At 38.9% G+C, this 114,360-nt stretch overlaps 2 protein-coding genes across 2 annotated transcripts; one reads left to right on the top strand and one right to left on the bottom strand.

The window, feature by feature from the left end:
• The first annotated feature begins 21,705 nt into the window (after window positions 1-21,705).
• LOC139725834 (sacsin-like) lies at window positions 21,706-38,766 on the top strand. The gene is made up of 8 exons (XM_071636910.1): window positions 21,706-21,718; window positions 22,598-22,680; window positions 24,095-24,353; window positions 24,587-25,672; window positions 25,717-26,118; window positions 27,625-28,221; window positions 28,290-33,913; window positions 34,703-38,766. The coding sequence occupies exons 1-8, from the start codon at window positions 21,706-21,708 to the stop codon at window positions 38,573-38,575; spliced, it is 11,937 nt and encodes a 3,978-aa protein (XP_071493011.1). The 3' UTR covers window positions 38,576-38,766.
• A 12,970-nt stretch (window positions 38,767-51,736) lies between these two features.
• Window positions 51,737-84,032, bottom strand: LOC139725833 (uncharacterized). The gene is made up of 23 exons (XM_071636909.1): window positions 83,865-84,032; window positions 77,796-77,918; window positions 76,513-76,632; window positions 75,593-75,714; window positions 74,928-75,025; window positions 74,375-74,506; window positions 73,838-73,954; window positions 72,644-73,024; window positions 71,688-71,816; window positions 70,623-70,727; window positions 69,323-69,418; window positions 67,612-67,737; window positions 66,786-66,878; window positions 64,968-65,072; window positions 62,501-62,628; window positions 61,775-61,985; window positions 60,058-60,182; window positions 59,406-59,619; window positions 57,173-57,297; window positions 56,114-56,315; window positions 54,285-54,383; window positions 53,461-53,631; window positions 51,737-51,882 (listed from the first exon to the last, which is right to left on the bottom strand). Exons 1-23 carry the CDS (start codon window positions 84,030-84,032, stop codon window positions 51,737-51,739), a joined length of 3,336 nt encoding a protein of 1,111 aa, XP_071493010.1.
• Window positions 84,033-114,360: the final 30,328 nt, after the last annotated feature.

The following is a 114,360-nucleotide window of genomic DNA, read 5'->3' as shown; positions in this document are numbered from 1 at the left end:
ATTATTGGGACCACTTTGTTTTGCGCTGTTGTTGGATATTTCAGCCATTTCAAAACCGACTTTCAACAAATATATTTGCGATTCCTCTTAGAATTATTTGCTCTTTGATATTTTAAATAAGTGGTTCTAATTATCTCGCAAGAAGTTAAATCTGAATCCCAATATCATGGAAAAACTATACTATCCCTTTGATAAGGCTCTGACATTGCCTGGCCAAAATGCTATGACAACATGTCGCGCATGCATTGATGAGCGCCTGTAATTATGTGCAACGGGATATGCACCACCAATCTATTTTTGGCGACGAGGAATTTGGAGGTCGATCGTACGACAGTCAGCTAAACCGTAATTCTCGTATGCAAGCAGAACTATCGATTACTACTCTCAAATGAACACGTTATTATGCATAAGAACTGTGTGAAATAACGCTGTAATAACACTATTTCAGTTGAGTAAGGACAAAAATGCAAAATATCAGCCGAAATGGTTCGCCGGAGAAGATGAATCAGAGCTCTTCCGAGATCTATGTTTTGGCTTTAATATTCATGAAGAGGGCTGCAGAATTGGAGCCTATTGGTTACTGGACTGGTCTCGCGCTACGACCCATCGCTTACAGGATGCTCCTCTTTCCATGTAATTACTGCTCTAACAGGTAACAGCTCTGTCATCCTATCACACCTCTTTCACATATACTCTAATGTTGAGGGCTAAAATTGGTAGACACGTGCCAGGAATGCACAATATAGGTACCAGTCTATACTGATGTATAACTCTGTAATCTTTTACATATAGGCCTAAAGAGAGAGCTAAAATAGGAAGATATACAAGTAAGTATATAAGAATGATGTTTTAAGATATACGTTGAGTGTCCAGAATACTAGATAATTGCTTTTCTGAAGCAGGAATTAACAGCGTGATGTCTCCGGTAGGCCTATTCCTAAGCAATGATCGAGAAAATGACACCCATGGAAAGTTTTGGTGTCACAAATGCAACAAGATGCCTGCTTGAGCATTGAATAACCTTGAAATAGCATGGATACCGTATCACGCCATCCGATTGTTATGTGCAATATATTACAGATATAATTTTATGACAGAGTTACATCAATATTCTTAAATAGCACCTATCTAGCCTCCTGGACAACAGACCTGCATGTCTTCCAATTTGAGCCTTTACCATAATGTAAAATGTATAGGGTCTATAAGGTGACAAAGTTTACATCGATGTAAATTGGCACTTATCCAGCATTCTTACATGCTCGTTTGGCACTAAGGGAGATGGGCGAATCGAGCGATTTCATTGGTCGAAGAAACCAACTGAATTATTCAGTGGGTCATGAATATCGTATCAAGTCGAGGAAACAATCAATCTGCAAACAAACTTGGCTTCGAATAAAAGCCATTAACAAAAATCAACAGGCAATACAAACGAAATGATACCTATTTCATGTCTGTCGGTAAGTTGCGTCTTCGTATTTCACTTGTTTGTATACTCAAAATCACTGATAGTGGGCTCTATACCAGTGTGTGATAGTCCCTTCAATAATAGGCTGGGCCATGAAGGAGAAATAAGAAGTACAACCATTATATTCCATGGACATATTTCCACGTCTGCGGACTTTCGAAAAGTTATGCACACATTTTTTTCCAGTACTATTCATTCACTTCCATCTTTAATAGCAATACATGAAATAAAAACTGCAATCAAATTGGTATTACTGTGCATTGTACATATGTAGTTTTTCTGCACTAGGAAATAAAAACAACAACAAAACAACAAGTAATGACTGAAATATTTCATTTTGTCGTTGAAACAAATGAAAAGAAGATAGTACAGCAAAATTACCAACATAAAAAAATGGAAGTGAGCGATTCCTTTATAAGTATAGGAGGACATGACATCAAAAAAAGAAATGTGCCTCTTTGTGTTAATCTTTGATTTAGGTATCATCTAATGCCATAGCTGTTCAGAAAACGTTAAGGTCTTTCAAATTCATTAGAAATTATTTTTGATCTTTTTTTCTTGCTATCTCAAATCATTATTTCAACTGTATATAACATGTAGGACTGGAGACAATCAAATTCACTTAAATGCAAATTACAGAGGGATCCTGTGATATCTTTCCCTGTAAATGAAAGAATAAATACATTTAGATATTCAAAAGAGCATGTGATATTATATAAATTACAAAAAGGCGAAATGACCTGCGGAGTTACTCTGGACAAGTTTATTGTAACGTATACTAACCGTAACGTTGCTATCCATTTTTTTTTTTTTTTTTTTTTTTTTTTGTGGTGGTGGTGGTGGTCTAGCTAAAAAAAAATTATCAGTCAAACTGCTAAAAAAATTTGCTGGAACATGTGTCATGATGCGGTAATTGTTTATAGTAACTTTCATTTTCGCAAAATTTTTGTCACAAGACATTGATTTTATTTTATCATGTCCTTTTTTATAACATTACTAACCATGTCCTTTTAGTTACCTTGTCAACTCCAATATTTTTTTAATTGTATTCATTCTTTTCCATTCTTTTCTACACTCAGCAAAACAAAGAAGAAGAAGAAGAAAGTAAACACTTTTTCAAGTTTATATCTCTCATAGAACATTTGGCTTAAAGTTAATTAAAGTAAACAGTGTTTTATTTGGTTATCAACCTGGTAGGTCAATATAAAGGGAAACTTAACGCATGACTGAACACCTTTACTTTCCTCTTCAAATGCATAAAAGTTAAAATAGTAACAATTAACAAGATGTCATTCATTTGTTAGTGCTCTTCCCTGTAACAATAAGAACAAAAGACGAATTTAACGCAATAATAAAACATTACTTACATTGCAACAGTAAGACTATGATCTCTATAATATCTTTGAAGCTCAAAAGATCAATAAAGGCTAAAATATTGGAGGAAAATGAAGAATCTTCTGTCAAATCCAAATTCAAATGGAATGAGAATTGTAAATAGTATTTGGTTCTTAGATTTGTGTCATGAATTCTTTAATTACTAAATAAAAAATGAAATACAGATATTCTGTTCATTTAATCATCTTTGTGCCCTTACTTCCTATGCCATTTGAAGTTCGAGTTGGCAGAAAATTCTTATTTTTTCCTTTGGTTCCCGCTTTGATTTTGTTTGAGGTTATAATGAGAACGAAGACTTATTTTTGCTGTTTCATTCAGGTCTCTCAGTGTATTAAAGTGGTCTTTTGTTATCATTGTTGTCTTTAAGGGCATTTCAAAATGAAAGACAACATGTCAATATTTGCAATTTTTACATTTGTACCTTGGAGGACAAAAACGAACATGTTCACTCAGGGGTAGAATTCCCTTTAAATTGACATACTGGTTTCATAGCCTATCAAATTACCTTTAACATGGTATATAATACATTGATTTTCATCACAATCTTCTATGAAAAAAATGAACAGGAAAAAGTGTTAACTTTCTTTTTCTTTCCTATTTTGCTGAGTGTACATCATAAATCTGGGAAGAATGAACATGTTGTAACATGATTTTGACCTGAAATGAATAGATGATGATTTACTAGTAGGCCTACAGTGTAAAAGCAAATATGTAAATTTGCTTAAAGTATAAATGTAACGTTACTAACCATACCTAAGTATGTAATATATAAAACTAGCAACCCATCCCCAAACAATTCTCCCTACCTACTTTTCATAACAATTTATACCTCTACAACTATCCTACAGCAACGACACCAAAAAACCTATATGCTTCTCCCCTCCCTCTTTCAATCCACCCATTGCCAGAGAGACGTCTGTCATTGTTCCCCTCCCCCAATTTCCAAGTCCAAACATCCCCATGCCCTCGCCCCAGCACATCCTATATCACCCCTTGCCACAATTCACTACCCACCCATACTTTTACTCATTACTACCTGAACACACTCACTCATAGCAGGGAGGTGTAAAAAAAAAACCTCCCTACTTATAGCATGCTCAATTGTAAACACACATTAAAAGCTAAATGAAAAAGACACACATATACGGCCCCAAACTAATCAAATTGAGGATTTCTTTTAATTGAATGCAGTTGTATTTTGATATTACATTTAATGAACGTTACAAACATCATACGACGTGATCTTCAATGACTCTATTATCATAAATGCCCTCTTCATCAGTCACTTGTTATTCTCTCTCCTTCTAACTGCCTATTCAGGACCAAGAACTTGATGATTACGACCGTGAGTAAACTTTTGTTTGTTTGTTTGTTTGGTTTATTTCTGCATTTTCTTTCTCCGAATACAATTCCAAATGAAAACAAAATGATACAGATACATACAAATCAATACAAAGAAAAATCATTTGCGTAACAACATTCAGTCTGAAGTGGCATAATTATGAATCTAAATAACATAATTATTAAGGCATACTGTATCTAGCAATGATATAGCAACGATCTATGTTGTGAGATCTCAATTGTCCGATGCGGCTACTACTCACGAGAGTAATTTGTAAACAATCTATTCTCTGTATGACTTGCTATATTCTTTCCCTCTCTTCTTGTCTGCTTTCATCAATTCTTATGCAAATGTTCACGACCATGTCATGGTCCATGTGTTGTTCTTGTTTTTCCAATGTCGGTATTATTTACCTGACGAGTTCAATTCAGAATTTATCAATAATGAGCATTCTTTCAGTTTATTACATGTCAATGCCCGCAGCCTGTTAAGAAATTATGAAAATATGCAATTATTATTGTCCACGATAAATATGAAATTTTCCGCTATTGGTATCACAGAAACATGGCTTAACGACAAATCTCCCCCTTTATATAACATTGATGGATATTCTGTTGTCCGTTCTGATAGAAAATGCGGACGAGGAGGCGGAGTCGCCCTGTTCCTATCACACACGTTATCGTGTAAAGAAAGGCCTGATTTGATGTACAATGGAAATGAATTTGATTGCACATGTGTTGAAATTAATATGTATAATAGAAAAAATATAATACTTTGCGTAATATACAGGCCCCCTCATACAGATAGTAATTCCTTTTTGGATAATTTTGATGTCTTATTAGAGCTGATTAATAAAGAAAACAAAGAGGTATATATTATGGGTGACTTTAACATTGATCTCTTGAGAGAAGAGCACATTCTTAGAAATAAATTTTGTAATATTTTGCAAGCAAATTTTTGTAATATTACAATTGATAAGCCCTCGAGAATTACGGTCAACTCATCAACGTTGATCGATAATATTTTTACGAATATTGACACAGATTATTCGAAATCTGGTCTTTTGTATAGTGATATTTCTGACCATTTACCTATATTTTTCATTTGTGGCGACACACAGAATTCTTATGTTCAGCAAAAACAACGTAAGAAAAAGCGGAAATTCACACTAGAAAATATATCATTACTGAACGATGATTTAATTGCGGAAACGTGGGATGATTTATTACTTTCTGCAGACCCAAACATTGCTTATGACACCTTCTGGAATATATTCCTTTCTTATTTTGACAAACATATCCCCACAATTGAAAAGAAAAACAATAACAAAATCAAAAATCCGTGGATAACAAAGGGAATTTTTCGTTCCATTAAGAAAAGAAATGTCTTATATAAAAGTAGTTTACGGTATCCTGATAATGATAATGTTAATCGATATAAATCATATAGAAATAAACTTACACAGATTATCAGGCTCTCCCGCAGAATGTATAATACGGAAGCTTTTGAAAATGCTACTGGAAATATGTCAGCCACCTGGAAGGTTATTAATGACGTCATTGGTAAGCAAAAAAAGGTGTGAACATCTCAAATTACGAGTAATGGACAAACGTTTTGTAATCCTAAAGATGTAGCATGTTGTTTTAATGAGTATTTTGTTAATGTAGATCCTAGTCAAGCTTCTAAGATTGATCATACACAGACAGATTTCTCGCAGTACTTGGGCACGTCAAACGATAATTCATTATTTTTCAAACCAACAGATTTTAGTGAGATCCTTGATATTGTGCATTCTTTAAAATCAAGTCATACATGTGGTCATGATGAAATGAGCACGTCTCTTTTAAAACAAATTGTTGGGAGTGTATTGACACCTGTAGTATATATTTGTAATTTGTCGTTGTCAACTGGTGTATTTCCGAACGCATGTAAAATTGCAAAAGTCATTCCAATATACAAAAAAGATGACTCTTCTTTTGTTTCGAATTACCGACCTATCTCTATTCTTCCTAGTCTTTCTAAAGTCATAGAAAGACTCGTTTATAACAGACTGTATGATTTTTTGTTACAAAATGATATACTGAACCAAGACCAATATGGCTTCAGGAAATTTCATTCTACTGATATGGCACTAGCCCAGTTGTATGAGTGTCGACTGCCTTAGCTGAACAAAAACATGTCATTGGTGTGTTCATGGACCTAAGCAAGGCATTCGACACTCTTGACCACACTATCTTTTTACGCAAATTACATTGTTATGGAGTTCGTGGCATTCCACTGGAATGGTTTGATGATTATTTATCGAATAGACAGCAATATGTATACTATATGAATCGGTAAATTCTGAAGTTTTACCTATACATTGTGGCGTCCCACAAGGATCCATATTGGGACCACTACAATTTCTAGTGTATATGAATGATATCACAAATTCTTCTAAGTTACTGCAATATATTCTGTTCGCCGATGACACCAATGTATTTTGTTCCAATTCTGATTTCCAGTCGCTTTTAAGAACTCTTGATACTGAATTGCCAAAATTATCTACATGGTTTAAGAGCAATAGATTGTCACTCAACTTAAAAAAGACAAATTTTATTTACTTTCACAATAAGAAGCATAAAAATGAAATGCACCATTTTAATATTATAGTGGATGGTATATTATTGGAACAAAAAGAAAGTGTCAAATTCCTTGGAATATATATCAATGAAAATTTGAAATGGAATGCTCATGTGCAATATATCTCAGATAAAGTGTCTCGTAACGTTGGTATACTCTGTAAGCTTAAATATTATGTCCCAAAGAATATTTTATTTATGCTTTATAATTCCTTGATATTATCGAACATCTCATATTGTAACATTGTTCGGGCAACTGCAAAAAGTCACATTGACAGTATATTGCTTCTACAAAAGAAAGCTATACGTATATGCACCAATTCAGGTTATCGGGACCATTCAGATCCTTTGTTCGTAGAATTAAAAACACTGAAGGTAAATGATATTAATTTTTTGCAAAATTCACTTTTTATGTTTCGTTTGTATAACGGTCAGTTGCCATCTTCTTTTTTCTCATTATTTCATTTAAACAAGGATATACATTCTTATCCCACAAGGCAATCTGATAAATTTCATCTACAAAATCCTAAAACGGTGATGGCTCTGAAATCTATCAGACACACTGGACCTGATATTTGGAACTCTCTTCCTTCAGAAATTCGAACTTTAAAGTCTATGTATTCTTTTAAGAAAGCTGTAAAGACAATGCTGCTCTCTGGATATCAGTGAGCTTATACATGTAATGTCATTGCAACTGTATTGTATATGAAATTCCCTCGTGGAATTATCGTTGTTCTGAATTTATTGCGTAATATCATGTAACCGACCATGACCTGTAACTGTTCACCTGTACCTCGGTGAGAAAATACTTTGCCGTGCTTTACTATTCAGTGATCCAGGTGATCTAACTTTGTGTATTAGTGAAAGCAGACAGACCTCTCCTCTCTCCTTTCTCCTATCCTATCTCTATTCAAGTCATCCCTCCCCCATTTTCCTATATGTTATGTATTATGTACGAGGGCTGCATGTAAATCAAGCAATGCTTAAGCTGTAGCCCTTCTGCGTTATTCATTGCATCACTGTTCTGTTGGACATTGTACAGGCAATGAAGAAGTGTATTGCTGTATATTCTAAAGGTAATGAAAAAACTCATTTTGCTAGCAATTAATGTTCATGTATATCCATTTATATGTATGGTACCATTAATGTATATGATATTTGTTTATGTATCTGCATGAGCAATGATATAATGCAGAAACCAATAAAATCAAATCAAATCAAATCAAATCAAATCTAATAACAAAGGAGAAATCAATACAGGGGACCGTCATCATAAGCAGAGCTTAACGTGGATGAGGCCCTATCTGAATATGTGATACAAATGTAAATACAACACCAATTATGTATGTACTCATAAAACTATTAATCTTAATACACGAAGCACATTTTGCTACAGAAAAAAAAAGAAAAGAAAAACAGTGACTTGGCGCTTTAAAACAAGAAAAAAAGACAGCACGCAGCACCATTGATTACTGCATGGTATAGTAGACAATAAAAGTGTAGGTGTGTGCGAGTGACAGTGCGTCGTGTGTGCAGGTGACAGTGCAAGAGAGAATAAAGGCTGTAGCATGCCTATTTTGGGGTAAGGTATACGCTTTACTGAATATATGCAATATCATTATCAAAGAAAGGAACGGGAGGGAATGAAAAAAAAAACACTTTGCATGGATCAGGGCTTACTGAGACTTCAGAAAAAAAAAAGAAAGAAAAAATACATTGATCAAAGACTACTAACTGGAAACATATTTCAGTAATAAATACTTTTTTAAATGAGCTTTAAAGGAAAAAAGTGAAGTACACTGCTTTAATTGATCAGGTAGGTTATTCCAGACATCGGGACCGTAATGTCTAATTGATTTCTGAGCTAAAACAGTTTTAGGGTTTACAAGGTGAACATCTGTCAAACGGCGAGTTGGATATGTGTGTACATTCGAATTTAAGTGAAAAATATTATGAAATAAAGAGGGAAGTTGATTTGTTGCATACTTGTACATGAATATACCTGTTTGTAAATGCGGATGTCCTGAAGCTTCAAAGTATGCAAACGATGAAATAAAGGATCTGTATGAGATAAATATATGTGGAATTAGTAATAATACGAATAGCACGCTTTTGGAGTAAATACAATGAATTCAGTTTAGTAATACTATAATTTCCCCTTACAATATTTGAATACAATATATGAGGCAAAATTAAAGAATTATACAAAATAATCATGGATCGTTCTGATGTACAGAATGTCATCGTAGGAGACGGACGTGTTTTTGTCTTGGCTCCCGCCTCCCACCACAGTCCAGTGAATCTGCACAGCCAAAGTTACTATGTAACTTTTCCAGTCTTCCACTCTTCGACTCTAGTTAAGCATGTCTGAGGACTGTAGGACCAAAACGTACAATCTGAGGAAAACCTACGTGGCTAAAAGCAACAAAAAGCCAGAGCAAAGTACTTCTAAACGTCCAAAAATGCCTGCGAAAAATCCTACCACTTCTAGTCACCCGCAGCCATCGCAGTCCTTGGACTTGTCTGTGGACCAGCCGCCTCTCGTCCAAGAACAGTCGGCTGGCGCTACCTCCGGACCTCCCCCGGGATCAAACACGACTGCACCTGAAACCCCGTCTACACCTGAACTGGCCCCTGATGTCTCCACGGCTGTCACTCCGCCCGCTGCCCCAGGCAACCAGGGGGAACAGTCTGTCCCTGCCTCTGTCACCGGTATCTTCAATGAACTTAAAGGGATGTTTACAAATCTATCACTGCAAATGACAGCCAAGATGGATTCTGTGCTTTCGGAAATCTGCGCTGTTAAGCATGATCTTGCTGAAACTAAAAGGTTCGTTGCAGACATTGAATCAGCAGTCAATTTCAACGCAAGTCAAATTACTACTCTAGAAAAGGAAACGATCCCGAAAATCAACGACGAAATGGAAACAAAGATAAGCAACGTAGAAGAAAAATTAATGCTTCTAGAACTCCACCAAAGAAAACAGAACCTTCTCATCTACGGGATGCCCGACGGCAAAGACGAAGACATCTACAAAGTCGTTGCGATGGTGATTTGCCATTTTCTCAATCTAAGTCCGGAGGAAGCACGAAACATCCCGATCGTCAATGCTCATCGACTGCCCTCTGCTCGAAGGGATTCTCAGCCGGCAGGACCCCGTCCAATCATTGTCCGATTCTCGCACATGGCCGACCGAGACGCCCTTCTACAGGCTTACGAGCAACCGAAACGCCGATCAGGAGCACCTGCCGCCGGACCAACCTCGAGTCAACAGCCCACCTTAAGCGTCGCATCAATTCACCCAACCCACACTGCCCCATCATCTCAGCCAACTTCACCACCTGCTCATGCAACTACCGCTTCTAGCACAACATCCGCGACTTACGCTGCCAGAGCCGGTCCACAGCCTTTTCCCTCGCTCGATTTTTCCCGGATCACAATCCGGACCGACCTACCGCCCACAATGAAGCGCGAGAGGGGCAGGCTAGCCTCCATTGCTTTCAACCTACGCAGAGAGAAAAAATTGTCAACCCGAATACGCATTAACGGAACTCAAGTGTACCTGCAGACCCGCCAGACGAAAGCCGGTGGCGGCCCGCAGACTCCTTGGACTGTCTGGAAAGAGTAAGAGTGTCCGATACTCATTTTTCATTTGTATTTGATAAAGCACAATTCTTTCTTTTGTACCATTACCTTGCTACCATACTTTGAACTCGCAAAGCTTTCCTCTGGTCCTAGTGCTATTTGCCATAGTTCCTCTACTTATATCGAGGGGGTTTTGTGTATATATAGAGGCAGAAATATGTTAAATTTGTAAGCCTCATAAAATTGATATATTGAGAAGCGTTACGGAGGTCTGGGCGGCATGCCCAATAGTCAAATCACCGATATATATTGTATGACAAGAGTATTGGTGTTTTGAGTTAAACACAATTTTTTTACCCCGTAAGCGATGACCATGCCTACCGCGTTACGTAACTGCAGAGATGTCAAGTCTCCCCGATTCTGCAGAAGTCTCTCTGAAAATGTCACAATTTGTATATTTATTGTTTAAATAAGAGAATATTAGAATTTCCCTGATTTGGGAATTATTTTCACACACTGCAATGTATGTAACACACAGCAATCTCCCTGATTGCTGTGTGGGATCTCCCTGATTTGGATGTTAACAGACTTGTAGCTGCATTTTTTTTATTCTATTTATTTCGATTTACACCCTGCTTTATCACGCTAACTATGGTCATTCGCATTATTTCTGATGACTGCACTGATTCAATCATGATATTTACTCCGTTATGCTTGAAACTGGTTTTTTCACAAAATGTCGCATAAACGCATGCTCTGTTTGCTTTATCGGTTTTTCTAGTAAGAGAAAATATTATACTGCATTACGACATTTATGAAAATCGCCGACAAACAAGAAGCATTGCTTCTTTCCTCTCCTTATATATGATATAAATTGTTGTTGACGTTGTTGGGCTGCTAATTTCGAGCAGTAAGTGTTATGGCGAAAGTGGAGAGCAGGGAGAAATGAACTTTCATACTTACTGTACTGTCGAAGGCAGGTGAGATGAGTTATTTTTTTTCTTCTTACTGATGTAAAGCTTTACTTTTTTCATGGAGAGAAGTCTTATTTCCCTTCATTACTCTCCGGCAAAACTTAGTGAAATATTGTATGGAGAAATAAGATATTTCATTTTCTTTAAGCCAGAGCATAACGGAAGACCTCGGTTAAGCGAATGACACCCCGGGTGTACCTCTTCTCTCTTTTCTTCGTTTTCCACTCTATTTCTGGTACGGGGTTTTTATGCACCTGTGAATTGAGCAAAGCCATTATAAATGTTATAAGGGCGTTTAATCACTTAGTAAATAATTGATTGTTTGTTTCTTTTGATATCTTCGAGTTTGGCTCACTCTCCTTAACTGTCTATAGGTATTGGCATGTCGATTAAAAAATAGAACTTATCTTTATTTTACTTTTTCCAGATTTTTCGTTTTTAATTTCTCATTTAAGACTTCATGCACAGCAGATAGGAGGTCAGAGAAATGTTTTTCAGAAATAGTTGTTTTGATTAATGATATTGAGAAAATTTATAGTGTCACAGGAACAACTGTCATATCGGTTTGTATATCTAAGACGTGAAAATTTCACTCGAGGATAGCTGAAAAGTTATGAGTCCTTGTTAATGCTCTCTAGTTTTTTGTCTTTTCCAATTTGCAGCATTTTCGTAGTTTGGGGTTGAAATTTCTTTTTCTTTTTTTCTTCCCGTATGACCAAACTCGATTGTTTCATGTAGCCAGTCAATACATTCTCAATCATATTTGAGACCCTTTATAGTATTCTGATTCTGTGACTTTTGATGAAAGTTTGTTGTATATAGAAATGCATAACATTTTGCTGCATGTCCCAGAGTGTCCCTTTAAGAGTCAGCCCTGTTTGTTTGTTTGTTTCGAGTTTCGGATGCTCCTTGCATTCCCTCTGTTATTTAATCTATTCACCCCAAGTTGAGTGACCCGAATAAGTGTATTCAATGTTAGACTGGTGCAAGTATCATAGCACCAATGTTCCTTACGAGATTCTGTCTGAAATTTTTCACATTCTCAGATAAGTCTGTATGTCTCATCTAATCAGGTGCTTGTATGTCTTTACCCATACCATGAATATGGATCCTGATAACTTCATGGGTTCCCTTGACATTCAAGACACAATAAGCTATGTATACGATGCATTTTTTCTTCAAAACTACATGTAAAACATGAACTCGGTAATTTTCTACGTACTTGTATTCTATTATTTTTCGAACTTAACAAAGTTAAGCTTATGTTACCATGGTTACTGCCGGTATTATTCTGCACTGTTCGGGGCGTCTCCTTGAAGGGATGGCGCTAATTCAGTTGGGACTTTTCCTTTTCTCTCTTTCTTTCTCTCTCTCTCACTCTTAAAAAAATGAATGAAGATAGAAAGTCTCTTAAGTGATGCTCTTTGGTTCTTTAACTAGGGTGGTTTCTGGTTTCTGGTATCCTTGTAAAAGTTAAAGGCCAAGTCTCGGCTGACGTTGCGCCGTCCCTTTAAGAGCAGGTCCTATTATGTAATTATACTTCGTTTCGGGTGTTCAATGCATTCCTAGCTGCTGTTGTTTAATGTACCACACATAATAGAGGTTGAGTGACCTCAATGAACAGTTTGTTTCAAACAGCCAACAGCCGTGTCAGCACTTTCCCCTTGTATTCTGAAATGATTGTGCTTTTCATTTTGTTTGTTGAACCAGTGTGTTTGTAGTTGAGGACTCGTGCTTAATCTCGAGTTGATTGTTACAACTACCAAATAGGTGACCGATGTTTTCCATGCATAGACACAATCAAACTATACAAATCAAATTCCTCTGTTCCAGATTCCCGGGTGTTTTTTTTTTCAACCATCCACGGAGTTTATTCACTCAGGCAAACCGATTTTTAAGCGCTTTTAAATCACTCCCTGCCTGTATAATATTGTACACAAGTTGTTGTGATCGTTAACCCTGTTCCAGATCCCGTCTCCTTAGGGTTATGCATAACCTCTATTATAGTCAATTTACGCACTTAACACCCAGAGCTGACTATTCTCATCAGTTTCCGATAATTTGTGTAATCACCATGAGCATTCATGTTCTCTTCAGTCAAACAAACTGTTGGGTATCTCAGGTGCTCCTGCCTACTTTTAGTCCACCAAATTCTTTAGAATTGGCAATTTGATCCTTTAAATGATTTCAAATTACTCTTTGTCTGCTTGATAGTGTACAGTCTTCTGTGGTCGTGAACCCTGCTCCATCAGATTCCTTCTCCTCTGAGTCATGCATAATCTATCATAGTTTATTACGTTCTTAGCACCACAGCTGATTATTCTTGTTACACATCAGTTGTTGATTATGTGTTATCACTATGCGCACTCATGTTTTCTTCAGTCTGACAAACTATTGAATACCTTAAGTGCTTTACCCTACTTTTAGCCTTCTCGATCACGCCTGTGTTTTGTTTGTTTGGCTTTTGTCCGGTCACCTATTGATTTATTCTAGTGAGCCCACGTTGAAAGACATCAGTGACTTGAAGTTGGTTCACTCAGTCACCGACCCCTGTAATGCTTATAAATCTTTCCATATGTGTTCCTTGTATATTGATTATGCATAATGGGAGTCCCTGCAACCCGATTGGCTAAAACATCGCACCATTCACAGCTTTCCATATGCGTTTAGTGGTTATTTTTACACGGCCTTGGTTTGTGATACTGTTCATGTTAGTGATCTGGTTTATCATAGGAACTCCATGGGCCCCCGCAATGTCATATTTAAATGCATCTAATTTATATGGACAAATGCCCTTGTTTGATAAGCGTTTCGTGTGTCACACTGATTTTATTTGTAATATCAGGATGTTGTACTCGTTAGTCTGTCAAACAGGTTGTATTTTTTCTATCCTGTTATTATTTTCAGCATAGTGATTCTTTTTTCTCTTTTATCCATCCACTACATCACAACTGGACCTTTTCGAGCGCTCAAAGCGCACCAGCTTTACATTGCGGGAGCCAGTCAAAAACTATCAGTCAAAAACTATTAGCCTGTCATTCCTAATGTCCACTCGGATTTCTGTGTTGTATATATTCCATTGTTATCGTCTCGGAAGCCCTCGGAGACAACCAATTTGTCCTCGTTTACATGTTATGTGTGTTTCATGTTTCTCTTCGTTGTTACTGAACTTTCTCGTCTACTTTGTACTGCTCTCTTTTCTTCCCTGTTCGACTTCTTCGCAGCGATCCTCTGCTCATTATGATTTTGACAGAATCCATGTTCTTCGGCTTCTCCAGTGTCCTACCTCACTCTGTTGGTTTCTTATTTTCTCGCAGTATGCACTCGTTCCTGTCATTGAGGCTCGATCGGTAATACAAACTTTCATAGATATGTTCCACATTTATAATGGCTAATTTCCCGAATGCACCGTTTAGTTCTCTTTCAAATAATGACTTTTTTGAGTTATTTAGGCACATAAGGTTAGATTCAGATCCGGTTCGTGGAGTTTCTAATTCACGAGCAATTTTTTATGACAATGCTGTCGCTGAAAACTTAAATTCATCTGTAAATGAATTGCCTTATGATTTTGGTGGAGAGTTAACTGAAAATATGTTGTGTAAATATATTACTGTGAATCAATGTAAAGATATTTACGAAAGTTTTTCTGAAGATACATTTTCTTTGTTGCATTTAAATATCAGGAGTTTGAATAAGCATTTTGATGAGTTAAAATTATTTTTAGAGACTGATGCAAATCAGGCATTTTCTGTTATTGGTTTAAGTGAAACCTGGTTAAATTCCAACACTGAAAATTTTTTCAACATTGACGGCTACAATATATTTGCTAATAACAGGCCCGATAAGAGTGGTGGAGGTGTTGCACTGTACATATCGAATGCTTTTGAATGTATTGTTCATGATGATATTTCCAGAATGGATAATATTGTTGAATCATTATTTTTAGAAATTTACATCCCAGGAATTAGGAATAATTATTGTGGTCGGCATTATGTACAGACCTCCAAACTCCAATATCAAGGATTTTTTAACTTACCTTTCAGATTTGATAAAATCCCCAGTTTTTAAAGATAAGGATTGTTTCTTCCTCGGCGACTTCAATATTGACTTACTCAAGTTGGAAAATGATACTGCCGCACACGAGTTTCTTCAAACATTTTTGTCCTCTTCTTTTCTTCCGCTTATTTCGAAACCTACGCGTGTCACTGATCACTCTGCTACTCTGATCGACAATATGTTTTGTAATACCCTACCCCTTATTAATTCTTATATAATTCTTTCAGATATGACAGACCATTATCCAATTATGACTCATTTTGCGCTTAAAACCTCAGTTCATGTTAAATTTTTCTCATCTCCTTTATTGAGTCGTAGAGTCTCGTCTGAAAAGCTAGCTAGTCTTGATGCGGTTCTCGAAACTGTTGATTGGTCAAGAGTTTTTGAAAGTGATGATATTAATTTGTCTTTTGATTATTTCATGGAAACATTTAATTATCATTTGGATAATGTAATTCCGAAACAAAAAAATAAACCAGATTATAAAAAGACACCTAGGTTGCCGTGGATTACAAAATCAATTCTTCGGTCGATTAACAGGAAAAATCGATTGTATTATAGATACAAATTGGAAAAAAATGAGCGATCAAAACGTAAATACACTATGTTATATAAAAATACTCTATGATTTTACGTTCTGAAAAGAAAAGATACTATTTTAAGCAATTGCAAAGATACAAGTTTGATATGAAAAATACTTGGAATGTGTTAAAGCAAGCTATGAATGTCTCGAGTAAAAAATCTGGTTTCGACAACATTAAGTTGAATGATGAAATCATCAGTGACCCTGTTCACATTGCAAATGCTTTCAATTCTTACTTTTCAAAGATAGGTGAGAGTTACGCCCAAAATATTCCTGCGTCAGAGCATCATTTTACTGAATATTTAGGCCAGCGCAATTCCAATTCTGTTTATGTTACTCCAACTAATAGACATGAGATTATTGATATTGTATCTTCTCTTAAGAACAAGAGGAGTTCTGGGTATGATGATATAGATAATTTCATTCTTAAAGGTGTTATATCTTCAGTTGTTGATCCACTTGTTCATATATTCAATTTGTCAATTTCTAACGGTGTGTTTCCTGACAAGATGAAACTGGCCAAAGTAATTCCATTATTTAAGAAGGGTGATAAATCCGATGTCAGTAATTATCGTCCAATTTCATTATTATCATCGTTGTCCAAAGTTTTAGAGAAACTCATTTATAAGAGAACTATTGGTTTTTTGAAGTTGCATAATATTTTTACTAATTCGCAATTCGGTTTTCGAGAGAAGCATAATACAACTCATGCTCTTTTATATTTTATTGATAAAGTGGCTCACGCAATTGATAATCACTCTCATTTAATTAGTATTTTCTTGGACTTCTCCAAGGCCTTCGACACTGTTGATCACGATATTCTACTCCACAAGTTATCACATTACGGAATACGTGGGAAGGCCTTGGAGTGGTTCAAGAGTTATTTGGAAAATAGAAGACAGTTTGTTATAATCAAAGATAATTGTTCAGTGATAAGAGAAGTAAATTGTGGTGTTCCGCAGGGAAGTTTATTAGGGCCACTGTTATTTATTGTTTATATTAATGATTTTTGTCAGGCATATGAAGTACTTTCTTTCATCCATTTTGCTGACGATACCAATGTATTTTTTGCCCACAATGATGCTAATTTTCTTGTTCAAAAAGTTAATTCTGAATTACAAAAAGTGAGTAATTGGGTAAGAGCCAACAAATTATCCTTGAATGCCCAAAAAACGAAATACATGATTTTCAGTAATACTGTTGATACTCTGAGTACAGCTATAGTTTTGAATGATATTCAGTTGGAAAGAGTTTCACATCTTAAATTTCTTGGAATTATTGTTGACGACAAACTTTCCTGGAAGTTACATATTGATTATATATCCAACACAATCTCGCGTAATATAGGCGTTATAAATAGAATGAATTCGTATATTCCACAAAAATCATTACTTATGTTATATTCTTCATTGATATTGCCTTATCTTAATTATGGTGTTTTAGTATGGGGTAACACTCATCAGAATCTACTGGATAGAGTGTTTCTCCTACAAAAGAAAGCTCTCCGTATCATCTGTTATCCTTCCATACCCTCCCACTCAAATTTGTTATTTTCCTCCAATAAGCTATTAAAAATTAAAGATTTGTTTTTATATAATTTGGGGCAATTTATGTACATGTACAGCAACGACTCACTCCCGTCCATTTTTGCTTCTATGTTTCAAAGAAATCAATCATTCCATGAGTATCCCACTCGACGCTCCAATGAATTTCATTTACCTCTTTTACGAACGATGTTTGCTAAGAACACACTTATTTACACTGGCCCAACTTACTGGAATTCCCTGAATAATGATATAAAAGATTCCCCCTCTATATATTCATTTAAAAGAAGATTAAAGTTTTCTTTATTGCAATTTTATGATCCCACAGAATTGAATTAGCCTGTTGGCTTATATCAATTCCTTTTCGAAGAACTTGGCTTACAAGTGATATACCGTATTTTCTCGTCTCTCTTGTCCTGAGACACCTACAGAGTAGGTTTGATTTCATTTATATTATTTCTGCATCTATTTCTCTATACTTTTCTATATAATGGTATCCTTTTCACGCATCCCATCATTTTTTTCAATGAATTCTGTCGAGGATCACTGGATCTGCTTTGTCTTTCTGTCCGTTGTATTGTCTTCCTGTTATATTAGTCTTGTCTCGTTCTGTCTTGTCTCGTTCTGTCTTGTCTATGAGTCCCCCTTTATTAGTTTCGCCGTCCCAGTTTCGTTTTCTGTTTACTCGCCTGAGTATGTATGTCTGTTTGATACTCTATCTTCCTAGAGGGCTTCCAGACTTTTTTCTTTTTTACTTTATTCCCAGTCTTTCTTCCCCTTTTTGCATCAGTTCAATTTCTATCGACATTCTGTACTTGAGGGGCCCACATTCTACAAGCATTGTCTTTCTAGTGGGTCCCTCCATTTTTCGATGTCTTACGCATTATGTCGTCTTTATCACTTCAGTCAAGTTTCATTACAACGTATTTCTTATTCCAAGGTTCTTCGATTTTATTTTTCTCAATTTACTTTGTCTTGACTATGCAACCTTATTCTCTGTTACCAAAGAAAGTGAAATGTTTATGTTCTTTTCGAAAAATGAAATAAAGCATGAATTGAATTGAATTGAATTGATAAGAGATCTTTCAACTTCCAGAGTACGCCAATATTTCTTGATAGGGTCCTTTGTAGACAGGATATATGTTCGTTCCATGTCAAATGAGAATCGATTGTAATGCCTAAAAATCTAATAACCTGTTTTTCGCAAAGAGAAAACCCATCAATTGATATGTTGATATTAAGATCCTGTGAGTAGGGTTTTCTAAAATAAACAAAATTTGTCTTATTAACATTCAAAGATAACTTGTTTGATTTAAACCAATTCAATACATTCAATAATTCAGTGTTCAAACGATTAACAAGGGTCCCTATATCATGATCTAATGTAATAATAGATGTATCATCAGCAAAAAGTATAAAATTCAAAGATGGAGAAAAACCTATGATATCATTTATATATTATGTTAAACAACAAAGGCCCTAAAATGTAGCCTTGAGGTACCCCACATTTAATATCAAATTTCTGTGATTCATAAGACTGAAAACTAACATACTCTTGACGGTTTTGCAAATAATTTATAAACCAAAGCACAGCGTGACCTCGTACTCCATACGTATTAAGTTTATGTATCAATACTTCATGGTCGATGGTGTCGAATGCTTTCGACAAATCCATGTATATACCTATAACATGCTTCTTATCAGCAAAAGCTTCAATTATTTTGTCACACATGTGAGCGATTGCATAATCAGTAGAATATCCACTTCTAATTCTAAATTGATTGGGTATCTATAAATTATTGGTTTGTAAAAACTGATGTAACCTTTTATACACAATTTTTTCAAGAACTTTGGATATACTTGGTAATAATGAAATTGGTCTAAAATTACTCATTAATCTAAAGTCATCTTTTTTTATGAATGGGAATAACTTTTGCAAGTTTGAATGAGTTTGGAAAAATGCCTGTTGAAAGAGACATATTAAATACGTGAGTTAGGGGGCTTGCAAAGTAAAAAAATTATTTGTTTCAATAAATGAACACTAAGACCATCATGCCCACTCGATTTAATTGTTTTCAGATTCTGAACAACATTGATTATTTCATGATCATTGGTAGGCGTGAGAAATAATGAATTTTCACAAGGATTGGGTAAATAATCAGTAAAATGTGTATTACATGAATTCATATTAGATGCTAAACTAGGACCAATATTTATAAAATAATCATTAAATGAATTGTCAATAAATGTGGTAAAATCTGTAATTTCCTCATTGTCAATGATGATAGAGTTGGTAGTTTCTTTTACCGTCTTTCCCATAAGAGCATTGACAGTTTTCCACACTGAAAAAAGATTATCCTTATTTTTTTCTTTATTAGTTGAATAATATAATTTTCGGGACAATCTTATTACTGATGTTAATTGATTTCTATATTTCCGGTATTTCATAAATGAGTTATTACTTTGATTCTTTATTGCTTGCTTATATAACTTATTACGGGTTGATATAGACCGCATAATACCTTTTGTAATCCAGGGTTGTCTATTTTTCTTTAAAGGTTTCCGTTTAACCAAAGGAATGTTTTTCTGATAATAATACAATAATCTGCTGATAAATTTTTCATAAGCAGTATCAGCATTGCTTTCATCAAATACATCGCCCCATTCTTCCTGCACTAAATCAAATATCAAAGAATTTATGTTATTTTTGTTTCCTCGTAATACATTTGAGATTTTTTATTTTCAAAATATTGTTTTGTTTGCAAAGAACTATTGTTGATGGTAAAAACAGGCAAATGATCGGATATATCATAGTAAAATATACCATTTGTGAATTCTGTGTTTATTACATTTGAAAATATGTTATCAATAAGAGTTTTTGATGTACTAGAAATTCTTGTTGGGTTGTTGATATGTGGTTGAAATAAATAAGTTGCCAATAAACTTAACAACTGCGTTGTATGATTATCAGAATTATTTAAAAGATCAATATTAAAATCTCCCATTATAAAAGTGTCTTTCTTTTCCTGAGAAATAATACTCAGAATTTGATCAAAACTTTCTAAAAAACAATCAATGTTATTTCTTGGGGACCTATATATATTACCTATTATTATATTTTTTACTTTACTGTTCACAATTTCAACAAAAATATCTTCCGTACCCTCGATATGTAAGTCATGCCTGACTTTTATATCAATATCATCTTTAATGTAGAAAGCAACCCCACCTCCCTTGCCTAAGTAACGATCAGAACGATACATTCGATAATACTCTAAATTAAATATTGGTGGTGAATTTGTATTAAGCCAAGTTTCTGATATGCCAATTATACTGAATTGAACATTTTGTAAAGAGGAAAGAAATGATTCTATAGAATCAAAATTCTTATTTAAACTTCTGGCATTGATGTGAAGGAGGTTAAACAAATCAAAAAATGATTGAAATTTATTTTGTTTTATCTGTGCATTAATCTTGGCAGTTGTGTAATAACTACTTTCGGAGTCATTCAAACTTTGATCATCAAAGATCATACCATGAGGGATCATTGTCGGTGTGGGGGTATGAGTAGAAACTGAAGGGTTGTGGGAAGAGGTTTGAGTGCAAGTGCAGGTGTCTGTGTGTGCATGTGCCCTGAGCGTGCGTGCGTGTGCATTCATCTTGAGTGTATGTGATAAAGAGTGCAGCGTCTAAATTATTTACTTGAAACTAGAGTCAGCGTATACAGAACTAGAAAAATATACAATGTCTGGAATATGCGGGAAGAATTAATAGGGGAAAAAAAACCCTACAACAGTATCTGGCAGTCTGCCAGGGGTACCAAAATGGGTAATTATATATAGCAAATATCTAAATAACTACTTTTTATATATATTTACGAGAAAAAAAAACAAACAAAGTGATTGCGAAGAGAATCACGATACATACAATCAGATGTACCTATATCAACCATGTCTATATTAAAGACAATGACTATGTAACAATATGCCTGTAAAATCATATGTACACAAACTTCAAACAATTGTTACAATTTTACTTTTAAACGTTATATAAAGCAATGATACAAATAAGCAGGAGCTTTAAGTACTCTCAGACAGGGATAATGAATAATGTATAATACTAATAACGCTGTCGAAACAATGCCGGGAAGTGGTAAGTGTTCATCAGGAATAAGGTAACATAAAGATTAATCAAGTTTGGGAGCTGTCACATTACTCTAGATCAGAGGAGTGATCACAGTAGAGCAGTGTGATTAAAAACAAAACACAACTGTTTCATTACTAGCGATTTGAGGGGCAAATGAAAGGAGTGAAGCTAAGTTGCATGTGAGTGCGTGAAAAACTTCGGAATAATAAGCAGGTTATCACCCGAGAATCTGTTCTTCGCTTGTAATGACACGTGAATAAGTAACCATGATGATATATGAGAGAATTGTCAAGTGGAAAATCGGCGAGTCTCATTGAACCCAGAGTGATTGAGCAAGAAGATGACAGGAGCAGTGACATTGGTGTAATGACTAAAAAAAATCAAGCTGGTATTTTATTACAAAGTTCCTTCATGTTTCTTTTCTTTTAAGCTTCGCTAACCAATGTGCCATTTAAAAGAATACAGTTGCCTTAAACTACAATATTGTTGACAGGGCACTCAAAGAGACAGGCATGCATTCTAAAACGAATCGAGATGTGAATTCATTGCTTTTTATGACCATGTACTTTCTTTTATATTGCCGTTACCAATACTCTTGCTTATTTTGGGTAAATACCTTGTACGGGTCAATATACAAGTATGACCTTTTCCTCTTTTCTGTGTGTTTTTGATGATGAAAACACAATTACAACATTGCAATGTTGCTGTGTGTATAAGGTATTATTATGCTTAATACAAACGCTGGCAAAAGAAATTGCTGAGTCAGTGTTTGTCCGGGCGAGGCATGTCCATAAGGATGTGAGTGCACAACCAAGCTGCAAAGTCTTGTTTGCGTCTAGACTTGTCTGTTTTTCTTTTCTTTTCTTTTTTATCCAATCTGCGCAGACGAGCTTAATGTAACAGTGCCCCCGCTCGTAACGTATCTGAAGAAAATTCTGCGCGATTACAGCGATGGTCAGATCTTTAAGGTAAGTTTACGTATATTAAAAGCATAAACATAGCCGTCACTTATATTTATGAGAATTCTTCTGCAGCAACTTCTGCCCTCACTGTAGTGAAGACTTCTGGGCCCAGATTAGTCTCATCAACCACCTCAGTCCACAAATAACTGATGGCGATGGTCATCTTTTAAGTGAACAATGAACAGCCCATATTTTGCGTCTTACATTAATTGTTTTGAAGACGATTTTATTGTTTTACATTCAACGACGGAAGTGTAGCAAGTATAGTAAAAACACGGAAAACTACAAACATTTCCTCCAACTCGTCATCTATAACAAATTCACATGACATGCGGAAACTTGAAGAAAAAAAATGAAAGAGAAAATGCCACTCATGAATCCACCGTCAATATTGTTAGTATGTTCTAATATCCAAGTAATTAATGATTGTAGATGTTGCCATTTTACCATGTCCCGAGTTCATATCCTTCCAGACGTTTACAGCCTTATTAAAGATGTTTACTCCCCGATACCCGTCTTTTTACTGAGATGTAAATATGGGTAGCTGGTAATGTATGGGGTATGATGTTCGTTCAAGATCATTTCTATTTTCTTAATCTCAACATAATAAATAACATATACACGCAATGTACATGGAAGTAAAGAAATATTAACGTAAGTAATCAAGAAAAAAGGGGTACATTATACTTTTGATGGGTTTTGCAGAAGTAGGCCTTTTAGTGATAAATGAATGGGACGATGGAGATTCTGGACCCACTGAAAAGTGAAGCTTGTAGAGCTTGTATAGATTGAGGGTCCCACTAGTTACAATATACAATGTACATACAAAAAAAAAATGTGGTCACCAAACCCAGTTCGTATTGCTTAAACAGATAGCCACATGAAACATAAGTATATACGTAAATTTGTATTGTTTATGGGGCTGATACAACTAAATATAGTGTATAGATCCAACAGAAACGAGACTAACAAACAAACAAGATACAAGACAGGCATTATGAGCTCAGACACACCGAAGTTTGATCAAGAACATTACAAACGCAACTATTTAACGAAAACTGTGAGAGAAGAGCAGCGCTAAGACAAAGAAGGCTGCCATCGAAAACAAATGACGGAAGAAGGATAAGACAAATAAGATGGGACCGATTGATGAATATGCTTGATGTATTTCTAGGTTTGCTTTGTGATGTGTCAGACGAATATGCTGTTCATGTTGTGGAGGCACGACGTTTACCATACATTAAGACGTTAAGTACAGTAAATTTTGATACCAAGACACTAGATTTGATTAGAGACAAACAGCATCAATTTTGATACAAGGAATGTAAACCAATACACTGTACTTTAATCTTTTTGACGGAGACGGACTGCCATTATGGTATGTTGTTTGTTTGTTCGTTTGTTTGCTTGCTTGTGAAAGGAAATTCTTCAAAATGCGGAAGATGCTGGTGCCAAGAGGGTTAAATTTCTCTACGAAGTCAGACAGTATGGAACGCAAACGCTCTTCAGTGAATCCTTGGCACCGTACCAGGGTCCCGCTCTCTACGCATATAACGATGCCAAATTCAAGCCAAAAGACTGGGCGGGAATACAGAAGCCAGCCCGCAGCAACAAAGAGAAAGACCCTCTCAAAGTCGGCAGATTTGGCATCGGTTTCAACTCCGTCTACCATATCACAGGTACAAATTCCGTTAATTTGCTGAAGAATGAACAGTATTCGAGTAATGCACAATATCTCAATTCTGTCCATTCGTTGAGCTAATACGTACATTTTGTCTAAAGACAGTATTCAAAGCATGTTCATATATATCGTACACACTTTTTAGTCATAGTTATTATTCTTGATCAACCTTAACTTCTTTAATATATTTGTGTACGTGGTGTCTCATGGAAGTTTTCATTTTCTTCGCAGATCTCCCAAGCATCATGAGTGACCGTAGAATAGCCTACTTGGATCCATTGGCGAAACACTTTAGAAATAATGATCGTCTCCCCCAGACAGGATTCCGATTTAACTTGCAAAGCTCAGAGGACCAAAACACCTTTCGTGCATGCAAGGACCAGTTCCGACCGTATCGGCAAATTTTCGACGATGTCGAAGACGGGTTGTGTGACGGACAATTCGATGGGACGTTGTTCAGATTCCCGCTCCGTGAGACTGAGAGTGAACTTTCTAACAAAGTTTATACTGATGAAAAGAAGATGGACGATCTCCTTGACGCTTTCCTTGTCGACGCGGATGTAGTGATGCTCTTCCTTCGTTCACTGAAAGAGGTTGAAGTTATGAAGAGACCGGCTGATCAGAGTTCCCGTTTCATTGTCCGTGTGAAGGCAAATGTGACGTCCAATGAAGAATTACCGATTGAGCAAGATCACTTCACACAGCAGCTGGTTGAGTATTGCTCGAGAAGTATGGCAGATCGCGAAGACCTTCATATGTCCTATGATGTCAAGATATGTTCAGAAAAGGTAGAAGGGTCGAAAACTACTCGTTGGATTGTTTGCCACCACATCGCAGGAGCCGGTATGAGTTCAGAACTTTCCGATATGGCAGCTGAGCAGAATCTATTGCCATGGACGGCCATTGCCGTTCCTGTCAGTATCATGGAAGATCAACATGACAGATCTTTTGGAAGAGCCTTCTGTTTCTTACCACTTCCTCCAGGAGAAGAGAGTCGCACTGGGTTACCCGTTCACTTGCACGGTTTTTTCGGAATTCAGAGTGACCGCCGGGCGATCAAGTGGCCTGGTCCAGACCAAACAGACGTACCGGCAAAATGGAATGAATTGCTTGTAAAAGAACTGCTTCCGTCAGTATACGTCAGAGCGATAACAACTGCCATTGATAAACAAGACGTCAGCGTGGAGAGCATATATTGTGCGTGGCCTGACGAGTCATCCGTGCATGAGAATTGGAATGTCGTTCTGGGGCCCTTCTTTGATGCATTGTTCAAAGAATCTGTCATACACAGTGAGAACAATGGATGGTTGAAAATTGGCGAAGTCATCATTAACGATTTGTCTGTAAAAATGAAATGGAAGTGGTTATACTGAAGTGCCTTCGGTATGGTGATAGGCCGTACGCATCACTACCCAAATTTTGCATGCAATCCATCAGGAAATACTTCAAAGGAGACATTGTCACAATAACTCCAGCGCTTCTTCGTAGCTGCATTCGCAGTGATGAATCTGTCCTCGAAGATCTCGACAGCCAGGAGAAACTTTTGATTCTCGAATACTTCATGTCCGACAGACATTTCTCTGAGTTAACCACATTGCCATTACTTCCTCTCGATGATGGCAGTTTCATTCCATTCGAAGAATCCGATTCCAAAGTCTACATTCCAACCACCAGATTTCCTCGCCATCTCATTCCTGGTGAGAATCAGTCTTTCGTCCGAGCATCAGAATCTCAAGCACTTCAGGACTCCCTTGCCGAAGTGGGTAAGTGCGGCATTTACATCCATTTTTTATCTGCAGAAAGTCTCTATATGAACTTCAGATGTTTAAACGTAAAAAAATGCATACTGTCATACCCTCTTTGCAAACATATTATATACTGTAAGTACTACGTAGAAACATGAAAAGGAATATATGGCGCTTGGACATTCTTAGGAATACTGCAATATAACCATTTCCTCCATATTTTGTCAAAAGATTATTTCATCAGTGGAAGTTAGGGTTAAATTGAGGTGGGATTTTACTCTAACTTACAGAGATCAACTTTGCAGTTAATTCTGCTTAATGTGGAATCTCAGAGGATTTACTTTGCCTTGATAAAGTGGTCGCTCTGATTCATGAAATAAGAGAAAGGTACACAATTTCTTTAACTCTGGTCCCTTTATGCGTTTGTCCCTAAAAGCTGTTACTTTGATTCTTAAGAATTCCTCAGTGCTTGGTAAATAAATGTTGGCACATTTAGGGGGAAAACAATTACTCTTTCCACAGAATTACATCTACCAAAACTTAGCCACTGACATGACTGAAGATCCACTGATTACAAAAACCGCTGAAATGCAATGTATCATATGGTCCATTTAATGTTAGAATGTACCAGTGTACTTGAGCTAAAAATTTCCATTCAAATAGAAGAGCATTTTCAACATAGGTGTGCCTTTATGGAGGCTCAAAGTCATCAATCAGTCACTGCACTGGTAACAGTTGCACATATATCTATCAAGGAGTAAGCATTCATGTTGGATACCTTCTTACTTTAATACACATAAAATCATTAAAAGAATTAATGCATTCGATCTGCATATTATACATTTGTATACTGTGCATACACGAGCGTTACACTTAACGATGAAACAAAACTTCAGTTGCAGCCATTCCATTCAACGCAAATAATTTCATTGTTCATTGGACTAACAGATCTATCCTTTGTGTTCATATTTTCGGTGCGTGTTGAGGTGGAAAGATATCAGGCTATTGAGGCAGGTTTTGTGAATGTTTGTATGAACCGTGATTATACATGCACTCTAAAAAAATCCGAGTCAGAACTGACCCGGAACTGGGTTCGTTGGAGTCACACACCGTTCCGGGTCAAAAACGACTTGGAATTTGGTCATGAAGACCCCGAATGGGGTCACCCTGACCCAATTCATGACTTTGAATGGGTCATATCTGACCCCATTCCTTGTCATTTCTGACCCGGATGTTGTAAGAGTGTGTATATAAATGATTTGGAACGACTAGTGAAATTAGATTGTCTTCCTTATCAGAAGCAAATCACTGAAAGGAAATCGAAATGTGGGAACCACTCGGTATTCACGTTAATTTCAGTGAATAAAGTGAAATAAAATAAACAATAACTTATTTCATTTGAATGTTTGCTTTAGAAGAAACGGAATCTTGTGTCATTTTGTTTATCTGCTTATCCATTTTCCCGATGCAATCGCGCCATGATTCATTTAATAATGGAGTCTTTGTGTGTGTTTTGAATTACAGCAGCAGAGAGCAGCTTTCAACTCGAGGTCTTAACCCTCGAATCCGTTGCTACTCTCCTGAAAACCAGCTTGTGCAGAGGGCAAAATAGACCAATGCCAGGAATCTCCAACCAGCCGCCTGCTGAATGGTTGGAAGCAGTCTGGAATATGTTGTACAAAGAGAGTCCGGACAATCTGTCCTTATTTGAAGGGATACCTCTCATTCCGCTTCCAGACACAAACGCTTCCGAAGTTACTCTCAAACCGCTTGCAAAGATGTCTGCTTTAATTGTCAAAAGAAGTGGAGAGTCAACTCTGGATAAACATCTTGAAGATGTCCTTGTTAAGATTGGCATCGACATTCTGAACCATACAGATTACGTCATCAGGCACCCTTCAATAATGTCCCAAGGTTACATTCAGCAGCCGGTTTCAGATGGTATTCTAAGGGCAACACTGAACACAGACCGCAGTTCTCTTCTCAGGAAGTTACAAGACCTTAAGGATAGCGAACGAGCCCTTTTGAGCGAATATATGGAAATGCAACAATCAATCACTCAGCCCGTGATCTATTACTTTCTCTTCCACTCTTCAAGACTCTTCAGGGTTCTGGCGTCTCGTATTCACCCATAGTGAGTGCAGCGGAGTCAATTGGTTACATTGACATTTTTGCATGTGAATCTCAAGAACTCCCTAAACCACTAAAGTTACAAAGACCTGTTATCGAAGCGGAACACAATTCGAAACCTCTCCTGGACAAATTGAAAATCGTTCCTCATCTGTCAAGGTTCGACATGATCGAGCATGTAACTGAAGAAATACATGAAGGTGGTTTGTATGACAAATCGGATGTTCAAAGTGTTACACTGTGGCTCCTGCGGCACTGGCATGAAATTAAACATAAATGCGAATCAAGCAAGCATGTGCTCCAAAAACTGCGGTTTGTTCCTACAGACAGCGTCCCTTCAACGCTGAAATCACCTTCTGAACTTCTTGACGTCAGGGATCTAACACTCCGAAAGCTATGTAAGGGCCAGGGATTCTTTCCAATTGAATCTTTCACAGAGCCAGTGGTCCTTTCAGCTCTAGGCCAACTTGGCATGAGGGAACAGGACAGGGTAACTGCGGACGAGGCAATTACATGTCTTGATATCGTTTCAGAATCAAACAGTGTTGATCTCGCTCGCTCTTTTTTGGAGTTCCTTGCTAACAATAGGAGTCTTTTGTCTTGCAATTCATCACGACTTTCTGACACTGTTGCAGCATACATGAAGAACAAACCCTGTATACCTTACAAGCAGGTTCAACCTCCATTCTATCCCTCTCACCTCCGTTGGTATCATATGCCTTCTTCATTCCTCTCCAATCCAAATGAGACTATGCTGCTGACAAAAGAGAATTCCATGCTGTGTGGCTCAATAGTTCCACTCACTGCAGTTGACGACAAACTCTTCCCATTATTTGAAGATCTTCAAATGGCTTCAAAGAAACCAACTTTACAAAATGTGATAGAGCAGCTGACGGAGTGTGTCCTACTCACCCAAGAATCCGATGAAGTGTGTCCCATAGAACTTCCACCAATGGTAAAAAGCATATATGCTTTCCTCTTGAACAAATGGACATTACAAAGAGAGAGTGTATTAGAGAGCTTGAAAGCAATTAATTCTCCAGTATGGAACGGCGACGGGTTTTCAGACCCAAGACAGATGTGCATAGGTGATCTGCCATTTGATATGTCGCCATATATGACACAGATTCCTTCTGTCATGCGTGAATTTGAAGATCTTCTTCGTGATCTTGGAGTGAAGTCGACCATGAATGCTAATGTGGAAACATTGGTTGACATTTTGCACGAAGTAAAGAAATCCTGTGATCAATCAAAAGAGAATGATGCTACTTTTCATAAAAAGCAACTTCATCTAGTAATGCAAATACTAAAAGAACTCCACACAATTGGGGAGTTGCCACAAAACATGCAAAATCGTATATTGGTGCCGACAGAAGCTGAAGGCTGCCATTTGATACCGGTAACGGACAGTGCGTTTATTGATAGACCTTGGCTAAAATCGCTTGTTCATGAAGAGCAGTCTGAGGATGGAAAAACATTTACTATCATTAGTCCTCTTGTAACAGCGGAACTTGCTGAGTTTTTGCATGTCCCTCCTCTCAGTCGCTTGCTGTTGGACGCTGATGATCTAGAAGAATTTACGCAGGCAGGTCAGACAGAACCTCTGACTGTACGAATATGGAACATCCTGAAGAATACGTATGGAGACTCTGCCATTTTCAAAGAAATGATACAGAATGCTGAGGACGCTGATGCCACAGAGGTCCGATTTCTGATTGACATGAGGAAAAACAGTGACGCCATGGTAAAACTCTTTGATCCAGGGATGAAGTCTTGCCAAGGTCCTGCCCTGTGGGTTTTCAATGATGCAAACTTCACAGACGAAGACTTTGCCAATATTCTTCGTCTCGGTGGACGAACAAAGGAGAAGAATGCTGCAAAGATTGGAAAGTTTGGAACAGGTTTCAACTCAGTGTATCACTTGACTGACGTTCCTTGTTTTGTTAGCAGACAATTTATTCAGTATTTCGACCCTCATACGACACACCTAGGAAGGGTCCTACGAAATAAATCTCAACCAGGAGTGAGAGTGAATCTCCAACGCACTTTCCAACTACGAAGATTTCCAGACCAGTTTATGCCTTTCGATGGGGTTTTTGGCTGTCGTATGTCAGAGCCTTTCCACTATGATGGATCACTTTTCCGGCTTCCGCTACGAACAAGAGAAGCAGCGCAGAAAAGTGACCTAAACAAGGAGAGTTACGACGATGTCAGAATCAAAAGACTTGTGCTTGACATGTGGGAATCTTCCGGAAGTCTCATGATTTTCACAAGAAAAGTGATGAAGGTTTCTATGCATTATCTCTCAGCGGAGTCAACGGACGCTACAAAAGCTGTAGAGCTTTTCAGCATAGAAAAGCGCCGTTCGGAAAACACATTCAAGGACGACATCATACTCAGCACAGAATCAATTACACAGGAAATGACCCAGTCAGGCGCAGAATTCTTTCAAAATGAGACAGCGGTGTTGAAGAGCACCTTCAGATCGATCAGAGCCACATGTGAGGGTTCCGTTACAACAAAGAAAATGGCTGCAGAAGAATCTGCTGTGGGCCTCTCTCCAAGGGGAGAAGTTGCAATGACCCTTATGAAATCACATCCTTCTAAAATTCAGGGAGAGGTGTACTGCTACCTGCCATTGTCCATACAAAGTATGTTGCCTGTACATATCAATGGGGCTTTCGCGGTGACTGACAACCGACAGCACCTCTACAAACCAACGCCTGAAGGTATGAACAGACATGCCGAATGGAACAATCTTCTCTTGAGAGACGTTGTCTGTAGAGCCTACATCCACTTGCTATCTGATAACAACTTTGTCGAGACTTTTATTTGCAAGTATGGCTCAGTAGCCTATGATTGCCTGTGGCCAGACGTTGATAACGTGCCAAAGGACGGGGACTGTTCCGCAATCTTTGATGCATTCTATCACGCAGTGGTTCACGGATTCGATAAATCGCCGCAGCCCGCTCTCTTCTGGAAAGATAGAAAAGCTCTACAATTTCGGGATGCTGTATTTTTGAGTCAAGATTTCCAGGACGAAGACAACATAAAAGATGCAGTGACTGCCATTTTAGAAACTTGCCTTTCTAAATCTACTGTTTTCGAAGTCAGCGGCAAAACACGACGTGCTTTCGTTCGTGCGCATCTCAACGACGAACTAATGGCGAAAACATTTGATCAAGAGAGGTTTTTTGACGAGATTTTCCTGCCACAGCTTCACAATGTATCAGAGGAACATAGAAACATTTTGATACTTTTCGCTCCGAACTGCAGGAATGAGAGTCTACGCCAAAAGTTACGAAACGTTAGATGCATACCCGTGTCTGGCGGAGAGATTAACCTCCAAAAACCGGTAGATCTCGTACATCCACAGCGCCAAGCAGCGAAGCTGTTTTCCGAAGGAGACGGTGTATTTCCACGGGAATATTTCAGGTCAAGTCAAACTTTTGCCGCACTTGAAGATCTGGGAATGATGACCGATTATGTTTCCCCAGAAAAGTTCCTTACACAGTGTAGCTCAGTTGCTAGTCTGTGTGCAGGAGATGACGACAGTGCATTGCGAAGATCTCGTGATTTGATTACGTATTTATCAAATATGCTTTGTGAACGGGATTGGGCAAATAACAATTCTCTTAAAAAGCAAATGATGATGCTGGCCATTTTACCTGTGTTCCAAAAGGGAAGCACTGTGTCTCCTTTTCTTCCATGGAAATCCTTCGGTTGTTACATGGCTGCCAACAGCATTTACTCTGCTTTGCAGTCGAATCTTGTAAGCAGTGTTGCTCCAGTACTTGATGAGTCTAAGGAATCGCCGATGCCACTCGATGTGTCACGTTTTCTGGATTTGCACGAGAAACGACCTAGGCTTCAAGAAGTCATGGATCAGTTGACTAATATCCGCATTCATGTCGAGCAAGGAAATGTGTCACATGAAGTTGAGAAAAGTTGCTACGACATCTACAAATATTTGAGCGAAGAATGTAGAGACAATCCAGCTGGTGAACTTCTTACCTCACTCAAGAATGATAGATGGATGCTTATCGACAAAGTTTTTGCGCACCCCTCAACGGTGGCAATAACTGTCGGCCCTTCCCTTGAACCATATTTGTTCCAGCTTCCAACCCGATTATCTCAATACCCCTCTCTTATTCAAGCTGCAGGAATCAAACAGACATTCGAAGCTACTGACTACGAGAAAGTGCTTCATGACATCTACAAAGTTAACAAAGAGAGACCACTACAGACTGCTGAATTGACGGCTGTGACTGCCATTGCGCGTCTTCTTGGGAAAGCCCGCATTCATGGTGATGTTTCCGTTACATATCTCCCGGATGTCTTGAATGTTATGCGCCCATCTACAGATCTGTGCTACTGTGATGTTGACTGGATAAGCAATGAAGATGGTCACATTCATCAGTGCCACCAGGACATTAGCTTTTCTTTGGCAAAGAGACTAAATATCAAAGACATTCGCCACCAAAGTCTAGAGCAATATGCACAAAATCTACCAGGGGAAGCATTTGGCCAGCGCGAAAAGCTGACGTCCCGGATCAAGCGCATTCTTCAATCATACTCAGGCGAGGACACAGTTTTCAAGGAATTGCTTCAAAATGCAGATGATGCTCGCGCAACTGAATTCCACATTGTGTATGATCCTCGCAGTCATCCAAATGAGAGGGTGTTTGGTGACAAGATGAAGCCTTTGCAAGGTCCTGCATTTTGTGTTTTCAATAATCAGTCTTTCTCCACCGAAGATATCATTGGAATACAAGACCTTGGCCAAGGAAGCAAAGAAAATGAAATGAGTAAGATCGGTCGGTATGGAGTTGGCTTTAACACTGTGTACCGTCTCAGTGATTGTCCAAGTTTCATATCAGGCGGCGAAACCCTGTGCGTATTTGATCCACTCTGTAGCCATGCTCCAGGAGCTACGCACAGCAGCCCAGGTCGCTTATATAAAGTCACAGACCAGTTGCGCCAGACATACTCGGATGTTTTTCCTTGTTATCTTGAAGACAAATTCACTGAAACTCGCGATCGTTATACTGTCTTCAGGTTTCCTCTCAGGTCAGAAACATCTAAACTAAGCAGCGAAACCTGGGACAGAGACAAGATCGAAAAACTTCTGGAAGAATTCGCAGTGACAGCATCAGAGAGCCTCCTCTTTCTGCAGAATGTGAAATCAGTCAAAATATCAGAGATTACAGCAGATGGTGTTCTGGCATCTAGACAAACAGTGGAAGTACAAATTCAACCACATGAGGAGGAAAAGAAGAGATGTTTCTACTCTCGTGTATCTGAATACATCGCAGCTGCCAACAATGGTGAAAACGTACGGGAATTGACGCCTGAATATGTTTGCTACGAAATTTCTCTGCGTAGCAAGAGCAACACTGAACATTGGGTGATATGTCAACAACTGGGCTGTCGAAACTGGAATGAAATGGATGAAAACTCCATAATCCAACAGAAACTAATTCCTATCGGAGGTGTTGCTGCTCGTTTGTCAGACAAAAAAGTCAAGGGGAAAGCTTACTGCTTCTTACCTCTTCCTATTGAAACGCAATTGCCAGTCCATGTTCATGGTTACTTCGCCCTTGATCACGAGAGCAGGAGAAATCTGTGGCGAGGTGCTACAAAGGATCATCGAACACTGTGGAATCAACAGCTCTTTGAGAATGTAATTGCACTCTCCTACATAAACCTCCTATCGTGGATTCGTGACTATTTCAATGAACATTACAAGTGGCACACGCCAATTTCACAAGGGAGATCAAAAGAAGTGCTCAAGCGCTTACATGCCTATCACGACTTCTTTCCACTCTGCGGAACTGAGAACTATTGGGGTGCTCTCGTTGGTGCCATCTACGAAGGGATTGCTCGAACAAGGTGTATGTTTTTCCGCGTTCTCTAGCCAAATGATGAGAATGCCTGGCTTTTGACATGGAGAACACCCATTGTCGGTGAACTAGACACAAATGAGTCTGAGCATGGATTCTTAAACACGTTGACAATTACTGAGTCGTCTGAATTGGGTTTGCGACCTCGAGCGTCAAAGAAGCATGAAATCTTAAAGAATCTCCTGCAACAGATAGGGTTTCCTGTAATTGAATCTCCCCCGAGTGTGGTTTCGAAAGTTCTAAAGGCATCTAAAAAATGTAAACAGCACGGATCCTCGCTTGCTGTTCTTCAAATCACACCATCAGATGTCGTGAATTTCCTACGTAGAAAAAATCGACTTAGCAGTCAGCTTCCAATTCCAATTTCACAATCAAAGCTTCAAGACGAGAACGGCTTAGCTCTACTACTTGAGTACTGTAAGGAGGACGACGAACTCTCACTTGATGGCCTTCCACTGTTGCTCACGCAAGATAACATACTTAGGTTGTTTTGCCCATCAGCACGTGTCTTCAGATCAGCGTATGCCTGTCTTTTTCAAAATCACTTGGCTGATTTTCTTCACGAGAAGTTTCTGCAAAAAGTACCAGCAAACCAAGGATTTGTCTTCAGAGCCCTCAACATTACTGCCATTGCCGAGATGATGAGCACAGATGTCCCATTCTTAAAGGTTCCATCAGATGATTACCTGCCTTTCGGTGACCAGTGTAGACTTACACCAGAGTGGTTCAAGGATTTGTGGAATCTACTTGAAGATCTTCAAAAACCTGGGTCAGCTGTCTTCAGTGAAATCAAGCACAGGCTCGGAGATTTTGCGATACTGCCTTCAGTTCCACTTTCCTCACGTACCCGATATTTCTCGACAAACAATCCTTCGCTCTGCCTGGTGCCACTGAAGTTATCTTATACCGTCCTTGCTTTACAAAGAGACATTGACCTTATTCCACCAGCTTCTTCAGCGCTGAAAAAGTTGAATATATACACAACTGCTGAATATTCAATGCCCTCAATCAACCGGCTAGCCTGCAACATTGGTTCCAAGTCGCAGATTTTAAAGGTCCTCCTGTACTGGATTTCTAAGGACATTAGACGGTTCAAACTGCTAAGTAACAGTCAGCACGATGAAATACTTCAGACTTTTCTTGGTTGCACCACAGATCTCCAAGATATCAAACGCCTGCCCTGCTTTGAGACTATCAAGGGGGAGCACGTAAGCATTGACAGTTTGCCATCTGTTTTCGTGCTACCGGATACCATCCCTTCTTGTGAACAAGATGCCTGGATAGAAAACTGCGACACAGTTTTTTTGAAATCGAAAGAAAAGTTTGCACATCTGTACGAGACTCTCGGCTTATCCAAAGAAAATGAATACGATGTCTATGCCAAATTCATCTTACCAAACTTTGGTAACATGACGCAAGAGGGTCAAATTGAACATCTACTAAGAATAAAGAAAATGCTTCCACCCGAAAAGAGGAGGGATGGTATCATTTTCTTGCAGCTACATTCACTGCCGTTCATTACAGGTGCAGATGGAGATCTTCATCCGGCATCGCACTTCTTTGATCCCACTGTCGAGGTGTTCAGTCTCATGAAAGCAAGAGATGACTTTCCACCCGATGTGATGAAAAGAAGATTGGGTTTGCCATTTCTGAGAGAAATTGGAATGAAGACTGAGGTAACAAAATCGATGTTCCTTACCTTTGCAAAGCATATTGAAGGAAAAAGTAAAGCAGATCAGAAGGCGAGAAGCCTTGTCAGGTGTCTGCAAAAACTTTGTAGCCTTCATTCCGACCCGCAATTCCTGCAAGAAGTTGGACGCGTTGAATTTCTTGTTAGGAGAAAGCTCGATCAAGAACTTCAAGCCCTTCATCCCGCAGTGGCAGATGGACGTTGCTGCGTTGCGTACTCTGGATCAATGATCGAACAAATGAAACTGGTATGGACAGTGCTACCAGTGTTACCGGCCTATGCTGCCATTAAATCAGAGTGTGCCGAGTGCAACAGCCAAGATATTCCATCCAAACTTGGTATGATCATAAAGCCGGACCTGTCGATTGTTTTGAAGCACACTACTATCCTATGTAAACGTCTTAAACAACCACCGCAGACAGTTGATCAGAAAGAAAAAATGAGCAACGTTTTGGTAGAAATTCTGGCGTTTCTAAGTGACCAATGCACAAACAAGAAATCCTGCAAACCTGACAACAAATGTGAACATTGTGGAGTTATCGAGGATGTACTTGGAAAAGGGAACGTTCCTCTTATTCCGGTAGATGTTGACAACGCTTATACCCTTGTAGCAGCTAAACAGATCTCCCGCACTGTGACTTTTAACCTCTCTCCCTATCTGCACCAACTTCCTGACAGATGGGTCCCTTTCTTTTGGCTACTTCGAATTCTCGGAGCAACTGATAAACCATCCATAGCTCAAAATGCGCTTGTTCTGAAGAGTATATTCGAAATCGGGGAAGTAGCAACTTTTCACGCGAACGTTTTATGCATTGTCAAAGAAGCATCTTGTGAATTATACCGAGGAATCTACAAATCAGATGGTCTATTGGTTGAGAAAGAATTGGATGAGATGTCTGATTTGTACTTGCCATCAAGAAAGCACGGCTTGAAGCAATCTGACACGCTCTATTTCAATGACGCTAATCACTTGAAAGGCCGCATTTCAACTTGTGAACTCCCAATACTTCATGTCTTCACTGAGGTAGAATCCATCATGAGAGACGTCCTCGAGAAACTGCCAAAAAGACTTCGACCGAAAGCACTGAGTGGAAGGGTAAAAGAAGTATTGAGTGTATCTGATACTGAACAGGCAAAGTGTCCATTGAGTCAGCACGGATGTTGTGATTTTGAACGGCAACTTGAAACGGTCCTGCAATCCAAAGAACTTCTCATTGCAATTGCCAGCATAGTAAAGCACAACGATAACAAGGTTGTCAGTGAGGAAGAAATGCAGTCGATGAAGAATAAATTAATGCATTTGGAAGTGACCTGCATGCAGAGTGTCCATTCAGTCCTTCAAATCGATGGAACAGACATTGCCGACAGCGCCAAACAGATACCTGCGTTTGTGACAGACAAAAATCAGCTTTATGTCACCCACACAACCGAGGAAAACAGGATAAAGACACTAACAACCGTTGCCAAATGTGCCAACCATGTTCTCGGTAATTTGTTTCAAGACAAAGGACTGCTTGTGCTTGTAGCTCTTTTGTCTGTGAAGTCTCCATTGGATATCTTGCCCTTACTATCTGAACATGACATAGAGGTAGGTCTCGGATCATATGATAGCTGTGATACTTATCTTCCACCACCGGGAAGTACTATTCCGCGTGCAATTTTCCATCTAATCGAACAGGATATGTGGGTGTCATTCGAAGAAGGAGAATATATAGCTCTTCAACGGGTGGAAGGTGATGAAGAGCTATACGTCTATGCACGCATCGTTAAACGTGTAAGAGGCAAATCGATACAAGCGGTATACCTCGTTGATGTAGGGTCAGATACCTATGTTGAAGCTAGTGTTTCTGACATTCACAAGATCCACCTCCCGAAGTCACAGACATGCTTTGAAGTTGTTCCATCCACTAAGGAAGAATCGAATGCGCCAGGGACAAGTCATCCTAGGAAGGCTTCATCATTCCCTAGTAACATTGAGGAGGCAAAAAAGCGTGTCACTGCAGAGCTACAAGAGATTTGGGAATTGCCGGAAGAACAAAGAAAGAAGGCAATCCGTCGCCTGATGTTGAAATGGCATCCTGACAAGCATCCTGAGGGACCAAGCCATATGTTCAATGAGGCATTCAAACATCTTCAAAGGGAAATGAAGAGACTAGCGAAGGGCACCTCCATCTATAATGATATCATCCGAAGGGCTAGACAGAGGGCATCTGACGATCGCCAACAGTTCAACACATATGGAGGATATGCAGGTGGTTCATGGAGAAAAGGCTCCGAAGGAACAAATTGGCACGCATTTTTCGAGAGGCATTCTCGAGCACCAGATCTTCCAAATGCCCGGCGATGGTTGCGACAGGCATACGAAGACTTACGGTCTGGTAGACACGACATAGATCCTAACGACAGCGAGCCCTCCTTCGAATGGGTTTCTGTCAAGTGCCATCAGGCTGTCGAGAAAGGACTCAAGGCTGCACAGTTAGCTTCGCAAGGATACTCAAGTCGCACACACAGCCTCATCGTTCTGGCGTGCGACGTTAATAATAAGATACCAAATGGCTCTCTCCTCCTTGAGAAAGTAACACGTCTTTCTGGATTGGTGGATTACTTTAAATCCAGGTATCCAGATAACTGCGCATTCTCCAAAATCCCACATGAAGTCTACAGTAGTCAAGATAACGCCCAAACTGCCCTTATTGCTACGAAGGAAATACTGGATATGATTGCTTCATACGTGAAGCGGGACTCGCAATGAGTGTTCATTGTTTCGGGATCAGACAGTAATGTAAAGTCCATGTACTTAGTACCTTGACACAAATATCCGTACATTCTTCTAACAAGAAGCTGTAACATGATATAAAAATGCACAGAAATTGTACATGCACAAATTGCATTCTATTGAAATGTATTATGTACACTAAGAATATGCTTCCTCATCTCTTTCCGACAAACGAAATTATGAATTCTTTCAACTATGGTAGCATTTAACAGCTAGGAGAGATATTGACTTCGTTACATGCACAAATGAGCAGGCTATTGTTGAGTTTCCTATGAAATGCAATATAAGACTCATCCGCACAATGATTCCGAGTGTGCCTCCCTTTGAGGTTGATGTATTTGTCCTGAAAACACATACAAAATACCTGATAACCGTATAAGTATGTGATTATGGGATGTTGCAATGATTTTTGAAACTTCGTGGAACAAGAAACTGTGAATCCCAGAGAATTACTATCTATTACATTGTATATACAATGTACCCGTGGAGAATACCTGCCGCTTGTTCCTGTCTTTACTCATGTTTCCACATTGATTTATCCTCTTTTGATTCACAATGCAATGTATACTAGTAATCTTGTGAATTAAAAGCAATGATATTTGGATGGCGTACTGTTGTACCATTAACACAGAAAGGTATTCGTAACGGTTGCACTTTACATTAAAAAAGATCGTTGCCATGTTTCATTATAGTAGTCGTATGATCATTTACTGATGGAGAATACGGGGGAAAGAAGTTTTCAAAATGTTGAAATTTCAAGTGTATACAGTGTATATGCCAATATTGGGATTAGTTATTGAGTGCTTAATATTTTTTTTTTATTCAACGTATTATGTGTTGTATTGAATGTGCAACTTTATGTCAATGGAGTGTAATAGCTGTTTACTATGGACTCTTCGATAAAGGTATTTGTATAAATCAATTCTTCGTGTACGTTCGAATGACAGTGCATCTATAGCTTGTACAATATTTTCGACTCTCTGGTCAATGATTCAAATACAGTCGTGATAGTGCTCCAAGTGAAGAGTTTCCGCAAGTTTTTAGGCCTTCATTTTGAAAGGCAGTTTCGCGTTATGTCAATGAGGCCACTGACAAAAAATGTGTAATTCCTATATTCGTGTTTTGACTGTCTTCGTGACTTTTTGACAAACTTGACGAGCATCACTATAATGTTAAGCATGAGATATATATTTTTTCTACACTCTTATCCATCTTCTGCATTGTTATACAGGAATGTTTCAGTGTACGGCATGTTTACCTTAGCGCTTGCTTGAGAGTGTGCTACTCTTGTCAAGTATATTGCCGTTGAATTTCTGCGGTCCAAGATTTTTTTTATTGTTACCGTAAATTAATTACGCACGTTATAGCTTTGTAGCATTATAATACAAGCATATGATTTTGTTTTATTGCCTTGCGCGCGTCGCGTATGGGATAACTCGTGAATTCATCATGCAATCATATTTTTCTGTTAGTTATTGCCAATGTCACCAAAGCTATACGTTGTTTGGTGGTGTTTTGTTTTTTGTGGTCTCAAAGAAAATGTAAGAAATTTTGAAATGTCAGTATATAGGTATGGGGTTTGCAATGAGCCTTTTTGAATGATAAGTTTTTAGACTGTGTTCGATATGTTTCTCTTCGTTTTCACTGTATGTATTGTAGATAAGAATAAAACAAATTCGTAAAAGCAGAGGTGGTTGCTAAGGAGCCGGTGCCTCTGCCTATTCTTAGAAAGCGGTAATCAGTCTATGAAATTCCTCAGTGCAGAATTATATAACCATTGTTTAGAACATGACAGCTCTTGACTCTTTAATATATATTGAAATTATGCATGCGTATATAGTTGCGTATATTGTCTTGCGAAAGAAGTGAATTACCAATAATCAGTGGTGATTCGCTTTCAACGATGTGTCTCATATTTTACTCAGATTTATCACGATTTGTTTGCCTTATTCTTTATGATGGAGTCGAAATTGTGCCATTGGATTTCATGAAAACGCGATGCATTTTCTTGCTAGGTTACGCACATATTTGAACTGACGTTTGACAGACATTAATTTCAAAGATGTGCAGACCATGTTGCTACAGTAACTGTACAGTTTTTAACTAATGGATATGCTTTAATTAAGTACGTGTAGGTAGCACTATAATGGCCCTGCTTACATTTGATGCTGGTTTGTTTGGTATGTCGTTGTTGATTTCTCACGACGAAATTATTAATGTTGAGTAGAATTCACTATTCCTGGTGCGGTAAATAACTCATGTTATGGTCTTTGTAATGAACCACCCTTACTCTTTGATATTTATGACAGGTTGCAGTACTGAATACCGCGTTGTGTAACTATACCGACATATGAATGGTACTTCTGCAGGTTAGTCAACATAGCACAGTGAATTCACAACACTTATTGTTGTACATAGATATCATTTTGACGAGCTCTTGTCACCACGCATAATTACTTATGAGGATATCGCGTATTATATAAAATGGTATGAATTCATGTTCGATTTTTACTTACATAATTACGGTGGACGTTATAAGCATAATAAGCACTAAATGAATGTTTATAATTGTGCATCTTCTGTAGTAGAGAAACGATTTTGTATTTACTGGCTTGAATAGGATACCACATTCCTCATACTCACAGACAGCATTTCTTGCAAGCATTGTCGCACAATGAAGGTGTATTCATGTGTATGTTCACTTACACAATATGCTAGGCGTAATGATTATGATAAGTAATTATCATATATATTCCAGGAGAAAAAACGTTGTCTATTTTTCATGTTTAAACAATGTAGGCTCTCAGATATACAGAGGGATGTTAATAAACTATCAAAAAATGTAATGATATCTCGAACACTTCTAGTGCATATATATATATATATATATATATATGTATATATATATATTTGTAATGCTGAATTACTTCTGTTGTCTTGAACTTTTGTTTGAAAGAAAGAAAGGAAAAGTAATATAAAACCATAGTATGGTTTGTGATATTGTTTGAAAAGATTGAGATTCTCGTACGCATGTAAAACATCAACGCTGAATATATACGTATGCTTAGTTTATTATGAGCTTACAAGTGTGTAGGCCTATATAATAGACACTGGTATGTGTATAAAGGTTTTTGTTTGTTTGTTTGTTTGTTTGTTTGTTTGCTTGCTTTTTAGGCAAGAGTTCCGAGCTGGTATTTTGCATGTTGCAAAGAGCTCCTGAAATTTCTATGTGACCCACGTGAACTTAAGATTCTCTATAATCACACACACAGTCTGTATTTCTTGCATTACGCTGCGGCGTAGTTTTGATACCAGAGTTTGAATTACTTTGAATGCGTACATGTAATGGTTAAGAAGAATGAAGCAACTGTTAAATGATAAAGGGTATATAGGGTAATTCTTTAGAGGAGTTTTTGACGCTATATGTTAAGGTGCGTTCATTTTCATACTCATCTAATTTGTACAGGTTTGTTCAATCACGTCCAATATCTCTCACCGACAGGCAAGTGATAAGTTTCTATATAATGCTTTTATTTCAATGCCTGACATTTTAGATGATTGATTTAAACATTAAATTGTGCAGAATTTAAACGCTGTATGTTTCTGCTGCTTGAAAATCGATGTGTTTGTAGGTTTGTACTTTAAAATGTGTGTGTGTTTGTTTTGTTTTGTTTTTCAAATCATGAGCTTATCTTTCGTCAACATTCGAAACAGTCGAGCAATTGCACTACAAAGTGATTCAGATGACAATGAAGACATGACAAGGAAAATACATTGTAGTCAAAGCATATTTGTACATAAAATGATTATTTGATATACTTCCGTTACACTGATATGGCATTATTGTTGTGGATTTCTCGTTGGTAAATAATTGAAATTGAGCAGAATTCACCATCCCTGAAGCTGTACGATAAAGTATCTCCTTTGTGGTTTTCATGATTAACCAGTGATATTCTTTTGCTGAATGCCACATCGTTGTATACGCATCTATATGAACGGTATATGAATTTAAATTGTGGGGTCTGTCAGTATCACAGACTAAAAATTTCATGAACCCTCAATGTCATTGTCTGACTGTTGTACATAGAAATCATTGTAACAAGCTGTTATTATCACACACATTTACAATGAGAATATCATACTGTGAAGTTTTATTAAGCTATGGCATAATGCTGCATTTTCACTTAGGTGATGCGAAACTTTATAAGTACTAATAAAGCTCGATAAGTGCGTATATTTGGAGATAAACGAGTTTCATATTTCATGTATTTACGTGTTTGAAAAATCTAGAGTATTAGATTGTTCATAATCACATCAAGCATTCATTTTATGTATCAATTTTGACTCGCAAAAAAAGGTGAATGTTATGTTAAGAGATGTAGGTATTTACATGTTTGAACAATCTAGGGTATCACATTGCTCATATTCATATAACGCATTCCTTTCATGTATCAATTTTGACTTGCAAATGTCAATGTTTGTTATATTAAGAGATGTATATATTTACATGATTGAACAATCTAGGGTATTAGATTGTTCATTAAATCAAGCATTCCTTTTATGTATCAATTTTGACTTACAAATGTGAATACATAATTATGGTAAGAGATTTATGTATTTACTTTGAACAATCTAGGGTATATCATACTCATATTCATATGAACCATTCCTTGTATGTATCAATTTTGATTCGCAAATGTAAATGTTGGATATTAAGAGATGTATATATTTACATGTTTGAACAATCTAGGGTATTAGATTGTTCATTATCATATCAAGCATTCCTTTAATGTATCAATTTTGACTTGCAAATATAAATACATAATTATGTTAAGAGATTTATGTATTTACTTTGAACAATCTAGGGTATATCAGATTGCTCATATTCATATGAACCATTCCTTGTATGTATCAATTTTGATTCGCAAATGTGAATGCATAATTATGTTAAGAGATTTATGTATTTACATGTTTGAACAATAGGATGTATCACATTGCTCATATTCATATCAACCATTCCTTTTATGTATCAATTTTGACTTGCAAATGTAAATTTTATGTTAAGAGATGTATGTATTCACATGTTTGAACAATTTAGGGTAGCAGATTACTAATATTCATATCAAGCATTCCTTGTATCAATTTTGAGTCGCAAATGTAAATGTTATGTTAAGAGATTTATGTATTTATATGTTTGAATGATTTAGGGTATCAGATTGTTCATGTTCATATCAAGCATTCCTTTTGAGTATCAATTTTGACTTTCAAATGTGACTGTTTGTTATATCAAGAGATGTATTTACATGTTTGAACAATCACGGTTTTAGGGTAACATATTGACTCGCAAATGTGAATGTTTGTTATATTAAGAGATGTATGTATTTACTTGCTTGAACGATTTAAGGTATATGATTGCTCATATTCATATATCAAGCATTCCTTTTGAATATCAATTTTGACTTTCAAATGTGAATGTTATATTAAGAGATGTATTTACATATTCATATCAAGCATTTCTTTCGTGTATCAACTTGATTTGCAAACGGGAATGTTCGTTATATTAAGATATGTGTATTTACAATGTTTAAACAATAGGGTATTAGAATGTTCATATTCATATCAAGCATTCCTTTCATGTAGCAATTTTGACTTGGAAACGGGAATGTTGTGTTAAGAGATGCATTTACATGTATTTACATGTTTGTACAGTTTAGGGTATAATAATTGTTCATATTTATATTAAACATTCCTTTCACGTATCAATTATGACTTTCAAACGGGAATGTTTGTTATATTTAGAGATTTTGATAATAAATATTAATAGCATCACATCATGAAATATATTTATATTTCTCTGCATTTTAGTTATACCGAAATGTTGAACACGAAGTGCACATATTATGAAAATATTGGCTGTGCTGGTACTTATGTTTTGACCGTGGTATTTATAGTGATTTGTGCAGAGACTAAGATTCTCCAATATAATGTGGGATCTTATTGCTTTTCAGTTTTGAATGTTCCAAGTTTTATTTTGAAATTAAACTTAATAGTGGCTTGTGTCTGGGGAACTTTTTAGATTCAAGTTCCAAGATGATCAATACTTGCATGTTGTAAAGAATTGTTTTAATTTGCCTGTGATCCAGAAGAGCGTAAGCCTTGTATATACATACGTGTATATACTTTGGCCATGCACTACATTACTTTGCTTTCCTCGCTTATATAAATGGATATTGATAGTATACACTTGCTGTTACTTCAGTTACCTTGGCGACATTCATTTTGAAATCGAATTATTTCATCATGTAGCGTATATTCTTCTCCGTAAAAATATTTTCAGAGAGTGGAGTCTATATCCTTTCATCATAGTTACTACTATGCTTTGCCTTCCTGTGATACTTATCAACCTAAGAGTACATAATTTGGTTCATATTATGCCTGTATGTTTGCATGTTGATGAATGTTTAAGTGTCTCATGTATAAAGTGTGGAATCTAGGATATTGATTAGCCGGTTTGATTGTACCCACGTGGAATGATAACTTCTGTGATATCATTACCAGGTGGATGCTCTTCATCTGTAAACATTCCACCGAGTAACGCCTGGAAGCTGAACCATACGAAGCCTTTACTTCGCAATCACTGAAGAGTTTCATTAATTTGCTGATGACTATGATGAGTCATATATAAGTAGGCCTATACACTTGTCTCGCTTTCATACTCAGAGGGCTGTATGGCTATTACCTATTTACAGAGGAGATGTCTCAGTGTGTGTCCAAATATTAACATTATAGAGGAGACAAAAAATACACTGTGTGTGATCATGGTAACCGATGTATCATTTTATGAACTTGATAACACTGAAGAACGCTGTCAATTCGTGCGTATGTCTCGCTCTCTGTATTTGAGATATCGATTACTCTTTTACATGCCAATATCAACATAAGTGTATATGCAATAGGCATGTGTGTTGATAGAAAGGTGCCGGTTAAAAAATAACAACGTCTCTCAGAATTTGACATGCGTAGACATAATGTGTGAATATGTAGAATTTCTTGTAACATTATCATTCTGTACATTTCAAAATACAACTGGTGTATTATGTGAAACGGCAGTGTGAACGGAGGAGTATCGTCGACTAATGAAGCCATCGGCATATGATGACGCCATCTACAGTTGATGCTGCTCAAGATGTTTTTGGTTGCTGTTGTTGTTGTCGTTGCTTTTGGCGACGCTGAGATTAAAAGAAATAAAATATTACGTACTATATGACTGAACAGAAATGTATGTGTATTGAGATATATACTGGATTGTTTCTCTAATGCAAGTCATTGAACGTTATCATAATGATGGTGAGTTTATAATTCTAAAGTACACTTGAAGTGATATCTCTATGACTTGACTCTTTTTTACGTTGAGACACTCGCTACGAACATATCTAGTGTACTGAGGGAAGAAGTGTAGCAACATACTTTCACATAAAGTATGTAGATGATGGATTTATGTGAAGTACAACAAGTATGGTTGTATCATCCTGCGATAAAGTGCTCATCAAATCATTCTTTCATTTGAATTCATGTGGAAAATGTTCTGTACAACAAGGGGCAACGGTTTATTTAATTATGTGGTTTGAATTCATATGAAAGATTTTTTTTCAAGAGCCACGGTTTATTTAATCATGTGGTTTCACCGAAGTAATATTGATAACTGGTCGCATGTCAGTTTCATTTCGCCCTTGACCATCACACAAGGGTATAAGCATTGTTTATGTAACCCTGAAAGCACTTGTCCGTCAAGAATTGATTCGGAACACAAAGATAATTGTCTAATATTCATCACACACGTATTGAAGATTGAATTCAGATGTGTCCATCTAAACGTGCATTGTCGTTTAGAAATGCAATTGAAGAATCATGTTCGGGGACCATCCAATAATGAAAATTAGGTCTCATTTTTCTTTCATGTATTTTTTGTTTCCGCACTGTCGAATTCGACATTTCGGTTTTATTGTTTGAATCTGAATTTCAATAGACGAACAACAACGTATATTTACAAGGGATGTTAACATGGCCAGGGGAAACTTATACGCAGATGTGTGTGTTTGCTTGTATTGATAAAATTTATGAGAAAATCAATTTTATATTGATTTCATCATTAAAATATTTGTTGACGAACAATAAGATTGTCCTTTTTTGTATCAAATGACGAGTGTGATAAATCGACTGTGTTTGAAAGGGGAAAGAGTCAGAAGGAGCAAATAGAAGAAACTATTGAAGGAATTATGTGAAAGCTGAAGTGATTAATTGGAATAGTACGAGATGGAAAATGCTGACAGAGCTGTTTTTTATGTTTGAAGCTGGTTAGATGTGTGTGTTTGATGCTTTATCATTTATTTTGACTACTGGAAGGAAGTTCGCACTTTGTTTCAACAACCAACACGCATTAATGACTTTATACCCGTCATAGCTGTCATTATCTACTAGGCTCATGTGATTACAGTAACAAAAGTAGAGAAATAAAAAATGCTCTGCTACAGACGTTAATCATTTCCACAAATTTCAATTGGTTTATAAGCCCATTGTCTCTTATAGGTAATGTACAGTGCATTATATATAATAGTATATATATATATATATATATATATATATATATATATACACACACAGGTATATATATACACTGTAAAAACATCGGTGTTAGATTTAACACCACGGGTGTTCAATCTAACACCGATCAAACTTCAATAAAGGACCACACCCACAGGTGTTCAAAATGCACTGTGATGGTGTTGAAAAGTGTTCACCTGACACTTCGTGGTGTTAATTTGACACTGTACCTGGTGTTATTTTGACACTGTACTGGTGTTAATTAAAAAATGACACCACATGGTGTTGATTTGATATTTGCTGGTGTTAATATCAATGGTTTAACACCCGTCCAGCTTCAATAAGGGACCACACCAGCTGGTGTTACTTTGGTGTAAATTTATTTTCACATTTTTCCAAAAATGTAGTATTTCAATGTAAAATTCTTGATCGTCTTGTTTAAATTAAAATTCAACAAGAAGTGCAGTTACTACGAAACTCTTCAAAAAACAGTTTAAAATTTAAATATGACACCTGTAGGTGTTACTTTGACACCATAAATGAGCACCGAAAATTTAACACCAGCTCGGTGTTCACTATTTAACACCGGACTTTTTGCAGTGTATATATATATATATATATATATATATACCTGTGTGTGTATATATATATATATATATATACATATATAATCATAATCATATATTTACATAATGTATACATACATTTAATGAGAAAGAAATGATTCTAACGTTTGTTTGTCGTTGCTTTGTCGTTCTCTAGCCCCAGCGTCATTTCTCGAGCATGAGCTGGTATGTAGTGAAAGATATTGTTTTTAACGTGATATGTTTCCCTAAGGAAAACATTAAATTGAAATGTAGAAGCATTTCATTCCAACAAGAAATTGAATACATGAGAACTATAGGAGCACGCACGCAATGCACACACATGACATAAAATATCCATTTATTCAGAGCACACTTTTTTATTTATCTATATTGACTCTGACAAGGAAATAAAAAAGAACTTCTGCTGATGTGTGGCTGTACATGACCTGCTCTTTTATTTGGTACATAAGCATAATCATATTGGATAGATTGAAATCTACGATAACTGTTACGTCATACACGCCACTGTTTGCGAGCAGGGTGGCCAATTAGGCATTCGTGTTTACCCTTGGTATGTATACAGATTTCGTTGTGCAGCCAATGATAATACTATCATGACTAATTTATTGTGGGCATGCATGGGACTGTCAAAATTGTCCCACATGCTGCATATATAATCTATGCAGAGATTTAAGAAATCCCTCTGTCTCGTACTAACGTAGTCTAAACTTTTTATGTTAACAGTTATCTTCAGTCTTGAAACCAAAGATCAATGTGACGTTTCGTCGATAATCAGTATGTACACGTGGATCTTTTCGCAGGGAAAAAAAATATAAAAAACTAGAAATGTCGCTATGGCGACTGGTATGCCTCCGCCATAATGCATGATTCTCCCAATAGGTCTATATAGTAGATGTGAACAATGTGTGATGACAGTTTCACATAGTTGGCAAAATATTAGAATGATATGTTTGTCACAAATGTGTTGAATGTTCACCTTCAAGATCATGTATTTGGGGATTTGAGGACTTTTACTTGACTTTGACCATTTTTTATAAGTTTATGCGTTGAGTAATATTCAAGGTATGGAGAAAAAGTGCAATTCCTGCATTGAATAGTAAATTGTTACCATTTTCAACTAGCCTTTGGCCCTTGACCTTTGACCCTATGACCTTAAATTCATAAGAGAATCACTGTCAGACAGAACATATGTACTAAGTTTCAAGATAACTTGAGCCACTTCGGAGATATGGAGGAAGAAGTAAAGTTCAGCACTTTCGCTTGGTCTTTGACCTTTTAGCCTTTGACCTTTTGGCCTTTGACCTTTTTGGCAAAAAAAAAAAAAATAAATTCCCAGAGAATCTCTACTGGGTAATACATGTATACACCAAGTAAAAAAAAAAAAATCCTGCAGGCATGGCTATGAATATGAGGGAAATTGTAAAAATTTTGAAGAGTTGACCGTGACCTTTGACCGTGACCTTTGCCCCCCCCCCCATGAACCCAAAATTCCCTAGAATCACTGCCAGTCAGTACATGCATGTATGTTCCATGAAGATATCTTGAACCATTTCCAAGATAATGGAGACTAGAAATGTCGCTATGGCGACTGATGCCTCCGCCATAATGCATGATTCTCCCAATAGGTGTTTAGTGCAATGTCTCCACAATGTGTGATGACAGTTTCACATAACTGGCAAAACATTGAAATTGCAGGTTTGTCAGAAATATCTTGAATGTTCACTTTCCTTGAACTAGGTTTGCTATAATTGTCTATTAAAGAGTGCAGGTATATGTATTTGGGGAATTGAGGATTTTTACTTGACTTCTGACTGACCCTTTTATAAGTTTATGCACTGAGTAATTTTCAAGGTATGAAGAAAGAGTGTAATTACAGTATAAAATAGATTCTTCTTTTTGCATAATTGAAACCTGGCCTTGACCCGTAACATTTGACCTTTGACCTTCTGGCAGGAAGTTTCCACGAGAATCTCCATTAGGTAATACATGTATATAAAGTTTCAAAAATAATAATGCAAGCATTGCATATACTAGTAAACGAGGGAAAGAGTAAAATTCTGAAGAGTTGACCTTGACCTTTGACCCCTGACTATTGACCCATGACCCCTAAATTCCCTAGATAATCCCGGCCAGTCAGTATATGCGTATGTACCACGTTCCATGAAGTAACAATTTCACTTTAGTGAAATTGTAACATTTTCGCCTAATCTTTGACCTTTTGACCTTTGACCTTATGACATGAAACTCTCCCTGGAGAATCTTTATGCAGTAGTACATGTCTACACTAAGTTTCAAGAAAATACCTTTGGGCATTGCATGGATATGGGGGAAAGAGCAACATTTTCAGCATTTGACCTTGACCTTTTGACCTTTGACCTCTTACCAATGTCATCTAAATCTACTCAACTAATTGCCCCATTATACATCATCCTTGGACCAAGTTTGGTGAAAGCTGCTTCATCCAGTTTGTAGTTATCATGTAAACAGATAAATTTCAGGATTTGACCTTGACCTTTGACCTCTATCCGAGTTCACTCAAAAATTAATCAAGTAATTGTCCCACCATACATCATCCTCAGACAAAGTCTGGTGAAATTTGCTTGATCCAGTCTTGAGTTATCGCGTAAACAGATACAATTTCATGATATGACCTTGACCTTTGACCTTTGGTCGATTTCACCCAAAATCTAATCAAGTAATTGCCCCATCATACTTTATACTTGGACCAAGTTTGGTAAAATTCCAGTCATTATTACTCAAGTTATCGCGTAAACGAATGCGGACGTACGTACGGACGTGCGGACGTACGTACGGACGGACGGACGGACGGACAACCTGAAAACATAATGCCTCCGGCACCACTTCGTGGCGGAGGAGGCATAAAAAAGTTACCATGATCTGGTCAATAAACTTCTTCATTCATTGCAATATCTATGAGTGACCAGCCAAAACCTTAGGTTAAGATTATCAAGGTTTCCCCTTTTCGTTTTTGTTTTGTTTTGTTTTTTCATTTGAAGTGCAAACCTGTGTTTATGCGGTTGTGTAGGTCATAGTTAAAAAGCATCTGCATTCACCTTTATTTTATTTATTTATTTATTTTGCTTATTTTCAAGTCAAAATTACCATTTAGAGCATGTGGGTGTTCTACCTTTGTAACGCCATGGTTCTATTATACTTTCTTTTGATATGAAAGTTTCAGAAAAATAGTGATACATCCACTAATAAACAACATCACTGATTAACAATAAATCTCCTAATTATACTAACCAATAGTTACGTTTAGAACTGAACTTCGAGGATAAGCTCGTAGTTAAGTATGGGGCGCCAAGTGTCGCACGGTCTCTTTCGTCACGAAATGACAATTTTGTCAACTAAATAACAATTTCGAGACGAAATCATTTCGGTGACAAATTTGTTTTTGATTGAGTCCCGATCTATTTTACTTAGCCGACAGGAAATGTATCAAATACTGCTGTCGAGCAAGAAAGCATATGACCCACTCCCTTTATAATCTGTCTCCGCCGAATGATTAGGGCCTACTATTTATATGAGGAAAACATGAATAGCCTTTGGGCGTTTAAGAATTCCCGCCGGTGAACTCTTAGTTTATCAAATAACATCACTTATGATCATCCACAAATAGCATAGGCCTCGATTCTTCATTTAACATCGACAGCAGTTTGAAATAATACATGTAATTAGATGTTCGTTCTGCATGAACGTTGTTTGCTATACTAATGATTTTCATCGGCGAAGGAGTCTTATTCTCGTGACCAGTGAACTCCACTTACACTAAGAAGAACGTTGTCTTTTAGGGCCTAGATCAGATACCCCCCCCCCCCTCGTTTACTGGGGTTGTAGACCTTCTCCATGGACTTTAGATTTCTCTTCTTTTGTTCCCGAAGTGTATATTGTCAGTTTCGAGGATTTAAGTTGAGCAAAATGAATGAAACTTCCAGTCCCCCTCTGAACCGAATCCGGTCCAAATTCCAATATAGTTGATTTGTGTAGTGAGCGGGTCAGCCACGTCCATGAGGGGAACATCGTTGCCATAGTGACCGAGCTTCAGACGACCTTCGGCGAAGTCGAGCCAAAAATGATCGAAAATAGGCCGTCCGGTCAGGGTCAGTGTTGGAAAAAGGTTCGGGTAGGGACATTGACTCCAAGGCCTAAGACAAAACCGTACGCCTCCTTCTGTGTTTCTAGAGCCTCCAATTGCTTTAGCCGGCGACATAATCAGAGAGAATTAAAACACAGAAAATTTATTGTCCTTTGTCGTTTCATTAGATCATTCCGTAGACGTTTAAGAAATCACGATATTGAAAGCATATGTCAGCTCTTTGTCATCGTTACAAATCTTATCGACTTGAAAATTACCACAAAGGCTGTCACTTTCGACATATAATGATTCTCATGTCCAGACTCTGTATTACGCATAACTGCATAAATCGCCAATAACATAAGCCCGAACATGTCGAAAGTGAGTTATGCCAGGCGTTAACTGCAATGATTGATACAGTGATGCAACCATCATCAACAAGAACAATACTCAGTAAACTACGGGTCAACTTCCTAGTACACACACACATAGAAAACACGCAAGCATAAAACGTGCATTTTGAGGCAGTTTGTCCTGGGTAATCGAAATGTCATTACGTTAAGTATACCTCGGAGATACAATGATAGTAAAATAATTATTCTGAAACAAAACAAATTAATAAATACAAAAAAATGAATACATGAATAAAAAAATAATTAATCTATATAACTTTCCGCTCGCAATTCACTACAACTTCATCAAAAATTGAAACTTTAAGCAATTATTTGGAAAAAGTAAGTAGCTCTTGTGGCGCACTTATGCCAGTCTTCGCTACTCAGCATGATTGCAATACGCTGAAATGGCCAGATACATTTTCAAAATTTCATTACGATCTACAAGTAGTTCCAAGTTAGCGGGCACAGTTGAAATGCGTTTTAGCTCTAGCGTACTATAGTTCCATGAAATGGCTACCTTATTTGTATTAGCACACAGCACCCTTCTGAAGCCCTACGTGCCCTACAGCTGGTAACAAAGGATGGTGTGAACTACACTAGAATTCGACATAAATTTATAACTATGCACACCCCAATTCCGTGTCACAAAAAAAAAAAACCGACTCTGCAGAAGACAATCGAAAAACAATGCGCAACAATGCTATTGATGATATCAGTCAGCTTTATTTATCATTAAATATCAACGGATCACAAAGTGACTGACTTTGATTGTTGATATTCATCATTAAATATCGCAATCGCTATGAATACCATTAGATATTGATACCGGTACCATACCACTAAATATTTTTTTGTTGACAAACAGTAAGCATATACATATACAATCTATTTTTTGAGTGCGAGCATTATTTTGCCTGCGTGTGTGTGATAATTAGTGTGTGCGTGTACAAAGACTCATGGCACATTGGTTTTTTATTTCACTCTGAAGAAGGTTTGTGTGTAAGGTGTATAAGGTATAGGCCTTCTCTGACAATAAAATCGCAAGTTCTCTGATCCTAAATGTTACCTTTACAAAAACATACAAAAAACAAACAAACAAAAACAAAAAAGGCGCTTTCTACAGAGATGCTCGCTTGTAAATCGAAATAAATTTCTCACCTAGTTCATACATGTTGTTCACTTCCCCATCAATGCTGGACAGACCTATATGGACATCGTTATCGGCGCTGACCTCAAAATCCAGTGACGTCACACCCGGAGGCACGGGCCATCCGGGAAAGGTGTATTGTCTTGTATCCCCAACATCAGGAGTGTGTAGCACCGCGCAACCTACGAATGGACATAAAGACAGTACATGAACCTATAAGGGCCCTACGCCGCTGTAGGGTACCATAGCTCCTGAACTCGTGTGTGAATCTGCCTTCTCATTCAGGGGGATTTGAAAACAACGACGAATAAAACTGTGAAAATCTGAAAGGGAATGAAACTCAAATATATTCGGGCATTGAGTGAATGCAGGGATACTCATCACATCATATCGGACAATTCGCTGTGAAATTACACTTTAAGATGAAATCACGAAAATTCAAAGGAAAACATACTGATGGCTGATGACATCAAGGATGGATCGAAGTATCAGTAGAGATGGCATATATATATATATATATATATATATATATTATATATAATGTAGTCCGCGTGTGGATAACAGTACAGAAAAGATGACGTTGTAGGGTGGTAATACATTTCATTTGTCGACCCTGAAGAAGACGTATGTATTCGTCGAAAATTTGGTCTGAATAAATAGTACTGTTGGACTGAAATGCATTACCACCCTACTTCGTCATCTTATATGTACATATATTTATATACACATATCATTTCATATTTATAAATTGACTTTAGTTTTCACGGTTTAACTCTTATTGCTTTTGGGAGACATAACAGATTTGGTACTCTCTCTTTTCTTTCATTTTTCTCACCGCAAATAGATCCGAAGAAATTGACGGGGCAGCTGCATTCGGGGCCAGTCAGACCTTCTGAGCAGCTTCCTCCGTTGAGGCACGGGGACGATGAGCACGCTTAAGATATGGGGAGAAACAGACATGAAGAGATAAGCAATAAAATAAGCTAAATAGAGACACTAAACAAACCTTATGCTTTCGCATAAGACAACATTTTGGGAATTCGTCTACTATTCCTCTACACCCAGGGAGGTGAGACATCCATATAAGTACGAACACGATTCAGTTCCATCACTCTTATACCAGGTAATGAACACGAATACAGATACAATGTAATAGACATAACTCAACTTTCCAGACTTTCCCAGGGTCCGTTTCATAAATTCATCGCTTAACCCGTTCCATACTGAATTGTGAAACGCCCTCAAGTTTACCGCACGGAACGGGTTAAACGTATTTGCATAAATCTCAGAAAAGCCAAAGTCGCTCATAGATAATTATGTAGCAATGAGGGACTTTCGAAGAGAAGTAAAATCCATTTCATGAAGTCTCTCATGATAACATCTTATGATTTGAACTGATTGACAAATTGCCCTGCATCGACGTAAATAAGCAGTGAATCGATTAGTATTTTAGTAGTAGCCATGATAAAAAATCAAGGGTGTACATACTCGACGTCGATGCATTTGTCAATTAGTTGCAATGAAAGCATCTCGACGGAGGAATTTCATGAATTTGAATATCTTATGAGCTAAAAGTCTCTCATAAGACTATCATGAAACAGCCCCCTGGGGTGCATTCAACATTCTATATACCAGTGCATTCTACAGTGTACCGTGCAGTACCATGCTTTTGTGTACGTACCATATCGAGCCACAAGCGGACCACAATAGCGATGAATTCCATGGCCTGAATTCACGAAGGTGGTACATAAAAACCATCGTTTAAACCATGGACAATTTGTATGGAGCGCCAAGTAACACATGGACTATTTCGTTAGGAAATCAGTCATTTCGTCGACGAAATTATTATTTCGTTAACGAAATAAACATTTCGTCACTTGGCGCTCCATACAAATTGTCCATGGTTTAAACCATGATTTTAATAAAACCCGTACCAGACGTAGGCATAAGAATCTTGCGCGTAACACGCACATACAAAGAGTTCATTCTCTTTGTACGAGACACCTGTATAAGTAGCGTAAGCGCGGCAATTATATTGTGAATTAATCAATTCAAATTCTATGAATGATAATAAATCATGTGAATGCATAGGGCCTAAATATGATAATACTGTATGTAAATATCACTGTCCATGCTTTTTCTGCTGAAAAAGAAAAACGAGCAAACGATACAGAAAACGTCGAGAGAGCAAAAAAGAAGAGCGTAATATAATCTTCCACAAGTTGATAATTTAATATCTTTCCTTTATCATTCATTTTCACACCTTACCAACGTTTGCAAACTAATATATATATATATATATATATATATATATATATACACTTACAATACATGTTAATATGTTTTTATGCTTCCTTTAGGATGTAACTTATTCATAACATTAGTTGCAAATGAAACATAACAAGCAATCAGATTATTTTAAAAGAGATTTGTGTGTGTGTGTGTGTGTGTGTGTGTGCGAGAATTAACACAGTTAACAATTGCTATTTGGCAGGTGTAACCACAACTTGGTGTGGACAAACTTTTTATGAGAATACAAAAATTGATAGATATTATTTTCTCGCTAATACGCTGGAAGTGTGTAACCAAACTCTGTGGGAGAGCAGAAAGCCCCAATCAGAGAGGTAAAAAAGCAACAAGTGGCGTGGAATAATTAACTCGTACCTGGAACGCATCTCACTCCAGCGTCTTCCGCGTGCCCGCAGTCGTGCTGAGTCCAGCTATGATTGCGGTTACAGACGCCCAAAGTCGCCTCATTGCCTTCACAGTGAACATCGTCTAGGAGTATGAGACCCACCCCAGGCCCAAAGCTGGCTGCACTCGTAGCTTCAATCGCCCCAGGAAAGCCAAGCTGCTTGCACACAACCTTTGGGTGTGAAGATTGAGAGACATTGCTGTTTGCGTTTTTCCAAAACTTCAAATTCGTCTCTTTAACAAAACTCTTTGGCCCGAATTCACGAACTTAGTACAATCTTTGTCCATGATTTAAACCATGGACAAAGACCGCAGTTTTGTATGGGGCGCCAAGTGTCGCATGGCCTATTTCTTTACGAAATGGTCATTTATTCGACGAAATGACTGATTTTAACCATGAATGACTGGTTTAAACCATGGACAAAGATTGTACCACCTTCGTGAATGCGGGCCAGAGGGGCTACGGAACGTTGTACAACTTTGCCACGATTCTCCTTCTTTTTTTTTCTTCTTGTTAAGTCTGCCTCCTTCAATTAGCTGGAGATTCTTTATCTATTCTTTATCTATTTATCTTGCAGATTCACCGGTCATATGAGGCGGTGTCGAGTCGTGCGAGTGTCGTATGACCCGGCTTGACTCAAAAGTCGTTGCGACCGGTTGAGTCGGATCTTAGACCATTCTCACTTCTCGGAACCGCACACTACATGCACTGACATCAGAACATGGTACTTTGGCGAGATTGGCTGAAAGTGGACGACCGTCGTGAAAATCTGACATGTTATAAATCACTCTCAAAGTTGTGCATATTGCGGTGGTCTTTACACGTTGGAGTTACAATGATATTCTTCAGCAGCAAAATTCCGAGTAATTGGGGAAATGATTTACCACTTACTTTAATGTGCGTCCCGGCGACAAGTTTTTTTGAAGTCAGAGTAGGCAATTTCTTTATAAGACTGAAAATACAAACTGGAAGGTATGGTATTGATAAAAGTGGAGTGAATGAGATACCGTGTCCGTTTTCTTACTAACCTTCGCATCGTCAATATCCCAGTAGTCATCACACACCGTGCCCCACTGGCCCCCGTAAGAGATCTCTACCCGCCCCTCTGTGATGCTAGAGCCGTCTACCAGACGGAGGGCGCCATCCGCAGCGTCTGCAAGAAGGAAATTGCAAAATAAATACATAAAATCGAGATACAGAATGTCAAGTGCAAAAGACCAACACCCGCATGAAATAAATTCGGAAAACAGATAAGCATGAGCTTCATAGGTATGGAAGCGTGATATTTTTGTTGTGTTATATTTGTTGTTGTTGTTGTTTTTTTTTTGGTCTTGGTTTCTACTTTGTTTTTGTTTTTTATTTTGGTTTGTTTATTTGTTTGTGTGTGTGTGTGTGTGTGCGGGGGGGGGGGGTAATTTCCTTATCGGGGTGCCATGTACTGGATATAGACCTACGGTTTCACTGACGCTTTATTGGTCACAAATGCACGCCAAAAAACAAAAACAAAAACAAACAAACACCATGGAAATAACATCATGTAATTGATAACATGACGATCTGTTTTACTACGTTCACACCATGCTCAGGCCACCCTTCCGTGGACAAAACGGGGTAGACGTGAGACAACGTGGGGGACGGTATGGGCACACATGACAGGCTGCGATTGTCGTGAATGCTGTGTCAGATTTTTAAACTGTCAAAAAAGCCACGGCAGTCACGGCATTAAAGGCATAATTTACCACTTGCAGATGAAACAAAAAAAACCCAGCATTAGTGCTTTAAAATAGTTCTAGAACGTGAGTTAGCGATAGAAACAATCACTGTGAGCGGTGAGGGCGGTGAGTTGGAGGGCGGTGAGTTGGCTCAGTCGGTAGCGCGTCTGCCTCACGATCACGCGGCCCGGGTTCTAACCCGAGTCTGGACTGAGCAATGTTGTGTGTAAACATACCGTCCCTTCAAGCAAGAGGCAAAACACTCTGTCCCTCGGATAGGACATAAAATGGAGGTCCCGTGTATGAGAGAGTCACAGCTCATGCACCTAAAAGATCCCGCTTCATTCATTCATCGCAAAGAGCAGGGTGTTTAATCCAGTGAAGTGGTCCCACCCCATATCCAACTGGACCCCATGGAAGACCAGCTTAGTGTAGCTGAATATGGGCTATCCAGCCATCTTCACAGATGGAAATGAACAACAACAACAACTGTAAAACTTTGAATTCGTAAAATCGATGTTAAGTATTGTTAAATATACAAAACATGAACAATAGTTATGATAAAAATATTTCCAGACTAAACCGTCTGCAGTTACGGTTTATTGAGAAAATACAGATATCCCCTTATATTTTAGGCTTGATCGCCGAAAATTTTTTATGATAGGATGTTTTATAGCACAACAGACCTACATATATGCATTAAATGTCATATCTTGAAAAAAAAAAATTAAATCACTGTTCCCAATGGTAAACTGGACCTTTCATGAAAAACCTGACGTGACATAACGTGACAGCACGAAACAGGATGCAACAAAACTGTGTAGTCTAGCCTGGCCTGACCAAATGCCGCGGCGCACCGTGACACCGGCGTCTGATAGTTATTTCTTTCCTCGGAGCATGGAGCTACAATTATGGCTCCATGACTGGAGCGAGGATACCATCGTAACAAAACTGGAATGCAGAAAAAAAAAATAAAAAGAAGAATATCCCAATGGCCCATGGCGCACTATATTTCGGGCAAATGTAACTACATAATATGTATACACCGCCCTGTCGCTGTACAGAAGTCGATCGGGCTTCGCACGACGTCTGGTCGGGCTAGGGCAAACGGGGCTGCCGTGGCCGGCGGGTACATCGTGTAAACGTAGCAATGAATTAAACGCGAAGAAGATTACGCGCGACGCCCACTGATCGATATCGGCAGTTGACTGAAGTACACAAATACGTTGCACTCGCAAAAGATTGTCTAAACCTTGAGATTTAAAAAAAAATGAGTTTAGTACAGTGTATGAAATTGCAATGAGCTGTGGTTTTAACAAGAGCTGTTTTCGCCCGTCTTAAAGTTATTTTTCAAAGTATTGTGTACCTTCTTAGTATATCATACGACCATGACAAGAATGTTTTGACACGTATGTCACACCGATCATAATTTCATGTTACCATTATGAAGTAAAATCATTATGTTCTGTACGCCAGAGAACATACATGTAATAAGTTTATGGCGTTATAACTTCCATCAAGACACACCACAGGCAAACGACAAACGAACCTGAAGAAGTGTCGGTGGCCGAGCAGCGGACGCTGGCGTCTTCATCGTGACCGCAATTATGGCTCAGCCAGGCGTTGCGTTGACAGGAAGAAATGTCAGCCTCGAAGCCTGTACACTTAACGTTGTCCATCATGATCAGTCCTACGCCGCGTCCAAAAGAAGCCTCGTGGATGCCTTCCAAACCAGAACTGAAGCCGAGCTGTTTGCAGACGACCTGTGTGGGACATGCGCAGATAATACAACTTAAGGCGACCGTGAACCTACAGTATTCTATTTGATTGCACGTTATACTAATTTCTTTCCTCTTTATGAAATATCTCTGCGTCTAAATTTTCGCAGAAGGATGTCTTCTTTGACTTACATCGGACGTGCTTTATCTCCTATCAGTGGGCGCTTAACGACTTTTAAGTGTCTTCTATTTTCAGCTTTACACTTCTTCTTCCCTCTCATACTAGTAGGCCGTCAGTGAATATTCACAAGCAAGAATGTAAAACCTCCCTGTATCCGACCAATAAGCTAATTTCTTGTGTTTTACTCATTGAAGAAGTCCCCACAATGCAAACACGGGCTCTCGTTATACCCGGGATCGGTTTAAAAGTGGTGTTCTGTCACAGAACATGAAGAATAGACACGGAACCGCGGCAATGTTTACATGGGCGTCATTGACGTCCCAGACGTCGTCACAGATCGTGCCCCACTCTCCCCCGTAGGAAACTTCCACCCGACCCTCTGTCTCGTCCGAGCCATCTTGCAAACGAAGCGTGCCATCTGCGGCGTCTGAGGTGAAAGTTAGGAGGGGAGGGGAGGGACGAAATTCGTTAGAACTCGCAGTGTCTCGAGGAGCCAGTAGCTACCACAGTCAATCATGCAAATAGCAGTGCATATGATTATGGCCTTGGTACTCCGTTTTTCCCGGGCCTTATTCTATCGTACAATAGCACACGCCGCGGCGGTTTGCCATCATAAGGAAGTCACCTTTCAAAAGTGAGAGTTTCTATCCACATGGCACGATATGGAATGCAACCTGACCGTTATTCACCAAATTTGACCACATACTTAAAAAAAAATCAGAATATCACAGGAAAACTACCTTTGATACAGCAATCTATCGTTCCTTCGTGGTAAATGTTTTTATCCTTCCTCTTTGTACTTTTACTTCCTTTTCTTCTTCATTTTCATGTCATTATTTCAATACTTATTTTTCAATATAATCCTTTGGGGGCCACCGGGGAGCATGGTGTCCGTTCGTACATTCAATCGTGCTGGAAATAATGCCTATAAAAGTTTGTACAAGACTTAATCTTGCCTTTAAAAAAAAAAGATTAAACTGTTTTTACAAAAATGATACTCCCAATTTGGTCCCGACCTAATGGGCCACCCGTAAAGCTGTAGTAAACAAACTTGTTATTACACTTAAGCAAAGTGTATTTCCTCAGAACATTACGGTTTTATGGAATAATCTTGCAGAAGATTTAGTAATTGGAGATTCTGACTAATGAACAAAGTTAGAACTTTACAGTCATCGATGTACTTGGCAACGATCTTTGCAGCAACTGTTCATCTCTATCACTTCCGGCTTTGTAGATGAAGCTTTTTAGAATTTCTTAATATTCAGACTTATTATCATTAATTTCCCCTCATTTTGTCGTATATCAAATCAAGCAAAGATAGATGAACACAATGATATGTCAGCAAACACCACAGGTTTTGTATCACACTGGTATCTAATTTACTGGTATCCAATTCAGACTAATTGCCCTGCTTGTAGCTGTCTGTCAAAGCGTGTTTTACAGTGTTTCATGCAGAGTGACTTTCATTTGTAACTGAATGTTTATGATTATGTGAATAAAAATGCTTTGAGGGGAAAAGGAGGCTGTCGGCATAAGCATTGTCTTTGTTTTCAAATCCTGATTTGCTTTTAAAACAATTTGACAGTTTAAATGGTATAACATGTAACATATAACATGTAAGCTTAACGTGAATTTGGGACAATATGCTTTGTCTTCAACACTTTGGAGGTATTTTTAATCACGAATTATTTCTTCAAAAGATAGTTTCATGGGAATATTTCATTCGCTTGAGAGTATGATATCTCTTTCTGATATTGGTTTTATTCGTTTGACAAAAGAAAGCAGACTGCAACTCGATTGAAATCTTTCAGTTTTCATTCACCAGCACTTCTAAGTATCAATTAACATCTTCTTTTATGACATGATGGAAGTTCGGAGTACCGCTTTAGCACCTGAGATTTTTTCTTCAAATAAATTATCTTTTTTTCCTTGCTTCAAGACTTGTGAAGTAGAACTACATATAAAAACAGAAAATCTAAAACAAAAATGTTCTTTGTATACGAAGACCACTGTACTAACCAGACGTTGGGTCTGTATTCGAGCATCGGACTCCGATGTCTTCGGTATGATCGCAGTTGTGAACGCCAACACCGTTGTGGTCGCATGAAGCGAGGTCGTCCTCAAATCCGTCGCAGTCGACTTGGTCGAGCAGGACGTCAATGCCTGTACCTGGGCCGAACTTCACGCCCTCGCCGACAGCGGCACCAATGTTGAGTTGGCGACACACTACCTGCATGTCGTTTCAGAAGAGAGTAGGTATTTTTTTAGAATTACAGCTACCACCGTAAAAAATGAAATACTATATTCTTAGTTATTTGGGTGTAACTCGACTATTATTGCAAGTCACTTGATTTACGTCCAATTTTGATAAGATTTCAATAACTTTCCATTTGATTTTTCTTATAGAAAAATCATTGAGTTGGATTTCATTTAAAAAAATACAACGTGAGTATGGAGAGGAGTTTCACTAGGAGAGAGAGAGAGAGATGGGGAGGCGGGGGGGGGGGGGGGGGGGGGGCTAGGAGGGTGAGAGGAAGGGAGGATTTTGGAGCTGTGTGACTCAGTGGTTCAAGTCCGTGGCAGCAGCGATAGTACTAGGATTACCTTTATAGGGACGGCTTTTAAATTCCCCCAGTATAGGTCTTCAGGACAATGAGAGTGATGACAACGTGTAATCTCTCGATAATTTACTTTATTGTTCCCTTTTAAAAAGGCGCAAAAGGTAGACTGTTCCATTTTGCCTACGTGGACGTTCTCCAAGGTCCAGTCGTCATTGCACACCGTTCCCCATTGTTTGTTCAGGAAGATCTCTATTCGTCCCTCTGTGTTATCAGTTCCGTCCATGAGATGAATGGTACCGTCCGATACTGGTGCTGTAAGAGTACACGTTCAGTGGGTTACTTTTTATCCACGCCATTCAAGTTATTGCACGGCATTCCAAAGTGGGAAACCATCATTACATTTCTATTTTGTCAAGAATCATGATGATCAGCAAAAATACTAAAGCCTCTCTTACATCCCGTCGTGCGTGTTTAGAGACCGTGCGGACTCGGGAGTTCCTGTCAGGCGTGGAGTTGTCGCAGGGTGAAAATTAAATCGGAGGGGAAGTATGTAGTAAGTACGTGATGAGTGGGTGTGTCTTGCTCAAAAAGTAAGGCCCGCAAGTGGTCTGTACGCCTTTTTGGAAGTAGGAAGAAGTAAGGAGCACGTAAGATTTCTACTTCTGTCGCACACAATGAGTGGGATAATTGTACGTGAATTGCAAGTGAAGCGTACGTTTTCAGAAATCGTACTTACGAAGTAAGAGAAACGTAAGAGAAACGTAAGGAGCACGGAAGTGTTAAGCAAGACAGTCGTGCGTCAAATTGGAAGAATGCACGGATAATCACAATAATACAAAAGGGTGCACTGAGTCTCTTCATCAGTCGTATGGACTCACTGCAGAAAATGTCGACGCGGAACTGAAAGCACGCTGTCCGTATCAGCTTTTACATAGGAGCACGATGCACCTGAGCATGTCTCAACATAGTCCTTCTGACGCACTTTTTATCGTGCTGATCACGTTCGTCGTCGGAGTGTGACGTATTTCACAAGTACGGTAGTAGTACTCGCCACGCATTTTGGAAGTAGGTAATACGCACGGAGGAAGTGCGCTCACATTGAAAGCAAGTGGAAAGTAAGAGCCTCTTGCGTGGTAAGAACGCCTTCGTGGGAAAATACCCCCCGAAATAGTTGCATGTTTTGCCTGCGTTACACGCACACCCTATCGAACTTACTCAGTACTTCTGTCTTGCGTACTCCGAGCGTGCCCCACGCGTGCTAATTGTCGCAGCCAGGTCGTAGCGAAAAACTGGCCGGCCAGTTTTCAGGCTGCGTGCTATGCGTCGTGTTTGCGACCACCCAAAAAAGTACTTCCCACTTGCGTGCATCTCACTACTTGGCCCATTTTTGGCACGCAAACCACTCGTAGGAGCACGCACGACCGGATGTAAGAGAGCCTTAAAGAGAAATTGATTGTAGAACTTTTGTCTAGTTGCAATAGTGATAATGATAATTAAATGATAATAATAGTAATAAGAAGAATAAGAATAGTAATTATCATGTTAACAACAGAAACAATAGTAATAGTTAGGCTAATCTTTCTTTTACAATTACATGTTGTACAACTGCTATACATAATTATATACATACTACTTCTACTTCTAGTATAATTTTACTACTATAAACTACCATGCACCACCACCACTACTACTGCTACTACTATCACCTACCACCTACTACGAACTACTACGAATATTATGACTATTCGTATGAATGTTAATATAGCAATACTAATCCAGTTTATGATGATATAATAATGATTACAGTTATAAGGTCCTTTTCTTACGAATGGTAGTTTTACTATTGTGCGCACCACTCTTCTCGAGTCCTGCGTTATTATTTTGACCCTATAGCATTGACAGGTATAGATATCCACTTTGCCTGCACCTGTCATCCGGGCTACGAGAGAAATTATGAATGGGACTACTTGTCCAGTGAAGTACGCACCAAGTTGTATGTAAACTCGAGATCATAAAATGGATTAAAGTCACCCCTGATGATCAGTAAATATAAGCAGACAATTATCAATGAGATGAATAGAGTAGTGAATTTTTTTTTTCAACTTCAGATGGAAATTATATGAAAGTTGTGATTTTTGAAGTTTTGATCAATCAAATACCAACTATCGGTAGCAATCTGTGATTATCACATACGAGCTCATCCCCATTTGCTCTGCACTAAACAATAAGACACAGTCGTTTCAAGTAAGTTGCATAAACTGCAATTATTGTTAAGATTTTCGTAAAGAACCCTACATGCACAAATATGGTTCGTCATCTATAACGATAAAGATATGAATTGTTGTTGGGCACAGGGCAAATGGAAGGTGAGCTACGCGCTATAACATCACGGAGTTGCTAATTTGTGTTTGCTTGCTCAAAACTGAAAAAAAATCATATAACTTTCTGGTTTTGATCAAAATTTGCTGAACTTTCACTGTCCTGTTCCTCTTATTTCCCTGTGTCCGATTTCCTGGTAACTAATATTCAGGGTGGAATTCCCCATTTATACAGAGTGTAGAGGAGACTCATGATATTTTGTTGTTATTCATTTTTACAATAGAAAATTTGGAATGCTCTGAAAAATTTATATTTGTCACATCAATACTTACTGCAGACAGAGCACATGATTGGACAGTGATCATCTATGATAGGAGCCTCGCCACACAACGACGAGGTTCGACCAGTACACAGTCTGGACTTCTGCACACATGGTTCTACGTGAGCGATAGACAAAAAAAAAAATAAAAAAAATAGGGTTGGATATAGACAGGCAAGATGAGCTCACACGTGACCGTACAGATGAAGTACGTTTTGTAGATATACAACTAAATTACTGACGCAGACGTATGTATGTGTGGGAGTGTGTGCGTGTGTGTGTGTGTGTGTGTGTGTGTGTGTGTGTGTGTGTTTGTGTGTGTGTGTGTGTGTGAGATCCGGATGGGGTAGGGGGGACAAATGGAAACATCACAGGATAGACATTTTCAGTTTGTACAACTATACATCACATCATGTATAGGCCTGATCAGCAAAAGTTGCAAAAAGACTTTAGGTCATCAAAGCTTGCTAATCATAACTCTTGAAGTATTATTGATTAGAGCTAATTTCCCACTTTTGGATTCATTTCAGCTTAACACTATTATGGTGAAAATCTTGTAAAGCTAGCCACTACAATACTTACACGGCGGTATCATCACATCACCTGTGGTAAAATAATGGTCTCCCTCACGTGATCGACATCACTGTATTTGTGTAGAAATGTGTAAACTTTTCCCAATATCTAGTCCTCTTGATTCTCAAAAAAAAAAATGTGCCGTTGCGGAAAGATGTTAACTCATGCTTTCGAGACTACTATATCATGTACAGTATGTCCCAAAACAAATTACAACGGGGCCCTCAGCAATGGGGATTTCTGGAAAATAGAGCTAAAATGTTATATTTTAAGACCCTGAAGTAGCATTGAAAAGAATCAATTATATTGCGTGTTATCAATGCAAAAATTTGATTGTAATTTTTTGGGGACATACTGCAGTAAGTCGCCCCAAAGATTACAATTAGATTTTCGAATTGATAACACCCAATATGATCGACCTGTCTAAGTGCTACTTCAGGGTCTTAAAATGTAACATCTTAGCTCTATTTTGCAGAAAACCCCATTCAAATTGGTTAAGCCGTCACAGAGAAATGTGGATTGTAGTAAAGCATGTCATGAGTCCGATTCTTCCAATTTTAGCAATTCAATGCTCTTGTGTGTGAATAACAGACAGAATTTGGACGGAAGAGATTCCCGACATAAATTCCTCATTTCTCTTTGACCACTGAAGCAAATCGAATGGGGCTTTCTGTAAGATGTGGGCGATGAGTTATAGTTTCATACCCTGAATTTGTATTTAGATTGATTCACTACTTTTAAAGATATCATTGCGGAGGGCCCCGTTGTAATTTTTTTGGGGACATACGGTACTGTAATTTAACAAAGAACATAAGTATGTGCACATCAACTTCGGTCAGTAATAACTTAAAGGTTTTGGGAATGCGATGTTACTCAAATACAGGAAATTATGTTAAAGAATCAAACTCAAAGTACTTTTATACTTGGTTCTACAGAAAACATTAATTGTTATAATGCTTTTTATTCGTATTCAAAATACTCTATACTTTTTGCCAGAAATAAAAAGAAATTAGATTTTTGTCAATTTTGTCAATTTTTAAAGTAAGCGAAGAAAGTAGATGATGTCTGAAAAAAATAAAGGTTTTGTATCCAATATCAATTGGAACCGCGTTCATATTAGACTGTTTGTAGCTACCTGTCAAATTGTATTATTACCTTTTATGTATCATAATTTATGTGCCATTTGTTTTGTACCTGAATTTATAGTGAATAAAATGTCTTTGTAAAAACAATTGGTGGAGTGCAGTAAAGTTCTTACTGCTGCATTCAATTCCAAGCCATCCGTCCATACAGGTACAGGTGCAGGTTGTCTCGTCCAAGGTTCCCCCGTGCTCACACTCCAGATTACACTCTGCGTGCGGAACAGAAGAAGAGGAAAAATGGGGGAAATGAGTAGAAAAACAAAAAAAAAGGTCTCAACTTCTCACTCACATACTCGTCAGTAGCCGTATTTCAAACAATTTCCCCTTTGCTTTTATCAAAGCTATGTAAAATAATGATGTATTCTCCTTCTGTAACTGTCATGATGATGCGACTTGACAGCAATTATTTTGTAGTTAGTGTATGCGAACATTCGAAAGGATACATTTGAATCTTATCCGGACATTTAAATTGTAAAATGGACTCAAGTCAACAGTACTTACATTTTCTTTGTTTTGTAATGAGTTACACGGGTTTCAACTAAATGGGATCGACCTGTATTAATGAATCAAAAGAGTTAATTCTGCCCTTAAAAAGGAAAAGAAATTAATGGCCATTAATATTTTCAGTCCAAAGTTTTCAGCTTAATAATCAATTTTATATTATATCAATGGCAACTGAAGGGCTCGAAGAAAGAAGATACATGCGGGCCGAGAAATAAGATTTTTTTTTTTCAGATTTAACGGTCATCTGTTATTATAGATCAAAACGTAATGAAGGAGTTACACGGTATTGTGTATATACACACATATATTATAGACCACACACATGCATACAAACAGAAACACAGAAACACACACACACACACACAAACACCAACATATGAGACTAGTATACATGAGGTAAAAACTGCTGAAACATAAGAACACCATAAAAGGACACACCATTACAGTATTCTCCACTCCACGGTAATGGGCAGTAACAGAGGCAAACGCCATTTCTGATGTGTTGGAAGCCGGGAGCTCTGGCCAGAGTGCCCGTGTTGTTGCATGGAAGATGTCCCTCGCATTCTGACAAGGGGAAAGCGCATCGAGAATTCGTTAAGACTTTTTAGCAGTTGCCTTAAAGACGAAATCCAGCCCAATTATATGTTAGTCTGATAAAAAAGAGTAAATTTTTAGGAGTTAAATGGTAAAAATTTGACTGAAATCGCATGAAAAATAAAGAAGTAATGAAATTTTGAAGTTTTGATAATTTTTTGACAAGCTTAAGAGAGACACTGGTCTAGACACCAACGAGATAAAAACTGCAATGCTGGACAGACAAACTTGGAGTGCCGTTGTGGATCGAGAACACCACTCGAATTAAGCAAGTAAGCAAGATAATTTCTCCATAACAGTTCTTGTACAGTGGGTGTGAATATGCAAATGAGTTAGGTAACCATGTCATACCCTCACAATGATCATGTACAAAAAAAAAAGGAGAAGCGAAAATTCATTGCTTCTGTCAATGAAGCCTGAAACATGACGTTATTCCTGGTTGGATAGCTTCAGAATAGTGATCTATGTACAAGGATTTGGGCCTCGGGAATGATTGTGTTTGAACTAAAAACTGGACATTTCCTAATTTCATGTGCAAACTATATGATAAAAGTTGTGAGGGGATGACATGATCACTTTTTCCATTTGCATATTCATGTTGACTGTTCATGACCTATTTCCCCCCAAAATAGCAAAACTTCAAAATGTCATAACTTCCTTATTTTTTCATCCGATTCCGATCAAAATTATACCTTTGAACTCATAATATTTTATTCTTTCTTTTATGACTATAACGTACGTTCGGATTGAATATCTCCTTTAACGGATTCGAGGAGGTAGAATTAACATCAAGACCAGAAGGAGGAGGAGTAGAACAGGAGAGGTAAGCGAAGGAGCATTTGACATTCAATACATGGGCATTTGCACTGTTCTTCACTAAAACTTGGTCATTTCTGAGAAGATGTACACGTGCGTGTGTGCGTGCGTGTGTTCGTTTGTTTCTTAATTCTAATGTCAATATTTGATCCTGTACTTGGATTCTAGATCCTGCGGACGTTTCATAATAAAGAATCAAGTAGACTGATTTGAAAACTTTTTTTTTCGGGATTATCCCATGAGACCGACACCCACGAGTCATACAGTCCACGACTTAGACACTAGATCACTGGGCTTAATGTTCCCGTCTCGTGGGCCTTGCTTGCTCAGTGTCGAACTCGTCGGCCCATACTTGTCTGCATGGTGTCGGACCCATGGGCCTTATAAAATTTGCGTAGTGCTTGTGTCGAGCACATGGGCTGTGTGACTCATGGGCTGCATGACTCGTGAGTTGTATGATTCGTGGGTGTCGAACCCGTGACGTGCATTATTACTATCATTATTACCGTCCTTATAGCGCATAATACCTTTGGCAAGGTCTCTATGCGCTTTAGAGGGGAATAAGATAAGCAGGAAAAAATAATTACAGAAACAATAAAATGCTGCATGCTATCATTATTGTTACGTTTTGAACTGATGAGTTTTTAAAGATGTTTTAATTTAAAATTATTTTCCGGAATTTGTAATCAGAGAAAATGTGTATTAGAGTTTTGTTTGCGTTTGTTTGTGATCGATTTACCACTCTCGGGGCAGTAGACATCGCAGTGACTGGCGTCACTAGGGGGTTCGGCCTCGTACGATGGCCAGCAAGTGCGGTCCGTAGCAGCGCATCTATCTGTTGGGAAAGGGAACGCGGCATTCATGAATACATATACCGGTAAGTGATACAATTTTCTCATCAAAATGATTTCAAATTACAATGTGACGGAGGACCAGTGGGGATGTTGTGACTAGGTATATTAGCAATGGGATATGACTGATCGATTGACACTACGCAAAAGGCAAATTCATCGTATATGTCAAGCTATAATATGTCACGAGCTCATTGTTCCTGTCAATGTCCTCATTGAATTCATCCAAATGATAGATTGAAATAAGACTTTGGAGTACATAATAATTCTATTGTTACGCATGCGAATTCAACTAAAATTACCAGGGAAACAGAGAGGATCTTGCAGGATTAAATTTCTTAATACAAGTAGCACCTCATAGTTGTGAAATGATATTAACAAGTAAAATAAATAAAACGAATGGATATAATGTGAAAGACAAAAACAACAAGAAAAAAGTACAATTTGTCGCAGGGCATTTGCTGGAAAGAAGATTGTTAGTCTATACACGTTTGGGTCATAAGTCAAAAACGTATTACGGGTAGAAACACACTACAACCAGAATATGTTTGGACACGATGGCCGTGTTCACTGACGAAACATTCACATACTGTTACACTATCCTGTTCATGATAAACGTCCAACGATTGGGAAGAAAACGTACGAGTCCACATGTATGGATACACCCTGTAGACGTCTTTCTTAGGCATGTTAGGTTTCATGGAACATCCCGCTGACCCTACCTACGAGATGATGAGAATTTCCCCTTGGGCGATCGGACGGACTCAAATCATAACACAAGTGCTGGGGTCATCCCACGAGCTCAACACCAAAGAGTCATACAGCTTACGAGATTGACATTGAAAAAAGGTCCATGAGTCATACAGCCCACAAGCTCTACACTATAGGCAAACAAGTTGCATGAGTTCGACACTAGGCAAACAAGGACCACGACTCCGACACTATACAATAGGCAAAAAAGGCCCACGAGACCTATACTGCGTACATTAAGCCCGATGGTGTATTGTTGGTTTCATGAGCATTTTTTGGCTTGTGTCGAGCTGGTGGACGGTACAGTTCATAGGCTCATTTTACTTGATGTAGAGTTCATTGGTCTTATTTACTTAGTGTCTAGTTCATAGGCTGTATGACTCATGGGCTATATGACTCGTGGGTGTCGAACTCGTGACGTGCACCCGAAGTGCTCACTCTCACAAGTGTCACCGTTGTAGCCTGAATGACAAACACATTCGCATGACTGCTCGTCGATGAACCCGTTCCTACTGCAGAACATGCCTTCCCCGACGCTGCACACTGCAGAGGACAAGATGTATACAAATAAACTTAACCAAACGCGTTGCCAAATAACACATAAAACTTTTTTTTTCGATTGGAATCTTGACCATTGTGTTGCACGAGAAATGCACATGCAGTCATCTCCTGATGATCAATCTTAAATGTTTTCTCTCATGGTAATTTAAGAATATCATTCTGCAACGATAATCGAAACTATCACAGCAGTCATGGTAATCTTAATGATTGATAATAGTGATTATAACAATAATACTTGCAGTAGTCGTCACCAAAATTATCAATCATAGTCCTCAAGGTTCTAGAAATATGTTTGATGCAAAGTACATAATACTTTAACAACTAGCTATACTGTAGTGCTTAAAGAGAATGAAGATGGCATTTAGATTAAAAACGGTTCTTCTCTTGAAGATCAAATTCATGAAAGGGGAAACATTGATGAGATTTATCGCAGCTTTGAGTTCAAGTTTACTTGAATGACTTTAATGAAATCAAGCTGCAAATCTCTTAGTGCAAACAGTAATGAAATCTAAATGCTTCTTTAGTTTTCGCAAAACAGTAATGGATCTTGCAATCTCATGTACAAAATTAGGTTATAATTTCAAAAATGTAACCCTCTTCCCTTGAAAACAACAGTGCAAGGTTAAATTGATGTAGATGCTGTAATCTATTTCCTACTTTATTAAAAAAGCAGGACTTTCAGTTAAGACCTGTTGACAAAAATGGAATAAATTATTGTGAATCGATCTAAATTTCATTCTTCTTAGTGATCATCAGCACTGTTTCACTAGAACATTAGAATAAAGTATGTATTTCGGATTTTTTTTTTGGTCTGAGTCTTCCGATGACACTCTTTTGAACAACTGTACAAACATGGCGTAAACTTTTCACTTCAAGAAGGTCTATTCTGGCGAGACTGCACGAAATAAGCGTCTAAGTGTCGACCTATCAGGACTTTCTTACCGTCCCTGACACACCGACCGGTTTCAGTATCGAGTTGGAACCCAATGGGGCAGGCGAGGCATCGATAGGAACCAGGGGTGTTCTCACAGAACTCGCAGACATTGTCCTCCAGTGAGCATTCGTCAATGTCTGAAAGAATGATAACTCGAGCAGGATTCGAACCTACGACCTGTCCGGACACAATCCTGTCCGGAGATCAGGAGGTCGTAGGTTCGAATCCTGCTCGAGTATGTACGCCCATGATTTCTTTTATCATGGCTACTACAGAAACACTGATCAATTCAGTGCTTATTTACGTTGGTGTAGGGCAGTTTGTCAATCAGTTGCAATGAAAATATCTCGACGGAAGAATTATGAATTTGAAATGATAACGTTTGCTAAGATGAGACACACTTTGAAGTCTTCCATTGGACCACGCCCGGAGCTACACTGAAATTGATCTGAATGACAATGATAATCTGATCATTCCTTTTTTTTTTTTTTTTTGCTCAACAATGTGGCTCGGTCGCTCATCAGGATGAAATAATTATATCATTTCGTTTTGCTGAGAGCGTTTAGTGGGTCCTACTCTTTACAAAGATGAATCAACAAGGTGATCAACCCCACTAGGTTGTTTAGCAGGACTCGCTGTATAAGACTGACCAATAATTACCCTTCCATCGATTTCTTCTAAACTCATGCTCTACTTGTTTTCTTCTGATTACCCTTTTTCTTTTGATTTCCCTCTTTTATATTCTTCTGTCATTTTGTTTTCATTTGAGAGACGCTCAAGACGGCAGAGCTCAATTAGGTGATGTCAAAAGATTCAATACCTATTCATACTTCAAATTGGATACTTCTATCCTCCGCATTATATCTGAAGCAGAAAACACTGTAGAGTCGTCATTGACCTTTGACGAACATAAAATGGCATTAGAAATGTATTAAGACGTTAGTACTGCAGGTTTTTAAGTTACCGGTGCACGTTAACAGCGCGTTATCAAAGCTATACCCAGTCACGCAGTTGCATGTACAGGTTTCCGGGTCGAAGGTCCCCTGACCGCTGCAGTCGAGTACGGGGCACGGTGTCGTTGGCCTACTGGTAGGTGACGGCTCACTGGATGATATATATTCCGTCGAAGTCTGCGGCGAGGTCGTTGGCTTCACCGGGGTGGGGACTGACGGCGTGGTCGAGGGCTCTTCGATTTGGAAGCTGCCGCGTCCGATCGCGAAGAAGGGCGTGCACGTCCTGCCGTTGGCATCGAGTTCGAAGCCCGGCATGCAACTGCAGCGGTAAGATCCCACCGTGTTCTCGCAGAAGTGAGCACAGCGACCCGCCTCCTCGCATTCATCGACGTCTGGAAGAATCATGGGAGACCAGCTTACTCACGTAATAATATCAATTCATAAACATAATGAAAAGATGACGATATTAAATGGTTCTGACGATAGCGATGGTGAAGACGACGATGATGCTTTTGATTTCACCAATACGTGATGATGATAATAATTGTCAGTGATAAATTACAACGATAATCTTTAATCATCATACTGCTACTAATCAAATTGTTAATATCACTGCAACGAGTAATCATGATAATGATGGTAATGATTATAATGATATTCATGTTTTCAAGTAGCGTCTTTTCACAATGTCGTGGGGCTCTTACAGAGGTACACCTGAACTCAAGATGTCTCCTAACTATAATACAAAGGAAAACACGCCTTCCAAATTTGTATTGGTCACGTGTCTGGGGTAAGTTAACCAATTCTGAACACTGATTACATATCAATAACCACTATATAGGCTGTTTTTAGTGTCTGTATCGGAGACACTAAAATACTAAAACACTAAAACACTGGCATCGTCACTCACTTGTAGGTTCTTGCTCGAGCAATGAACAAAGGGAATCCTTATATCAAATTTCGTTTTGTCTTTTTTGTTGTTTTTTAGATTCGTCTGGGTTTCAGACCAGCATTTCACTACTAGGCAAAAATTTCATACTTATCACTCGAATAACTGATTATACATTGACATCTCATGATCCTTACTACCAATCTACGTAGCATCAATGGTACAGCTAAGTGAAAGGAGCGAGAAGGGCTCCTGAAAAACACGAATTAAAAAAACAACAACAAACAAACACTTATGGTTTCATCCCTCGTCTCACCTAGACATATATCTCTTGCCTTGGTTGTCTCGTAGCCTTCTGGACAGTCGCAATGACAAATTCCTTGATCAGAATCCATCACGATCCATGACGGGTCTCCACATTTTAGAATACAGACTGAAGGGGGGAAATATAAACCAATTACACAAGTGCAGCCCGTTCACTTTGCTATCGTTATCACAACAGGGCAGAAATAGCTGTTCACTCTGATGTGGTGCTAAATTTTAAGCAGAATAGATACTGCCAGTACTCGAGAGCAAATTATGATGGATTGGATTTCTATAATGTATATTGATTGTCATACTTTTTTTTTAACGTGACAAGTAGTAATTCTGCATCACTCTTAAGAAAATTCGGACAACTTTGAAAGTGCTGGTCAAGTAATATCTGTCAGCCAATTATTGGTTAGGATCCACTATAGGTATTATCACCATTACTCGTCAACATCGATATTACTGTCTTCTAATATACAGTCATACAAAAAGGTCAGAATATCATGTTATTTTGAGGTATTCGTGGTGTAAGGTTTGTCCATACCAAACGGGTCATCTGCGCATGTCGCATGATCACATGTGCATGTGCATTCCTCAGAGTTATAATCGTAGACTCCGGAACAGGTGTCGGCGTAAAGGCAGTCGCACTGTGCTCCTTCTGGTGTACAACCACTGTCTGTCGGCGGAGCAAAGCACAATATAAAACTCTGATTATGAGCATGTGGGTATGTTCAGCTTATTAGCATACTATTCCACCCCCTGTCCACAGGAGGCAAATCAAATGTTCCATTATTAAGCCCTTAAAAAAACGAATGGATTCTTTTCATGTAGGCCCTAATATCTCTGTATATTGTATAGTTCCACGACTGTGACATTATATGAGCTGTTGTAGACTTCTTATGAGGCAAAGACGTCACATGGATTTGACCAAAACTTTTGAACATTATAACTTTTGTACAGATTACTCAGATTGTCCTCAAACTTATAAATCAATATTGATACATAGTAAACTTTAAGGAGAAAATAATTGTGCTTTGACTAAGAAAAAAGGTGCTAAATTTAAACATCATTAATCATGAAAACGTTGCACCCCTCACCGCACATGTCATACTCATTGTTACACCAGCCGCTTCCATCGGGGCAAGCTGTGCACGGCGTCCCGGACGTGTAGGGGTTGGCGTCTTCAAGATCATCGCTGGAAGGCAGTTCAAACCATGGTAGAAAAATACATGCCAAACGTATTAATTGTGTTTGAAATTTAAATAGAACATTGTGTGGTTTCACATTGTTGACAGTTTGGGGGCACTACGAGTCGTTGTTTTAAAGCCAATAATAATGCACAATTCTTCAGTGTGATATTTGTTTTATGATTAAAGAAAAATCGATAGCAAACCTGGTAATAGATGGAATTATCTGAGTTAAAACGAAAGGTAAAGAATAATTAGATGAATATCTTAAACCCAGTCTATTTCTAAAGTGAAGTGATTTGTAAGTGAGACAAATATAGCTCCAATGTCTATTTTCAAATATCTGGACAATGATTTAAAAAAAAAATCAAATTTGCTTTGTTGTACATTGTACTCGTCAACCGAAGGGAACTAAAATAAAGAGAGAGTTTAAGGTACAAAAATGGTTACATTTTATTAAGTTCAATTAAGTTCAATTCAATTCAATTCAATTTTAAGACGCTGAATAAGACTTATCACGTATACCTGCAAATAATGTATGTTACAATCATGACGGTCACATGAAGCACACTTACACAGGGTAGTAATTGCACTTCCAGTAGTAAACGTTGGGTAGAACGGTATTTGTGTATGTATTATTCAGTTCGTCGCATAGGAAATAAGCACATCCAATCTCCTCCATTGGTGCCCATGTGAACTGAAACGGTAAGAAGTGGAGCCAAAGAAATAAAAATATGTGTGCATGTTTTGAGGGCCAATATTACTGACATGAAATGTTATACTTTTCGAAAATATCGCAGAAATCATGACAATACTGCCGTAAATTATGCTGTCTTTTGATCAACCTATGGAGTGTTCGTAATTGCGTCTATCTGCACAAAGTTTGAAAACAATCGCCTGTGGCAACTACAGGTTAAATGATGCTGGAGCAAATGCTGCCATTTGGAGTGCTAAGAGCTTAATTATGATTCCTTATGAAGTTTGTTTGTTTTTGTTGTTTTTTGTACGTGAACAGTGTGTACAGAAGACTAAACTGAAGATGAGGGATATAAAATAATTGTCTTAAATCCGATTGTAAAATCGAAAGGCAGTCATTTTAATCATTCAAAAAATCGAGTTTTAAATTATTTCAACTATGATTGTAAAAAAAAGACACTCTTTACACTTTTACTTATAAGTTTTATGGAATCTCCATAAAAACTTCTCATGATCCCTCCACAAGTCATCCATCATGTTGTTATTTCCTTTCTTTGTAATTCACTTTGTGTTTGTTGAAGCACCTTTTGGTGAATATGGTATCTAATGTGTATTGTTCTTTTAGTTTGTATATTCCAATTGATGTTCATTATATCACATTTTATGTATCCTTTGTATCCTTTTGATGATTATGTGGAAATAAAGTTGAATTGAAAGTTGAATTGATATCTTACAAATCTGTACTATATCTTCCCACTGAAATTTTCTGTCAAAGTGATAGAGATTTTTAAAGACTCACCAATTTGTACATGTTGCAGAAGACTGGGTCACGACTGCATGAATCCTCGAGGTAATTATAGCTTTCTTTGCCCAGGTACAGCCATGTATCTATGGAGTCCACTAAATCAAATGTAGGTGTCTGCAAATAATTGCCAAATGGCAGATTAAATACAAGCAAACAAAGCAAAGTATATCAATATAAAGCTAAATGTCTTAATTAAGTTCTTTAGGCCTGCCCAACCACACATGTCAAAGTGTTTTGTTCGTGTCATTATATAAATTTCTATATAGCCCTTTATTGCCTGGACAGAGTACAGATGGTTTAAATAATGATTGTAATGGTGTTCCTGAGCTTCAATGCAGACCAATGGAAACCACTCGTTGTTTCTTTGTTTTTCATTTTAATCGGAAATTAAAAAGTAAATTATATTCAAGCAAAACGAAATATTTAAGAATGGATAAAAAAGATGGAATACTGATCTCAGGAGTACCGTTGAATAGAGTTCGGTCTTTTATGGGCACCACAGTGACATATTATGAAGCGTTTATAAATTTGAAAACAATATTAAGGATAAAACATAAATAGATTGATAAAGCTTAAAAAGGGAGCTCATTCCCCTTCCAACCTCCTCTCCCATGGACCGACAAAATGTTCGAAATGACATCGTATCATAACAATTCCCATGCGTCAACTCTCCGTCTTTGATTACAATAGCAGCGATAATTTCTAAAGTGCGTGTCTCACTGGAGGAGACTTCGCCCGCCACTCGTGCGACTCGAAAAAAAAACCAAAGGGCTTGCATTCTCACCAAGAAGGCAACTCCACGGCGACTTCAGAGCCGTCTCCAGATGAGATGATAACTTATTCATCCGGATGTCGCGGAGACGACTCCGGGAGGTCGCCAATGGGTCTCCCCAAAGTCGTTTCGGAGACCTTTGGGAGACCTCGCGAATAAAATTAGTCTCCGCTAGTTGGCCGTGAGTTAACGAGATGAATTATCTATATACATGTACTTTTATTTACAATGGTATGCATGTCGCGGTGCATTTAAGTGAGGTAAAAAAACAAACAAACATGAGATGAGACTTCACATAAAGCATAAATCCTTAAAATGGATATAAAACAGCAGCCCTACTTTTCAGGCACCACACCCAGCTAACGTACATGCTTTCATTTTTTGTTAATAACGTAATATATAATCTTATTTAGAATCATCGTCTTCGTCCGATGTGAGAGGACTTCATGTACAATTTTCGTCATCTGTATACACGAAGCGACAACCAGCCTGTCGTTGCGCGTACCTGCGAGATGCCAGTGAACTGTAAGACCTTCAGTGGGTGACCCATGTCAACAGGAATGTCAATGGAGTAATAACACTCTTCCACCCTGTCCTTGGCAGCGGCGTAGAGATCGTGGCTCCACACCTGGAAGGGAAACCAGTAGAAACACAGAGAGGGAAGGTGACGGGCTATTAAGTTCTTCTGCCTCCTTTTTCAGATTATAGAGAGACTAATAGATCAAGGATGTATATGGACATAGTAATTTTTTGTTTTGTTTTTGTTTTGTTTTTTACGTGTGTAAACGCCTGGATAAGTCAGTTCAGAGTTCCACTTTCAACATAAGCACAAAAAAGGGTCATTTTTACTTATTCATGCATGGTGGGTTTTTAACTCACTGAGACAAGCATACGTGACAGTATATGTCTATAAATGATTATTCATATAAATGGTATGCGCCTACTAAGAAAAAAAAATGTTAACGCATTGAAGGCGAAACAATAAAAGGAATGCTTCCCCGGGTATTGATTATTGATTATGTCGCTTTGACACTGAGTGAAGGTACCTTACCAACTGCCCATGAACGAATAATGATCTGGCTTATTGCAATGATGGACAGAATTCTATTACGTAATACTCGTATAAGTCTTCAGAGGTTAGCATTTCCCAGGTGTTCAAGGCAGTGAAGTCACATAATGAAATTCAAAGTAGGTAAAAATTCCAGGCAGTCCCAGTTGGCTATAAATACCCGTGTCAGTGAGCAGTAACCATCTTTTTCAAGTGTGACGGCAGTGAATCATACCAGGGAGGTGAGACACCTCCCTGATTATACATCTCAAACTCCAATGTCTAGTGATCAGGAAGACGACGCTACCTCTCAGCCCCCATCCCCGCGGGGAGATCAGGGCATGGAAGGCCGCCTTGCTCAACTATGCTCTGTATAGAGAGACCGAGACACTCTCCCGCTTCATGGATAGGGCGGCGGCACACCGTGGTAATGACAAACGGCATGCGAGCCATGCCAGCTGGTGCAGGAGAGCTTCTCCCGGCGATTAGTCCGGACATGCGAGCCATGTCCGCGGGGACAGGGGCGCTGCCCCGCCCATCGAAGACTTCAGCGAGCTAGCCATACCCATCGGCAGCTCATCAGACGACGATATTCTCATGTCAGCCTCCTTCTTGGCAAAATTGATTGCGTTGCCCTGTATGGGTGGCCTTGACTCTGCCCTTGTGGTTACGGTCATTTTGACAACCGAATTGATCCGGATGCCATGCCCTTACAGCCAAACTCTTTCAAAGCCTGGTACCAAATTTGATTTTAACTGAAATTCTGATCTCATTTGGGCCAAATTTAAAAATTGGCTGATTTGCTAATGAAGGCAGTCACACTGCCACATCAGAAGGTAAGTCTCTATAAAATCGCGAAGCAAATGCTCAATTGCCATCGAATGCCCAAGCAGTCTCACACCAAAAATCGAGAGCAAAATTTGGGCGATCCTCCTTCACGAGGCCTTGGGTCTTGTGAGCTCCCAACTTCCACAACAAAATGTAGTGAAGGGACTTCTATACCACATAGATAAATCCTTTCTGAAATTCACAGATCATGCACGGATAATCATCCATGCAATTGACACAACGAGAATTTGAACAACTCATGTCACCATCGATCCACCTCCCTGGCCTGACACTCCCGGGCTTTGCTTATCGTATGATCTGAGCATGCACCATCGAGGTACCTTGAAACCCCTTCTCAACCCTTCTCAACAACACTTGCGCAGCAAGTCGATTCCACTTGGTAGAAAGTTGTTCAGAAAGACATCTGAGAAAAATTGACAAGTTAGTGTCACATAAGCATACATCGTGGGTCATGAATGTCTCTACGCAAGCCAGCAAAAAAAAAAAAGAAAAAAAAAAAAGGATGAGTACTGTCCAAAATCGTTCAGTGCTGGAAATCTCAAGCTTTCCAAAGATGACTGGTCAAAATAATTCCCGAGCCTTGGATATTGGCCACAATATTTGGCTATGAAACCAATAATTTCATTTCAACGCCATACCAATAAATTTTTCCTCTACAAAGTGTACATTCTACCGAGGAGGAAAAGGCAACCCATGAAGAATTGTCTCCGAAGATTCTCGCAAAGCGAGCTATTAGAGTGATTCCTCACATGGAGTATCAACTCTATTCTAGCGCTACCAAAGACTGGCGGTCTAAGTCCAATCATAAATTTGAAAAACTTGAACAAATTTGTAAGATACGAACACTTCAGAGTGGAACAGTTTCGCTTGGTTACAGCCTTAATTTGCCCCTCCAAAGGGTGCATATTTATCGGTATCCGTTCACCTTGTTCATCAAGCATAGTCTTTCGAATGGAAATAGTATTTTTACTGCATTCCAGAACAATCACCTATTTCGATGATATCCATATCCTTTCTCAGTCAAGAGAAGAGTGTCTTGACAAAGCCAATTTTATGATCAACTTGTCACCCTTAAAGGTTTTCAGTAAGGATTTCGACAAATCCAGTTTCAACCCAAAGCACGTCGAGACCTTCCTTGGTTCTCATATTAATTCCCAGCAAATGATTTTCAGTTTTTTTTCCTCAGAACAAGATTGACAAGGTTACTGCCCTTGGAAATACACCAATCTTGCATATGGCAACGAAACCAAATTTCGGGATTTTAATGCTTTCCACAAAGAAATCTACATTCTCGTCACTTGGGACTAGAAAAAATAAATCAGCTAATGCTCTGCGTAAAGCAGGAGATGACTTCGACACGAAGTTTGATTTCGTTATCTAGTCATGCGATACAAAACATTCTTTGGTGGTGGCTGTCTCGCAAGACAAAGAATTATTTTCCACCTCCATTAGCATGATAATTTCAAGCGATGCTTGCATCTCAGTATGGAGAGTAGTTAATTCTGAACAATGACAATTCCTTTGCTCAGAGAGTCTGGAGTGCCAAACAGAATTCCCCGCATAGCAATGTGTGTGAGCCTCTTGCAAATTCAGAACGGATTTGAAGCCCCTTTGTGGCTCGTGTACAAAAAATGTGCTTATTCATAATTCGGTCAGACATTTCTACAGCTAGTAGCATATACTGACCCGAACGAATTCGCGGCCAACATTGGAATTGGTGTCTAGCAATTGGATATCAGCTTCACATTCAACAGATGTAGATAATTCTGAAGTTTCCTGCTTGTCTCGCAGAGACATGAACAACTAATTACTATTCTACATGTCTTCACCACATAATCCACAAACTCTACATATAGATTAGCAACGCTCCTCATGTCAAATGGAAGCCAAGTTTTATTGCCCTGAATTTTGATGCCTTTTTCCTTACCCTATCAACGTTTTCAGTCCTCCACAAGCTTCAACTGAACAAGGTGACCTGAGCAATCCTCACTGCCCCAATGGTGGCGGCAGCCATGGGTCTCATTACCGCTCGAAATGCGAATAGCCCCACCCCTATTACTAGTACTTGTACTCCACGGGAAAATTCTTGCCCCACACCCTCACCCACCGACGAGCCTCCAGCTCACACTAGCCGCCTGCATGGGCGCTCTCTGCTAGCGATGACAAGTGGCAGACACATCGCAGCACATTGCAAAGCTCCTTTCATCATCATGGCGAGACAATACCAATAAACAAAACAAATGAGGGTGCTTGAAGACAGTAGCAATGTCTGTATTCTGAACAATCTTGTGATCCTTTTTAACCCATCTACAGAACACGTTGTCGACATTCTAAGCCTATAGCATAGCTTTTCAACAAAGCCCACTCCACGATTAACTCATAGACCTGCTCGGTCTTCCATACTACCTGAAACCGAGAGCAATGACATAGGCAAACAACCCCTATAGTCAGACTTATGAAGGGCGTATCTAACTCCGACCCTCGCAAGGCTAAATACAACAAGACTTGGGATGTTTCAATTGTTTTGAATCACCTTTTATCGTTTCAAGATACCTATGAACTAAAGATTCCTTCAGTGCCTTGAGCCAAAAACAATTTTCCTAGCTCGTTTCGGCAAAATGTACACAAATGCTGAGACATCTAGTTCTTATGACATTACCGGAAGATGAGGCCACGTTTGCACATTAGAGATATGAAAAGTATATCTCTAACCAGGTAATTAAAGCGCCTTCTTTTACCTCCAACCCTAAACTCTGTGTTCCGATCAACTCTGCACGAGTATTATTATTAAATGCACAGAACATCTCCAACGAGCAAGTTCAGAAAGCGAACTCATAATTTCTCCGAAACATCCCAACATATCACATTCTCAGCTCATAGCTACAGAAGCGCCGCAACTTCTAAACTTTCGCGCATGGAGTATAAAGGTCTTAACGAAATCTTGTCCACAACTGACTGGACGAACGCTGGTACATTTTGAACCTTCTAACAATTGATTCCACATTAGTTCAACAATTCTCAGTTCCGCTGAGTTAAAAAGATACATGTAAATTGTGATAGTATGTGTATACCTGTATATTAGTATCTCAATTAAGAACAATGTCCTAATACGAGTCAGATAAGACACAAGACCATAAATCACGTTACGTTGTGCATTGAAAAATGGCGACACATTACTCGGCCACTCGTTTAGGAGATTCGGTCCACCAAACTGATGAATTTAAACTCTAATATCAACCCAAAATGCAGTGTACTTGCCTCTAATTATTGCTGCAATATAACTATGCCGAGATGAACTGGTTAATGTCTAATTCTTCCTTGAAATGTACATGAATTAAGGAACATGATTATGATTATGTCTTGATTGGAAAATCGGTACAAGAGGTCCATTTGATTTGTCTGTGCGCTATCATGCTTAATCCTGCTCCAGTTAAAGCACGCAAGGTATCAAAATGATATCATACTCAAAACCTATGCCTTGCACCTTATACTAGTAGGTTCTCAAGCAAACTTTGCTCGAGTTCTTCTCCTGCTTGCGACAATGTGTGTCACCATCGATAAACACTCTCTATGCATGAGGAGTCATGACCAAAGTTTCAACCTTGTTGTGAAAACTGTCCATCATCCTTCTTGTCCTCTTGCCCTCACTCATGCCACAGACTGACTTCTGTACGGAACTTTGAACATGCTAACCTCTGAAGACTTATACGAGTATTACGTAATAGAATTCCTAAATTATACAAGTAATAAGAAGTATAATTAGAATTCTATTAGTAATAATGAAGTATAAGTCGAAGAGGTTCCCACCCAACATCTCATTTAATCGATACTCTTCAGTTCTGAACCCTCCCTTTCCAACACTGTACAGAAGTCAAAACTGGTGGGCCCTACTGTATGCTGATGTTCTGCTTAATTGCTTGACATGAAATGTCCATACGTATAAGAATGCTCCGTGCCTTTGGAACAGCAATGATTGTGCTTTATTTATTGCTTGTCTGTATGATGAGAAGGACCAGTGAGCCAATTGCCTGCATTGCACCCAATACTGCATGGTGTTGCTGGTCTGTCTATTTAAAGCCGTATTCTCTTTGAAAAGATGCTTACTGCTCACTGACACGGGTATTTATAGCCAACTGGGACTGCCTGGAATTTTTACCTACTTTGAATTTCATTATGTGACTTCACTGCCTTGAACACCTGGGAAATGCTAACCTCTTCGACTTATACTTCATTATTACTAATAGAATTCTAATTATACTTCTTATTACTTGTATAATTTAGGAATTAGTGTCTACAATGACTGATAATCCACCCAATCAGCATTGGCTGTCTTCAAATCTCACAAAATGTATGATGATCGAATATTATGTAGTGCGTGTGTGTGTGTGGGGGGGGGGATGGGGGTGAGGGGGAGGGGCGTCATTGAAGGATATCGGCTTTAGCGGGCGAAGAACTTGTCTTTTAAGCTTCTCAATTCGATTTTCATGTTATTAAGCGACAAAATGGAAAAGAAAAATAGCCCACATAGACGTACTTCCAGTGTTCCGATTTTAACGAGCTTGAAATTTTCTTTTCGACATCTTTTATGTTTCATTTTACCGTAAAGAAGTGCAATTAAAGGAACGACAAAAAGAAAGCTGATTAATTTACGAGAGTATACACTATAGACCTACTTACAACTTTGTTCATATTTGCTGCAGTTGGTTCCACCTCGGCACGCCCTTGGTTGTGCACCTCAACGAGCTCTGCGATCTCCCCGGCCGCCAAGGCCGGCACCAGCTCTGCGTCGCCGTACCCTCCTTCATGGTAGGCCAGTGAGCACGGTACCCACCACACCATCAGCATGGAGCAAAATACACCAAACATGCCCAACAAAATTAAACTTCCCATATTTTTACTGATGTACACCACCAAAATTGAAAAATCTAATGCAAGATCAGTCAAAAATGCGAAAAATAATTTGTAAACTAAATTGACCAGAACAATAAGGAGAAATTAACTGAAAAAGAAAATAAAAAAGGGAAGAGGTGAACCGTGCTTCAGAAGCTACGGTCTGCTCACGGCGAATTCCGGAAACCAGACTGGTGGCAAATAGACAGGTTCCGCGATGTACGCATTCTTTTCTTTCTTTCTCTCTTTTAGCATACTTTCTTCACAAAAGCTGCTCTTGACAACCACAAAGCTTGTCGGAGCCTTGCCCTACTTAGCAACAATTAAGTGAATTCTTGGCTTTGGAACTAAATTGGAGGGAACAGGTTGATGGAATACTTTGTTCCTAGGCTGTAGGAAAAGACACATCCATATTGTAATACATTACAGACACAGTCTATTGAATATGATACGCGCTAACCGCGTCATCATTATAAAAGAAGAAAGGGAAAGAAAGAATGAGAGGGAGATGTAGAGCAAGAAAATAACTTGGTTCATTAGTTCTCAGTCATTGGTGACCATTCACGGATTACGAGTTCGACGGTCTACACGAAAGAAAAAATTGCGAAAAAATCAGGAGGCAACGAACTTGATGAGCTGGAGCAGAAGAGAGTATACGGGTACAAGACCAGTGGAAGACTCGGGCTTGAGATGTCAATTAAGTAGAACATTTCTGTAATGTATTCAAATTCCATGCATGCTTGGTTCACTCTAGATTGCGTCATGGACCTTCTAACACGTGGAGACATACATTGCTTGTTAATCTCACCTGTTTCCGTCAAAAGCGTTACAATAAGATTTTAAACCTGCACATGCCCTCCTGCTTTTATCTCATCATAACCACCGACGGCTGCGTGCAGCCTGAATAGGAACAAGACAGCGGTTTGAGAAATCTACAAACTACACATGCGCAGAAGATACGCTCTCAAATCAAGAAAAAAAAATGTATAAGTGCAGTTGTTGTGAATATTGGGAAATCATCTCTCAGAAAACTTTATTTGCGAAATGCTCCTATACTTTACGAAAGAAAAACAAATTATGCTGACAGGCTGATTGTGATTTGTAATTTATTTTTCATATTAGTTTCGCACATTGTTTCAGAGTAACCACAGAAAGTAACAGTATAGATGACACGTATGTTATACATAATATGTCGTATATTACATGCGTGTTCACAAAACAAGTTGGTGTCCACTTTAATAATTACCAATTTTGTGACACAAAATCTGTCATGTTTTGAGGTTGTGCTACCCCCTATATTGGTTCAAGATTCAAGATTCAAATTTATTTTCACTTCCATCAAATAAACAAAGAATTATATACAATGCATATGCACATGATATTTGTAATAATTGCAGAATGTGATTTAGAAATCATGAAAACGAGTAGCAGATGAAAAAAAAAAAACATGTTATTGTCTTTGTTAATATATACCTAAAGCATATAATAGGCCTGTAAGTTAACTAAGAATGAGGATGGAAATGGATTTGGTGTTTATTCGAAGGCAGTAGGCCTAGAGTCTTGAAAAGGCACTTAGCCAAAATAAGACCGAAATGAGGGAAACGGTTCTTTTGTCAGCGACGATGCACGATACAATCGTCATTGTCCATAAAACATCTGAATGTACTCATTTGGTTGCACATAATTGGGTGGGGCGGTGATGATGGGATAAAAGAAAGACCTCCGTTCACAGTCATATCATGTGAGTGGTAAGTCCATGTTCAAATCCGCCGGTAGCGGTAAACTTTATAAGTCAAATCTTATAGGACCCAACTTTTCTTTTCCGTTTCTTTTTAAATAAAGCAATGGCCGACAACCGGAAGCTAAATGGATTCCACAGGTATCAAAATACATTCAAGATAGAAACCAGTTGGTTGAGTAGCTTTTTTCCTAGGTCCAGTGAAAAATTACAGACAATATTATCAAATTACTCTAAACCGGGGTACTGAAGTTGTTGGTTTGACCTGCAGATAAATTTGCTTTTTAATGCTAAATTAACAGACTTCTTGATAATGCGTTAAAATCTTAAGAACAATTATGTCATCCAAACCAAATTTACCTATGGAGCCCAAATTGTAAGACATGACTATCCAAGCAACGCTTGAAGGCATCATTTACCATTTGCATGTGAAACAAAAACCAAGCTTTATGGCTTCAAAATAGTTCTAAAATGTGAGTTAGTGTAACCAGTGTAAAAAGTTAATCAGTGTAATAAATGTTAAGTATTGTTAAATATACAACATGTGAGCAATAGTTATAGTAAAAATGTTTCTAGACTAAACTGTTTATCCAGTTAGTGAGAAAAATTGTGATATCTCCTCATATTTTATGCTGTATTACAAAACATTTATGTGGTATAGGAAATTTGTGATACAACTGACCCACACATAATCATGCATCAAATGTGAAAACTCGAACATTTTTAAATCACTGTTCCCAATGGTAAGATGTAGGGGGCCTACCTTTAATGTGTGTACTCAGGGTATACTCCATCGTGGAACAGGTGAGCGACAAGTTATCAGCTTTCGGTTGTCAGAAGGAACGTGTTTCTTGTGAATGGTTTTATGACAAAATGATCCTGCGGCAATTATTGCTCCCATGAAATATCTGCGCGCCAAGCCAAACATGAAAATTCTACCCACAAGCATAACACTAATCCTAATCCTCACTTCAAGCTAAACCTGAAACCCTAATTACCCTATCACAACCCTCATCATAAGTCCTTGGAGAAAATGAGACCGGAGTATTAAGCGGGAGCAAATGTCGTGTCACCCTTGTGAAAACAATCATCATGCAACAAATTATGTATGGCAAGCCGACTGGAGAATAGAATACATCAGTTTCGCTTCCCTGGAGAAATCGTTTTGCATATAAATAACGCCCCTTTTCTCCATTGGTGAATGGTTGAATACGACTGGATTTCAAGCGAATCGAAACTGTGTATAAAAGAGGAAGCACAGAGCAAAGAGGAGCGTTTTCATATGCATTCCTCCATTTTCGCCTGCATTGGTCACGTGACCAAAATGAGAACAGGTGTTTGTATGTATGGCGGCTACGAAAGTATGTAAGGATGGGATTGAGTTCTCGGATTGGCCCACAGGTGTTCGTGCATAATAAAGGAACGCCACTGCATGACTGTTGGGGCCATTATATGATAGCTCAAACGCAATGAATATAGCATTGTCGTGCGGTAGGTCACTGATACTTTTGGTATAAATGTATTCAAGTTGGCCTTTATTACTTTTCACTATACTTAGAGGGGAAAATGGCAAGCATCTTGAAAGAAACTAAAGGAGAAAACAATTATCTATACAATCAGATAGACTAGGGTGTCTAGCCAGTCGTGTATAATTGCACTAAATTTTAACGCCTGAATTAGCCACGCGTATATTCAAATAAGTTATTTCTTTTCCTTTAGCTTTCCATAGGATCTTCGATTATTGTAACTTGCAATAATTCAAATTATCTTTGTAGAGCCTGTCCAAGAAAGTACATAAAACATGAAAATAACCGTAAGTTACTTATTACGTCACACGTGATGACGAATCGCTCTACACCGTGGGGATAAAAGTGTTTAACGCTGTCTTGAGTAGATGTCAAAGTCTCCAAAATAAATAGTTCTCTCTTTCTTTATTGGAGCAAAGAGAAAGAGAGAACAATGTGGTGTAGCCTAATCTAAGATTAAAAGTAAGCAGCTCAACACAGTGGCGTACTGAAAATGACAGTAAAGATAATTTTGCAGTAAAAAGCACTTGGGGCAAGCTGGGAATACCCTATACTGAGAAATTATTCGTGAGACTTATTCTAGAAAAAGAAGGATGACCTGTTTCATAAACGAGGTTTGGATTATTTCACTCGAATTGATTACAGAAACAAAGACAACCAACCTTTCTACTAAACTCTCGTGTGGTAACTATGTGCAGCTTGCGATTATTGCATACCTACGTACATGACGTAACAACAGCAGATTTTTGCCTGTTGTAGTTTTTTCTGTCTCTGTTACCATGGCTACGAATTGTGAGGTCATCCCTAGTGACCACGCACTCATGCGCGTTGTGCGCAGTTTGCTCCAGAACTACTGCCTACATAATATGTATATTATACATGACGACGTGGGGAAAATGGATAATCATGACGCGCGCGCATCAACAGCGCGCCTCAGTGCAGCAACGCAGCATAGTACGCTACACGCTAGGCGCTAGCGCTATGGTGATTGGCATGTAAACAAACAGCTTTCTTTTCGTCCTGACATATTTATCGCAAGGTTCTCTGAACGATCTTGTGGTCGATTATTGTCACTTTTGTCACGGAAATCGAGTGCTTTCGAATCTCAAACAGGTTAGTCTATGCTCTTTCAGTGCCCGTTTTTGTTCAGACAAAGTGTTGGCAAAAAAGAAAAGAGAGTCTTTCCGTAATTCTATCTAACAGCATCATCATCACACTGAAAACGGAAGAGAAGTGGCAGGCCTAGTTACTGACCTGTAATAATGACACACAACACCTAGGCTATATGAAGTAGAAATAGAAACTACCTAATTCTATAGATCCATAGAATTAGGTAGTTTTTTAACAATAAACTTTTGGGTATTGCGAGCAATGAATATCCCCCGTTCTAGCTCTACTCCAGGATAAACAGCGTGTATTCACTCTTCGCTAGCAGCTCTTCTGTGTATGGTAAGGCCAAGGCCAGGCCCAAGGGACACCACCTATCGGCAGGGTAGGTCCTACCTTGACATCGGCACACTGCGTATTAGATGGTATAAAATAGGGTTTAGAACGAAAAGGTACACGCGTGGGATAAAGTGCCATTACTAGCTTTGAAAACAATGAAAACGAAGAGACAAAACCAAACTCATAAACAAACTAACAAATCAAACTAAACACGTTTCAATTACACATTAGAAACGACGCATGACTGTGAAATTCACGTACCGGTAATTAGTAATTTGTTACAGCTTTACAGGTGTATTACCAATCAATGCTATTAAGAATCAACAGCCTGACCCTCACGAGATTCGAAACTGCAGTATACGGCATAGCCATAGGGTCTATTTGAGGAAAAACGTAGATTAATTTGTTCCATAGACCATACTTCTGGAATAAACGAGCTGCAGATCCTTGGGGTGACGATAGGTGGTACCCTCAATCATACTCTGATAGCAAGACATGATAACAAGCTCACATCTATCACGTTTATTTATTAGTAGGACCCCAACTGTATGCTTCTCACAATTTCTGCTCATATTTGGTCCTAAGTCTTAACTGCAAAACAACGAAGGCCATGCACGTAGGCGTTCCAGTGCTCTAGTTATTAGGTCCAAATGAGCAGTAGATAAAATAAGCTGTTTTCCAAGAATTTAAATCAAACACTCTTTTTGGGGATACAAACCTTTTGTACACAGTATGCCTGAGTCTGACGTAAAACCTGCCATGGATTCCCGCCCGGCCCCGCCGCATGGACGCCAAACAGCCGTATACCTCGCAGGAGAACTACTTCTTAAAAGCATGCGAGATTCCTTGGAGATAGAACAACACAAGGAACGGCTTTGGGTAAGTAATTTTGTAGATCTCCACGCATATAAGTATTCAAAAAAATCATTATGAATGTTGGCAAACTGAAACGTTTTAAGTTTCTTATGGACAAATCGAACTTCGGCTACCAAAATCAATCCAAGCTCTCGGAGAAGTTTAGCAACTGGGTTTCTATATTTTGGTCTGGACCTACGTTATGGACCAAGCAGATCGCTGTTTGATACTCTTTTTACCTCAGAATACGATACAAATTTTAAACTGCCTGGCAATTTGCTGTACATTCTGTTCTTATGTAGGTATCATTGCCCTTTTTCACATTAGGAGCTGAGCGGCAAACTTCAATTTGCTGAGAGGCGACTGTTCATGGCAGAACACGAGGCAGGAGCTTTAAAGACTCTTGCTAAATTGGCGTGTGGCTCTGTAAGAAGAGCTGAACGAGCAGAGGAGAGATTCGGACTTGCCGAGGAGAGAGCGAGACTCGCCGAGGCTGAGGCGAGTCGGGCGGCGGAGCGAGGGAGACTTGCCGAGGCTGAGGCTAGTCAGGCGGTGGAGCGAGAGAGACTTGCCGAAACCAGGGCGAGTCAGGCCGAGGAAAGGAAGAGACTCGCCGAGGCTGAGGCGAGTCAGGTGGCGGAGCGAGAGAGACTTGCCGAAGCCAGGGCGAGTCAGGCAGCAGAGCGAGAGAGACTTGCCGAAGCCAAGGAGAGTCAGGCGGCGGAGCGAGAGAGACTGGCCGAAGCCAGGGTGAGTCGGGAGAAGGTACAAGCGAGACTTGCTGAGGCTGAGGCGAGTCAGGCGGAGAAAAGGGCGAGATTCGCCGAAGCCAAGGCTAGTCAAGCAGAAGAGAGGGCGAGACTTGCCGAGGCGCGGGCAAGTCGAGCTGAAGAAGGGAGGAAGATCGCCGAGAAAGATGTTCGATCTGCCGAAGAGAGAGCTTGGCAGAAGGGTAAGCAGGCAATGAAGGCAGAGGAGAAGATTCGACAACTCCAAGACAAGATGCAGACCCTAGAGACGGAGCTGGCTGAAGCCAGGAGGCAAATAAAGCTTGCTTCTCACCGCTCACAGGTAAGATTAGATATTTTAGCCAATATTATATTGTTGTCATGATCGTTTGCTTTAAAATATTGTTTTAATACTGCATTTAACGGACTATGGCGTCTTTTCTGGCCAATGTGTTTTGAGCAGTTGATGTTACCACTGTCCTTTTGATGTGGCTTGTTCTTGATTAATTTAATGCCAGAAATATAACAATGGGTATAAATTCATTCTGATCTAATTCTTTTCATTTAGGGTCACGAGTCTCGTGGTTTCGTGGACGCTTCTGCTCTGCCTAAATGGTGAGAACACACTCAAAAATATATCTATTTGCTGGTTCTTTGCATATGTACGACCTTATGTTGTTCTGAATGTCATTTGATTGAATAGAAACTAAACATCTATTTTGTATAGTGTTGATAGATTTACGTTTTCTCAATATCTGAATCCGTTCAGTCTTTTTCAATCTATCAATACCGGTACATATTTTTCTCCATCACAACTATTTTCTTTTTCAGACAAACACATAAGATTGTTTTCTACAATTGATGAAAATAGTTCCAGAGAGATCAAACAGTGCAAATATCCATTTTAGAAAACAATTTAGCAAAATTTTAAGCAATCAAAACTTATTTCTGTATCTATAAACGCATTTCTTAAAATCAAACTATTATACAGGTCAGCTCAAACCCCCGAAACATCTCAGTCCAGCACCCTCCTTAACTCCTCGTCCACCTCCGAATCCTCAAGTCCCCCTGGGTTCCCCATCATCTGGCGGTTCCCCGCACATGCATCAGACACCGATTCCTCTCAGTAAGGACATACATACGTACACACACACACACACACACACAGAGACATCCCTGGAGGGTTTTTTTTTTCCAATGAACACTAAATGAATTAGAATCAGCATACGCTTCAAGAATCTTAACATTTTTCAAACTCTTTCATGTGAATCATCAGTCAAACATTGCCAACCGGATATGAAGATACCATATATAGAACACACACACACACAACATATGCAATACTCCTATTTTTATCAGATTGTGATGAGTCGTCTTTCAACAATAAGTGTTTATGATTACACTCAACATCCGTCTTACTAGTAAAACACTATCAAGCACATTATATAGATGGTGACTGGCGGGGGAGGGAACATACCGAATGTTCCACCCGACGGGTTTGAAATGCTATTGAGGGAGGTTATACGTCCCGAGACGAAGTCGAGGGACTTATAGCCTCCCGAAATAGCGTTTCAAACCCTTACGTGAAAATGTTTTCCCATGGGAGAACATAACAAAGAATGTTCTCCCATGGGCGAACATAACGAATGTGCCTCCATCATGTGACTGTGTTTAACAAATCATTAACTGGTATTTGACTAACCCATGTAATATAGTGCACTTAGTAGGCCTACCTGGATAAAAGAACTTAATTGTATAGGCCTATCTATACCTCCTTGGAAAATCAAAAATTGACGACTGAATACAAAAACAAACTTGCCAGTACGTTTTCTCTTTGTTTTCTTTAGATCTCCTACTGAACCATCTCTGCAAGGTGCAGTAAGTGGAGCTGTTGCCAGGGGTAACGGCGCTACATCATCATCATCCTTACCTTCGACATACGTGTGGGACCTGGCCGATCTGAAGCCATTCACCGCCTCGGGCGGTCCGACCATCTTGGGAAGCGGGTGCTACGGAACCGTGTACCTACATCGCCACCGCTCCTCCGGCACACCCATCGCCGTGAAGACCATGATCCTACCCGACTGTCCCCGGGCAATGAGAGCCAAGGTAACCAGCACTTCCTACAGTGTTACAAGTTTTTGTTGACATCTTGAAAATACAGACATACCAATGCAGGAAGAACATTATACAAATATGCAAACTGATTAATCAAAATCGAAAGAGTTACGAGTTATTCAGAAAAATAGGACATACACCTTCGTACCAAACTCTTTAAACTATGACAGATTTTGATTCATTGTGTGACATAATGGTAATCAGTTTGCTAATTCTCATCCTTGTATATCAGGTGCAGAAGATCGCGAAGGAAGCCTCTCTGCTGGACTTGTTCGGTCGAGAGGAGTTCTTTCCCCGCTATCTTGGCTGCGTTGAGCTCAGGGTGGGATGCGTGGGACTGGCGATGGAGTTTGTCGGTAAATAAATCTTTGTAGGTCCTTAATCCTCTTCACAATTCTATACCAAGCAGATACGGGTTTATTATTGTCACTTCGGGTCGTCTGGTCTGTGTCAATCAACCTCTCTCTGAGCCTTCACTCCATCATCCATTCATCCTTCCATTCATTCATTCATTTATGCATTCATTCATTCCTTCATTTATTCTCATTCAGTTATCAATATATTTATTCAAAAAATTATTCAGAAATTCCTTTTGTATGATAAGTAATCATGAAATTAGTAGTTAGTAAACATTGCATTTATTCTCCGTCTCCGTCTTGCATTTGTTTTAGTTGTGATGATGGCAGTTATAACAGCAATTACTCCGTATCGAATTAGCAAGCAGTGTAAAACATCATTCTTCATCATGGACCGACAACGTTTCTTATTCATTGCTGTATTTTGTCCGTTATACAGGAGACCCCAATACCGGCAAGACGTTTACTGTGGGAAAGGCAATTGCTGGCCACGTACCCTCGGTTCGTCACGCAGACTGGCTACAGATCGCCCTAGATCTGGCATGTGGTCTTCAGGTCATTCATAATAAGGGATACTTGATGAATGACCTGAAGGGAGACAACGCCCTGATCTACATGCCACCCACAAGTAAGTAACGTTTCTTTTTTTCTTCTTTTTAATTGTAGATCAAGCCTTATTCGGACATTTATTTGCAGAAATGACCATAAATAGACATTATTCTCCGACAGAGCCCGCAATCCCATCATCACTACCATCATTGTTCTTAAGATAGGTTAGAAAACTAAAATTGCACACATTTGGAGTACTCTTCAGTCTGCGATTTAAAAAAAAAAATGGAGGCGTGTGATCTTTAAAACTTCTGCATCTGCAGAATTGCTTTGCTTGGAAAATCCATAACGCTTGCAGAAACGACAAGTAATAAGGAAAAACGAAATTCTGTCTCTAATGTTGCTGGAAAATAGGTTGAAGTCTTTCTCATCAGACTTCAGATTTCACAATGTGGTTGTGCCCTTTGAAGACAGTTCTTTCCGATTCTCTCCAGGTCATCGATGGCGGGCCAAGGTCATCGACTTCGGGCTGGTGACCTCTAGGAGCGATCAGAACTACACCCGATTCTGCCGCAATGTCAAGGAGAAGTACCGTCGAGGCCAGATCTATCGACACATTGCTCCAGAGGTTGCCCTCCACGACCAGCCCAAGAGCGTCCACAGCGATGTCTTCCAGCTCGGCCGACTTCTCTGGGCCATGGGGATGTCGAGTGGCGACCGAGACCTGACCGACATCGGGGACGCCTGCCGGAGTTCCATGCCCGTCAATCGGCCTGCCGTTGATGCCGTTGTCGACGAGCTGAGGATGATGATGAAGTAAGCCGCACTGCTGTCCATATGGGGATTTTCAGACTTTGCTACCAACCATTCTATAAACTGATGATAACAAATTATTGCAAGATTCTCGTGCTAGATATAGTTATAAGCAAGCTGTTATCAGTAATCGAGTGCATTAATATTCAGCAGGAGCGCAGCAAATAAACAGGAATGCGGATAAAACAGTAATAACCATAACATATTTATTTGGTGACATTATCCAGCTTTAATTGGAATCACGGATTGAAATAATTGGTCTACTCTTATAGCAAAATTGTGTATAATGATATAACACAAACTGAGTCGTGAAAAGCGCTTTATTGCCCAACTACTAGTATATAGGCAAAACGAAACACATCGACCAACAAACGAAAGAATTATATAGACTGCATTCTAAAATGATTTATGAAAATAGGTTAATTCAAGCAAAGTTTGTAAATCTTTTGTGGCTGCAGTGTAGAGGTAAGTATTTTGTATATATTTCTGCATTTTCTACTTCTACTAATCCTATTCTCAAACAGTTGAGAAAAACAAACAGAAAAAGCACACAAAGGAAATAAAATAAAGATATATATCCTGAAAGCTCTTACAAACGCCTGAATTGAGAAATCCTATACAAATCTGGATGTCATATGGTCTTGAACTCACCACGATGGGTTTAAAACAGGATCGCCCAATATAATTTGAAGAAATGATTTTGTATCTCAGGCGACTTCAAAGAATAAAAATAATGGCAGAAATAAATGCAGTCACGCGTACCACCAGAATTTCCATTTTAATCAATGTTCCAAAAAATGACCTTGACAGCATATAAAACAATCGCACTATACAAGGTTGTCCATCACAGTGATAAGCGAGGCGGGGCTTGTCACAATTTGGTTTACCTCCTCGGAAAATTGCAAATTAAGCCCATTTATGATTACCAAATTAACTGAATCTCATTGTGATAATACGGCTGCAGATGTGTCTACAGAATACAAGAGCCACTCACCATGACCGACGATATCAAATTCTTTTTTGGAAGGTATTTCTTCAATATTATTAAAACTTTCTCGGAAATCGAGTGCAATGAACTGTAATTGGAATGCAGCAGATAAAGCGGGAATATAGATAAACTACGATTAATCATGACATGCTTGTTTGGTGGCATTATCCAGATTTAATTGAAATCTATGAGTAAAATCTTTAGCCTACTCCGAAAGTTCGTGCTTGATAGGCTAATGTAACACAAGCTGACTTGTGACAGGTGCTTATTTATTGGCCAACTATTAAGGCAAAACGAAGCAAATACATCAGCCAACAAACAAAAGAATCAAATCAATTGTGTGTATGTGCAAATACTTCATTCACACAAAGTTTGTGTATGATTTATGGCTGGAGTGTACAGTGGAAATTCCGGGAGGTAAGTACTTTGTATAATATAGATCCTACATTCTATACTAAAGTATTGATCCTGTTATAGAAAGATATATAGTATAATATATACATATCAGAGGAAAATACCACGAAAGGTATCTGAAAATGTTTGAAAACGTTTGAATAGACACGTTTGGAAACCTAAATATCTTGAGGGCTTAAACTAATCACGAGGAGTTTAAACAGGATCGCCTATGATTTGAAGGAATCGTATTGCATCTTATAGGCAAGTCGAAAAATTGATATGATAATAAGCAGAAATGCAATCATGCATTTCAACACCAGTTCTTCTCTTTTCAATGTTTAAATTTAACCTCCACATTTAAGAGCGTGTTAAACAACCTCAATTACAGTTGGAGATGGAATGATACAAGGTTGTCCATCACAGTGATAAGCGGGGCGGGGCTTGTCACAATTTGGTTTACCTCAGACAAATTATAAATCAGTTCCTTTTTGAGATGATGGATATGGAAAAGTTTCTATGTGATAACAAGGCTACAGATGTGTCTTCATTATTTAGGATACGAGATGCAAACATCACATAATATTCGGTAAAACGTATTAGTTCTTTGATAGGAAAAACCATTAAAAGTGTTCAATCTTCAGTATACCAATTAACGCCTTTTTTGTAGAGGTGTGATATGTATATCGACACTCAAACTGATGTTACCACTGAATTCGAGATGGAAAGACACAAGGTTGTCCATCACACTGACGAGCGGATTGGGTCTTCTCACAAATCGGTTTAAATCATTCAGACCAGTTATCAACAAGCTATAGTTTAGTCTATTTGAGAACACTGAGCTGGACTGAGATCTCTTATCAAAATGCAACCGGGAGATCGCATCTACCTATTGTTTGGTGAAGGAATAATCGTCTATTATTATTTCACTCATCTGAGCAGTTGAAATATGTTGTCAGTAAAGTACGAGTGACAATGCTTGAAGTATTCAACACATCGAATACAATAATCGCGCATTAAACCAAATCAGAGCTCTTTACCAGTCATGAATCTCCACAAAGGAATGAATTTCAACGATTTGAATTGCCACTCTTACACTAACAAGCTTTGTACATTCTTTGATCTGCGATATTCCACTTCAAGCAAAGTCTGCCAAGCACTTGCACATTAAATGAATGGTCATTGAGTAATTGGTGTAAATATCTGTTCTCTCACAAATCGACTAAGTTCCTCTACTAATAATAAAGAGGAATATCTGGAAGAGTTTATGGAAGCGCACCAATGCTTAGTTACCATTTGGTGCGATACTGAATGTTCAGAGTAGTAAATACAACATTGTGTTTCCCTGTCTCGAGCTGGAAATGGGATCGCAAACATTTGCAGGTGATAAGAGGGGAGAAAACTTTTAAATATGAGCGAAAGTTGTTAACAGCATCAACATCATGCAGGAAAGAAAATTGCAAAAATATTACTCTACTCGTAATATTCGAGTCAATCTCCTCCCCCTCCCCCCCCCCCAAAAAAAAATGTGAATAATAATTTTCCTTAAATTCAATCGGAGATGGAAAGATACAAGGCTGTCCATCACAGTGATGAGCGGGGCGGGGCTTGTCACAAATTGAGTTGCCTGTCAAAGACTAAAACATTCTTATAGTTTAATCTAGCTACCTAGTGACTAATAAACTCGATCACGGATTCCCAGTTATCAATAATACGCGTATGCACTTTCTGTGACATTTTATGACCCTCGGGGATTGGACCCTACTCGGTATCTTCGTCAATGAATTCATTCGAAGAGAATGCGATGTATTTCTTTCCTTTCAAGGAGAATTGAATTTATCGTAAATTAAAGAAGGCACAACCACCTGACAGCAAAACTTTCATTTGGCAATGCTACTACAAACAGTTTGTTAATTTATCAAATACAAAATAATAATACTAATAACAATGATAATAATAGTGATAATAATAATAATAATAATAATAATAATAATAATAATAATAATAATAATGATAATGATAATAATAATGATAATAATAATAATAATAATAATAATAATAATAATAATAATAACAATAATAATCTTAATGCTTCCCCAAGAACAGTGTTGATTGCCGGATCATTTTGGTCACTTGGTATACCCAAGTTCATTCTTTGTTTGAAAATTAATTTCATTAACTGTCACGCCGGGCAAGCTTATGATTTATCTCGCTTGGAAATTGAGTGAAGTGCCTAACCAAGGAGGTTCAAGAGAATGGAGTCACAACTGTCGTATTTCCTTTGAAGTCACGTTCGATGCCGCCACTCGAAAGTATTTGAAGCATGTGGCAAACTGGATCTGCCGCGCAGATAGGAAGACAATTGACTCATATCTCATTGCATAATCATCAGCCACTTTCTAACGAAAATGTTTTCGCGATGGTAATTACTTTTCGCCATCCCTACTTATAAAAGGTATGGTAAAGACACGGGGATGCGCGAATAGAAATTTGCGCAAAAAATGATGAAGTGAAAATGAAAATTATTCGGCTGGCCGTGCCCGGCCACTAATCTGATACAGTGTACATCTATCAATATAGAATTATACTCGAAGATTATTCCATATCAGTTTTATTTGGAGGAATTAAGTGGAAAAGTGATAAAACCGGCTTTCCGGGAGGGTACTGTTTTAAACACTTTCACATGATACAGCTCTGATTTACACTTTTGCACATATTTCTTGAAGGGATTGACCTTTGTTTAATGAGCTTTATCATTAAGTGAGATTTCGTTTCATTTGATAGATAAACAAGCAAAATATAGCCAACATTAAGTTAACGTTCAAAATGAATCTTCAGATTGCTCAGCAAGACGGCAGCATCAAACCCCGCCACCAAAGGCACAGATGCACCTGTGGAATTTTTTTGTACATCAATAGAAAAGTGACAACTGTTTGAATAATTACAGCCAGTTGGAAAGTCTCCATCTCTTAAACCTCCTTGGCCTAACCAACTGCACATTAAAAAATAGTGAACTGGCTTATTGCAATGATTGACCAAAATAAGAGTCTGCAATGACTGAATACTTCACCAAATCAGCATCGGTTATCTTCACATCTCACAAAACACATGGTGATCGGACATTTCGTAGTGCACGAAATGATATAAATGACGAATATTTTTCCTCGAGTACGTATTTGTTTTGTGCAATCGGCTACTTTACCCCCCCCCCCTTTTTTTTTTGGGGGGGGGGGGCGTCACTGAAGGACATCAGCTTTAGCGGGGCGAAGAACTTGTCTTTGTTTCTCAATTCGATTCAACGACAAAATGGAAAAGAAAAATACAACATAGCCCACATAGACGTACTTCCAGAGTTCCGATTTTGAGCTTGAAAGTTTCGTTTTTGACATCTTTTATGCTCCATTATACCGTAAAAGAAGAGCAAGGACCGGCAAAAGCAAAGCTGATTGTTAATTGTACTAACGAATTTGTTTTTATTTTCTGCAGTTTGTTCCACCTCGGTATGCCCTTGGTTGTACACCTCAATGAGATCTGCGATCTCCACGGCCGCCAGGGCCGGCACCTGCTCCTCGTCGCTGTACTCTCTCATTTGTAATGTGTAAAGTTTAAATTAAATGATGTTATTTAACTGATCACTAATTCGATTCTGTGATTTTTGTTTGAGCTTTAGCAGGCAAGTTTTTACGGGTTTCCTCTGAGGACCACGCAACAATACCCGAGGAGAATGTGTGTGTGTGTGTGTGATTTTTTTCCTTTTCTTTTTTTATCACCGTAAATGCTCATCAGCTTATATTTCTTAATGCAAAGTTCACTGCAATGGTATGGGAGAGTTCAGGATGAAACAAGCACATTTGTCGGAATGTTCATGCATATATATACATGTCCACATACACACATTCATACGCACACACATGCATACCTCTCTGCCTCTTTATCTAGATTCACAAACGCATATACTGTACATACAAAATATTAAACTATAAAATCAACACTTCTGCTTACTAAGGAAATGGAGATATTAATATAAAACAGATATTTATTACAAAATCTTGAAGGTGGTATGGCAATGATTATGAAGCTTATGATGAAGGTCATCATTACTGGACTATTAAGTGCTCATCATTCATACATTGTAGTTGGTAACATTATCACCCTGTATGAGGTTCACAAATAATTCTATGTAGGCGATGTGCAATGCAGCAGTTGGCATTGCACACTAAATAATGCATATAAAGTTTAAAAAGCTTAGACTGGAGAAATAACATTTAACTCTAGGTGAGCCCACCCCTTGTTAGTCTCAGACGTGGTTAAATTAAGGCCCAGTGAGGGTCCTTTTACATTAATTGTATAGAAGATTAGAAGAAGAAAAAGAAGCAGAAGAAGCAGAAGAAAAAGAAGATCCAAAGATCCTCTAGATCCAAAAACGCACTGTTAGTGGATTTTCAGGGTTTTTTTAGTTCTCTACATAGCAAACGGTCACAACCTGCATCTTGCCTGTACCAAGCATATAATCTATATGTGTAAAAGAAATATGTTTGAATTACTCATACAATTTCAGAGAGATTTTCTTTAAAACTTCTTTTGATTTCTTTTTGTGAGAAACTAGACTGGAAGGGGTAAAAACTGTAGATAATACTTTGGAAACACAGTAAAATAACTACAGTGCAGTGATGGATACCTACAAATAAAAAACACACCAACACTGAATTAAGGGCACTGAATATGACTAAAACTTTAAATTTCTAAAACTACACACTTTCCACACTTAGAAAATAAATGATCAGACATGGTGAACTTGTTTAAAATACCACACACTGCTGGATAATTTGCCTTTGTCAGAAAGCTCCCCTAATTAAGGGCTTCCCTTTGTGTCAGCATATGATTTCATATTTGAACAGGATTATAGAAAGGCAAGTTTATATATCCGAAAACAGGCAGTTACAATGGCACAACACCACTGCTTTCATGCCATCATAAATCATATCATTGTACGAGTTAGCAACTTAACACTGGCATACAACACCTTGTACTGTTTTTAATACATGTATTGCAGTGAATATAAAGGATTCGGTCATTTTCTTCTACCATAAGAGAGAGAGAGAGAGAGGAAGAGAGAGTTAGAGAGAAAAAGAATACATTTCCTCTGTTTCAGTATTGTAAATGATGCAATCCTTTCTTCTTCTTTTTTCAGGCTGCTTGATTGAAAAGTTCTGAATTTCATTCCTGTTCTGCTGATCCATGAAGAAAAAATGAAACATAACAGAAAACGACATCCAAAGTAGATGCTCAATTTCCAAAGGAATCTTCATCTGAATTATGTGCAAATTACGGAATGACAAACAAGGATTTTTTTTTTTTTTCCGAGAAGCCTTGCCTAGACAACTTACACAATAAATCGGTGCTTCACAACAAACATGCTAGATTATGCCACCGAATATGGAATGTTTCATGATGTGTAATTTTCAGGTCTACATGCTATGCAATACCAGGAAAAATGAAGACAAATACATGTAAAAATAAAAACATGCAAACATTCTGTATCCCATATTCAAATATATAAATAGATTCCACTCCATCTCATTGCATTTTGAGATGCAGTGAAATTTAAAAAACTACCTTTCGGTAGATATATCGCTACGACGACTGATATGCCTCCGTCATAATGCATGGTTCTCCTAATAGGTCTATAGTACAATGTCTTGACAATGTGTGATGACAGTTTCACACAATTGGCAAAATATTAAAATGACAGGTTTGCCACAAATGTGCTGAATGTTCACTTTCCTAGAACTAGGTTCAATTGGATGAATGATTAAAATGTCAGAGTGCAGGTATTTGGGGAACTGATGATTTTTACTTGACTTTTGACCCTTTTATAAGTTTATGCATTGAGTAATTTTCAAGGTATTGAGAAAAAGTATAATTTCAGTATCAAATGGGAAAATAGCATTATCTAAACCTGGCCTTTGACATTTGACCTCACAGTTCCAAAGAGAATCGCTGTTAGGTTGAACATGCATAAATATGTAAGTTTCATGATGATACCTTGAGTTACTTTTGAGATATGAAGGAAAAAGTGCAATTCAACACTTTCACTTGACCTTTGACCTTTTGACCTTTGACCTTTTGGCAAGAAACTTCCCACAGAATATATGTCGGGTAATACATGCATACATCAAGTTAAAAAAAAAAAACCTTCAGGCATTGCATAAATATAAGGAAAGTAGTGATATTTTGAGGAGTTGACCTTGACCTTTGACCCCCTGACCTTTGAACCATGACCCCCAACTTCCCTAGATAATCACTGTCCATTGGAACAAGCATATATGCGTGTGTGTGAAGATGGGGAATTCCCTACGTAGAAGGCCAATCACAGCATCAGATTGCCTCACACCTGCTAAACGTCATGATGATGTCATGTATACATATGGCCGTCCCACCACATTTTCTGCATGTATCAGTGTGCGCGCACACACACACTTACACGTACAACATGCAGTGCTAGCTGGAGTGCACTGAAGAAAATGACTATGTGTATACAAGACAGTTTTTGGCGCATCAAGCTTTACAATCTCGGAAGATGATAGCGCAGGCGAAGTAAAGCTTTACCGAAGGCATTTTGCTTTACCTCGCTATAGCAGGTTTGATTGACTATGTTTTTCTTTGTTTGGAAGTCACAAAATTTATCTCGTTATAGCAGTTATTTCGTTATAGCCGATCTCGCTATGAGAGTAGCATTTTACATAGACTTGTGTGGAAGGAAATTTGGGACCGGGAAAATTTCCTCGTTATAACCGATATCTCGTTATAGCAGTGTTCGTTATACCTACTAAGTTCCATGAAGATACCTTGAACCATTTGCGAGATATGGAGAAAAACATGAATTTTCAACCTTTTTTTCACAAAATGACCTGTGACCTTTGACCTTTGACCCCGTGACCCTAAAATCCAAACAAAGTATTATCCCCCCAGGATATACCCTCATACCAAGTTTGATGTAAAACCACCACACGGTTCTTGAGATATCGACAAAAACAAAACGGGACGGACGTACGTACGGATGGACGGACGGACGGACGACCCGAAAACATAATGCCTCCGGCCACTTCGTTGGCGGAGGCATAAAAATGTTCACATTACTGCCGGATCATCCCTAATTATTGGTGATTACTAACAAATTATCCATTACTATATAAAAACAGAATTTCTGAAAGTCGGTGCAAATGATTTTACACACATAATATAAGAGGATATGCAAAAATAAACAACACTTGTAATCTGCACACAAGGGATGGCACACACTTATATGGAATAACACAATAATGATTATTGTTAAGAATTGTTAAGAAATTTTCGATTCTCAAAGTTGCAATTATCATTAATATTTATTAATTTATTAATTATTACTTTTTACTATTCTGTAAAAGTGACAGGAAAGGGTAATTCCAGAGTGCGATAGCAATCTATAAATACAAATCGATGACTTTCCATTCTGACAAGACATAAGCACATCAAACAATCACTGAGCATGATTAGACCTAAGTCCAATCTGTAAAAAACAGACATTAAAAAATGCTATCTGCATACTAAACGTGGTGTTTTGATTGTGAGTTAACTACAAAAGGAGGCAACAGAACTAAACAGCACCTCAAGACTTGGCGATTTTTGCCTTGTCGGCAAACTCCTGACTGAGGAGGCGCATGACATCTGCATGATTTGTCGCTGAGTGAGTCTTCTTAACTGATGCATAGTTCTGCTTAACAAACATGGCGAAGGGATTTGGGCCCCGGGCCTTGGCAGGGGTGCCGTCCTTGTTGAGTGTTGGCTGGAGCTCCAACCTGCCACTGCAGTAGGCACAGCAGAATCGAGAGGTATCCACCGACTTGGAGTGGCGGCCGATGCTACAGAGAGAGAGAGAGAGAGAGATAAGACAGATACATGCATAGATGGGGCCTGTTTCGTACAAAGCACATCACAAGTACGAGAAGTAATAGTGTCAGCTATTGACACAATATCAGCTACTGTAAAAGTGGATATTTTCGCGCAACTAATTTTTTGCACTCGGCCGGGTAAGAAGACTTTCATGTGTTTTTAATTTCACGGAATCAAGACATCAACTACTGGAACAATATGGCAAGCAAAAATATGTGCTTTTCTTTCCGCGCTAATTTCTGGTTGCATGAAATGCGTAAAAATGTCAACACTGCAAAAATTTCCACTCTTACAGTATACATTCGTTTAAGCTTTCCATGGTGGTAAAACTTTTAGCCGTTGGTGGTTACACAATATACCATGTACTCTTGTCTTGGATGTGAATTTGGTCCGAAAACGGACCTACTCGGTCCTGGCATTTCCGTAAGCACGTTCTTACCACCCTTTCTTACTGTGTAAACACCACTGACCACAAACAGCTATTGAAATACTGGTAGCTAATTGGCTATTGCCCAGCTGCTCATCACAGAAACCCAAAAGTATGGTAAGTCATAATCATCGTGGATTGCTCAATGAAACAGGATCATGGTGAAGAATTCCCCCTCCCCCTCCATTTAACTACTGTTTACGCCAAATATTTCACGAGAAATGCATGTGTGCATGACACATTCATGACGGGACCAGAGTTAATATTCTAATATTCTTTTATTAGATTAATGAAGAACACCCAACTCACAAAATTTAAGAAAATAGAAACCTATCTGTAACATAATATTCAGCGAATACAGTATCTACTTGCTTATGTACATATGGACATGTACCGTATACTTAATAATACAAACATACGTACACACACAAACAAATATACATATACAGTATGTACTTACATTACATGGCCGGTGGAACGGGGGGCTCGGGCCCCCCACACTTTTTGTGCACCACACAAAGGAATACATAAGGTGTCATCACTTTGGGGCCCCCCCCTACTTTTTTTAAACCGGAAGTACGTAAGTGGCGCTACAAAGAAATAGATAGAGATCTTGAAGTGTGAGCGCGGTAAGGTTATGTTGTTCCGCTGAGGACCCTTTTTTTTTCCTTTGCTTGTCAGCTGAAGAAACCTGGAAGTGGTAGGGGAGAGATGAGCTTTTTTTTTTTGCTTATTAGCTCATGAAATCCGGAAGTGGGCCCCCCCCCCCCCCCCCCCCACACACACTTTTGAAAACGCTCCGCCGGCCCTGCATTATACATACTTCGGAATTGTTCTGGTATGTCATTACCAAGAGAGCTACACAGCATCATTCTGGGGCCTGTTTCATCAAGAGGTCAGCACTAACAGTCTGAAAGTTGCAACTGTTACAATTACCATGGTAGCAGCCAGATAATGACCAAGCACTAGCCCAGGGAATATTTAAGATTAAATGTTAGCTCACACAAACTGCACCTCTCCCAACTTACAGCACTTGTACGAAACCTCTTTACGAAACAGGGGCCAGGCGATTAAACAAACAAACAAAAACAAAAACAGTGCCAGATTAGACTCACATGTTTCCACACTGGACACACTTGTACTTGTACTTGGTGTGGATCTCATAGGTGTGGCATCGCTTGATAATGGGGATCTCTGGATGAGCCAGATTGGCCTTGGCAGCCCTACAAACAAGGCCAGACAAGCATACACAAATCTTATACCATGCAGCCATACCTTTCAAAACCTGGGCATTAATTTGCAGACACTTTCAATTAAAAGATCATCAAGGAAAAGAGGAAAAGAAAAAGCAGAACATTGCTGTTCTGTTGAGTATTCTGAAGATTGCAGCTCATGTTGTGTACCAACAAAGATTTACAGCAGCAAATTTCTTTCCAATTTCTTCATCATATTTCTAGAATATGATTTTTTATGAATGGAAAAGGATTATGGTCCCATATGTCCATGTCCATGTTGGTACAATACTTGTCAGCATACAGAGTCTTCAGCATTTCTCCTGCGATTTCACTGAACTTTGTTAGTCCAATAGAGTCAGAAAACATAATAGCATATATTAGACCATTTGGAGCAATGCAATTGCTCAATAAATAGTTTTTTTACTGAAATTATATATGGGGCTTTTTAATACAAGGACATTACATTAAACATGGTGTGACTTTCAACAGACTCTCATCATGTCTAATGATACATTTGTAAAGAATTGTTTAAAAGGGGAAGATTCACAGCAAGTTGGTTCAAGACAGTCAAATGAAGTAATATTATGGTATTGAATATCAGAAGGCTTTGGGTAGTTAAAAGGAATGAAACCAGTAGTGCATCATTCAATTAAAAACAACTGAGGAATCCAGAAATGTGAATTTACATGAGGAATGCCTCCCCCCACAGTTCTGCATTCAAAATGGTTGGATTTTATGTGCTTCATGACATTGTCAAGAGCAATCTTCAAGCTTGTCAAACTTGATATTCTACAGTATTTGTGCTGTAGCGAATGGTGCATACACTTTTGCAGTCAGCAAAAGTTTGCTAACAAGAACACACCAAGTAAATTGTCTCACCCAATGACATACTGGTATCATGTCCAAATTGGGCTCTGTTCATTTCTGAAGCAAACATTCAATGCAAACAGGGTTTGAACCAAAATGCATGGGCTTTCACTTAATACATGTATGACATCAAAATGCAGTATAGTCACAAATACAATGGACCTTTAAATTAAAGTGCTCATGTCTGCTACTTACTTGATGGAGCTCTCGTCATATGCTTTCATCTTGTCAACATGTCGTCTTCCTCCACAATAGCTAGCACTTGATTCACATAAATGACTTACAATAACAATTTTCATAAATCCTATAGTTGCCATTATTATGTCACCTGATGCCCAATTGTAAAGCACAGGTAGCATCCCAAAAACAAAGTTATTATGAATGGTACACAGACAGACATCGATGTGGTGGGAAAAATAGCCTCACATACAAACACAAAACTAAAGGAAATACTTATAATAGGATGCTACAACATGTAGGATACAAAGATGACCCACCAGTATTTCCAGAAGCGGCCATGACCATCACTGACCCCATGGATCAGCCATGCAGCAGCGTGACACAGCTCATGGATCAGAGTGTCTCTCAAGCGTTCTGTAGGAAATAAATTGGACAGTTGAATAGTGAAATGAGATTCAAACCATCAGACTACAACATCAGAATACCCTGGATGTGCAAGACCACACCATCAGACTACCCTGGGTGCACATGACCACACGATCTGACTACCTTGGGTGTACATGACCTCTCCATCAGACTACCCCAGGTGTACATGACCACACCATCAGACAACCCTGGGTGTGCATGGACGCTCCATCGGACTACCCTGGGTGTGCATGAACATCTGACTACCTTGGGTGTACATGACCACACCATCTGACTAACCTGGGTGCACGTACGTGACCACACCATCTGACTGCCTTGGGTGTACACAACCACTCCATCAGACAACCCTGAATGTGCATGAACACTCCATTAGACTACCCTGGGTGTGCATGAACATGTGACTACCTTTGGTGTACATGACCACACCATCGGGCTACCCTGGGTGCACATGACCACACCGTCTGAGTACCCTGGGTGTACATGACCACACCATCAGACAACCCTGGGTGTGCATGAACACTCCATCAGACTACCCTGGGTGTGCATGAACATCTGACTACCTTGGGTGTACATGACCACACCATCTGATTACCCTGGGTGCACATGACCACACCATCTGACTACTGTACAAGTGGTTTCTTTCGCGGTGGTTTTATTTTCGCGCTTTGATGTTGAACCGCGAATTTAACATCACGTGAAAATGGTTTGAAAAGTCGCGCGAAATCAACCACGCAAGGAAATGTTTTGAACTCGCTGCTTGTTACAACGCTAATGTGCACATGCACATACGAAGATTCCGCGCATTGAGTGTATTGATGGTCAACACACACACAGCGATACCGCGCAATGTAGGTCAACTCCTGTGCGCGTGCCCCACACGTGCGGTCATTGTACTGTTATTTACTAGGAATTGGGAGTGTGTTAAAACAGAAGAATTCATTCATGTACAGCAGTGTGCATTTTAAGAATGCATACAAACACTGTTAATCTCATTCATGTCACGTTCTCTTGCGCGTTGTCTACTAGTACTAGTATTTCAATTCCTTCATTATGCGTCGGTTTTTCAAACCAATTAATGCTAAAAAGGGTTTGGGATTGCCGAATCCTGCGGATGATAAGCATGGATTAGATGCTCAGTCGGTTCATGCTGCAAACGAAGAAGTTAGTTCTCTTGGTGATGAGCTTGGAGGGGCCGGGGACTCTAAACTGGACATATCCCAGCTACGAGTACTACAACATCGACGACTCGTAAGCGGGGCTCCTATGGGGTCTACCCGTCAGAGCTCAGGGCCAAGATTGGACGCTATGCCGCCGAGTATGGAGTGGCTTCAGCTGGACGCAAGTACTCCAAGGAGTTTGGAAAGACATTAAATGAAAGCACAATTCAGGGAATGAAGTCTACCTATTTGAAATGCAAAAGTGCTGATCCTAGTGTGGAAATTAAAGAGCTGCCCAAAGCTAAACAAGGACACCCTTTGATACTTGGGAAATACGACGATGATGTCAAGGCCTACATCAGAGCTATCCGTGCAAGTGGTGGCATTATCAACACAAATATAGTTCTTGCCGGCGTACGCGGTCTACTAAAAAACAAAAAACCGCCTGTTCTAGTAGAGCATGGAGGGGATGTGCTCCTTCCATCATGGATCGCATGGGCTTCACAAAGAGGAAAGGGACCAAGGGAGTCAAGAATCGTCCCGATGATCTTGCTGAAGTGAGTGGGAAGTTTTTCCGCCGCATTGGACGTCGAGTTCGCAAGTATAATACACCTGCATAAATTGGGACCACACAGGAGTCGATGTGGTGCCAGCGAACAATTTGACTATGCATGTGCGTGGAGAGAAGAAAATTCCGATCAAAGGGATTGACGACAAGCGCCAATATACAGCTTTGTTGGCATGCACCCTGTCAGGAGATTTTCTACCACCCCAGATATTATATTAAGGGAAAACTGAGCAGTGCCATCCCCGCAATACGCCATTTCCAGATGATTGGGACATATGGCACTCTGAAAGTCACTGGTCGACCAGCGATACCATGCTTCGTTACCTAGACGTGATCAAGCCATACATTGACAAAACACATGCTCGTCTGGGGCTTGATGCGAGTGTAAAGCCCATCTTGATTTTTGACGTTTTTCGAACGCATCGTATGGATGACGTCAGAGCGAAGATTGCGGAAGACTTGGGAGCAGCATTTGTGTATGTCCCTGCCGCGTGTACCGATGCATTGCAGCCACTAGATGCCACGGTAAACAGTGCGTACAAAAAGGAAATCAATGCACAATTCAACACGTGGTATTCGAGCCTCATATGGCCAAGGGCATCGAAGATGGGAAAGACATGAGTGCCATTGTGAAGTCAATTGACTTGCGGATAGCAGCAATCAAACCACCACCCGAGGTGGCTCGTATGCACGCACAGCATCGTGTCATCAAACAAGGAAATGGATTCAAGATGACGGATTTCAAAGGCCGTTGCTGAGGTGAGGATGGCACCGCTGCCCGACAACGAGGACAGCGACGCGGAAGGGGAGTGGGAGTAGAAAGACACGGCTATCATAGCTGAACATTTCCTGTAAATATGTTTGTTTATTTTGACTTCACACTTGGAATTGTTGAGCAAGATATCAACAGTGGGAACATTTCATGTACATTCCACATCAGACTTTCCTCCTTGCCGTATTCTACACAAGATTGGATGATATCAAGGAAATTTATTAAGGATATTAAAACTTTACAAGCATGTTATAAAGTACTCGAGAGACGGGATTTCAGGTAAACCTGCATTTAATTTTAATTTCTGTTTGAAAAATAAAAGAATAATTGGATTATAGTTTGGGTTTTCATGTGCAAAATAAAACAGGTTTTGCCAACTGTGAATTCACAGATTTTGCCGACTGCAAATTCAAACACACACGAAAAAGTCGGCACCGATGGAAACCATGAAAGTATTTGTACGCGATAGAAACCAGTAAACCATTTTTGCAGTACCTTGGGTGTACATGACCACACCATCTGACTGCCTTGGGTGTACACGACCACTCCATAAGACAACCCTGAATGAGCATGAACACTCCATTAGACTACCCTGAGTGTGCATGAACAAGTGATTACCTTTGGTGTACATGACCACAATATCTGACTGCCTTGGGTATACACGACCACTCCATCAGACTACCCTCGGTGTGCATAGCAACACCATCTGACTACCCTGGGTGTGCATGAACACTCCATCAGACTACCCTGAGTGTGCATGACCACACGATCAGACTACCCTGGATGTACATGACCACGCCATCTGACTACCTTGGGTGTACTGTATGACCACACCATCTGACTACCCTGGGTGCACGTACATGACCACTCCATCAGACTACCCTGGGTGTACATGACCAATCCATCTCACTATCTTTTCTTGTACATGACCACACCATCAGACTACCCTGAGTGTGCATGACCACAACATCTGACTACCCTGGGTGTGCATGAACACTCCATCAGAGTACCCTGAGTGTGCATGACCACACCATCTGACTACACCGAGTGTGTATAACCACTCCATCAGACTACCCTTAGTGTACGTACATGACAACACCATCTGACTACCCTGGGTGTGCATGAACACTCCATCAGACTACCCCGAGTGTGTATGACCACACCATCCGACTATCCTGGGTGAACATGACCACTCCATCAGATTACCCTGAGTGTACCTATTTTTATATTTTCACAAATCCTGCTGTTTAATCGACATGCAGGATCGTGCATACACACTTTCCACCTATCATTTATTTGCATGGCTTCTTATTACTTTAGAATGAGTTATCATACACAAGAATTCCATCTAGATATCATCTTGTATTCAAAAGAGGTGAGGCAAATACCTACAAGCTGTAGATATGCATAACAAACATTAGAGTTTCAACTTTAAACATTAAAAAAAAGATAGAACTAGAAAAGCACTCTGAGAGCGCAGACCTCCGCCTTTCCACCAATGATCTTGTTCTTCCATAGTGATCAGTGATTTCCACTCATACGTATGCATGCTGAAAATTGCCCTGTGATTTCCCAATATAGAAGCCTTTGTTGCGTCATAAACCCTCTACTGCGTGGCGCGCCATGCCCTAGCAGAAACTAGAGCACGCACTTTAGTGCGCGTATGAAAACCTCAAAAATGCGCAATTTGAACTCCCAAGTTCATTGACCCTACCTACCAAAATATCGAAAATCCTTCATAAAATCAATAAAAGTTTCTGGATTACTACCAAAGTTTAATCATTTGTTCCATGTGTCATTCTCAACCTTCCCTGTAAGTTTCATCTAAATCCGTTCCCAACTTTTGAGTTATTTTGCACACGGACAAACAAACAGTAACGAAAACATAGCCTCCCCCCTTGGCGGAGGTAATGAAGGTTCCTCCATGCTGAAACCATCTTATAGAGATGGCCTTGTCTCAGCAGAATATAGTATAATTTGTCAATTGCTACAGTTTTTATATGGGACATATTTACCTGCAGAGTCACACACTTTTATAGAGAGTTCAATTCTGGCAGTTCGCTCATTCCCAAGCCTCTTCTTGTAGAAACAGAATCCAGCCGTCTTCCGCATCCTTGTGTTCCACGTGATGCTAAAATCTGCAGGAAGCTGCAAATATATGGATGTAATCATGTGACAACAGTGGGATGAATGTCAAGAATGACCTTTGAACCTCTTTAACCCTAAATGGATGATAGCTGTCTTCAACCAAAAATAGATCTTGGAGGTTTCCTGCACATATCATTATTCTATTCCAGGAGATAGGCTGAGATAAAAATGTTTCTTATAAATGACTGAAAATTCATCCATATTTATGCTTCTGTTCATGGATATTCATACGTATTTATACTATCAAACTCAGTGGTCATTTTTCAGCAATAGCTTGAAATGTTTTTATGAGTCAAAAAAGTGGAGTGGTATTCTGAAAATCTTCCTAAGTTTCTTCCTAAGTCAGAACTTAGAAAGTGCTTAGGAAAGACAGAATTGGTATTCTGAAATTTCTTCTTCAGGACTTCTTAATGCAAAATAGGCAATCCTTATCCCCGCCCACGTCCTTTAAGCCAATACAAAATGCCGTATCATAAGGGACCAACCAATGACAATCGCAAATTACTATGACGTAGGGTCAAGTACACGTGTACGCAGCATGTTCCCTTTCTAACGCTCATTTCGTGCATTAAAGTACATGTGCGCACAGTTAATGACAAGTGCGCCTATCACAATGTTTGTAGCTTGCTATTCTGAACAACGTACTTGGGACAGGGGTGGAGCTTTTCTAAATATTTTTCCTGAAATTCTTTCCTAAGTGCATTCTAGAATACCAACTTCTTCCTTAATTAGAAATTTGCATGCTCCCATCCCCTTCCTAAGTTTTTTCCTAAAGTAAGTATAGGAAAAACACTTAGGAACAGACTTAGGAAGAAACTTAGGAAGATTTTCAGAATATCACTTAGGAAAAAATCCTGACTTAGGAAGAAATTTCTTCCCAGGAAGGATTTCACCTATCAACAGCAAGCTAAGACTTAGCTTACACGCCATCAAGAACAGCTCAATAGCTTATCCACGCCTGAACAATTCTGCATCATGCATTCAACCTATTGATTTCTCGCAATGCTGGCGTTGTTGAATTGTTGACAATGAATACCCTACAATTCTAACACTTTATGTGCTTTGAGGGACAATTGGTACAGAAAACCCCACAGCTAAATTTGTACACTCTGTCCGAAGTCCCTGGCAAAGAGAGCATTAATCAAACCTGTATAACACCCTTTTAAAGCGATTGAACAAATGAAAATCGGCAAAGCAGCAGGTGTGGATGGAATCCCCCCAGAGGTATGGAAGGCTGGTGGAAAAGCCCTACACACCAAGCTTAACGAGTTCTTCACGCTTTGCTGGAACCAAGGCCAACTATCTCAAGATCTTCGGGATGCAATTATCATCACCCTGTACAAAAACAGAGGAGAGAAATCAGAGTGCACCAACTACAGAGGAATCACGCTGCTTTCCATTGCGGGCAAAATCCTTGCTCGAATTCTTCTCAATAGACTAACGCCTAGTGTCGCAGAAAGTGTTCTCCCAGAATCTCAGTGTGGTTTTCTTGCAAACAGAGGAACTGTTGACATGGTCTTTGCCCTCGGAAAGCTCCAGGAAAAGTGCAAGGAACAAAACAAGGGACTTTACATTACCTTTGTTGACCTAACCAAAGCCTTTGACACAGTGAGTAGGAAAGGACTCTGGCAAATTCTGGAGCGCCTTGGTTGTCCCCCGAAGTTCCTCAATATGATCATCCAACTCCATGAAAACCAGCAAGGCCGGGTTAGGTATAACAGTGATTTCTCCGAACCCTTCCCAATTGACAACGGTGTAAAGCAAGGTTGTGTTCTTGCACCGACCCTGTTCACCATCTTCTTCAGTATGATGCTCAAACAAGCCATGGAAGAGTTCAATAATGAAGATGCTGTTTACATCTGGTACTGCACAGATGGCAGTCTATTTAATCTGAGACGTCTGCAAGCTCACACCAAGACGCATGAGCTACTCATCCGTGAGCTACTCTTCGCAGATGATGCCGCTCTTGTTGCTCATTCAGAGTCTGCTCTCCAGCGTTTAACGTCCTGCTTCGCAGTTACTGCTAAAGCATTTGGCCTTGAAGTAAGCCTGAAGAAAACCGAGGTTCTTCATCTGCCGGCTCCTCGACAGGATTACCAGTCCCCCCACATCACCATAGGGCAAACAGAACTCAAAACAGTTGATCAATTTACTTACCTCGGCAGCACCATCACATCAAACGCAAGAGTCGACAAAGAAATTGACAACAGACTTGCTAAGGCAAGCAGCGCCTTTGGTAGACTGCATGACAGAGTCTGGAAAAACAACCACCTGAAAAAGCAGACAAAGATCAGTGTGTACAGAGCCGTTGTCTTACCAACTCTCCTGTATGGATCTGAGTCATGGGCCCTCTACCGGCATCACCTACGCACTTCCACCAACGATGTCTCCGCTTCATCCTAAACATCCACTGGAATGACTCTGTCACCAACATCAAAGTTCTTGAGCTGGCAGAGACTACTAGCATCGAAGCCACACTGATGAAAACTCAACTGCGCTGGGCTGGTCATGTCTCGAGAATGGAAGACCATCGCCTTCCGAAGGTCATGCTGTACGGTGAGCTCCCTTCTGGACACCGAGACAGAGGTGGACCAAGGAAGAGATACAAGGACTGCTTGAAAAAAACCTTGAGCACCTGCAACATCGATCACCGACGGTGGGCTGCTATCGCCTCTGATCGCACATCTTGGCGCCTTACTGTTCGACGAGCAACAGCAGCCTTCGAGGATGATCGCAAGGCCCGACTCAACAGAAAAAGACAACAGAGGAAAAACCCAACACCCAACATCAACCAACCGACTTTCCCGTGCAACCGCTGCAACCGTGCCTGCCTGTCCCGCATCGGACTCATCAGTCACTTTCGAGCCTGCAGCAGACGTGGACTTCCTTAAATCTTCGATCGCGAAGCAAAGCCATACTATAACGCCCTTTTCACCCTGCTGGCATACCAAGAAAATCCAAGCTGATTTTATGTGGACTGCAGAATAGTTTCAACTTTGATATCCCATTATCCAATCATTTTTCATAATTTTTTTCATCAATCAAAGACTGACTGTAAAAC

Source organism: Diadema antillarum, unplaced genomic scaffold (assembly GCF_040938485.1).
Source record: "Diadema antillarum isolate AM-2024a unplaced genomic scaffold, OU_Dant_1.0 seq00000061_RagTag, whole genome shotgun sequence".
Taxonomy (NCBI): domain Eukaryota; kingdom Metazoa; phylum Echinodermata; class Echinoidea; order Diadematoida; family Diadematidae; genus Diadema; species Diadema antillarum.
This window is presented reverse-complemented; position numbering and strand designations above follow the sequence as displayed.

Bases quoted from the DNA above. Each gene is read 5' to 3' on its own strand.
- LOC139725834 (XM_071636910.1), top strand. The intron at 25,673-25,716 runs GCGAAGTCATCA...ATGAAATGGAAG, and splicing joins CAATGGATGGTTGAAAATTG to TGGTTATACTGAAGTGCCTT. The intron at 33,914-34,702 runs GTAATTGCACTC...CTTCACGAGAAG, and splicing joins ATCAACAGCTCTTTGAGAAT to TTTCTGCAAAAAGTACCAGC.
- LOC139725833 (XM_071636909.1), bottom strand. From the start codon at position 84,032: ATGCTGATGGTGTGGTGGGTACCGTGCTCACTGGCCTACCATGAAGGA. The intron at 75,715-76,512 runs GTGAGTCTTTAA...TTACCGTTTCAG, and splicing joins TCTGCAACATGTACAAATTG to TTCACATGGGCACCAATGGA. The intron at 70,728-71,687 runs GTAAGAAAGTCC...TGTCCTCTGCAG, and splicing joins CGGTCGGTGTGTCAGGGACG to TGTGCAGCGTCGGGGAAGGC.